General features: G+C 38.8%; 14 protein-coding genes and 1 long non-coding RNA gene across 29 annotated transcripts; 8 read left to right on the top strand and 7 right to left on the bottom strand.

Annotated features, from left to right (window-relative positions):
- Nucleotides 1–5127: 5127 nt before the first annotated feature.
- LOC103722391 (scarecrow-like protein 18) lies at nucleotides 5128–8447 on the bottom strand. The gene has a single exon (XM_008812933.3). It carries the CDS (start codon nucleotides 6797–6799, stop codon nucleotides 5567–5569), a length of 1233 nt encoding a protein of 410 aa, XP_008811155.1. The 5' UTR covers nucleotides 6800–8447; the 3' UTR covers nucleotides 5128–5566.
- Nucleotides 8448–13529: 5082 nt separating this feature from the next.
- Nucleotides 13530–20929, bottom strand: LOC103722375 (pre-mRNA-splicing factor CWC25 homolog). Of its 2 annotated transcripts, XM_039116861.1 has the most exons (5): nucleotides 20611–20928; nucleotides 20493–20500; nucleotides 20372–20460; nucleotides 16558–16716; nucleotides 13530–14630 (listed from the first exon to the last, which is right to left on the bottom strand). In XM_039116861.1, exons 1-5 carry the CDS (start codon nucleotides 20796–20798, stop codon nucleotides 13716–13718), a joined length of 1359 nt encoding a protein of 452 aa, XP_038972789.1. In that variant the 5' UTR covers nucleotides 20799–20928; the 3' UTR covers nucleotides 13530–13715. The 2 variants fall into 2 exon arrangements, with proteins under 2 accessions (XP_038972789.1, XP_038972788.1); XM_039116860.1 differs by having other exon boundaries at nucleotides 13530–13615; nucleotides 13720–14630; nucleotides 20372–20929.
- A 10226-nt stretch (nucleotides 20930–31155) lies between these two features.
- On the top strand, nucleotides 31156–36033 carry LOC103722377. 2 transcript variants are annotated; one of them, XM_026810505.2, is made up of 2 exons: nucleotides 31156–31652; nucleotides 33581–36033. In XM_026810505.2, exon 2 carries the CDS (start codon nucleotides 33665–33667, stop codon nucleotides 35471–35473), a length of 1809 nt encoding a protein of 602 aa, XP_026666306.2. In that variant the 5' UTR covers nucleotides 31156–31652; nucleotides 33581–33664; the 3' UTR covers nucleotides 35474–36033. The 2 variants fall into 2 exon arrangements, with proteins under 2 accessions (XP_026666306.2, XP_026666307.2); XM_026810506.2 differs by lacking the exon at nucleotides 31156–31652 and adding an exon at nucleotides 31672–31856.
- A 1281-nt stretch (nucleotides 36034–37314) lies between these two features.
- LOC103722376 (plant UBX domain-containing protein 10-like) lies at nucleotides 37315–38887 on the bottom strand. The gene is made up of 4 exons (XM_008812914.3): nucleotides 38282–38887; nucleotides 38022–38195; nucleotides 37736–37930; nucleotides 37315–37664 (listed from the first exon to the last, which is right to left on the bottom strand). The coding sequence occupies exons 1-4, from the start codon at nucleotides 38810–38812 to the stop codon at nucleotides 37434–37436; spliced, it is 1131 nt and encodes a 376-aa protein (XP_008811136.2). The 5' UTR covers nucleotides 38813–38887; the 3' UTR covers nucleotides 37315–37433.
- An 808-nt stretch (nucleotides 38888–39695) lies between these two features.
- Nucleotides 39696–60224, bottom strand: LOC103722379 (enhancer of polycomb homolog 2-like). 4 transcript variants are annotated; one of them, XR_005507293.1, is made up of 13 exons: nucleotides 59186–60222; nucleotides 57349–57478; nucleotides 57157–57259; nucleotides 56066–56189; nucleotides 53916–53981; nucleotides 53647–53685; nucleotides 44884–45003; nucleotides 44679–44726; nucleotides 43120–43170; nucleotides 42953–43021; nucleotides 40777–41022; nucleotides 40260–40642; nucleotides 39696–40146 (listed from the first exon to the last, which is right to left on the bottom strand). XR_005507293.1 is itself a non-coding variant. In XM_039116853.1 (12 exons), the coding sequence occupies exons 1-12, from the start codon at nucleotides 59342–59344 to the stop codon at nucleotides 40388–40390; spliced, it is 1401 nt and encodes a 466-aa protein (XP_038972781.1). In that variant the 5' UTR covers nucleotides 59345–60224; the 3' UTR covers nucleotides 39696–40387. The 4 variants fall into 4 exon arrangements, 3 of the variants coding, with proteins under 3 accessions (XP_038972781.1, XP_038972780.1, XP_038972782.1); XM_039116853.1 differs by having other exon boundaries at nucleotides 39696–40642; nucleotides 57349–57469; nucleotides 59186–60224; XM_039116852.1 differs by having other exon boundaries at nucleotides 39696–40642.
- LOC120104936 (L10-interacting MYB domain-containing protein-like) lies at nucleotides 45473–51019 on the top strand. 4 transcript variants are annotated; one of them, XM_039116857.1, is made up of 4 exons: nucleotides 45473–46448; nucleotides 47682–48046; nucleotides 48134–49775; nucleotides 49909–51019. In XM_039116857.1, exons 3-4 carry the CDS (start codon nucleotides 48929–48931, stop codon nucleotides 50370–50372), a joined length of 1311 nt encoding a protein of 436 aa, XP_038972785.1. In that variant the 5' UTR covers nucleotides 45473–46448; nucleotides 47682–48046; nucleotides 48134–48928; the 3' UTR covers nucleotides 50373–51019. The 4 variants fall into 4 exon arrangements, with proteins under 4 accessions (XP_038972785.1, XP_038972783.1, XP_038972786.1 ...); XM_039116855.1 differs by having other exon boundaries at nucleotides 47679–48046; XM_039116858.1 differs by lacking the exon at nucleotides 47682–48046 and having other exon boundaries at nucleotides 49011–49775.
- Nucleotides 60225–61239: 1015 nt separating the features above from the next.
- On the top strand, nucleotides 61240–64509 carry LOC120104934 (L10-interacting MYB domain-containing protein-like). Of its 2 annotated transcripts, none has more exons than XM_039116850.1 (3): nucleotides 61240–62035; nucleotides 63269–63633; nucleotides 63721–64509. In XM_039116850.1, the coding sequence occupies exons 2-3, from the start codon at nucleotides 63274–63276 to the stop codon at nucleotides 64351–64353; spliced, it is 993 nt and encodes a 330-aa protein (XP_038972778.1). In that variant the 5' UTR covers nucleotides 61240–62035; nucleotides 63269–63273; the 3' UTR covers nucleotides 64354–64509. The 2 variants fall into 2 exon arrangements, with proteins under 2 accessions (XP_038972778.1, XP_038972777.1); XM_039116849.1 differs by having other exon boundaries at nucleotides 61241–62035; nucleotides 63266–63633.
- Nucleotides 64510–65005: 496 nt separating this feature from the next.
- LOC120104935 (protein ALP1-like) lies at nucleotides 65006–66121 on the top strand. Its single transcript, XM_039116851.1, has 2 exons — nucleotides 65006–65362; nucleotides 65498–66121. Exons 1-2 carry the CDS (start codon nucleotides 65038–65040, stop codon nucleotides 65959–65961), a joined length of 789 nt encoding a protein of 262 aa, XP_038972779.1. The 5' UTR covers nucleotides 65006–65037; the 3' UTR covers nucleotides 65962–66121.
- Nucleotides 66122–70307: 4186 nt separating this feature from the next.
- LOC103722392 (pentatricopeptide repeat-containing protein At3g62890-like) lies at nucleotides 70308–74631 on the top strand. The gene is made up of 3 exons (XM_008812934.4): nucleotides 70308–73725; nucleotides 73827–74041; nucleotides 74344–74631. The coding sequence occupies exon 1, from the start codon at nucleotides 70308–70310 to the stop codon at nucleotides 72465–72467; it is 2160 nt and encodes a 719-aa protein (XP_008811156.3). The 3' UTR covers nucleotides 72468–73725; nucleotides 73827–74041; nucleotides 74344–74631.
- Nucleotides 74632–82045: 7414 nt separating this feature from the next.
- On the top strand, nucleotides 82046–84663 carry LOC103722380 (aspartyl protease family protein At5g10770-like). Its single transcript, XM_008812919.4, has 2 exons — nucleotides 82046–82265; nucleotides 83162–84663. The coding sequence occupies exons 1-2, from the start codon at nucleotides 82103–82105 to the stop codon at nucleotides 84394–84396; spliced, it is 1398 nt and encodes a 465-aa protein (XP_008811141.2). The 5' UTR covers nucleotides 82046–82102; the 3' UTR covers nucleotides 84397–84663.
- A 2468-nt stretch (nucleotides 84664–87131) lies between these two features.
- LOC103722381 (heat shock protein 81-1-like) lies at nucleotides 87132–92127 on the bottom strand. The gene is made up of 3 exons (XM_008812921.4): nucleotides 91781–92127; nucleotides 91268–91690; nucleotides 87132–89053 (listed from the first exon to the last, which is right to left on the bottom strand). Exons 1-3 carry the CDS (start codon nucleotides 91904–91906, stop codon nucleotides 87500–87502), a joined length of 2103 nt encoding a protein of 700 aa, XP_008811143.2. The 5' UTR covers nucleotides 91907–92127; the 3' UTR covers nucleotides 87132–87499.
- A 3476-nt stretch (nucleotides 92128–95603) lies between these two features.
- On the bottom strand, nucleotides 95604–112262 carry LOC103722383 (QWRF motif-containing protein 6-like). The gene is made up of 7 exons (XM_039116845.1): nucleotides 112126–112262; nucleotides 109571–111274; nucleotides 108968–109087; nucleotides 97039–97155; nucleotides 96849–96938; nucleotides 96366–96473; nucleotides 95604–96076 (listed from the first exon to the last, which is right to left on the bottom strand). The coding sequence occupies exons 2-7, from the start codon at nucleotides 110888–110890 to the stop codon at nucleotides 95993–95995; spliced, it is 1839 nt and encodes a 612-aa protein (XP_038972773.1). The 5' UTR covers nucleotides 110891–111274; nucleotides 112126–112262; the 3' UTR covers nucleotides 95604–95992.
- On the top strand, nucleotides 105689–106425 carry LOC120104933. Its single transcript, XR_005507290.1, has 3 exons — nucleotides 105689–105731; nucleotides 105820–105895; nucleotides 105988–106425. It is a non-coding gene; the product is annotated as an uncharacterized LOC120104933 (long non-coding RNA).
- Nucleotides 111808–126225, bottom strand: LOC103722382 (sodium/hydrogen exchanger 6-like). Of its 6 annotated transcripts, XR_005507287.1 has the most exons (24): nucleotides 125554–126225; nucleotides 124372–124423; nucleotides 124206–124265; nucleotides 124064–124088; nucleotides 123891–123976; nucleotides 123689–123800; nucleotides 122609–122671; nucleotides 122469–122488; nucleotides 122294–122391; nucleotides 120030–120058; nucleotides 118927–118958; nucleotides 118765–118812; nucleotides 118608–118668; nucleotides 118433–118530; nucleotides 118242–118317; nucleotides 118119–118138; nucleotides 117136–117233; nucleotides 116902–117011; nucleotides 114475–114616; nucleotides 114301–114384; nucleotides 113708–113717; nucleotides 113566–113653; nucleotides 113396–113472; nucleotides 111808–112349 (listed from the first exon to the last, which is right to left on the bottom strand). XR_005507287.1 is itself a non-coding variant. In XM_008812922.4 (23 exons), exons 1-23 carry the CDS (start codon nucleotides 125756–125758, stop codon nucleotides 112297–112299), a joined length of 1605 nt encoding a protein of 534 aa, XP_008811144.2. In that variant the 5' UTR covers nucleotides 125759–126097; the 3' UTR covers nucleotides 111808–112296. The 6 variants fall into 6 exon arrangements, 4 of the variants coding, with proteins under 4 accessions (XP_008811144.2, XP_038972774.1, XP_038972775.1 ...); XM_008812922.4 differs by lacking the exon at nucleotides 114475–114616 and having other exon boundaries at nucleotides 125554–126097; XM_039116846.1 differs by lacking the exons at nucleotides 113708–113717; nucleotides 114475–114616 and having other exon boundaries at nucleotides 113566–113663; nucleotides 125554–126076.
- An 8153-nt stretch (nucleotides 126226–134378) lies between these two features.
- LOC103722384 (heat shock protein 81-1-like) lies at nucleotides 134379–139553 on the top strand. Its single transcript, XM_008812925.4, has 3 exons — nucleotides 134379–134605; nucleotides 134697–135119; nucleotides 137687–139553. Exons 1-3 carry the CDS (start codon nucleotides 134480–134482, stop codon nucleotides 139241–139243), a joined length of 2106 nt encoding a protein of 701 aa, XP_008811147.1. The 5' UTR covers nucleotides 134379–134479; the 3' UTR covers nucleotides 139244–139553.
- Nucleotides 139554–141387: the final 1834 nt, after the last annotated feature.

The raw sequence follows: 141387 nt of genomic DNA, 5'->3' as shown, positions 1-141387 counted from the left end.
GCGAAGGTAGGAGGGGAATAAGTAACAGCAAGTGAGAAAATTAGATGAAATAGCAAGCACTATGATGAGGAGAAGATTGCACCCAGCTGATGGTTTGGAGTTAAGTTCAGCTTTCTATCAGACTGGTCTCTGATTCAATTTAGCTTCCTATCAGAATGCTTCCTTCCTTTGTTATGAGGCTCCACCAAATGAAAAAACAAGAACAACCCTTCAAAGGCAGTGCGACACCCTATTTTTGGCGTGGGCTAGCTGGGCATGGGATCAAGTATATGATTGTTTTATGATCCATGTTTTTATAACATTGTCTTATGGATACTTATATATGAATGATTTCTAAAATTATGAAAAAGTGTATTTTTCTATGAAAGTGATACATATAGGGTCTAATTATGAATTATGAACTTTTATGAAAATAGTTGATTTATCGAAAATAATTTTATGATAGTTTTATTGTTAAAGATTATTTATGGATCATAAATTCTGTAAAGCTATTTAGCATCTTATTCATGCAAGATTTGAGAAAATGTATTTTAAGAAAATATAAGATGTTTTATGAGCTCTTAGATTGCTATGACAACGCCTAGAAATGGGGGCCAATCGAAACTCTGGAGCTAGTATCCAACAAAAACGGCCCTCTACCACCAGGTTAAAGTTGGCAACGAATACGAATTATGATATTTTGTCAATTATGTAGATAACTCTATCACGGGTTATAGTGACAGTAGCGCAAAAAATCTATGAGCATTGCTTTAATCGAAGATAAATGACAAATATTTAATAATTATGAATATTTTAAATTGCACTTGTAGCTTTACGAACTTGCATAATTTGTGCATGCATAATTGGTTTGCTATGACATAGTTTATTATTATGTTTATGAAATATTTTATTCTATAGTATAAATTTACTTTCTAAATGATGCATTGAATCATATAAAAATTTATACTTTATCCGGTAAGGTAGTACATGGTTACTTGCTAAGCCGCAAAGCTCATTTGTCTCCTTATATTTTTTTTTCAGATAATTAAGGTTGCTAGAAGAGGAAAAGAATAAATGAATGAAGAATCGAAAGATAAAGCTTAAAGCATAGTTTCAAGCTATCAATAAATATAGTTATGACTATAAAATTTGGATTATGTGGTCTTGAATATTCAAATGTTGGATTTAGATGCTCTGTACCCGCTTTTTTTTAATTAGCAGATGAAATTAGACTAATTTTATTATTCAATAATTTTTTAGGTGGGCTTCATTTTATTGTGGGCAATAACCTACGGTAGAATGACCATGTCATGCTCCAGATCTTGGGTGTGACAGGCAGCATACTATGCCATTGGAAATTTAGTAAAATTTGATGAAAGTACTTCAGTTGAACCACCACCTTGATAATGGTTGAAGCTCGAGACTTGGCAAATGACAGTAAATAGTGGTTGGACAGGAGCTGTAACTAAAGAAAACAAAGCTGCAATCCCTCAGTTATTGAAGAGGCTGATTGCAGTTGAAGCATAGGTCGAAGGCAGGGCTGATATGTCCTAAAGTTCTTTCCTTCCAAGGACTGCATAACAGATGAATAGTAGCTAGAACATAATATGCTCCAATCATATTTGACTTCCATGAGGATGTCTTATAGAAGATGCAGCTGGCTGGAACTTCATCATATGCAATCAAGGCAGAACTATGTTGACAAGAAAAAATAGGATCCTCTATTTAAATAATATGAAATGAGAGCATTCCATGAAAAAAATTAGCATAGATATCCCACTGATCTGAAATTCGTCCACTACTCTGTTCAACGTTATTAGTCATCCACAAGCTTAAAGACAACATTCTTTACTTTAGACCAGATTCTTTCCACCTCCATTTGCATATTAGGATTGCATAGTCCTGACTGGTCATTGAAACATCTATGTCCCTCCGTAGTAATTGAGCCAATTGAAGATTTTTTATTTAAAAAAATTTTGGAGTTCCGCTCCTTCCAACAGGTCCAACATATAGCAGCAATCGGCATGATAATGACGGACTGAGAACATTTTGTAAAATGATTCAACATCTAATCAACGCATAGATTTTCAAAACTTAGTTGAGGATGAAGCACCCCAAGACAAGAACAAATGGTCTTTCATATAGTGGAAAAGAACTTACAGGTGCAGAAGAGATGATCAATAGTCTTATTTGTATCATGGCATAGAACATAACCATCAAGATGCTTACCCAATTTTTCTCAAGGTTGTCTCTAGTATTAAGCTTTTTTTTCCAACACAACTAAAGAAAGCATTTGATTTTAAGTAGTATTGAAAGCTTCCACAATGAGTGAGAAAATCTACATTTGATACTCCTAGTATTCAAGAAATGGTAAAGTGATTTTGTGGAGAAAGACCCATTGCTAATCAATTTCTAACATATTTGGTCTTCTACTTGATTAAGAGTGACCGAAACCAAAAGAGACAAAAGATTAATGAACTAGATTCGAGCTTTCAAGGAGGTAGAGGATGGTCTTCTAAGCTTCCAAGACATAGAATATGGGTTATAATGATCAACAGCAGTGCCATTTTTTCTCCTGCTAAGATTGTATAAAGCTGGGAATAGAAATTGGAGGGGTGCATCATAGATCCAAGGATTTTTCCAAAATAGTATATTCTGTTCATTGCCAAGTATAGGAGAGCATGGAGTTGATTAATGTTAACTTCCCCCCAAAAGACAAAAATTTGCTTTTTCATGTTGCAAATCTAGCTTCAACTCTTTGAATCATGACCATCCAGTTAGCTTTAGTAGGTTTACCTCCACATAGAGAAAGCCCAAGGTATTTGATTGGAAGAGATGAGTAACTACAATTTAGCCAACCTGCGCATCTTATTGTAACCATATTGTCCTGTCCAATAGCTAAGATGGAGCTTTTATGATAGTTATTAGCAAACTCAGCTATCATTTCAAAACAATAGAGAATGATCTTCAACACAACAATATACTCCTTTCTAGCTCGAGTGAACACTAGAGTGTTGTCTGCATATTGTAAAATCTTCGTCCCTCCACAGATCCAATGATTACCAAGCCTTTCAAAAATCTTAACCGCTATGGCACAATTGTGCATTCTATATAGGGAGTCGGTAGCAAGAATAAAAAGGTACAGAAAAAGTGGATCTCCTTGCCTTAGCCATCTCCTGCAAAAGATCTAGTCTTCAATCTCGCCATTCACATTCGCCGCAATTTTGCAAGATGCTAGGATGTTTTCCAACCAGCCTATCTACCTTTAAGAAAATTTTCTGACCAGAAGCAGATTGAGCAAGAATTTAGGATCAGTTCTATCAAAAGCTTTGGAGAAATCTAACTTGTAAATGATTCCATCCATATTTGCCTTTATTGATTGAAATACTCATAAACTTTTTTAAAAAATAGATGACTATATTAGCATACTATTAACTTGATTTATCATCCACTTAGTAATATCTTTGATTCTATTATCATAAAGTTTAATTATCTGATTTATATCTATATTTATATCTATACTTTCGGTATTCGATGTGTATCTGTATTCATCTAAAATAAATAAGAACATGAATATTTGTATTTGATTAACATCCGTACCATATCTATATTTGTCAAATAAAATAAATATGAATATGGATACGCTAGTATCCGACCTATGTCTGATCTGAATCCGATTCGATTTCAACCCTTATCTTGGGGCCTCAAATACCCTTGATTTATGCCCTTTTCCCAGTATCTGAATCAACTAATCAGATAAATAGTTGGGGTTACCATTCCAGCCACTGTCCCTGTTCGAATTGTTAACATACAAGTAAAAAGCAGATGGAAAGATAACTGCAAAAGGGAAGCCAAGAACTGAAAACATATGGTACTCCTCATAAAGAATGGAATATTGAATTCAAGTCAGTAGATGCTCTCCCCAGAATCCTTTCTTCAGCTTTCAAACATTCTAAGCAAAATTATGTAAGATCTATTTAGATATCCTGATCTATTGTAGCTACAATTAATTCCTACTTATAAACACAATATATTAATGTGGCTAACCTTTGAAGCTAGTAAGCTGCATCATTTCTTTATGCATACATGCATGCACATACATAAAAATAATACACCTTTTATATATAGTCAGTAGATTACCAATGTATGCAATAGTGAATTCTATACTAATAAATGCTTAACATAGATTTGTAAGTATGTAGTATAAACGCTTATTCCCCATAGCAAAATCTTCAATACAAACTTCTCTTTGAGGTGAAGCAAGAGCAGATCAGATAACCCAAACTTAAAAATCACAACTGCCATTTAAATACTAGAGTGGATTTGTGGTATGTTTAACAACAAAACTAAGAGCAGCTTGTAACATGCAGAACTCAGCTTGTTTAGACATGCTACAAGAAGCACTAAAATGCTTCATTCAATCACATCTTTGCAAAGGCATGTCAGAAGCTTATGGGAGACAATCGATGTTTGTGTGCGTTGAGTGCGTGCATGTGTGAGTGTGCTTAAGTGAGAGAGAGATCAGCAAGACCAAGGCAAAAAGGGCAGGAGCCAAGCAAAACATGCAAGATCCCAAGAAGTGAGGCTTCCTAGAGGGAATGATTTCTTGAGAGAGGGGGGGGGGGGGGGGGGGGGGGGGGGGGGGGCAAGGTGACCACCAAAAATTTAAGTTTAGAAGTCCAATAGTTTTGTTTGAGGGGACAAGAGGCAGAATTTAAGGTGGTGGGAATGGAATGATGCTGTACCATAGACTATACACAGGGAATGGGTGCAGAAATCAAGATAGCTTCCATCATGGAAGCACAAGACAAAAGAATATATTGGAAACACAGGTTAGCCATTTGCGGAGAAGAAAGGCATACCTGTTGATTGATCTCCTCAAACCCATTTGCATTATTATTTTATCATAGGACTTTTCAGTAGTGGGTAGAGATCAAGCATAATTAATAAAACATAAAAAATGGCACAAGTCACCAACGAGGAGGACAAAGATATAGCGAAAAACCATGCGAACATGAGGACCTATAAAGAAAAATAATGCAGCTCAGGCAACGCACTAGCACAAGCAACATCATAGAGCAAAAGCCAAAGCAAAGACCATCAACAAAACAACCATAATACTATGATTTCATCAATGGCATGTAACAATTTGAAATCTCAAATACTGCAATATATTTGCAGGATTACAAGGAAAATTATGTATATGAAAGAAGACAAAATTGTGGGAAGCAATAAAGAAAACTAGAAGACTGGCGAGACCTCATGAGTTTCTTCTGTCTTCACTGCTTCCAAAATTTTGCCATGCAATGTGCACCATCATGCTCATAAAGCATCAAGTAGAGTTGAAGACTCATGTTTAGGTTTGGAGTAAAGACATCCCATATATACTATATCAACCCATCTATGTATCTATACTTCGGGCCTTCATTTCCAGCTGGGGTTTTGTTTTCCATGTGGAAATCCCACTTGATTGAAAGAAGAAAAACGCACGCCAAAAATAAAAAGAGAATGAAAAACAGATAAGAGAGAAGTAAAGCTACCAAATGAAGCAGATCGGCTGGGTTTTCTTCCTGGAATTGCTGCATGATCAGTGCCAAGAAGAGACTGAGAAGAGGGGCTTATGCTGCCAACCCAGGAACAAGGAGTTCTTCGACATCGGAAGCTGGTAACCTTCCGAAGGGTAGTGCAGCCTGAGCAGCAGTTTTGCCTGCGACAGTGCAAATGGGCTCAGCGGGAGGCTCGAAAACCCCCTACCCCTCATCAGACCCTCCCACCATTCAAACCGCTCGTGCCGCTCCTTCCTCCCTTCCCCCTCCCTGCCAACTATGTCTTCGATCTCCCTCCCGAGCCACACTTGCTCCACCTCGAGGCGCTCCGGGCTCTTGGGTGGCAGCGTAGCCTCCAAGGACTCGAAAACCGCTGTGTAGTGATCCAAAGCCTCCATGAATCTTCGCAAGAATATTGGCGAGTTGTGGTTGGCCTCCCTCTCAGCAACTGTCACCACCACTGGGTTCATCGCCTTGACCGCATGGAGGAAAGCCACGAGCTTGCATGCAGGATCGTCACTGCTTCCGTCCTTCAGAAGCTTATGCAAGAACAGCATGCAATTCACGGCCAGGGTCTCGCCCGGGTGCAGTTGGAAAGAAGAATTCAGACTAGCACTAGCATCAGGATCGGCGGTAGGGAGGTAAAGGGGGTGGAATTGGAATCTGAGGCCTAAAGAGTTGGCGAAGGCTTGGAGGCGTTCACCAGTTCGGCGGAGGACGTCAAGGCCGGTACCGGTACCGGTGATGCGGATGGAGGGTAGACTGGAGGGGTCGGAACGCTCAGCAATGGCTTGCAAGAAAGGAGGCCATTGCACACCGTGCGAGGTATCGAAGTCCAGGATGTGGATGGATCGGTGGCCATCGATGGCCTCGAGAATGGCCTGGTTGGCAGTCAGGTGAGCAAAGCGGAGGAAGGGGGTGACCTTGTTGAGGGAGAGGTAGGAGGACTGGAGGGTGTCCTCATTGTCTGAGAACAATGAGGGGGAGATGAGATGGGTGAGGCGATCGATGCGGAGCGAGAGGGAGCGAGCGAATTGGTGGACAAGGCGGTCGGTGGAGTCGCCATGGGGAGAGGAGATGTTGGAGAGCAGGGAGAGAATGCGGCGGGCGGCGGAGTAGTCGGCACGGTGGATGAGCTCGGCGCAGCTGATAAGCAATCGGCAGGAATGGGTTGAAGGGGCGGTCAGTCCATGTGGTAAGATCTGAAGGTTGGGGTGGCGGTGGTGTGCGCCTTCTTCTTCTTCATCCGTATGCGAATGCAAGGAGGTGAGCATTTCAAGCAGCAGGGAAAGGTTGTGAAGCTGAGGAGTGGAGTGGAGTTACGAGCCCAGTGAGAAGGCAAATATAACATGGGAAGGAGATGGAAGCGAGATTGGGGTGTTTGCAGTCCCTTGCATTAATCGAACATCTAAGAATGCAGCTGCTTTGACAGGGCATGATCTGCCTGAGGCAGAGAGATTAAATGTATATAGTATTGTTAGTATGGGAGTGGCAACTTGACTATGTAGGGACATTATTCACAAAGCTCCCTTTCTCTGTGCCCCATCCCTCAATAGTATCTTAGGGAGGGAGGGAGGGAGAGAGAGAGAGAGAGAGAGAGAGAGAGAGAGAAGAGGGCTTTATACCTTCTTTTGTCCTTTTGTAGATGTTTTGCTTTTGGATTTTGGTGCCTGATATGCAAACTGATTTGATATCAGCTTAGGAGCAGGTACGTAAATGAAAGGAAGGAATCTAAAATATCCTATAAAATCGAGTGGTGATATGGGAGAAGCAGTAAAGGCTAGAATGCCAGGTTAGCAGAAGAGAGAAACAGGACAAGGGAGCGATGGGATGGTGAGCAGGGGTCCATGTGCATGTGTGAAAAATAGATCGCCATGCAAGGCAGAGAGAAATGAAGAGATAAGTGCAAGAATAGTGATGACAGTGACTCTAGGAGAAGACACAGAAGCAAAAGATGCTCCTAATCTACTGCTAGAAGGAGGACATCAGGAGATACAGATCTACTGCAGCGGTCTGGGGAATTTCTTTTCCAGCTCCTCCTTTTCTTCCACTTTTCATATTCCAACCCTTTTCATGCATCCAGCATCCAACTATCCAAGCCTTTTAGTAGGTCAAGAGAGGAGGGTATCCTGTATATCACCAAACAAGAGAGAGGGTTCATACCTCTCAAATCCAACCATCTTTTGTTTTGTCACAATGTAGGAACCTGACTGATGGATTCCAGATGACATCCTTCCAGCCTCTTCTCTTGTCATCGGTACAAGATAAACTGTTACAGCAGGCAAGCCATCCTCCTCTCCTCCCTCTGTAAAAAAGCCTAAAAGTCCAAAGGAACGGGAACAGTAACCGGTCAAGTCTTGTTCGCTGCTCGCTCCATTGTTCACTCACATCAATGTGAAATCAAGGCATATTTTGTACATCCTATTAGCCAGCAGATGGAATATTGCAGGCCGAAGAGGGATCTCTTTCACCAAAGAGATGGTTTTTTCTCAGACCCACCTCCCCCGTGAGAAGAAATATCATCAACAGGAACAGATCACCAACACCACCACCTCAGATCCCCCTGCTAACATTCATTAAGATCCCTTGCTTGCTGTTCTGAATTATCTTTGTCCTCTCCAGTGAACAGATGAAGGAACAGAAGCGATCGAGATGCAACTGTGCTGCCTCTAGGAGGGGAAGGCACTCCCAATTAGCTTAAAGAAGTGGAAAAAGATCTTACTCTCACTTGAGGAGATAAAGAAAACTTCGGAATCCCAAAACAGAGAATCTCCCCTTCTTTCCGTCTGCACAGCATCATTGAAGGAAGAAATGGGTACAAACGTGGATAAGAACATGCTGAGAGAAAATAACTAATAAAGAGTTGGCATAAGAAAAAGAGATGATATTTTTTTCTTTTTTGGTTAGTTTACCTCTGCCAAACTGGATTTACTAACTTGACATGCCCATAACTCCAACTTATAGAGAATCTTCTGCCATTTTACTGTGTCACCCAGTACCTCTTTCTACTCTTGCATCACCAATACATATTTTTCCCACCTTACTTCTCCCACCAACCAATCTCTTTCTCTGCCTCTCTCTTCATCTCCTGCCTAAGGAAAATCTTATATCAGAAAGTATTCTAAAAAGAATAACCGCATGGGGGAGAGTTTTTGAGGAAAGAGTATTGAGTGGAGTTGAAGGCAGGAAAAGGGAAAAGTCATGAACATGGTGGGGTCAAGAAGTTATATTATTATTCGAAGCAGAGGGAATTTAGCCATAGAGGAAGACATAGAGACATGTACACTAAGAGAGCCCACTCATTGTTGTCCTTTTTTCTCACCTTTATTTGTAGCACTCCAAGGAATGAACCTCTTCCTGGTTCCAAACCACTCATGTGAAGAACAAGGCTGTTTAGCATGCTAGACCAGTACTTCATGTCAGGCTGGATATTTCAAAAAGCAATTACGAAAAATTTAACAAAAAAAATATTACAAGAGAAGAAGCCCAGATGGATCTCCTGAAGGATTTGGAAAGAAGCTTTTCAGAACTTTAAAACCTTCTTGTAGCCTTCTAATGTTTCTTTCCATGAAAGGTCTCCATTGGAACTTTTCCTCCCCATTGCTATCATTCTTAGTTTTTCCTCTCATCATTACACACAACCACCCAACACCTACCACTCAATATAAAAAGAGAGAGATTTTGTTTTATGCGAATTTCCAGCAGTTTCCTAAGAAAACTTAGTACCAAGATCCAACAGTGATAAATGAGAAAACTAAAGTAAATACGTATCTCATAGAAGGGGTGAAATATCTTTGGTAATGATTTCTTTATTAAACGACCTTTTTTTACTTTTAAACGTTAGGTGGGTATATACCATTCAAGCTAACAGAGGTATACCAAGCGAATGCATGGTCATGAATCATGTACAAATATTCAGCATATAAAATTGGTTGTCAAGATATGCCATCTGATAATATAAAAAGATGTCTTCGATGCTCTGAAGATATGAAAAGAAAAATGTGGATCGCAATCTTCTCAGATTCAATATGCTTTAGGAATTTCACTTCAATATAAATCGTGGAATCTTAACTAGATAATATGATTGCCTTTTTATAAAAAAATGCATATATAATATGATCATATTCCCTAGAGGGAGCTTGTTGCTTTCACTTCTAGTGGGGGGGCAATCTTATGAAGTTCAGTAACTTCAAACTTACGTGCTATTTTGACAGAGATGCTCCCTTAGGTCTTAGAAGGAATTACTGGGTACAAACTTGTCAAGTTGATAAAGTCATTGCAAGGTGTTAATGGCCAGGGTTTGAATTCCACTTGCACCAGAGGTGGCTAGGTAGGGGGTAACTACCTCCCTTCCTCTTCTTCTTCAAAAAAAAGAGGAAACAAAAAGAAAAACAAAGGTGATTTAAGAAATTAACAACATCTCTATTTTCATTTTTGAGCTAATTGAGATCTAACAATTTTGAATGTTCTTGAACAACATTACCAATTAGTCATTAACAAAATGCATGATATGATCCACCAAAGAAAATGCATGTTTGTTTAATTTACTAGGGAGAGGTTGGAGGGGGTTGGTAAAAAATGCAACGAAAATATGATCAATAAGACTGTACTTTTATTATTTATTCTTTCAGGACAAGCCCTTGAGAGAGAGGTGCCACCCAACTGAGCTAGAAGTTTTTGACTTTCTCGTATCTTTAATTGTTCCCTGCAGCTCCACACGTCCTCTGTCTTACAATTTTGTCGGACATACTCTGCATAATAAATTTATTGGTCACCACGTAGATAAGAATATACCGGCTAAAAGGTGCACCAATGTTTTTATTGGCTGCGTTAGATTAATTAGAACATACTCCATGAATAAATTTATTGTTCATAGTTCTTCTAATTTTTCATAAACACATCGTATGTCTAATCTGCCAAGGTGGTCCGGATGGCAGTATTTTGGTTTAACATTATGCTGCACAAGGACAACAAGCCAGGGGCAAAAGATTCTAAGAGAAACTGAAGCTATGTGAAAGGGTGGGGAAAGATGGAATACCATGAAGGCTTTTTAAAACTGGTCTTAGAATTCTATTTATGAACAATGTTTGAGAGTTCACACCAACTAAACTAGTACATTATGATGTATGGCTGAATATATATTATGATATGTTTTTGTCATCTCTTTTCATTGTTAACTTTGTCTGGTTATTCTTGTAGGCAGTTGATTTATGCTGTGGGGGCTGTTCTGATTTCACTACCATTCAAAATTTTTTTGAGTGAAGAACTACCATTCATTCAAACTTGGTGCTTCGACTTTATTCCCTTTGGATATGGGCATAGGGAGGAAATGGAGGATATAGGTCAAACATATAGTGCAATCATGGATGATTCCCACAAAAATCAGAACTGACTGAGAAGGGGAAGGGGAAGTGGAAGAGGAAGAACTAGGATCACACTTTCAAAAACAAAAGATTTGAAGTACCAGAAAGATGGTTTAGTTTAAGCTATGACAGAATTTTCTTTTTCTTATGAATCAGAAGATGGAGCTATGCGAACGGAAAATTCCTTCCAAAAAGCCTAGAGTGATGCCCACATAAGATCCTAACTAAATGATAAGATTGTATCGCTTTTTGATGAGATGAGGATACCAAGCTGTTTCTTCAGCAGGATTTTTCTTTTGCATGTTGCTTAATTTTGTTCCTTTCCCACTGCCGCATTACTTTAATCACCGCGTATCCCACTTATCAGAAAAAGTGGGCCTCGATCGTGATTCGGCGCAATTTTTTTTTTTTAATAATGAACTTAATAAGTGTGAGATGTGCGGTGCAGGCGTATGTTTAGTCCTACTTCGATTATTCGTTGCGTAAATTTTAGGTACTTATACAAGATTAAGCAACCTAAATAATATTATCCGGCTAGCTTTTTTTGGATAAGATACTAAGTTGTTACAAATAATATCAGAACAGACCAGCCCATAATTTATGTGGACTAGAAGACACTGTAGCACATATCTATTGAAGCTGACCACGGGCCGATTGTGGTACCTGTGATTAGATTTGAATAAATTTGAACCCTTAGCTTAATGAGGATGCCAGGATTCGTGCGGGCGTGGGATTAGTACTACATCGGTTATTTACTAGGTAGATTTTGAATACTTATATAAGATTAAGCAACCTAAATAATATTATCCGGCTAGCTTTTTTTGGATAAGATACTAAGTTGTTACAAATAATATCAGAACAGACCAGCCCATAATTTATGTGGACTAGAAGACACTGTAGCACATATCTATTGAAGCTGACCACGGGCCGATTGTGGTACCTGTGATTAGATTTGAATAAATTTGAACCCTTAGCTTAATGAGGATGCCAGGATTCGTGCGGGCGTGGGATTAGTACTACATCGGTTATTTACTAGGTAGATTTTGAATACTTATATAAGATTAAGAAATCTAAATAATATTTTTCAGCGAGCCATTTTAGATGAGAACCTGAATTGTTATAATAAGTTTCTCATAATTAAAAAAAAAAAAAAAGCAGCTTTCTCCGGCCTAATCGCAGCCTATTGGGCATGCACACAGCTGCCACATTTGCATTTGTCGCCCGCCACCTCGCAGTCCGTAATTTTAAATTAAAGGTAGCTGGTGTTTGACCGATATTTTTGGTAGCAACAAGCATAGATCAAGGATGAAAGACTAAGGCTGAAGATGCTTTAGTTCGAGTTGACTGGGACACCAGCATTGTGGATTTAATGGGGAGAGAGAGAGAGAGGAGGAAACAGCAGCATTACAGCACCGATGCGGCAGGAATAATCAATTTCTTTGGATTACATTACTAGGCACCGTCCTGGTCTCACCAATTTCCATCCTTCCGATGATGAGGCATATGAGGAATAAATTTTTACGTCAACAAACATACCTTTTATTTATTATTATTTTTGGATAAAACTCTTAATACTTTTTCATTCTTTTGTATCAAAGAATAGTTTTTTATAAAAATGTCATACAAATACTTCTTTTTATTCCTCTTATACTAAACAGAGAAGAAAACCATTTTCATCCACCCTTTCACATTTCACCAAACAGAGGATGGATGGGTCAAAACTCTATCCATCTTTCCTCCAATCCATCCTTCATACCAAACATAGGGTTAGTCTTCTATTCTTCCTTTCTTTCTTATCCATCTTTCCCCAATCTGTCCTTCATACCAGAGGGTTAGTGATAAAAAAAGATATCACAAAGAATGCAAATCGCAGAATTCCTGTCAAAGAGAGAACAAGGAATGATGGGGAATTACCTTACAATCCTCCCAAGCAAATATATTAGTGGACTCCAATTGGTTACGATTCCTCGTTCCGCATATGCGAGCGCCAAGATATATTGCAACTATGGAGAATATTTATCTTATCACTAGATCTGAGAATCTAAACTATTGAAATGCTCAGAGCTAGATTAATCAAAAGAGGAAGTCATGAACAAGATCAATCCAACGGATAAGTTAGGTTTCTAAAGCATTTGCATGTAAAGTATAAACCAAGTACAGAATTCTGATCAAGTACAGGGGCAAGGTTGAGCATGCAGTACGAGAGCAGCCAGCTGACTGTTCTCGAACCATTCAACACCTTGTGCTCTTCAGCTATATAAATTCGTGAGTTTTTTGGGAAGTACCAATAAAAGCATAACATGAAGGATAATGAACAGGGTTGATAATGGTAGGAAACTTTAAACTGGTAAAGCTTCTCTTTTGATGAAAGAAATCCCAAGTATCAGGTTGGAGCTTCTCAGCGACACCGGATACCCACACCTACAGAATTGTTGAACTCTGCACCTTTTACTTTGTCCACTGAGCTGTTTTTCAATCCAAAAGTACTCCAAATATATTAAATGGTATGAAGAGGCAGTTCCCTGAGATACGTCACGCTTCTAGATTCTGAATACCTGATAATCTTCCAACTTCCAGGGAATTCTAATGCTATATTTTAACTTGTACAAAACTTGGTATATTTCACTAGGAAGCTCGAGTATCAGATGAATTAATTTGTATTATTGCTCGAGGTAAAGAGAACACCTGACTGACGGTTTGGTTCCATGCTGAGATGCTCTTAAGGCGTTGCCAGAATAAAACAATACTCGTAAGGAAATTTTTTAAAGGCAGTAAATATATTATACAGTTACCAGATTTATCCAATGAAATACAACATGCAACGCACTCACCGCCGGAAAGCATTGCTTTCATGGACTGCAGAACCCCCTTGTGAATAATAAGCACGGCGACGGACACTCTCTTCAATTGTAGAGCTTCCCCCTTTTTCGGTTCCATAAATGCTCTTTTGGGCAGCATCTAAGAAATTCTTGCCTCGGGAAGTACTTGCCCGCAATGCCTCCTGGGCATCAGCCTCAGCTGCTCTCTTCAATCGTTTTCCCCTTTGCTCCTCATGAAGCTCTGCATTGAGTTGCATTTCTCGCAGCCGAGCTGCTCTCTCTTCCTCGGACATCATTAGGACACCCTGATGTCGCTTATAACCGGGCTCCTGTTGCAGATTCTGGGTATTGATTTCCTTCTGCTTGCTTCCTATTCCAAGGTCCAAACTATGATGAAGATCCTCAGATTTCGAGACATTGCTCTTTTTGCTCTCTTTCTCACTTTGGTATTTTGAATCTGAACGACCTCTGGATGAATGCTTCTCATGCTTCGAGTAACTGTGCTGATGATGCTCTGACGTTGAACGATGTCTATTTCTTTTCTCTACACCATCACTCGTGTTCTTTAAATCTGAATGAACTTTTTCCGTATGCTTATCATGCTTTGAGTTGCCATGTCGGTGATCCTCAGAAGTTGATTGGTCCCTCTTACTTCTTCTCTCTACCTCACCCTTGCTACTGTCTACAGAATCTGAACAAATTCTAGATGAACGCATTTCATGGTTTGACTTGCTGTGCTCTTGCCTCCCAGATGTTGCACGATCCCTCTTTCTTCTCTCTTCCTCTACTTCACTTGTGTCTTCTGAATCTGAATGAACTTTGGACGAATGCTTCTCATTCTTTGACTTGCTATAGTGGTGCCTGTGTTTTTCATTTTCTTGTTTCTCCTCCTTTTCGTGCTTCTGCTTTTTCTCAGCTTCTACCTGCATAACCATAGGTCTGTTTCAGATAGTGAATTTAGCGGCGTACATGGCACATCTTTGCCAAAACATCAGGTTATTGGCCTATAAGGTAATCAGTTTTAGAACCAATAAGGGTAACATACAATTCATACAGCCACTCCTAATTCAGAGGTTGAGAGTGTTTGTTGTGCTCAGTGGATTCGCTACCTCATGAAACATGCAATAATATATTCCAATTGGCAGTTGAATATAAAAGTTTAAATGCAACAAAAGAATAATAAATCATGAAAGTATAGAGGAAGAATGATAGATCTTTATCTTCAACATCTCATTTTGCAAGTCTGCCAAAAGAAATATCAGCAGAACAATGGAGAGGGGCAAATCAGGGAAGATGCAATGTCTCACAAAAAGAGTGGCACAAGCATTGGAGTAACATTTGTGCACAAGTTATCTAGACCAGATTGCTGACACTAAAGATACAGCGACCATTTAATACTTTGAAAGAAACAGTCCTGCTCTGTACAAAAATCCTAGGGTTGATTCATTGCTGAGAAAGATGGTTTTTGTACAGAGATTTGTCAACTTGCAGGGGCAAGGTGGGGTTATTAGGAAAGCTACAGACAAAGCCTGCACATCACATGCAGAGCACTGCAGACACAGCTCATGGACATGACAGTGGATTTACATGATGCCTTAGCTCTCCACATCACATCAGCAATTGTACAGATGGGCTGTTTGGATTTGGTCAGAATCCTTGAGTGCTTCAGTGAGGCACATATGGAAGTGAGAGTCCAAACACAAACAATTTCCTGATTCCAGGACTTGAGTACTGAAACAAGTGTTTAAGGCAGAAAACTGATAGTCTAGCCAAATCAGCAAGGCAGAAAGGCAATGTAGCATACCAGTATACACCTGATGGTAGAAGAATAAATGAACTAGCTGGGTATTCTAAAATACCATATAGTTGAACAAACTGGGGTAGAGCCCCTTTACCACGAAAAAGACACAGGGCTGCATGAATGCTACTTAGAGAAACAATTACTCAAAAAGGATGAGTGTTTGGAAAATTATATTTGGCTGTTGTTTTTATTCTTTTTGAATATATAATCTAATTTTGTTAGCATATACAGGTTTTAATGTCTATCAAGGTCCATGTTGTATTTGTTTACCAGGATGCCTGCGTCTATCTAGAACAATTCATGGTGGTAAGTATTCATCGATTTGGATAGGTATCAGCTTGTCAGATACATCTGATTCTTCAATCCTCATCAAATTCTTTGACTGCACTTTGAATAAATCAAGGGGGAACTGGCTTTTCCAACAATCAGTTGGACCTGCCACAAAGACTTTTGCAGTAGGCATTTATAGCTTTTAGAGCTTGATTGAGGAAGTAACTATTAAAATAACTTTGTGAAATTGTCATGTTCCTTGCATCCTTGAGCTAATTTTAAGTTCGGATGAGAAACATATACACTGAAATTCCTTAATAAGTAATATGTTTAAATATTTTCTATAAAAAAAATTTGTTGGAGATAAATTTTTATATTTTTGATATTCTAAAAAATAAACATACATGTATTCACGCATAATGCATACATATATTAGTTAAACTAATTTTCACAATGTATCCCCATATCTCTTACTTTTGCCTATTACCACAGCAGACATTAGATATGTGCCTGTGTAAATGCAAGTATGCAACATTGAATTGGATGAATGAAGAAGGGGGTAGGCAGATATGATGGCCACACACACCTCTTTTTAGCCGAATAAAGATGGATCTACTACATGGCTAGGATCAGAAAAAGATTGAGAAAGCAACATCAAACCTACTCTACCGTCGATTCAAAAGGCATTGTATATGTAATGGTAGTAAAGTAATGATTTAAGAGTTATTGAAAATGGTTGTTGAAAGTCCCACACTATATTTCATAGACGCATGACTTACAGATTTCTTGATCATGGCCATCTTGATAGGATTATTCTTTATCCTGGCAAGTACCTGCTCACGTTGTCGGATAAGAAGCAAGGGATCAGAGTGGAGTTTTCTCCAAGCATCATTTGCAGACTGAGGCTTATCCTCAAATAAAGCACCAGGAACAGCTGCCTGAGATATCAGGAATAAAACAATTAGCATAGTTCATATGAACAATAAAGGAACACACCTCTACTTTTTTTTATTAGAAAAATTCAAAAAAAATCCCAAAAAAGGGAAAAATGCATAAGCTCTTGATAATATTAAAATATCAAGCAGTTCAAACTACATAGGGTAAGCTGCAAAATCCGTAAATCAAGGAGTACCAAAATATAGACAGAATAAAAAGAATAGTGCATACAAAATAAACGAACAAAACACCAATAAATTAATAATCTGGTGTGCAACTCCTGATATTCTAACCTGTATTTCTTAGACTCTTGAGCCCAGCTCAAGAAATCCATGTCAAACAGATATGTTAAATGCAGCCACTTATAATACTGTTTGGATGCAGCTTTTGCAGATTGGAGGAAAGTTGAAGTCTAAATGTGTTTGACCTACCATAATGATGCTAGAAGTGTGCTTCTGTCATGTTTATTTGTTAAAGCTTACTAAAGGCAGTAGGCATCAAAATAATTTTGCAAAGCATCATCTTTCTCATAATGCAGAGCTAATTTTGTAGTTTGGAAGAGGAACATGTATTTAGAAACACCTTTGTAAACATATTTAGTGCCTTTATATACAAAATAAAAATTTAGTTTATATAATGTAGCTAAAATTATTTTTTCCTACTTGTCGCCCTATATTTGTTTTCCTCATGCTGAGCGAGATAGTAGGATGTGCATCTGTATCTCATTCTTGCTTGAGTCCATGCAACACCGACCTTAACAGGAAAATGATAAAGTACTCAGGTACAAAGAATAAAATCTTAAGTGAATGTAGTTAATTAGTTGTTTAATCATTAATGGAGCTTCTCTTATTCCTTCTAGTTACTAATAAAACATGCAACAAGACTTTATCTAATTAAACAGTCACCCTAAGTGGCGAAAGAGTTCAATGACAAATGTTACCTAGTAAATCCTCCTGATGCTTAGGACCTAGAAAGGTTGAACTTAAATTATTCAAAGAATGTACCTTTTAATTTCCTGAAACAATCAATAAGAGTTCTGACTTGTATCCCTAGGTTAAGAGCATAAGCCTAAGAATACCATATTTTTTTATGATTTGGAAGTGGCAAAACTTCAACAAATAATTCAGCCATCATTTTGGATATCTTTTTGAGAAAATTATTCCTTCCCAAGTTTTACTTATATACTGATATTCAGAAACATGCATTTTGCAGGAGAGTAATAATGAATTCAATTTAAATTTTTTGTTTTCTTAATAGGGAAGGAATAGTGGGATCATACTAGATCTGATAGAAGTAAAAAAAATAAAAAATAAAAAACTCAGATAAGCAAAAAGCAGGGGAAAGGACCAGGTAGGATTTTGTCAAGAGAGAGAATAGGGATTGAATTAGAAATCTGAATCTTACTGATAAAAATGCATTAGGGAGCTTGTTATTCCAAATTCAATTGTGAAAAAAATTCAAAAAATAATGAAGGTTTGGCAAGCTATCTAATCAATATCCTGTCATGGCAAAAGACAAACCCAATAGATCAAGCTCTTAAAATGCTATAGATATAAACCTAATTATTAACCCCATGAAATGATTACTTTATTAAGCTAAAAATGGTTAGTTAAAGTTAAAAGACAAGGCAGCAACTAGCAAGGGGTTCAAAAGAAGAGAACAAAGTAAACAACAAGCAATTCAAAGGGAAACATCTCCATAGTGCTAGAAAGCCAAACCCAAAGAAGAATGCCACAATATTGGGGTTTCAAATTTTAGAAGCATGTCCAACTGGTGTTACAATCTTAGTCATAGTGTATCACACCCATTCTAGGATCTTATCCAACTTGCTTCTAGATGTCTCACCTCCTTTAATCAAGCATCTTTTGTTATTACTACTTGTTAAAGTCAACCTTAGTCATGCCATTAATTAGTTAGTGCAATACCAAATTTGTCATTCTTGTATCATATATTATGGGAAATGTGACCATGAAATGACTAGAATTATACAGATTTTTCAAAAAAGCTACTTCCCTGCTCCCTCTCTACAATACACTTCTACAACCATTCTCAAGTATGAGCTTAAGTAGCAACACGCATGTCAATTTTCATATCTAAACAGAGTCATGTAAAAATTTTGATACTACAAAATGGTTTGAAATCCTATAGTAGTAGAATTCTCCTCTGAACTATGCATTTGCTGCACACAGTATAATTAGAAATAAATGGATGTCTGATAGGTTTTTAGTGTTTTCTTACATATTTTCAAGATATTACTGACAGCATTTTGTACTATTTCTTGGCATGGATGCCAAGTGTCTAAGTATCCTCAAGTGTCGGACACTGCAACTTCTACAAAATCTAGATACGAGGACATAGCATACATATGTGCATATACATATATGCATATACATCCATACATACATATATATATATATTAGTGTGTGTGTGTGTGTATATATATATTAGTATGTGTATGTTTGTGTGTGTATGGATATATGTATTTATGTATGTAATGGTATGTGCCTTCTGATGTCTATTCAGCAAAGAGAGATTATAGATGCCCTTTAACAAATAAATTAATGGAAGAGATACGAGTTTGCAAGTTGTTTAATTTATTTTCTAGATTTATTTAAGATGTGTCAACATACTTAAAATGATACCTAAGTGTGATATATTTATATCTAAAATATAATAATATTTTGCTTAAAGTGTTTTGATAATTATGCTAACTTTGTGCTAAAGTGTTAGACAATTCACAGAATACCTGAAAACTTGGAACCTGTCTCAATTATCCAAGAAACATTGAACATCGCTCATATTTTCAAAGTATAAATATATATAATACCAAAACATAGTCACCATAAAAGCAACAGGCTTGATTAGCAAGCAAGCCTAACATGTAGCTTGCCAACTTGAAAAGCATGATCAAAGTCTTCAAAGACGTGCTACAGCATACAGTCCATTATTGTCAGATCAGGCAGGCAACACACATCATATCCAAAAGGCTTGTAGGTCTTGCCACTAAGATACTAGCCGTACAAAGGATGGAAAGGGAACCAAAAGCAAATATCAGAAAAGTCCATCTTGCTTGCACAATATTATTAATGATGCTACCCGCAAGAGAAGAATATTTGTTGGTATGGAAGCCTCTTTCAAGCTTTTGACATATGCAGTGGATATTCTGACATTGTTAATGATGGTAAGAGCGTGTTAAACATTGGCTTGTAAAAAAGCATGACTCAGTAATAGTGCACAGAAAGAAGCCGTAGTGGTTGAATTACCGAACAGATTAGCCAGCTTCACAAGCTGTTCAGAAACCTCTTAGCATCACTAGTGCAATACGAATCACCCCCTAATCCTTAACAGAAGTTTTTCAAGAAATCAAGATACACATCTCACAAATCTCACCTCAGTTATAAAGTAAAATTCCCTGACCTTTCAAGTGATCCAATCTAAAACGTTTCCATATGCTGACACCCAGCAAAGAATTTCACTAAAGGCAGCACCTTTAGGTTTCATTTTTTAATTAAAAGATAATAATGGAACGAGAATCCGACTAGAACTCTTTAAACTAGAAGTAATTGAGGGTGCTGTAGACTTCCGAACCTAAATCAAATACTTGTGCAAGGGCAATAAAAAAAACAAACTCTGCTCTTAGGGGCATAAAATTCATACCTTGGAGGTACTAGCCTCTGCTGCTGGGGCGGCGGGCGGGGGCTGGGGCTGGGGCTGGAGCGCCTTGAACCCCTCGGAGCTCCCCTTCCCAACCGCCAAACCCGATTCGTAGAGAAAATCCAACCGCTCCTGCCTCCCGAACGGATTAAAAAAAAAGCAAATAAAATCCACGAAATGTCCGAAGATCAAAAACCCCAAAAACCTAACCCTAAATCTAGTCCAGAGAGATAATTTCATACGGGATGAGGCCGGCTTGTTCTTGGAGTTGGCGGAACTCGGAGCGTTCGCGCTCCTCCTGGATCTGCTTGCGGAGCTCCTCGAGCTTGCGCTGCTCGGCCTCGTGCTTCTGCTCAGCTTTCCACACGTTCTCGACGTTGCCGAGGCTCCCCGTATGCCATCCTTTCTTGTTCAAAAACTTCAACGCCATCACCGACGACCTCTAATTCCACTCCGATTCCCCGTTCCCTGATTGATGACCTCTCTCTCTCTCTGCTATTCTCTTTAGCTTCTTCTGTTTTCTTTATCTTAGGGGTTGGAGAAGAAATGGGGAACGGGAGAGGGGGGAGGGGGAGGGGGGTCCAATGTAAAATTAAGTTACCGCCAAGGCCACATGTTTACAATTTACCCCCATCAAATTATTATATTGACAATTATCATGTTTCATTGGTCTACACTTCACAGGCACCCGAACCGAGATCTACTGAGATATGGAAGGAAGCGAAACCTGGCTCGACCGACTGAAAAAGACTTAAGTTAGACATCATATTAGCCAAACCTGATCAAAACATATAGCGGGACTTATGAGTAAATTGTTATTTCCTGAAGGTCTCTTGTACGGATCCCAAAATTGTTTTCTGAGTATGAAATTAGAATCTCTGTGAACTATTTAAAATATATGGGATCTTGAGTTGTGACTTTGGGATGGTTCCTAGGTAACTATATATATATATATATATATATATATATATATATATATATATATATATATATATATATATGATATTTGAGCCTTGCTGTAATTTTTTTATATATTACATATAATGATCCTGGCATGGTTCTTGAGTTATTATATTGAAATACTAAATTTGAGAATTTGTATGATATTCAAAATATAGTGGGACCATGAGTAAATTTGTTTTTCCTAGGTCTCATGTAGTGATCCTACAATGTTTTTCCAAGATCTTCACCTCTCACGACTTTCTCCGCCACCAAGGCCCCTCCAACGATGAGATCTTCTCTCTCTCTCTCATCCCCATCAACACGGATGGAAAGAAAACAATTATCTCTTCCTCGTTTTTCTCCCTCTCACCATCAGCACTCATCGTCGGAAGTCGCCGTCCTCCCTCTTCCCCTAATTGCAGCCGGCGTGCGATAGACCCTTGCCCTAAAATAGGTCGAGCTGACTCAAGCACAAGTTGGTTGGTTTTATGAGATCGCTATTGCAAGGTCTTCGATTGGGACATGGTATATACCTTGCTTGCTAATGTAAGCATGTTTGCCATATTGGGTTTTTTAGATTAATATTGGCTATGTTGTTGATGCACACCATGTGTTGGGGAGTTGATCCTATGGCTCCATGGCGTCTCAAAACCCTAGATGGATAGTCCTGCACACTATGCATGGGTTCATGACATACTTGTCTTGAATTTTGTGTAACATTTCATTCATCTTGTAATCATAGTAAGCTAGTAATGTACATATACAACGCTTTCAAGAGTCCAAAATATCCAAGTCAAAATGGGAGAGTTCCTGTTATAATAGCGAGATGAGCATTAGTAATACAGCATGATTAATGCATTGGTGTCAATTTATTCGTCGTCGGCATCAATAACAACAACAATAATGGCAACGACAGCAACAATAGTAAAATCTCAGTTATGAACTTACTAAAGAGCGGTGCATTATCGAATATCTAACTTGAAAGGATCCCACAACATTTCCATCCACTAAAAACCAATCACATTCTGATGAAAACGTAGGTATGATTTTAGTAGAGTCGATCATAGTCTGACGTCTAACTTGAAAGGGAACCATAACATTTCCTTCCACTAAAAACCAGTCATTCAAATGAATAAGCAAATAAGCCATTCGATCTGAAGGTGGAGGAAGTCGCACACACATCACATTCTTCATCTATATTTGTCCTCATAAAATTTTTTATTGATGCTGTATATATGAATAGTTGCACCATACCATCAATTCTGAGGACCATTTGTAGCTAATATAGTTTCTTTCATAGCTTGGAAGTGATAGACTAGTTCGATCTTGGAGGGTAAGTATCAGAGCTCATGAACTCTTAGGCCCATTTGAACAGGATGGGAAGCTTTTTATTTCATTGATTAAGCTCATTCCTGCAACTTCCTGAAGTACTTCAGTAGGATAAAAGGTTGGCTGCCATGTCCACCAGACCTATGGAATTACCACCAATGAACTTCTTGCCGATGAAACCCAGTACATTTAATAATAAATCACAACTGTCAAGCCTAAATCAGTGACTTCTAGATGGCAAACATGCACTGCTAAGACTTCTGAACATGCTTCCAGTAGCAGGACATTCATAACCAATAACCGATGTATTGTAACAAATCACAGACCCCGGTAGACCCAAAAGAGATGAAATCCAAAGGTCATTTAGCAATTTTCAAGCATCAAAGGATAATTGTAAACAAATAGGGAATCATCAAAACAAAACCTACAGGCACGACGAACTTCTTATTGCATGTAATTAGATTTCACCGGATCATCCATGGCATCATCAGTGGATGTCTTCAACACTGCTATCATCCTTGGAGCTGCAAATGAACTAGATATAGCCTCAAGATGAACGAAATTCGAAATATAATATATGATAAATGAAAAAAAAATCTAAAATAAACAAATACTTTTAAGTATGCAAAGTTACGTGGATAAACAGAATATATGAAAGAATGGAATGAGGATTGCCTTGCCGAAATTTCTAAATATCAGAGTTTCATTCACTACTTCTCACAAGAATATTGGGAGTAGCGTACTATTGCATAGTTCCATTGATGACAAGCCCCTGATATGCTCGAAAATAGATATGCAAAAGCACGCAGCCACAAACCAAGCCCCCGATAACACAATTCTTCTAATTCTTATAAATAACAAGTGAGCACCAGTAACCAGAACAAGCTTGTAGTGGCCAAAGATAGTCATGAATAGAGCAAGAAGATTCTATGCGAGACAGGTGCTGGATGCGGATCACGTCATTCTAAAGGGGATGTTGCCATGAGGATTGAGGAGATCCTGAGCTCTGGGCGGTCTGATAGGAGCATGCGGTTGATTCAGGATACTCGCTGCCTTCTAGACGATTGTATTGTATTTCGGGCTACTCATGTGTATGCGCAAAAAAAAAAAAAAAACAAAACTAGAGCAAAAGATGGAAATGACGAAATCTTACATGGAATAAATTATAAACAACGCAAACATGATCCCTCCAATCATGACATGCATTAGCACATAAAAAAGTGACGATATCTTCGCCGAATCAGCAATTACAGAGAAATAGTCTCCTATAATCTTGTAATGGTCAATCTGGTAATTGGATATATAGAGAACTTGTTATGAAAAATAAATTGATTCATCATTCAGATGGTGTGCCAGATTATATATAGTAGTTTGAATGGTCCAAATAGGAAGAATAAAGGCTAAAAAGCATTAGTATTCGGATATAAAGCAAATGAGTGGACGTCCTCCCTGAATCCTACAGGGGACTGTGATCACATCACAGAGGCAATATAGTGGTATAACATCTTTTCTGAAACACTTGCTCTTCAATGTGCTCAAATCTAGGCCCAGCATTTCAACAGCAGGCCGCCGGTCAAACACCCCTCCGCCAACAACACCACCTGCGCCCTTCTTCTCCTTCTCCTTTCTCTGCCTCTTCCTCTCCTTCCAGCTCTTGGAGTTGAACTGCGACCGGAACAAAGATATGGGGGCGGTGCGGTCAGTGGTCAGGATTCCGTCCGCCGGCGGCGACCTCGCCAGTGACCGCGACGAAAGGCACGAGCCCATTGAGAGGAATGCACGCGTCGGCCGGCAGTGGAGTTAGGGCTGCCTCATAAGGTTTATGAGTTGGAAAATGGTGGATTATATTAGTGTTCATCACCGCAATAATCTGGTTAGGGCGGTGCGGTTTATCGTTGTAAGCTCCTTCTTCGCCAACTTTTTGCTGAGATTTGTGAGAGTGATAAAAGTAGGTTTGTTGTTTCCTTTTCCGTTAGCATGAGTTTTTCCGCTGGACTTTTCTCCACCAGCTTTGGAAACAATATGGGCCAATATCCAGTGGATCAGAATTTTTTTTAACAACTGAATAACCGTGCTACGGAATGATGCTGGGTGGGTTGAGTTTGCATTGATTTTAGTCCTATAGAGAGAAAGTTAGATCTAGTTACACTTGAGTAGATCTACACTTAGATCTGGTCATATCTATATTAGATTATCAAAAAAAAAATTCTTACATTGTAGGAGTTAAGTCCATGGGGTAATTAATTCCCCACCCTCCAAGAGACCATGCTATAACAAAAAGTCCCTGTTGACCGGTCTTAAAATCTTCCGTCCATTATCTCTATATCCGAAATTCTTGGATGTATGTGTGAGGTTATCCACCATCAGGTGTGGTTTAGGTTTGTCCTACCATGAAAAGGCTACAGTGAATATGCAACAAAGTTAAAACACATCTTCCACCATTTGCCTTTTTCCATGCCAATCTATGCCCCTTACACAAAGAAGAATGGGTGACATGATGGGAAAAAAAATATACCCACCCATCTCCCGAGGCTAACTCCAACTAGAATCGAACCCTTCTCTTTGCCCAAATTACCATCCAAAGCAAGCATTTGGTGTTACATATGAAGTTAACTTGAAGAGCAACCATCAAGCTTGGACTTATGTACCTATGATAATTAATAAAAATTTTAATTTCAAGTAGAGTAATGTTTCAATTATAAGTTCATTAACTCTTCCACCTGTCTACTAAAATTCGAAGTTAATTCAAAACTAACACTAAAATGAAATCATCAAATTTGAATAACTTTTTGAAGGTCTCTTATACTATACTTTTTGTTTGAGTTGCGCCAAGCCAACATCCACCTCACATAGTGCGAAGGCAATTGCTTTTGCCAAACACTTGGTGTGCGGTCACCACGATGACTTTTCCACGCGTTAAGCACAAGAATGGTTGGCAATAGTGGGGTCCATTGTACCAATCCGAGTTGGACCACCACGAGATTTTCTCTTCTGAAGCACATTGATGGGACTCATTGTACGTACGAAGAGATAATCTTGAGCAGTGACTTCGAGGGACGTCTTTCTTTCCTTTTCCACATTAAATCCGACCTTTAAAGGCATCTAATTATCTAAAAAACTTCACTGAAGTGAGTCGCGAGCCTTGCAGGCTGGGCACCTTACTATATTTCAGCCACCTTCCATAAAAAGTTCTCACCTTCGCAGAGTAACTTGTCATCCTCGCCTTCAGCAAACTTCTGAAGCCATCTTTTAAGCGAGGAACGCTGATGCCACAATTGAGATGCTGAAAAAAAAAAAAAGCCCTACATCTATAGCCGGCTCTTTCTTTCACATTAATGAAGCAGCCCATGTCTCTTATAATGCCATCTCATGGAAGTATGATGGGTTAGACTCAAGGAATTAAGGCAGCTTCTAACTCTCGGCCTATTTGATTTCGTGTGGATTAACATCCTTTCGTTTCTATCGAAGTTAGCCAATCATCTAAAATTATTTGATCATTTCTGAAGTTAAAGGTGCCAACTAGTAGAATTGATAAAGTCACCGATGACTGGATATTGATACAATGAATTTGAATTTTGCCTTATCCTTGACTTTGACTAGATTTTTTTCCTACCCTAATTTTTTTAAAAAATATGATATAATTTGTTTATAAATAAGTTTGCAAGTATAATTGCATTCATTTCATTTCAAGTTTTTGTATAGTTTTTCCACAATTCGTTATTTTCGTTGGCATGGTAATTCTCTAAAATATCCCTACAAAATTCCATCGGTCATCAAGTATTAAATTTCTCTTTCTCAAATTTAATTTTTATATACGTACGTGATAACAATCACCTTTCATCTTCTACATTTTTTTTTATATTTCTTAAGTTTTTTTTATTTAGTTTTTCTTTTTCTCCTCACCTTTCTTGATAGCTTCTCCTATTAGACATGTAAGTAGGTGTTAATTATACCAATTCATCCCGTGCCATGAGACTATCAATATGTCGTCAAGCATGCAGAAACAATAATTCAATTTTCCATGTTTCATCTTTTGGTTTACCATTAGGATCCAATGATCTCTCCAGAGGGTCATCAAGTCCAATGCTTTCTCATATTGTCTGCCTAAAACGAAAAGGAAAAGAAAAAACATAGAGCATGTGAAAAGTTAATGATAACTTAGAAGTCGGTCAAAGTCTTACAGCTTAATCTTATCAGTGTTATTTTATATAATTATGTGGTTAGTGATTGAAAAAAATGCCACCAAATTGGCTGAGAGAAGAATGAAGGGTTACAATAGTCCGCGAAGCATGCATTTGTAACCCTTTTTTTTTAAGTTGCAGTAACTTCTTAGACAGCATTTGAATACCAAATAGTTAAGTAGAAGGTAAATAGATTAAATCCCCGATAAACACTTCTTAATCAGATAAATATAAATTAGAATTCTTCATTATTTGGTAAACATTTTCGGGGTTAGTGGGATAAGTTGTGAAAAAAAATTGAAAAAGCAGAAAGAAGAGAGAGAGAGAGAGATCCGATTGTTAACTTTATTTAATCCTTCTTCATGAAATAAATTTAACTGATTTAGACTACGTTTTAGGATGTTGACAGATTATACTTAACACATTCTTTTAGAGTCTTGTTTGGTTGGTTAAACTGTTAACTCACCTTTAATCACTATATAACAATCATCCAAATAGGTCCCTGGATGATACCTAACATCAGTGAGCCTGCTCATGGGACTATATCTTGGGGTTGTGGTCCTTTCTCTTTATCAATAAGTGATATAATTAGTCATCAACAGGTAATAAAATCTATAACTACATCAGATATGTGTTATTTAAATTAGTGGATTCAAGTGTAGAATAATGAGCAGATTTGGAGTTTGGGCCTTTGCTTCATTATTTGATATGTATAGGCCGTTCTAGATGTCATTAGTTTGTTATTTGTATATGATATGTCAGCAAGGACAATAACATGCTGATCAACACTCTGGAGTTTAGAGGCAGATATAGGAAGCCAGAATTAAAACAAAAGTAAGGGTAAAGTCCGAAAACCCTCCATGCCGAAATCAGGAACAATTGGAACAGATAATAGACAAGAATTGTATTGAAAATGCAACAAAATCATAAGAAAACTAGTCATAATTTATCCTCTACACCATTTCACCAATCTTCTACCAGCTTTTAAATAGCACTTGAGCAGGGCCAAACTGTGTTTTAGATAGGAAGCACTGAACAGGAGGATGCTGTGGTTCATACGTTGGGCAGATGATATCCCCCATGTATGCAGACAATGCTTGATGATCTACCATTTGCCATTAGTAAAAAAAGAATCGAGGATGCCTCTTTAGTTCAAACAGTTCAAGAAATAAGCATCAAGAGCATCTTGATCTATATATATATTGAAGAGGAGTGTTGGTAAATATTTATAAAGATAATTATATTGGTATGCAGGATCTCAATGATTCAAGTTTATGGACCAATTTGGATATGGACCCTAGTGGCCCGAAAAGGGTCCCATTTTCTCCAAAATTAATGGGTTAAGTCTGAATTCATATGGGTCTGATGCAGGGTGCTAATTAATTTTGCTTAGTGGAATCTCAGATTTGGCAGGTGCAGGCATCTCCAGATTCTACACTCAAATTCTAGTGAATGGAGACCATCGATTTTAGCGAGCCGACATTAGGTGTGACCTAGATAGCAACATTATGCTACTACTCCCATGCATTGCATCGAACAGTTCTTGTATTGGCTCGAGCTGCCAGAACATATTCAAGCTAGCTGCAAAGCGACCCATCTTCTCGTCGGTAAGCTCGCAATCAGTTGGTGACCTAAAAATGAGACCGAGTTCAACCTAACCAATAGAATATCAAACCCTAATTATTTTGAATCAAGAATGAATTTGACCATTCAGACCTGAAATTGATTTGAATACAAAGTTCTCAAACACAAGACACGAGTTAGGTTGTCTTGGGTTTTAATGCCGGGTCAGGGGTGTATCTTTCGTGCGAAAGAAGGATTCACCTTTCTTTGCGTGAATTCACCATTAGATCATCTGCCGGTCACTCTGAGATATGCGCAAGCAAATGAAAACGAAGTTTGGATCGCTTTGCAATGTGTGGTGGGTGATCCGACAGTAGATTCGCAAGAAGGAAGATGAATCCTTCTTTGTTGGGGAAAATACATCCCCAACCCTATTGTTAGTTTGTGTATTAATTTGCACAAGATTTTCGTTAGATGATTAGACTAATTTGGGCTCGGTCTTGGTTAGGTTAGGCAGTGGGAGCTCCTTGCGGAGTACATGTTATTCACCACGTTGGGTAACTGAATTTGAATTGGGGTAGCATCCGTTTTAAGCTTTAGCTAGAGGCTTTTGTAGGAGCCATTTTTAATCAAGAAGTTGGCAACTTGATATATAACAACCATGGTATGCCATATTGTACTGAACTGAATGGTACATACTATATCGGTTTGGTATCAGCACCAGTACTGGTGGTGTACCGACCCTCAGCATGCCAAAAAAATTCTGTACCGTACCATATCGATACTATGCTAGTGTAGCACCAGTATGAGGTCCGGTACGGCGAACCTTAGTAACAACAGAACCTAATGCCTAGCAATAAAAGAACCATGCAGGCCATGCCAACATTTAGGGTTTGATTTAGGGGCAACGGGCTAAAATATGTTCGGTTCATGGGTTGCAGTGGATCTAAGCCAAGACGGCCACATCCAGTAAAAGACTTGGTAACTTTACTAGTTTTTGACCGGGGACTGACCGTCCATCAGAACCGAGCAGCTAGTGCTATTTCCGAGTACTTACCACGGTAAAAGTGGCTGGTAAAGTTCTGGAACGCCACTGCCCTCGTGATTCACTGGACCGGCAGGCAAAAACGTAGTTCCAAGCAGCAGGGGAATTCAGTGCTCGTGTTTTCTTCAGGAGAAACTCATGAACACTTTTATCGTGGGGTGTTTGTTAGGTAATGGAATGGAATCTATTCACAGGTAGTGTATGTACAAATGTAAGCAACTTCCGCCTTGTTGTTTTGCTCGGCACCAGAACCATCAGAAGTCTACTACTTAGACTGGAGGCTTTTGCCTGCCAAGGATGAGTAAACTCCAAACAAACAATTCCAGCAACAACAACAGCAGCTACAACCGCAAGCTTATCATTCTCTTTTTTCTGTGGCATGTCGACATAATTTTTATGGGTTAGAGATCCCATCACATTCAGAAAATCCACCCTACTTTACTTTCTTGATCACTAGGACACCAAGGTGGGGCTCTTGCATGCCATAGATGTGGCCGGCATTAATTAGTTTCCACATGGACTTGGATTAGCCTGGCCGGTCTTACAGGTGTGGAGTTGATAGATGGTGAGAAGAACTCATCTTTTTTTTTTTTTTAATTTTTGATTGCCTTCCTCCTGTCTTTAAGACCGAATCCATTCGATTTTTTAAAAAAGTTAGTAATCCTTAACTTTTCGAGAAATTCTCCTTTCAGTAGTTTTGAATGGCTACCTTTTTAAATCGTTGTGACCTTGGTTAAGGCCATGATAACAATGGAATCCGAAAAGTATACAGAAAAGATAAATTCTTTTGTATTCGATTATACCCTTTTCCCGTGAATAGCAGCTGCAACTATGACAGTCCTAAGATAACGAAATTCTTTGGCGAGTAAGTTCCAACCTATATGAAAGGGGTAATCTCTAAAAAAAGATTATAAAAGAAGCGATCAAAATTGTACCTGGATATGTTTACAATCTTGAATTTTCAAACACATCGCACTTCCGCTCGAGGTTTACTCGGATATGAAATCCAATCTCATAAATATAGCATCTCATTTTTTTTATACTACTCAAAGCTTCGAGGCACTTCGAAATCGAAAAACTGTACAAAAGAAGGTGCTATCAGGGAACAATTATCTGATTCAGATTTGCAAATTATTATAGATAATTCATTAGTAGAATGGAAGGAGGCAACTAGGATAGGGGTTGTTTCCTTTGCACCAAAAAAGAATTCATCTTCCTTCGCATGAATTCACCATTGAATAGCGCAATAACCGCTTCAAGATCGGTACAAACGAATGAATGGAGAAATTTAGAATGCTTCGAGATATCTGCAAATTATGATCCAAAGGTTAATATCATGAAAAAAGATCAATCATTTTTTTGCACGAGCAGCACAACCCGAACCCAATAAACAAGCATATCAAAAAAATTACAGCCTAAGGCAATCTCGAGCAGCATTTGCAGGGCCAACATTTCCAAACCGTGCCACAAAGAGATTGCTAATGCTGGTTAAAGATGGATCATGGGCAAGTAAAAGAGAACCGATCATGTCATCCAAAACCCCCAATAATATCACATACTTCTGTTTCTATGCCAACTTCCATGTTGCTACAGCATCACTCGATCAAACAAGCACTCAATATTAAAATGAATCATGCATTACCATATAAATCTATATTTTTTATCATATTTGTGCCACTCTCGAAACTTACTAAAAATCACTCGAGCAAGCAGCACAGTTAAAATAAAATCTAGATGTAATTCATGGGATTATTGGATCTATCAGGAGGCAGCTGTATCTGGTACGAAATAAATCTTCTCCCCCTGGATGATGGTGAGGCTTCAAGGAGCGAAGATCTTCGAACATCAGCACCGGGGCGCAAATCGGATGGACGATTTGGACACATCGAAGGAGGTCTTAATTGCAGAGCAAGGAACAAAATTTTCAATGGTAGCGTGAAGAACAAGCGAGCGGTAGATCTGGTAGGCCGGCCTTTTAGGAGAATTAAAGCATGGCCGCGTACTAATATGACACGGGTACAGAGGCTACAGGGGGGCGGGAGGGTTGCCGCTGCTACAGTTAATGTTCTTCCGTTTGTAGTAACTCCCTGGCTGTACGCAGAAAAGAGGGAAAGAAACGGTGGTGTGGGAATGGGTGAAACAGAGAGCTCTGTGACCACTGTGGATCCCTTCTCTCTCCGATACCTTTTACAAGCCCCAGCCCGCCGTCTCTCCCCATTACAAGGTATCTATCCTTCGGTCCGGTTACCTCCAATCCCAATCTCCCTCTCTCTCTCTCTCTCTCTCTCTGGGGTATCTCTCTCTGGGACAGCGGAAAAGGGAAATTATTGAGAAATTAGTACATCGATTGGATTTCTCCGAGGGGGTCTTTGGAACTCAACGAGGTTTCGTTTCGATTGTCGGATCTGCGGATATGTAGAGAATTGAGGTAGATTGGAGTTTGGGGGAATGGGTTCCTCTTTTTTTTTTTTTTTTTCTATATTTTTATTTGTTTTTACTATGATTTCGTGTTTTAGGTTGGTTTTTTCTTGGTTCTTTAATGACGATTTTTCTTCCTTTTTTTTCCCTCGTTATAAATAGTTCGACTTTGGGACTTTTGGCTCTTTTTTCTCTTTTCTCGCTCAATTTTCAATTCTTGTATGTTTTTCACGCCTGATATGTTTTTTTTTCATTGTTGCCGTCTTGGTTTGTTACATTAATTTGATTGGTAAGAGAATTTGGTTCAGTTTTTGATTGCTTTTGTGCTTGTTTATTATTGTGTGGATGGAAGGAGAGAACTACAATGGTTCGAAGAACCTTAGTTGTATATGACAAACTATAGCTTAATATTAGTAGTTGCATACTCTAGAAACTTTCAGAAGAGATTGGGCTGGTGGATACGATTTGTGTCATCAGTTTTAGAACGTCTATGCTCGAACATGGACGAAAGAAGGTAATCAATATTTAATTATTGATTGCAATATAATGTGGGTTTGGCCTTATGGTGTAGTATGGAGTTTGGCTGATAACATTGCCTTGTACATGAATGGACTTCACTATATCAGATGGTGCATTCCTCTGATTTCTTCTCTATAATATTTCAGACATGGAGAGGCATTTTGGATCATCTCCTCCTTTGTTTGTGCGATATTGCTCATATGTTAGGAAGGGCTGAGGCAAGTAAAGGCAGGAGGGAGAAGTGGGTAGGCTGGGGAGGCCACTTATCCTGCAACTTTGAGATATTCTGCATATGAAAAATCACCTTTTTTTCTAAAAAAATAAAATTATTTCTGGTGTTCCTCAGATATTGAGATTGCAAAACCGGCTGTCTTTCCCATTCCCTCCAAATTTCTCCCTCTCCTGGCCTTTATTGTCCTCAGGCCTTCCAATTATATTAGGTATATCACATGCATATAGAAGCTAACCATCCAAACAGGCCTGATAGATTGCTTCAAACTGCAGGAGTTCAACCAATAAGTTATGTTCCATTACCTACTGACAGGCCCTTTTTTTTTTCCGGCAAGCCCCTCCATAGCCCAAAGTTGCCTTGTCCAGGGCTATGGTTTCAATCACAGAGGGTTGACATCAAGTTGAAATCTATTCATGTAATGATCTCGTATGGCAGTAGTTCAAATTTCAATCTATGAATTTGACCCCATATAGACATGGTAAGGCCTGTAATTTGAGGTTGATTTTAATGTTATGTGGGTGCATCACGAAGCAAAAATTTGTGTTGGCATTAAATGGTTTGAAAGATAGACTTCTGGATATAAGCAGTTATCATAATCATATCCATCAGTCCTTGTTCCAAGTGTTTAGAGTCAACCATTTGGATCCTCATTTGCTAATCATTCCTATGAAGGTTATTAACAGATTATTCAATTTGAATGTTCTTGTCCTTTGATGATGTCTTTGATTAAATTGTCCATGTTACCAGGTTGAAGCTCATGTGATTGGGTTGTTTAGTTTACTTACAACCTAATTGCTTGATATTTTATGTTGAAATGAACCTTTGTTAGAGAAACGAGTTTCTATCTTCATATGAGCCATCACTTGCTGCTACGAGTCCATGTTGTAATTGTTTCCTTTTCTGGCGTCTACCTTCATCACTTCTACTATGTTTGTTGCCTTAATGAGCATCGAAGTGCTTTTTCCTGATTGGTTGCTTTTCAGGCATTTTCTTGTTGGAGTCTAAGATTTTATGCCGGAAGTTCCAATCTCTCATATGATTGCTCCGTATTTAGCCCCCTTGTGCCAATGGGCATTGTCAAGATTAGGCCTCGGGGGCCTGGAAATGATGATTCTGCAGGAAAAAGATCTCGTACCTTTCCACTCAATGAGCTCACACAAGAGGAGGGATTGTTCTTGGAAAAGAGCACTGGTGACGTTTTTGATGACGGTGAGCTTGCAGAGGTGGGTTGTGAGTTTGTCATGGTTGAAGATCAGGTATGCAATGTTCCATATGATCTTTATGACTTGCAAAACTTAAAGGAAATCCTCTCTTTGGAGATTTGGAATTCTGGTTTAACAGAAGAAGAAAGATTTTCTCTAGCAGCTTACCTTCTAGATATGGACCAACAGACATTTTGGATTACGATAAAGGAGTTGCTCAATGGTGATAATATGTTCTTTGGAAGTCCCTTGGAAAATTTTTTCTTCAGACTGAAAGGTGGATTTTATTCTCCACAAGTTTCTCATTTAAGGGAAAGTCTGCAGTTCTTGCAAAGACGGGGCTATTATCATTCCCTAAGATCATATCATGAGAATATGTGTCAGAAGTGTGTGGACATCAAAAGGGCATGGAGTAATTGTCACCCAAGCATGAGGGAAGATCGCAAGCCTGTATTTTTGGTGGATCTCAATGCATTTCCTGCAGAGGAAGAGATGTTAAACAAGGGTGAAAAAAATGCGGCAACCATTCCGCTGTTAAAGAAGACCAAATATATGAATGAAAGGGTAACTGCTCATGATCCAATGGTTGTTTTTAAGGGCATAGCATTAAACAGGAAAACAAATGCAAAAGGGGTTCTGAAAATAAAACCAATTGAAATGAATGCAATGCAAAATCAACCTCTGCTACCATTGCCAAATGAGCCATGGGAGCCATGTAGGCGGCCACCTAAAGGCGTATTAAAAATAAAGCCTAAATGTGATCTTCTTGGTCATCAACGGGAACGATCCAGAATGATTCAAGTTCCACCAGAACAAACTACAGCTGATCTATCGGGTGTTCATAACTCTAGATTCTCCCCTTCACAATTTGCTTTTACATGGGATAAACAGACCTTTGATGAGAAGTTACAATTTGTACATCGGACAGGCAGAGATGGAAATACTTATAGAAGTCCTGAGCTTATAGAAAATCAGCAAAGGGAAGAATTTTTGAACATGGGTGCTGGACAGAGATCGCAAAGAAAGAGAAAGATGGTAAAGGACGTGAGGTCAGATAATGCTATAGAGATAAATGAAGAAACTTTTCCATTGAAAAATAACCTGAAATTGAGGATATATTCTCATGAAACTGGTGGGATGGGAAAGCACCACGACGGAGAGAACCTTTGGCAAAACTCAGGTCAACGAAGTAAGGAATTTCATGCAGGTTCTGCAGACTCATACCCTATTAGTCCTGGTAATCATCGAGGAAGAATGCAGATGACTGCAGTGCATTCCACACTTTCTGAAGCAGTTTCAGGGGCCCCAATTGTTCTCACTGATGAGCACCAGCCTTTTACAAAGTCTTCTGATCATTCAAAACATAAGCTTAGAGATAATAATGATGGAGTATTGAAAATGCCAAATGCCCAAATGGCTACTTCAGGGGTTGAAAGAGAAGGTCTTATGTTTCCGATAACATATAAGCGGAAAAAAGCATACACAAAGCTTAACTCAGTCACCTCTCTTAAGCAGCTTCCTGTGGTAGCTGATGTGGAATCAGTATTGCCGAGCGGAAAAGTAGACATGAAAGCAAAGGCTATCAAGATAAAGTTTAAAGGGTGGAATGATAAAAATGCTGAGTACAAACAAGGAATGCTGAATGGGATGCAACATGGGTCCATGTCTAGCTAAACCTCTGTGATGTAATGCATGAGCATCTTTTATTGGATCCCACAACAAATTGAAGATGTTTCGGTGCTTCTGCTGGTGGAGTGCTGCATTCGTTGCAAAACAAGCTGCTGCTTGTTAGGCCTGTATTATGAAAAGCAACCATGCACCCATTTCGATGGTGGGGTGTCTGGGAAATATTTGCTGGAAATTTCATCAAAGTTAAAATATTTGGAGCTGATTGCGGTCACAGGGGAATGAAGTCACATAATATGTGGCAGTTATATGCATATAATAATATACAAATAGCTTAGGTATTTCATCCCTTTATCTGGGATGATCTGTATTTTGTTTTGTATCCTACTATCAGTGAGTAGGCAAAAGTGACGCTATTTTGTCTTTTTATTAACACAAATTAACTCCTGCTCATTATACAAGCTGATCCTGGAAAAACCATGCTGAGATGTATATGTAAATCGATGTATGTTGATTTTAGTTTCCAAAGATACTCTTCACTCTCAGCCTTCATGACATTGGCAAATTTATTCAAGCCAATCTCACCTCATTTCTCTGTTTATGGATAACTTTAGACTGCATCAAACTTGATCAGGTTTTATGTGCCAGGGTTGATGCAAGCTTTCCTTTGTTTAGCTTAAAGCTTCCAATGACTTAAAAGTCAGCTCTTACATCTGTGCTGCTCATCTTAGCCTAGAGGTAAAGAGAGAATTTCTGAATAGAATGGAAATACAAGTATTTGAAACCTGCTACTATTGATTTCTTAATTAATGCTTGGGTCTTTTGATATTTCTATATGTGGTTTGATTCAATTAGGGTTCCTGTTCTCCAGATTATTGTCTTTCTTGACTGTGTATGTTTCTGTCTCCTTTTGTTTGTTGGCTCTCTCTATAACAAGCTTTACTTTATTAGCACTGTGCATAAGACATCATCCAGGGTTATGTTATAGTACATTCATAACATTTTTGGTAAAGTACATTGTTGCTGATCTTTGGAGAACTTGTATCACTTGGTGGTAAATATCTCGTGTTTTTTCCAGGAAAACCTCATGTGAAAAAGCATTATTATTTTGGCATCCTAATTGTTGTGGAAGTTAGGTTAAAGAAATTATTTTCTTTCCTTTGAAGCTTAGTTTTTTGGACATAGGGAGTCTTCAGGTTTACATTCAATTGAGGCAAGGTGGTGAAGGACCAACTGAGAAGGTGTGGGCTTGTGGAGTGAAGACAGAGACACTGCAGGAAGGAGAGGTGCTTGGATTTCTGCTGAAGGAAGGAAGGGTATAGGAACAATTGGTGAATGAGGATTCACAAAGGCAAACCCATATATTTGATATTAGGCTCAATGATTGGTTATACTGTACTGATATTTTTTGAGATAATTGTGCTGCTAAGGGTCAAGGCAAACCATATCATATTCATGGAATGCATTTTAGGGCAGCTTTGATAGAGACTTGGGAGGTTTAATCTCAATATAGTCCCTACACCTTCAAAGATAAATGTTATTACGTAAAATCTTGCTAGCAATTTCATGACTGTACAAAGGGTCTTGTCATGAAATGCATTTTTAGGGCACCTTTTTTGGCAGTGACAATCTTATGTAGACTCGAGCCTTAATCTCAACATAATCTCTAATCATTTCAAAGTAGATGTATTAGCATATTCTCACTAGCATGGCATGGCACTTCTTTATGAACTTAAAGCTATACTGATGTCATTTTCTTGCCACTTGCACCTGAATCAACCCATTGTAACCGTTACCTACTATTCAATTAATTGATTCTTTTTATATGTTGTATTGTATGTTCTCCAAAAGGGAGTAGTTGGCTAAACACATTAGGAGTTCAAATTTTATCAGTCACTGGAAGGTAAGGATGTATATATCTTATATTAATGTACATGCTTTGGTTACAATACACCTCCTATATTAACAGTAATAATCTTTAAATGACTATATAATCAGAAACATATTATTATTGAAGCAGCTCCAGGAACATAGTAGCGCTTGGATGGAGACCTGCATCTTTGAGAGTCATTTCCAATTGTTCATAACCATAAACTTTCCTTGGGAAGTTGGATATCAGCCGGTAGCTTCCTATACCAGGTATATCCAGGGAGTCGATGTATCTGAATATTGATCTAATAGTATCTGTGCAAAGGAAACTCTGCTCTATTCTTTGCCCATTTGGAAATCTTATCAGTATCTGCAAAATAATTATCCAATGCTTAGAATCATTGTATTGCGAATCTGGATACGGTTTGATATTTTACATACCTTGGTAGTGGATTTTGTTTTACTTGAAGTAACGGTTTCCTTTCTTTGGATTTCCTTGCTTGTATCTTTTGTTTTACTGCTTAATTGTTTGGGCGGAGGGTTTCTCTGGAGCCTCTCATTATTAGCTTTCTTCCTCCTTTCTGTTGCTGCCCGAGCCATCTCGTCTGCAAGCCTTTGCTGGGCTCTATCCTTTTCCTGCAAGTGATAAACCGCCATTAATGCTTTTGTTCCTTGATGAACTGTCATGATAAAAAGTCATTTGGCATTGTTGGTCTTCATTTGTCACCTTGTCCTTCTTAAGTGATTCAAGATAAGCTGCATCTTGTTCCACTCGCAGTTGGCGATTTGCTCTTCTGTTCTCTTCTTCTTCTGTTCTCGAGGCCCTGAATGCTGAACCATGTTCCTCGATTGTCTTTTGCAAAATATTCACCAGTTCTTCAGGTGAAACTGGTCCTACCACCTGAATAGATACGGGAATAGAAGCTTTACTTTATCATAAAACGCCTATTTTCCAGAAGTAGTTGTTGAGAAATATTTTTTTGGTACCTGTTGTAGAACTGCAATGCTGTCACCAGAGGTCGGAGCTACAACAGCACAGAATGGGAAACTGCCTGCTTTCAGTGTGACGGCCATCTCCGATCCTTCTCCTCTGTCTGCTACTGCTCCCCATGATACAAAGTTTGCGTCGAGAAACTCTACCACCAGCTGCGAACGAAGTGTGTCGCGGCAAAAGGGAGCTGTGTAGGGGTTGTCCGGAGCATGGAGGTACAAGAAAACAAACTTCGACTCGTCCTTTGCAATCCTTAGAGCTTCAAGGAACCGGCATGCATAGAAGAATGGGTGGGTGCTGCCATATTGTTGCTCCAAGAGGGTTACAAAAAGCCATTCCTCTGGGATCATCAGAAGTCCTGGCTGTTGCTGGGATTGCAGATTCTGAGGGCCTCTTCTCGGAGCTCCATGGCCAATTGCTCTTGATATCCCCTCTATTATGCTGAGAGGAAGTCTTGCGATCCTGCGGACAAGTTCAGTGCATGAGGCTCGCAGCTCCTGTATCATGTCGTCTCCCGTTGATGTCATTCTTAAACTAGCAAGAGTGTTTCTTTAAGAGATAAGTTGAAGTGGTTTAATGGATGAATAAAATTGGAAGCAGCAGCTTTTGGATTTTGGTGGTGGATGTAGTCTTGTAGTGAGCTATCTTTAGGACCCTTTATTCTTCTTCCTCCTTTGGAAGCTCGAGGAGATCAAGCATTCTTTCTTTGCCGGTTGCCTTAAACTTTTCTTTTCTGGGAAGCTAGTTGGGTTGCTTTATTCCCTGTCTCTTCACATGTAAAGAAAAGCATAATTAGTCCTAGACCAACCTGATATGCATCATGCGAAACAATGGATCAGGTACATGATATGTTAAAGGAACGAATTGTATTATTTGGATCTTTTCCTTAGACTATTGAACGTCTACCAAGTTAAACTGATAATTTTAATGTATACTGAACTTGCTGAAGCTCGAGTAATCGTTGCTCTTGCTTGGAGGGAACATAGGAAGCATATGTTTTTAAATTTACTCAAGACAGTCATGATTGAATTAATTATGGTCGCCCACAAAATACTTCTTCTTGAATAATCTTGAATATTTTGTTTTATCTGAATAAAATACTTCCTCAGATGTCGGTCAGAGAGTGGATAACAAAAGATTATGCCAAACCACCCTCAAGAGGTATGGATAACTTTATTCAGTCAACGGGCAGAAAGGTGGTAGATAAACAGGCTAAAGTTATTTCAAGGGAGGGTGAAATCAACTTTAACCACCCCACAGAGCCCACCCCCCCCCCCCCCCCCCCCCCCCCCCCCCCCCAGCCCCATTTTCTCTTACCAGTTTTCTACTTGCCCCTAGGTGGCTATACTCTCTAATACTTGAGAAAAATGACCCATATGATAGTAGCTGATTCATGCACAACCAACCAAATGTTACAAGGCAATATATATTGTGAAATAAAAAGAAAATACAACATCCTCTGTTTTTATTGGCAGGTGGGTCCCTCAGATGGCACTTCTTCTTTACCATAAATCACTCCCTGTGCTGGTTTTCTGATCAGAGGTGAATCCATGAATAGAGAAGATGAGGGAGGATGAACATAATTTAAACAATAATGAGCATGATATTGAATTTCAACTGTAATAACCCAAAAATGGGAGAATTGCTGGATAAATATTGTTGCGGCTTTTCCCACATGACGTGAAAAATTGTACAATGGTGTGGAGGCCAATGAAGGTCGCTGAACATGGCATGATATTGAATTGCAGCTATAATAACCCAAAAATGGGAGATTTTTTTTTTTGATAAATAATGCTGTGGTTTTTCGCCCATGATGTGAATAATTGTACAATGGTGTGGAGGCCAGTGGAATCGGCATGACCTGCATTAAAAAACAAACTTGCTAGAGTCATGCAAATATGCTGACCAAACCCATGCCAAGCCTTCGTGTCCCTGCAAAAATGCCCCAGCATGACCTTGAAGACAATCTTATACCTCAAGTTCTCCAGGCCCTGCCGCTGAGTCATCTCAGAAGCCAAATGGGACTCTTTCTGCCAGTATCCTTCTCAAATGAGTCAACCCTGCAGCTGAAGAATAGAAATGATACATGGCTGAACACTGACTCAACCATTTGGTTGGGGAGGTCTATTGTTTGGTGGGACATGAGGGGTGACTTCATTGCCAATTGGTGCTTGGAGGCGTGGATTCCATCGGTCAAAGATTATCCTCCCTCCTCGACCCATCCTCCCTTTGTAGCGGTAAGATGGTGCAACTGAACCGTTCTCTACAGGTGGATCCGGAGGCTGCACAATGCTGGCAGCAGCCAACTTATCTCGATCAAGAGGTCTTGTGAATAGCATAACAGGCTCATCTGGGTCCTGCATTAACACCACATCTCATCATCTGGATGTATCTCCAATTGAACTAAATCTAGTGGTGCTATGTGAAAAGAGGAAAAGCAGCTACATGTTAGTTTTGGTACTAGTAGATGATATGGCGGAAAATTAGATACCTTCTTGTGAAGCCATCCATGCAGTAAAGGTCTTCGTCTCATTTCTCGCTTCATTCGTCCTGTAGGGATCACAATCAGCCTGGAACCGGTGAAGGGTGGATTCTGCACTTCAGCTGACCGAGCATGTCGGTGACCATTTGTGGTGTCATCGGAGTCCATAAAGTCATCCTCGCTTGATCCAAATTTGCATGAATTTGGCAGGAAGCCAGATAATGCTAATCCATCTTCAACAATTTGTACCTCATGCTGAAAGCAGTGTGAAGGTTGTTTGTTAATAACCCAATCGCTAATTCAGATTTTCACAAAAAAATAATTTGTGGAGGAAACTTCTGACATAAAAAAGAGGCCTTCTACAACTACATCACAATAACAAGAGAATGCCTCCATAACTTTCGGCCTCTTGATTGGCGCACTGCATCGATATCCTCATGAATTCACTGAGTGCATGTCATGACAACAGTGACATTTCACAAGATTGGTTGGATGCCATTGATGAAAATTATTTTTGCTTGGTCATGAAATGGAAAACTATAGTAGGTGTGCCATACCCAAGAAAGATGCCTATACTCTTAGTAGCTATCTGTTAAACTACCAAACATACCAAGGTGCTGTTTGGGTGCATGGTTCCCCAGTCTGTGCGCTAACCACCTGGGTGGAAGGGACAAAGAATGGTAGGCAGGGGAGAAGTTGTCATGATAAATGGGGACTACAAATCCTACAATCCCAGGGTTTTAGGCTCTACAACCCCCTTCTCCCACCCATTTCTCCCACTCTCCACCTCCCCCCACAGTGATTCTCAACCTCATGGGGGATACAAGATGGATAAAAGAGGTGGGCATGCAGATAGACCCTAGCGCAGAGGTAAGTGATCTCATATGCCTACTTGGAGAGGCTCTGATTATCAGGGCACTAACCTAACGTGGTGAGTTGTATATGTTTGAAGACCCAAAACACTGAAGCACAAACATATCTTGCAGAAGTAATGAAGGCATTGGATCCATGAACAAATAGTCAAGGAGATCAAGAATACAATAACAGCACTTAGGACTTCAGCAGCATGCACCATTTAATCCAGCATTACCAGGTTTTTCTGATTTACCATTACAAATGCCATCCTTAAACTATCAATTATCAGATAAAAAACAAGGAAGGTGCCATGCCTAAAAATGTGTCATGAGATAACATCAACTTAATTAGGGCACGCAATTCCATCATGAATCCTGTTTGTTTACTCCACTTGTCTACCCAAAGTACTGCTACATGATGGAACCAGCTTGTTACTATCGTGTTGATTGATGCCATCCAGAAATGACATGAGCGAATCTTCCAGTGCCATCAAAAGTGAAAGGCAGATTGTAGTGCAGAATGTAATATTTGGAATATGAACTAAATGCTGATGCAATTCTGCACCTCACTCAAGCCTTGAGTCTCAACTCAATCTCACAAGCCAAACATGATAATCAAGAGAAGTCTTTCCATTGCATGGGTCCATAAGATTCCAATCTCTCAATGTTCTCGTAATTCAACTGCACTCGTAAAACTAAATAAAGGCACTCACAATCAGCACCTGGTGTCCTTTAGACCTTTTCAGATGTTATAAACCTCTTCCTTCCAAGAATCTTTGCAGTATTATTCCCTCACTCGGAATCAAAATTTACAGAGATGAGGAATTCCTGACCTTTTTTCTCCAAAAGGTAGTTGCATTCACTCACAATCAAATATTGCCAAGCTAAATCAACAAATAGCAGCTCCACCTAAAAATAATGATACAGCAAAACAAAGACCAAAAGCATAAAAGGTGAGCAAAAGATTCCAATTATATTTTGTTCATCAGCCACCATACAAATGTAAATCATGTTATCGACAATGAAGGATCAATAACAGAATACATGTATTAGCCCATATGAAATACTGCAGTTACTTTAGACTTCTTGACAGACAATATGGAACTATAGTCTTGGGAAATATGTATTATCATAAAACTAAAAATGAAACCCTAGTTCAGAAACAAGTGGCTGGGCACTAAAATTTCAACTCTTCAGCCATTGTCCATAAACTGTTTGTGATGAAAGTATTATTGTTGGAAGAAAATAAAAGAGGTGTTACTCTGTTACTTTAAACTATAAAGACCGATCAAATTGGAGAAAGCAAGAAAAATACACAAGAAGAGGTATACCTTATATTTGATTTGAATCCTTTGAAGGCTGACCTCACTCTCCATGACCTCTTGCTTCTTCTCTTCCCTCTACATACAAAAGTGTCATAGAGAAGCTGAATTTTGTGGGGTTGCATAATTAAAAGTTTATTAACTTGAGAACAGTAAATTAATAATTGAAACTAAACCTCAATCAAAGCCTCCAATACTGTCCTTGCATGATCCAAGTTGCACCTGACCTGAAGATTTAACTTTGAACATCAGAACTAATTAAATTTATTATATATTTATTTAATGCTATAAACATGTGCACAGATAGTGGATATCTTGATGATGAAAAATGCCAGTATTTGTGATGCTATTATTGGACATGAATGTTAATATCCAACCACTAGCACTGAAACTAAGAGAAATATAAAATATCAAAACAAGACCAATGAAAGAAATAATTGGAGATTATTTCAATCAATCAAAATTGCAACCATATGAAGAAATGATGGGTGTGCATCAAGATTACATTGCCCATATGAATATCTCTGTATGATTCTTCAAAGCATTAAAAGGTCTCATGCAAGTTCATGGTGCAACGAAATAAACAAATAAGTTATGAAAAGGAATCTGATATAAAAAATAAAGCAGCCAATTATTGGAGGCAAACACCTTGTTAAGAGGCATAGCTGGAAAATCATTATATTGTTCCATCACCTGAAATTTATTTTTCAATTAACAAATTATAATTTTCATAATTCCTTAAATGGAAATTTAGGAACTTTTAATTCTAGTTCTTATGTTGAGACCTAAAACATGATTGAAATTAAGCTACACAGCTTTGTTCCTTTTTTTTTTGATTCTCTTGATTCATTATAAGTTAAGCTGTAGAAAAGGTAGGCTGAAAGTCCAAGGTCATATGCCTTCTCTAATATTTTTATTTATTAACATGGTGTAGTTTTAGAAGTTTATTAAATAAATTCTGAAGAGTCATGAAATAATTGCAAGCTGACAGGAGTCCCTTTGAATTGAATAGACAATGTCTTAAATTTTTCATGATATTATGGTTTGTTCTGAAGTGATGAGATTTAACAGATTTTACAAGTCATAAACTGAACAATATATCTTTAGTGGTAGATTCTACACAGCTTTCTTCTTTGTCATGCCTTGCAAATACACCCACACAACATTTATATCAAGCAGGCATTGGTTGGGAAGCTGCATCTTTACCTCGTGATAAAAAACACAGATCAACACCAACATAAAGCACTGAAATTAGTGACTCATGATATCCTGACTAAGTTATAATAGGCAGTAGAATGACCAATTAAGCAGGCCATACTAGCTATAACAGTTACAGCTAAAATCAAGGTCTGCAATCTTGGTACCAGATACCATATCAGTACCTTATCGGTACTTTATCGGTTTGATACGGTACATCTCTATACCGAAATAGCTTTCTTACCAATTTTCTCAATTTTTATCTCGTTACATCTCAGTACGGACCGGTACACACTTCGGTACAGATGATACAGAGTTTGTACTAACTTGAATGTATGTTTCGTACCGATTTTCTCCCAGTACGGTACAACACGCCCCGTACAGGGCGATACAGGGTGGTATGGCAAACCTTGACTAAAATAAATCCACAATGTCAAAGACCAAAAGCAGCAACTAACTCATAAAGTAAAGGGTAAAAGTTCATGAGCAATATTGTCATTAAGCAATGTGCCACAAGAAGGAAAAAAGTAGTCTTCACCCGGCGAAGTTTTTCAAAGGATTGCACATTGTTCTCCCGCCTTTGCATCTGAACAAATTGAAAACATATTAGTGAAAAATGACCTCAAAACTCTTTTTTGGGGTTTAGTTTTGTGCATGTTAAATGGGAACATTTAGACGATACCACATGATTTCCTTGGAAATCAGTGAACATTGCAAATGAATATTTAAACTATGCTGCTTACCCTTCTTGCATGAAGCCGGTGAGCTTTTTCCCTTGGTCTAAATACATTGTATGGATTTGTATCATTAACTGGTGGAGGAGGCTGCAGAAGCACAAAAATGATGATGAGAAAAGTGGATTCCTGTTTTACCAGAAGAGTGAAAAAAAGATAAATTTCAATATTTGCTGAGAAAACAAATGAATTAGATAAATCATGGATGACATAACAGGCATGAAAACTAAGGGGCAACAAATTTAATAAAACATAGCGAATAAAGTAGAAAAATTCAAGAAGCAAACCTCAAAGAGAAAATTGGATACAAGCAAGGCCTTCAAGGCTAGAGTCAATATATTCATGCAGTAAAAATATGCTGGCAAAACAGGATGATGCTGCAGGAAGGTTACCTTCTCATGGAGATGGGCCTAGACTCTTAGGCCCTGTTTGGGGGAGCTTTTGGAGAGCCAAAAAGCACTTTTTGGCCCTCCAAAAGTACTTTTGGGGAAAAAAGTGTGTTTGGTAAAATTTCCAAGAAGCTGTTTCAGCTTTTGCGGGAAGCTGAAAACAGCTTTTTGGCAGAAGCTCCAATTTGGAGCTTTTGGAAGGAAGCTGTTTCAGCTTTTTCGGAAAGCTCTATTTTTGACAAAAATGCCCCCATTAAAATCTAATAATTACATAGCTTGCCCCTTTATAAACCTAAAAAATCTGGTTGAGCCAAGAACCCTAGCCGTCAGAGTTCTTTCCGTAAGAGAAGGTATTTTTTTTTTAATTTTTGTATGCATTCCTTGAACAACATTTTAGAATAAAAAAAATTTAATCCTTCTCTGCACCTTTCAAAATCAATGTGTTGTTTTTTTTTTTTTTAATCATCACCTCGCGGCCCGTCCTCCTCGATTATGGACCACGAAGAACCACCCCTGGACCACGGCATCGCGGTCCAGGCTGTAGCCGCGACACCGTGGACCGCAGCATTGCGGTCCACGATGCCTCCTCTCTCGCGGTCCACGGGTGAGACAGAGGGAGGATCTCTCTCTGTTACAGAGAGATCCTCGGTCCATGCTCAAGCCGCGACACCGTGGACCGCACCACCACGGTCCACGGTGCCTCCCCTTACAGAGAGAGAGGATCTCTCTCTGTTACAGAGAGAGAGGATCTCTCTGTAACAGAGAGAGAGGATCTCTCTCTATAACACAGAGAGATCCTCTCTCTGTACGCTTAATGATCTCGCGGTCCACGGTGGACCGCGAGATCCTCCCTCTGTTGCAGGGAGGGAGTTCTGGTGGACGGCGAGCTCTTTTCCCTCTCTGTTACAGAGGGAGAGAGAGAGAGAACAGAGAGAGAAATCTCTGTTACAGAGAGAGATTTCCCTCTATGGTTCGGGTGGACCAAATTTTTCCTCTCTCTTCGGGTGGACCAAGTTTTTCCTCTCTCTGTTACAGAGAGAAAGATAGATTTGTATTTAGAATTTTAATGGAGTTTGGTAATATTATTGTTGCCTTCTAACTTATGATTGGATCATTTTCTGTCAGGTACTATCACCTAGTGGCTCAGAAATTTGCAATCTCCATTGCACTTTGAAGCTTTAAGAAGTAAGAATACTCCTTTTATTCTTAATTAGCCAAAATATTTTATGCTTATACTTTTGACTTAAAGTCCAAATTACTACTTACATTGTCATTCTTCAACAAAATTCACTGCTAGTGATTCCAAGAATGGACATTTGATGAATATTGAAGCATGTTTTAATTAAAAGATCTTACACCTTATTGTCATTTTAGTGGTGCATACTATTGTTACTAATACTTCCAATATTGCCAAGAAGATATTGGGTACTCAACATCGTATTTGGCTAATATTGGGAACTTGACAATGTAATATGTTTTGGCCTGAGCGTAGTTAGTGCAAGCAACAAAGTGCAGTTAGGCACAGGTTTATAGTGCAGTTAGGCACAGGTTTTCTAATTTAGTGAAATAGTTTACTGATGCCATCCCTCTCATTCATCTCGATCGTAATTATGAGACATGCCCCCTGGACCTTATTAATCTGACAAATAATGTGCATACAACGTAACCATTACATGATTCAAACTTTAGTCTTCATGATCCGAGCATTGGGAATTTCCAAACAATCTCACAATTTTTTTAAGAGAAATCTCGGTGCGCTATTACTTTTATTCCTTCAGAAATAATCAATTTTCATATTTATTACAGAATCATATGAGCATGTTCTGAGAGCTAAAAGGAAAGAACCTGTAGGTGCTAATGGATTTACAATATAAAATCGAGATACTGGAGATAAATAAGGTAATAAATGTTCCTATTAATCTGATCTTATTTCCAATAGAAAGAGAGTCCTACAAGATCTGGAAGTTGAAATTTAAAAAGAAAGGAGATCATGGTACGTAGGCAAAATTTTCCTGAGATCATGGAAAAAATGCTGCTACCTAGTTAGGAATGGGAAGAGTAAGTTTATACATGGTAATGGCAATTTCTTTATTTAGTATCATAATAGCCATCCATCAAATCCTTGATTCTATCAAATAATTGACATTCATTAGACATAGAGTTCTATTAAGAAGACTAGCTTGACCAAAAATGGTCAAGAACATAGACGAAACCAGTAAAGCCTGAGATCCATTTAAGAACTGTGCAAGCTGGTGAAAATGCTTATAGTTCTATCAAATAATTGCCTCTTATTGCATGCCTTGTCTAATATCTCATTGTTTTTCTAATATGCTTTACAAGGTGTTTTATTCATATGGATGAAATCATGACTTATGATTGACAAAATGTTTCATGTCTTTGTTGTTGCATTGTAAGAAGAACAAATGTCTAAGAAGAGCCAACATACCCTTGCTGGTCCATCAACCCAAGATGAGAAGAAGAGGAAGGCCATTTGGAATGAAAAATTGATAGAGGAGTTTATCGATATATGTATTGGTGAAGTTGAAGCTGGTAATCGCCCAGGAACACATTTCAATAGGTTAGGGTGGGCCAATATAATTAAGAAATTCAATGAGAAGACTGGAAATCAATATGACTACAAAAAATTTAAAAATAAGTGGGATAACCTGAAAGCAAATTAGAGCATTTGGATGAAATTGGTGGGAAAGGAAACAGGACTTGGATGGGATCCTGTTAGAAATACAATAGATGCACCAGATGCATGGTGGGAAAAAAAATTGCAGGTACACGTGCCACTAGTTTAATATTTGTAAGATTTTTTATACTAACCTATAAACTACTATTGACAACTATATATTGTTAACTTGCAGGAGATTCCTGATGCAGCTAAGTTTCGAGAACGTGGTCTACAACATGCCATAAAATTGGATAGGTTATTTAGAGGTACTAGTGCCACTGGGGAGGGGGCCTGGGCACCAGCTTTACTGGTGCAGGAGGATGTTGAGGACACAATTGAAGTATATGAGAGGTTGGATGGGGTTAATAATGATACATTTGAGGGCTTAGGTGACTCAGATGAGGACCATCATATGATTGAGTATAAAATTGATGATGTTCCCACTGATAATTTTAATGTTAACCTTACTCTTGCATCTGATGCTATCCAAGAGAGAGGAAAGAAAAGAGTTAGCTCTACTTTGCATGATAAGAAATGCAAGAAGGTTGGGGGTGCTGCACAACTATCTCAGCAATTGAGTCGTCTTATTGATGCAGTGGAGAAGAAAAGTACAGTGCCATCCAAGATGATTGATAAACCTGGACGTAGTATCGATGAGGTGATGGACGTAGTGCATATGATGTCTGAGATGGTAGCACAACCTGAACTGCTTTTGATTGCTGCTGAGGTGCTCCTTAAAAGAGAACATCGAGAGATGTTTATGGCACTCCGAGATACCAATCTTCGAATTGAATGGCTCAAGCGAATGTCAAACTTACATAAGTAGTTGTTGACGTACTATTATGGCAATATGTTTTGTAGTTTTAATTATGAACTTCTATTATAGAATGATGATGGACTATATGTATTTGTGGTATCTCTTGGATAATGTATCGTGGATGCTATTGATTTTATGGATATTATAGATGTTATGATTTTGTGATATTATATGTATTTGCATTATATGTTTATATATCATTTGTTTTATTTGCTACAGATGTTTTATTTTTTGCATAATATGTTTTCTACAGGTATGGGCAGCATTGACAATAGTTCTGAGGAGAATTATTCCAGTGAAGATGAGATAGTTGATGATGATAATTATAATATTCTACTAACTGCAACTGTTGGTATGGTTACTGAATATTACACAAAATATATTGAAAAGGAGCCTTGTAGGACCTCTTATCAAACCGGATACAAGTTTGTATCAGAAATTTTACATGGCAATCCATATAGATGCCAACAACAATTTCAAATGGAAAAACATGTATTTATTAATCTGTGCATGGAATTGAAAATCAAATATGGTTTAAAGGCTTCTAGATATATTCCTGTTGAGGAGCTGGTGTCTATGTTTTTGATGATTCTAGGACATGGGTTTGGGAATAGGATGGTTCAAGAAAGATTTCAACATTCCGGAGAAACAGTTAGTAGATATTTCACCCATGTTTTAAATGCTGTTTTAAGGATGTCCAAGGATATTATTAGCCCGCTGGATAAAGAGTTCAAAAATATTCCAAGTAAAATCCGCGATGATCATCGTTGGTGGCCTTATTTTAAGGACTGCATTGGAGCAATTGATGGCACCCATATACCAGTGAAAATTTCTCCATCCAAACAAGTACCATATATTGGCCGAAAAGGGATTCCTACACAAAATGTTATGGCTTGTTGTGATTTTGATATGCGTTTCACTTTTGTTTGTGCTGGATGGGAAGGTACTGCTCATGATACTCGTATTTTTTTAGATGCTATACACAAAAAAGAGCTCCAATTTCCACACCCACCTAGAGGTATGCATTTTAATTAAATATATTATAATATAGACGTATGCATATTAATTAAATATATTATGATCGCAAGTATACTTTTTTAACTTTCATTAAATATATTAAAATACTAACTCATATATATATATATATGCAGGTAAATATTATTTGGTGGATGCAGGATATCCTCACATGTTGGGATATATGGGGCCTTACAAAGGGGAGAGGTATCATTTACCAGATTTTCGACGTGGAAGTCAACCAAAGGGTATGCATGAAATCTTTAATCATGCACATTCCTCCCTGAGATGCACTATTGAGAGGACATTCGGATGCTGGAAAAGTAGATGGAGAATGTTGAGTACCATGCCCAACTTTTCTTATCATAAACAAGTCCAAATTGTGGTGGCTTCCATGGCTATTCATAATTTTATTAGAAATCATGCAATCAAAGATTTGGAGTTTCAGCCTTATGATGATAATGAGGATCTACTCCCTTCTGATTGTTTAGAGATTAATGAACCACAGGAAGAACTGAGTGCAGAGCAAAGCCAAATATTGGGTAACCGTAAGATGGATATTCTGCGTGATCATATTGCTTCTCAACTTATAGCTCGTTGACTTCTGAGTGCAGTGCAATTCCACATGTTGTTTTATTTTGTATTTGACCAAACATGAATGTTCGTTGTATTTTTGTTGCTACTACGTCAACAATGTAAAAAAGTATGAACAAGATAAAGTTAGAGAGGATGGATATTAACTATGTGCAATCCTTGATTAACTATGTGCTAAGATATATGTATACCATGCTAGATTAATTGTGTCCAATCCTTAATTGTGTGTTAGAAAGGCTAAACTGTGTGCCAGGCTATATGAAGTATATTCCAAGCCTTATTAAAGTATGCACGTAGAATATGCTAAATAATTTTTCATCTATGTGATTCTCGTCTAAACATCTAGTAATCATTTAATCAATTTTATCACCTAACTAGAAAAATTGTTAGAGAGATACCATAATACGTTATCACCTACTATAAATATAATATTATAATACGTTATATCATAATACATTAATATGTTATGTTAAATAATTTAATATTATGTTATATTATGAAAAATTAATTTATACTAATAATTATAATATTTTATACCTTTATTATTGTATTATACTATAAATATTATATTATATTATATTACATTATAATACATTAATATGTTATTTTAAATAATTTAATATTATGTTATATTATGAAAAATTAATTTATACTAATAATTAAAATATTTTATACCTTTATTATTGTATTATACTATAAATATTATATTATATTACATTACATTATAATACATTAATATGTTATTTTAAATAATTTAATATTATGTTATTTAATGAAAAATTAATTTATACTAATAATTATAATATTTTATACCTTTATTATTGTATTATACTATAAATATTATATTATATTACATTACATTATAATACATTAATATGTTATTTTAAATAATTTAATATTATGTTATATTATGAGAAATTAATTTATACTAATAATTATAATATTTTATACCTTTATTATTGTATTATACTATAAATATTATATTATATTACATTACATTATAATACATTAATATATTATTTTAAATAATTTAATATTATGTTATATTATGGAAAATTAATTAATACTAATAATTATAATATTTTATACCTTTATTATTGTATTATACTATAAATATTATATTATATTACATTACATTATAATACATTAATATATTATTTTAAATAATTTAATATTATGTTATATTATGGAAAATTAATTAATACTAATAATTATAATATTTTATACCTTTATTATTGTATTATACTATAAATATTATATTATATTATCTTACATTACATTATAATACATTAATATGTTATTTTAAATAATTTAATATTATGTTATATTATGAGAAATTAATTTATACTAATAATTATAATATTTTATACTTTTATTATTGTATTATACTATAAATATAATATAAATTACATTATATCATAATACATTAATATGTTATGTTAAATAATTTAATATTATGTTATATTACCAAATATTAATTTACTCTAATAATTATATTACTATTATGCTATATTAACATAACATTATTTTATATTACAATAATATTATACTATATCGTATATTTATGTATTAATTTATGTTATGTTTTATTATGTTCTGTTGTATAATACTATGCAATGTCCTTTATGGTAATTTTGTCATACAAAAGTACTTTCTCAGTTTGTTTACCAAACACAAAACAAAGTACCACAGCACTTTACGAATGTAGTTACCAAACAACAAACAGCTTTTTATAACAGCTCTACTTCAGACAGCTCTACTTCCAACAGCTCTACTTCCAACAGCTCTACTGCCAACAGCTCCCCCAAACAGGGCCTTAGTTAGCACCATGAAAAAAAACTGAACTAATCATATTGATCAATGATAAAGGAAAAGGAAAAGGTATATCCAGTATACAGCTCAAGAAAAGAAGCAAAATGCCAGAAATTGGCATGGCAGAGACTATTAGTGTTTGGCAGTTCTCTATTCACAGAGACAACAGATTGACCAAGTACACTTCTGTGAAACATCTGAAATCAAAGATTGTTGAGGAGATTGTACTATAATTATTAAAAGCAGAAGGTAATGTATCAGCTTTTCTTTTATTGCAGGTCAATAATTATGTAGCAACTAACTTGATGTTTTTCAATGCTTCCTAATGGCCTTTTTCTAAATGCTTAGAAACATATCTCATCCTGGTATGGCTCTAAAGTAGAAAAATCAACTAGAAATGGGAACAAGGAATGATGAAACTACAACTGTCATAACTGATAGCATAGCCACCCAGAGATCACTTAGTTATGCTGTCTACAGAAACAAAGTAGATGATACTGGAAGCAACAGGTTTGTTTTCACATAACTAATAGTGGTCATAACAAAAACTACATAGCTGGTATTTAAGGCAACAAATAATATTCGGTAGGGAATGACTGCACCCATCAGAAACAGTAAACCTGAAATCCTTGAAAAATTTCTTAACAGACACTTCTTTAATAATTTAATGAATCATCCTATTTTCTTCTAAAATTTATTTAATACAATAATACTGCTTTTTCAAATCTAGTTTATCTACTGCAATTTCCTACATATAATTTTTATTATCCATTTTGATTGGAAATGTGAACTTTCCTTATCACAGAAACTCATCAAATGACATGATCTTGGGACTGTTTTAGGTATGTTCTCTATAAGGAGAAATTCAAAACCTTCAGCATGTTCAGAGAGCTCCTCCTTTTTTTAAAATTTCTTCCCATTTTCTTGATATTTTAGGTAACTGCTAAACTAAAATCAGATTTAAGATACCTCCTGCTTAATATGTAAGAGCAGGGTTGAATCTTTCTGTAAATACAGCATCAACAAACATGCCTCAGTTGACCTAAGACCTTCTATATTCTTCGTGTAGAGAAAGTAAGTTGACCACCTACCATTTTTTAATTTCATTTTAATATTTTAGCACCTTAACTTGCAATAACTTTTCGAATATTAAAGACTGCACTCTTTGCCTTCAGAGAGTATAAAGCGAACAGCTAATAAGAACATTGAAAAAATATGAAACATAAACCAATACAGAAGTTTGTCACCAAACACATGGAATATACGATTGATTCATATTTAAGATCACATGGCCGCTACTGCACCAAATGCAACAAAAATCTTAAGAGAACAGGTGTCCTCCCTCGATGCATAAGATGGTCTACAAAATTTCACTTCCTCAACATGGTAATCAAATATAAATGAATGAGATGCTAAAGGTCACACCAAAGTAACAATATTATTCTGTTATTTATAAGGTTGGTACTGACCTGCAAGTGCCGCAGAATAGGTTTTTGCCATCGCTCTCGCTGATAAAAGATAATAAAGCATGCATAAGAATACAGGCTACAACAAAAACAACGCATTGTAGCAAAATCAGTATATGTAATTCATGCATAACGTCACGCTACATTCGAAAATAATCCACCGCAGTGTCAGCAAATATGACAAAAATTTACCATGAAAAAATAATGTTCACAGTACATGCTATGGCAAAGAATGGGATGAGCTAATCACCTTACAGGACAATGAAACATACCTTTGCTCTCCAATAATTGTATACAGACCGGAGAACTGCAAATCTTACAGACTGGGCTTGCAAGCTCTGCAACATGAGGCAACTTTAAAATCATTACATCAGGAAGATCTCAATGCCTGAACACTTGAAGTGTTATGATTAATAACAAACTGTCCTAACAAAAAAAAAGAAACAGAGCAAGCTCTGCACCAAAAAAGCTTGATATTGCTCTGCAACTTAATACTGTTGCTAGTGCATGTTAAAAATGAAGGTCAGGAGGTAATAATAATTAAATAAAGATGAAGATCAGATGAAGGAAAATCATAGGATTAAGGCTTTCAGTGGGTGGGATTGCCCTATGTTTTTTATAAAATCAAAAAGAAAAGAAATGAATAGAGAAATGGAAGATAGTTTTGGTTTGCCCCATGCAATGCAATCTGCAAGGGTATCACATTAAAGGTTTTGGCCTAGAGATTGTCATTTAAAAAGATTTCAGATGAATGAAGCTTGCACATGCCTTTTTGACAACCACAAGTTCATGCCACACTAGGAGTGGCCATATTTCATCATATTATCATCCTAGCTTTTCTTCCATTGAAATAGGGTCTGATATGGAACAGATCTCTAAGTTGAGTAGGTTCCATGAAACAGTTTGAGTTAATTTTGGTGACCGATTGGCAAAAAAAACAAGATAAATGTAAATTAAGTATAATACAGCAAGGAAAAGGCAAATTGTGCGTAAATAATTACACAAAGAAAGACACTAGTTACCTCTGGCCTTTTTATTTATTCATTTTGTTTTTTCCTGAGTGGTATGAGGATTTGAAGGAATGGAATAGAGAAATGCATGTTAAATGTACCTATAATGGTGTTCAATTATCGGAAACAGAATTTCCCAAAGATTGGTTAACAGACGGTATTCAGATAAAGATTCTATTTCCTTTCTATCTTAATCATTGGCCAAGATATGAAATATGATCTCATCATAGAGATCCAATGAGAAAAAAAAAAGAAAAAAGAAAGAAAAATTTTGTTTTCAATAATTTGGGAAATGGAGATTGTGTAGAATTCCAACACAAGGCAAGCTTGGGCAACAAAGGCGGCTGCAACCTACAAGGCCAAATGATGCTAGACCTACACTAAGTTGCAATTTAAGCTCTTGGAAATCAGGTGCAACCATCTTAAGTCCCCCTACAGTTGGAAAGAGTGTAGACCAAGAGGAAAAGAGGACAACATTTGAAATAGGTAATTATGTTCAACTTTGAGGTACAAACTATAACTATGCACCAATAAGTCAAACATTGCACCCAAACTGAAGTAGCTAAAATACATGCTAAAGGAAATCCCATCACGAAACCAATAGAGAGGAGAGGGGGGAAATAAAATGTACACTACTTCAACTTTACCTCCAATTCATGAAGATTACTAACTTCACAATTCTAGTTGATGAATAAAACTGATGTTTCTTCAACAAAAAAGAATAATATGCTGAGATAGATACTGTTGAATATACAAGTCATCCATCAAATGAACCTAAACAGTGGGCATGAAAGGCCCCACTCAAAACAGTGAAGCCTCCCTACAGATACACTATATGATTGTGTAGAGTGAAATTACACATCTCTAAGACATTTATTTGCTTCCCCTTTCTGAGTTCCCGTGCTTATTCGAGGACTTACTTGCATTGCACATGACAAAGACTCATCAATTTTAATACTTTACTAAGTGTTCTGTTTGAGCAATTTAGAACTACAGACTAGAAAATTTGGTTTATATAGATACACCTTTGTTTTGAAAATAAACCTCAATCAATTTTAGAAAGGCACCGACTAGATGCAGTTTATTTGCTACAAACAGGAACATATTTATGACAGAGAGAAGCATCAAAAGTTGACAGGCTTCACTATTGGTCCATGATAGAAAGCATGTACCATAGATAGTACCAATATGATTTAACCAGCTATCAGACACATCGAGGACTGAGTAAAAAGAATTCAAAGATGTGTAACCATAATAATTTCTATTTTGTACAGTTAAGGCCTGCTAATAACAAATATGGATGGTCATATTTTTTACCAAATATATATATATATATATATATATATATATATATATATATGGTCATATACATGAATATTAAATGGTTACTCCATAAATGATCCAAAAAGTACCTCAGCCGCAGAATCTAGCTGTAAAAGAACAGGAACGGGAGAACCAAAAGTAGGAGCCATGATTCCTGCTCTTTCTCGAGTTTTATGATCCAAAACCTCCAATTTAAACAATAAAATCTCAAACCTGGATTCATAAACATATGTGAATAACTATGAGCATCAAGAAGATGTGAGTATGCAATGTGAAATAGATACATGAAATTTTTTCATGTGTTTTTAAATAAACAATCGTTAGCATATTGCGAGGCAAATATTGACTTTGCCTTTAATTTTTGGGAATCCACACAGTTCTGGAAACAGACTGCAATGCTAATGTTTAGAGAGTAACATAATGCTCCATATAATTCTGATAAAAGACCGCAAAGCTTGCACAAAGACAATGATGTTTAAGTTTTTTTCCAGAATTATACATCTCATCTCTAAACTGCATGATTTTGGTGCATTCAGGATGCCTTATCACTGCATTTAAATTGTGAGTTTTAAAATATGCTCTGTATGCAAAAACACCAATTATATTTGGTAAAATTATCACTCATTTATAGACATGAAGAAAATAGTTACATCTCTGTGACAAAGAAATTTCAAGAAACCTCACACTGCAATGGCATTTAGACACTATAACTGAGAGACCACCAAAGCATTCTTTCCACAATTTGATAAAGACATCCAAACACATCCATTGATATCAGCAAATCATATTGAAGCATTCAACATAGACACACGTCTAACAAATAGGCGCACAAAAGCTTATCGATCACCATGTCACCTTTGGAGTACAAAAAAGCATCATTTCGTTGATTTAATATTTTCTCCAACCCAATATATGTTACATTATTTTTTTTAAAAAAAGGTTCTTTTTCACTTTTAACTTTATGTTGGACGCTGGCTGGTGTTTACACAGGAAATATGATTTTATTAAGATATCACTGCTTAAACTTAGAGACTTCCCTCCCTCATCTTATTTCTTGCTCAACTGTTAACTACTTCGTACAGAATGTTACAGTAAAAAACAAACGATCAAAGAGCCAGATCGGATAGTGGTTTATTGTTATGAATACAGAACTTTGGTCAACTAAGAGTTCTGAATATACCTTTCAGGTGCAAGGATTTTCTTTTCATTGTTGAACTGTTGAAGCCAATCTTCATCCTCATTGTCCAGGTCATAATCAACAAACTCCCAGTTCTCCACCCTGGCTGCAAGGATGAAGCAACTCCCAAATACAATTAGCACAACTATAAACAATGGAACGATATTTACCATTTGAAGCATGTTAGTAACAAACCTCCTCTTCCACGTAAATATGATGGAGGCTGTGTGAAAGTGCGAGAGTAGTCTCTTTCGTATGTATTTACCACCTTGAATTGTGGAGTAGGTATCTCGGAGGAACTTTTCTTGATAGAATTCTGGTGCACCTAGAAGATAAGTCATTATTCTCATCAAACATGTAATCAATTATAGAAAAGTCTAAATGCTTGTGCTTTTTTTACTGTGTGATTCTACATATGCTCACATTCTCAAACAGAAGTGAACCATGCACTCAGAATTTCTAAACATGGCATTTGTGCAAATAAAGGACTTATTGACTCCCGCATATTCCTCCACAACCAGAAAGATTTCCTTCCAAGAAGGTGTGATGGAAACTATATGAACAGAGAAGACCACAGAAGGTCTAAACAATATATATTAAAAAAAAGGAATGCCAAAAGAAAAAAAAAAGGAATGGCAAAGGAAAAAAAAAAGGAATGGCAAAATAAAACAAAAACATTCTCCACTCAAAGCATCATATTTGGAAAGGCTAATGACATATACAACTTATGGCCATTTTTAGCATCGAGCCCACTAATAAAGAAATAAAGAAGAAAGAAAGAAATTTTATCCTTAATCTGGTGGGTTTGGCTTAGATCTGCTGCAAAGCAGAAGCCGAGTTTTCGTTAGGGGTCCACCTGCAATACATGAACTTTGAGATCCGTGTTTGACAAGATGTGCTCAGCCTAGCACTGAAAAGTTATCGTGGAACAGTGGGCGACTCTAGATAATTCTAAAAGTCCACTGTCTATTGCAGGTAGGCCCTGATCAGAAACTCAGTGTCCACTTGGCAGCAGACCTAAACTGCACCCTTCTCTTGTTAGTTAAAAATAATAGGTCTCGACAAGAAGTAATAAGCTAGTTAACATATAATCAGACAGCTGTATAAAGTTAAATACTACTTCTCTTCCAGCCAGTTGCAAAAATATGTCAGTAACTATGAAATGGAAATGGATCCTAGTCAGATAGCAGTATAAAGTTAAATAATACTGTCATAAAGGACCAGTAAAAAAAGTTCATCTGAATACAACTGTGGCTTCATTTAAAAATGATGGAGAGCGAGAATACAACAAATGATTCTTAAATTTGGGTCATATTAAGACATGGCACTTTGCTTCTCCCAAGACTCACTTTTGTTCATGGACTTAGAAAACTCTTTCAGGGATATGACACTTGTCAGTTCACCAAAGGTGTTTGCAAGTCTCCAAGAAGTTTATTTGCCTTTTTCCCACTTCTATAGTGAGGCAATGATCAGATGCAGTTTCTGAATTTCCAGAGAAGTAGAAAGTAACTAAACAGGGGCCTAGTTAAAGCTGCAAAAAGAGATCGGTGTGAGAATTTAATCAAGTCTATAGAAAGAGCTCCCTTAAGCATTTCCTAGCCATATAATGTGATTGTGGTGGTGTCACTCCTATCAATGATTTAATGCAATAAGAGCAAAAGAACCATCATTAACAAACTCCCCAGTATCCCAGGTGTCTGCAAGGCTACAAGGGCATTTGGGCAAACCGGCCCTCAGGCATCCCATTTCAAAGTCTCAATCACCAACAGGAAAAGATATTGCTTTCTACTAATAGAATATGTCTATCCAACCAATAGAAGCAATCGAAAGAGTAATCACTAATATGACCAGAATTATGCATGTCAAATAAAGAAGCACCTGAATTCCAGCCAAATGTGCAACTTCATGTATGTAACTCACTTGCTAGCATGCTTAGTATGCCATAGGAACAACAGAAGCAGCATGAAGAACCTAAAGGAGATCAATTCAAGCTCGGTTGCCATTTAAGACATCAAATTTCAATCCACATTACCTCATTGTCAGCTTCAGTGGAAAGCCGGAGCAACTGGGAGTTGCGGGTAGACGCAGCAGTGCTCGGTGCCTCATCGTCCTCAAAGTCCTGGACAGATTTGAGGATTGGGAGCTTCTTGTGGATGTCAAGGGGACGAGGCCTGAACGACAACCTACTCATGTCCGCTCATCTCCCGTCCAATAATCCACTCACTCCTCCCCTGCTCATGCCACCACCTCCAATGCCGAATCACAAACTCAGAACCAAACACCAGCGAGCAATTCAACACTCCAAAGTTACTAACAAACCCGGCTGAAATTAATACAAAGCTCGAAAGCTACTCAAAAAGCTGACGACCTCAGCATTCGGCTCCCTACCCCAGAGTGCAGAGCATGTAGCTTCCACAAAACACCACCCAATTCAACAAACGAATGGAGAAGTAAACCTATTAAGCCCAAGCTAAGAAATTTATGCCCAATTCCTCAAACGGTTGAAGAAGGCCTAAAAAATGCGAGCTATCCCCTGTTCGGGGATGCCCTAGTTTTGAGGAAAAAAACCGAGGACAAACCGCGCAACGGACGGGTTTTTCAAATTTTCGACTCAAATACCCATCCCAATCCCGAAAACGAATCGTGAAGAAGAAATAACGAATCCCTCGCACCAAATTGGGGTATTTCTAACCAAGCCAGCCCGAATCGAGGGATTTAGGGCACGGGGTCTGGCAGGGAGTGATTCAGCGTTCTAGGGATCGGAGAACCGAGAAGAAAATATTAAGTCGATAAAAAAGAGAGAGAGAGAGAGAGAAATAAGGGGAGGAGGACGAGAATTTCTAGTGTTTTGAGTTGCTAGGGTTTTGAAATGAGGGGAAAAGGAGGGAAGCGAAGCGGGGAAGAGCAGTGAGAAAAGGGAGTGGTGTTCTTGGGGGACCTCTCTCTTCGATGTCTCGACTACGAGAGATCTACGGCTGCGATACGAGTATCTACGCTGGCGAATTACAAGGATCGTAGGGCTGAGAAGGGCTCGATGGACAATGTATAGAGAGTTGATATTGGAGTACAACGATGGAAGAGAGATGGGTAATAAATATATAGAGGATTTGTTTTCTCCAGTTCTTTTCATAGCATTCCTCTTCAGTCTCGCTTATCGATGAAGATACTGCTCTGCTTTCGTTTTTTGAGAAATAAAGTTTGCTTATTTTGAAGACAATGCAAAGTAGAGTTTTTATTTACTGTCTTTTTCCAAGTTAATCTTCTACACGTATATAAAGGATATTCTTGAATATTTTTGTAGAATATTGATGAAGCTAAATATGAACAATCCAAAGTGATTTAGGAATGCTAATAGTCTGAAACTATTTGTTTTGTCAATTTTTGTATGAGAACAACAAAAAAAATATTGTATATATCTTCATAAGTTCGATTCAAAATAAAATGGTTCTTTTAAATATCTAGTTATAAGTATAAATAAATTTTGTGTGCAATACATTTACCTTTCTTATTGTACATACTACTATAGCTGTTTTTTCTAATTTTTCAAAATTATTGTTCTCACCATCCATTTCACCATTAAAAAAAAATTGTTAGGATCGAATAAACTTATTCTTAGCTCTAAGTTTCATGTCAAACATCACTACACCACTTACTGCCTCCTTTTTGATATTATGGGTCATCATATTTTTCACTGGACACCAGATTCCCTCCACTCCATTCTTGAGTTAGGCCCTGTTTGGGGGAGCTTTTGGAGAGCCAAAAAGCACTTTCTGGCCCTCCAAAAGTACTTTTGGGGAAAAAAGTGTGTTTGGTAAAATTTCCAAGAAGCTGTTTCAGCTTTTGCGGGAAGCTGAAAACAGCTTTTTGGCAGAAGCTCCAATTTGGAGCTTTTGGGAGGAAGCTGTTTCAGCTTTTTCGGAAAGCTCTATTTTTGACAAAAATGCCCCCATTAAAATCTAATAATTACATAGCTTGCCCCTTTATAAACCTAAAAAATCTGGTTGAGCCAAGAACCCTAGCCGTCAGAGTTCTTTCCGTAAGAGAAGGTATTTTTTTTTTAATTTTTGTATGCATTCCTTGAACAACATTTTAGAATAAAAAAAATTTAATCCTTCTCTGCACCTTTCAAAATCAATGTGTTGTTTTTTTTTTTTTTTAATCATCACCTCGCGGCCCGTCCTCCTCGATCATGGACCACGAAGAACCACCCCTGGACCACGGCATCGCGGTCCAGGCTGTAGCCGCGACACCGTGGACCGCAGCATTGCGGTCCACGATGCCTCCTCTCTCGCGGTCCACGGGTGAGACAGAGGGAGGATCTCTCTCTGTTACAGAGAGATCCTCGGTCCATGCTCAAGCCGCGACACCGTGGACCGCACCACCACGGTCCACGGTGCCTCCCCTTACAGAGAGAGAGGATCTCTCTCTGTTACAGAGAGAGAGGATCTCTCTGTAACAGAGAGAGAGGATCTCTCTCTATAACACAGAGAGATCCTCTCTCTGTACGCTTAATGATCTCGCGGTCCACGGTGGACCGCGAGATCCTCCCTCTGTTGCAGGGAGGGAGTTCTGGTGGACGGCGAGCTCTTTTCCCTCTCTGTTACAGAGGGAGAGAGAGAGAGAACAGAGAGAGAAATCTCTGTTACAGAGAGAGATTTCCCTCTATGGTTCGGGTGGACCAAATTTTTCCTCTCTCTTCGGGTGGACCAAGTTTTTCCTCTCTCTGTTACAGAGAGAAAGATAGATTTGTATTTAGAATTTTAATGGAGTTTGGTAATATTATTGTTGCCTTCTAACTTATGATTGGATCATTTTCTGTCAGGTACTATCACCTAGTGGCTCAGAAATTTGCAATCTCCATTGCACTTTGAAGCTTTAAGAAGTAAGAATACTCCTTTTATTCTTAATTAGCCAAAATATTTTATGCTTATACTTTTGACTTAAAGTCCAAATTACTACTTACATTGTCATTCTTCAACAAAATTCACTGCTAGTGATTCCAAGAATGGACATTTGATGAATATTGAAGCATGTTTTAATTAAAAGATCTTACACCTTATTGTCATTTTAGTGGTGCATACTATTGTTACTAATACTTCCAATATTGCCAAGAAGATATTGGGTACTCAACATCGTATTTGGCTAATATTGGGAACTTGACAATGTAATATGTTTTGGCCTGAGCGTAGTTAGTGCAAGCAACAAAGTGCAGTTAGGCACAGGTTTATAGTGCAGTTAGGCACAGGTTTTCTAATTTAGTGAAATAGTTTACTGATGCCATCCCTCTCATTCATCTCGATCGTAATTATGGGACATGCCCCCTGGACCTTATTAATCTGACAAATAATGTGCATACAACGTAACCATTACATGATTCAAACTTTAGTCTTCATGATCCGAGCATTGGGAATTTCCAAACAATCTCACAATTTTTTTAAGAGAAATCTCGGTGCGCTATTACTTTTATTCCTTCAGAAATAATCAATTTTCATATTTATTACAGAATCATATGAGCATGTTCTGAGAGCTAAAAGGAAAGAACCTGTAGGTGCTAATGGATTTACAATATAAAATCGAGATACTGGAGATAAATAAGGTAATAAATGTTCTTATTAATCTGATCTTATTTCCAATAGAAAGAGAGTCCTACAAGATCTGGAAGTTGAAATTTAAAAAGAAAGGAGATCATGGTACGTAGGCAAAATTTTCCTGAGATCATGGAAAAAATGCTGCTACCTAGTTAGGAATGGAAAGAGTAAGTTTATACATGGTAATGGCAATTTCTTTATTTAGTATCATAATAGCCATCCATCAAATCCTTGATTCTATCAAATAATTGACATTCATTAGACATAGAGTTCTATTAAGAAGACTAGCTTGACCAAAAATGGTCAAGAACATAGACGAAACCAGTAAAGCCTGAGATCCATTTAAGAACTGTGCAAGCTGGTGAAAATGCTTATAGTTCTATCAAATAATTGCCTCTTATTGCATGCCTTGTCTAATATCTCATTGTTTTTCTAATATGCTTTACAAGGTGTTTTATTCATATGGATGAAATCATGACTTATGATTGACAAAATGTTTCATGTCTTTGTTGTTGCATTGTAAGAAGAACAAATGTCTAAGAAGAGCCAACATACCCTTGCTGGTCCATCAACCCAAGATGAGAAGAAGAGGAAGGCCATTTGGAATGAAAAATTGATAGAGGAGTTTATCGATATATGTATTGGTGAAGTTGAAGCTGGTAATCGCCCAGGAACACATTTCAATAGGTTAGGGTGGGCCAATATAATTAAGAAATTCAATGAGAAGACTGGAAATCAATATGACTACAAAAAATTTAAAAATAAGTGGGATAACCTGAAAGCAAATTGGAGCATTTGGATGAAATTGGTGGGAAAGAAAACAGGACTTGGATGGGATCCTGTTAGAAATACAATAGATGCACCAGATGCATGGTGGGAAAAAAAATTGCAGGTACACGTGCCACTAGTTTAATATTTGTAAGATTTTTTATACTAACCTATAAACTACTATTGACAACTATATATTGTTAACTTGCAGGAGATTCCTGATGCAGCTAAGTTTCGAGAACGTGGTCTACAACATGCCATAAAATTGGATAGGTTATTTAGAGGTACTAGTGCCACTGGGGAGGGGGCCTGGGCACCAGCTTTACTGGTGCAGGAGGATGTTGAGGACACAATTGAAGTATATGAGAGGTTGGATGGGGTTAATAATGATACATTTGAGGGCTTAGGTGACTCAGATGAGGACCATCATATGATTGAGTATAAAATTGATGATGTTCCCACTGATAATTTTAATGTTAACCTTACTCTTGCATCTGATGCTATCCAAGAGAGAGGAAAGAAAAGAGTTAGCTCTACTTTGCATGATAAGAAATGCAAGAAGGTTGGGGGTGCTGCACAACTATCTCAGCAATTGAGTCGTCTTATTGATGCAGTGGAGAAGAAAAGTACAGTGCCATCCAAGATGATTGATAAACCTGGACGTAGTATCGATGAGGTGATGGACGTAGTGCATATGATGCCTGAGATGGTAGCACAACCTGAACTGCTTTTGATTGCTGCTGAGGTGCTCCTTAAAAGAGAACATCGAGAGATGTTTATGGCACTCCGAGATACCAATCTTCGAATTGAATGGCTCAAGCGAATGTCAAACTTACATAAGTAGTTGTTGACGTACTATTATGGCAATATGTTTTGTAGTTTTAATTATGAACTTCTATTATAGAATGATGATGGACTATATGTATTTGTGGTATCTCTTGGATAATGTATCGTGGATGCTATTGATTTTATGGATATTATAGATGTTATGATTTTGTGATATTATATGTATTTGCATTATATGTTTATATATCATTTGTTTTATTTGCTACAGATGTTTTATTTTTTGCATAATATGTTTTCTACAGGTATGGGCAGCATTGACAATAGTTCTGAGGAGAATTATTCCAGTGAAGATGAGATAGTTGATGATGATAATTATAATATTCTACTAACTGCAACTGTTGGTATGGTTACTGAATATTACACAAAATATATTGAAAAGGAGCCTTGTAGGACCTCTTATCAAACCGGATACAAGTTTGTATCAGAAATTTTACATGGCAATCCATATAGATGCCAACAACAATTTCGAATGGAAAAACATGTATTTATTAATCTGTGCATGGAATTGAAAATCAAATATGGTTTAAAGGCTTCTAGATATATTCCTGTTGAGGAGCTGGTGTCTATGTTTTTGATGATTCTAGGACATGGGTTTGGGAATAGGATGGTTCAAGAAAGATTTCAACATTCCGGAGAAACAATTAGTAGATATTTCACCCATGTTTTAAATGCTGTTTTAAGGATGTCCAAGGATATTATTAGCCCGCTGGATAAAGAGTTCAAAAATATTCCAAGTAAAATCCGCGATGATCATCGTTGGTGGCCTTATTTTAAGGACTGCATTGGAGCAATTGATGGCACCCATATACCAGTGAAAATTTCTCCATCCAAACAAGTACCATATATTGGCCGAAAAGGGATTCCTACACAAAATGTTATGGCTTGTTGTGATTTTGATATGCGTTTCACTTTTGTTTGTGCTGGATGGGAAGGTACTGCTCATGATACTCGTATTTTTTTAGATGCTATACACAGAAAAGAGCTCCAATTTCCACACCCACCTAGAGGTATGCATTTTAATTAAATATATTATAATATAGACGTATGCATATTAATTAAATATATTATGATCGCAAGTATACTTTTTTAACTTTCATTAAATATATTAAAATACTAACTCATATATATATATATATATGCAGGTAAATATTATTTGGTGGATGCAGGATATCCTCACATGTTGGGATATATGAGGCCTTACAAAGGGGAGAGGTATCATTTACCAGATTTTCGACGTGGAAGTCAACCAAAGGGTATGCATGAAATCTTTAATCATGCACATTCCTCCCTGAGATGCACTATTGAGAGGACATTCGGATGCTGGAAAAGTAGATGGAGAATGTTGAGTACCATGCCCAACTTTTCTTATCATAAACAAGTCCAAATTGTGGTGGCTTCCATGGCTATTCATAATTTTATTAGAAATCATGCAATCAAAGATTTGGAGTTTCAGCCTTATGATGATAATGAGGATCTACTCCCTTCTGATTGTTTAGAGATTAATGAACCACAGGAAGAACTGAGTGCAGAGCAAAGCCAAATATTGGGTAACCGTGAGATGGATATTCTGCGTGATCATATTGCTTCTCAACTTATAGCTCGTTGACTTCTGAGTGCAGTGCAATTCCACATGTTGTTTTATTTTGTATTTGACCAAACATGAATGTTCGTTGTATTTTTGTTGCTACTACGTCAACAATGTAAAAAAGTATGAACAAGGTAAAGTTAGAGAGGATGGATATTAACTATGTGCAATCCTTGATTAACTATGTGCTAAGATATATGTATACCATGCTAGATTAATTGTGTCCAATCCTTAATTGTGTGTTAGAAAGGCTAAACTGTGTGCCAGGCTATATGAAGTATATTCCAAGCCTTATTAAAGTATGCACGTAGAATATGCTAAATAATTTTTCATCTATGTGATTCTCGTCTAAACATCTAGTAATCATTTAATCAATTTTATCACCTAACTAGAAAAATTGTTAGAGAGATACCATAATACGTTATCACCTACTATAAATATAATATTATAATACGTTATATCATAATACATTAATATGTTATGTTAAATAATTTAATATTATGTTATATTATGAAAAATTAATTTATACTAATAATTATAATATTTTATACCTTTATTATTGTATTATACTATAAATATTATATTATATTATATTACATTATAATACATTAATATGTTATTTTAAATAATTTAATATTATGTTATATTATGAAAAATTAATTTATACTAATAATTAAAATATTTTATACCTTTATTATTGTATTATACTATAAATATTATATTATATTACATTACATTATAATACATTAATATGTTATTTTAAATAATTTAATATTATGTTATATTATGAAAAATTAATTTATACTAATAATTATAATATTTTATACCTTTATTATTGTATTATACTATAAATATTATATTATATTACATTACATTATAATACATTAATATGTTATTTTAAATAATTTAATATTATGTTATATTATGATAAATTAATTTATACTAATAATTATAATATTTTATACCTTTATTATTGTATTATACTATAAATATTATATTATATTACATTACATTATAATACATTAATATATTATTTTAAATAATTTAATATTATGTTATATTATGGAAAATTAATTAATACTAATAATTATAATATTTTATACCTTTATTATTGTATTATACTATAAATATTATATTATATTACATTACATTATAATACATTAATATATTATTTTAAATAATTTAATATTATGTTATATTATGGAAAATTAATTAATACTAATAATTATAATATTTTATACCTTTATTATTGTATTATACTATAAATATTATATTATATTATCTTACATTACATTATAATACATTAATATGTTATTTTAAATAATTTAATATTATGTTATATTATGAGAAATTAATTTATACTAATAATTATAATATTTTATACTTTTATTATTGTATTATACTATAAACATAATATATATTACATTATATCATAATACATTAATATGTTATGTTAAATAATTTAATATTATGTTATATTACCAAATATTAATTTACTCTAATAATTATATTACTATTATGCTATATTAACATAACATTATTTTATATTACAATAATATTATACTATATCGTATATTTATGTATTAATTTATGTTATGTTTTATTATGTTCTGTTGTATAATACTATGCAATGTCCTTTATGGTAATTTTGTCATACAAAAGTACTTTCTCAGTTTGTTTACCAAACACAAAACAAAGTACCACAGCACTTTACGAATGTAGTTACCAAACAGCAAACAGCTTTTTATAACAGCTCTACTTCAGACAGCTCTACTTCCAACAGCTCTACTTCCAACAGCTCTTATTACACTTCACCACCTTTGCTTGCCTTTTCTTGCAACTTCTCCAACCCCTCCTTACCAATATTGGCAATGCTTCAACTTTTTTAAATTTTTGCCGGAAGATAGATTCACCTTAACTAAATAAAAGAAGAGAAAAAAAATAGAAAGAAGGAATATTCAAATAACATAAACTATTTCTTTTTTTTATTTTTGATGTCTTGAACAAATCATTCAAAATCTTGGTGTTGAAATAACATGGAATAGCAAGGGTGGGAGCAAGGAGGGAGGAGGAAGAGAGATAAAGGAGGAGGAGAAAGAGGAGGAGGAGGAGGAACTCATCTAGAACAGCTTTTAACATTAGAGGAGAAATAGAAAGACATACAATATAAAAAAATGGTAAGATGGGACCAAGTAGGGATTAGATAAGCCATCCACTTTTGTAGTCAAAAGCTACTAAACTTGAAATAATTGCAAAAGACTTGAACCTTTAAATGTTATCTCAACCCATTCTACTATTAAGCAAATTCATGCCACTCATGTCTATAGAAAGGTGAATATCAACCTACAGATAGGCCTGCTAGAAGGTGTATGTATCATGAGTACAGACCTACAAAGCCATATTCTCATCTTTCTTTTCTTCTTCTTGCACAGAAAGAGAGGGAGAGAGAAAGAAAGACATCCATTACAAAAGTACAGAGAAAAATATTAGGTCATAGAGCAAAATTTTGTAATCTAGAAAATTTATTCTCAAGTTATTGACAATGTCGTTACTCAAGATTAATAAATTGAAATGAGTCTAATCACTCACTAATAGATCATATGCTTCTTTTTTTAAAAATGAGGAGTTTATTATGTTGAGGTCTTGCTTGATCTTACATTCAGCTAATGTACAAGAAAGTAAAAATATTTTAAAATCCTAAGACTTTAAGGTAGAGAAGATTATCTATCTATTTTCTAATTAAAGAGGATTATACATTTGTTTTTCTATTTAGACAAGCATAGTATAACTATCATTGTTGTAGTATTTTTTTTTCCCAACTATTTATAGTTGTCTTTATGGGTCTTTGTTTGTAAGGTATTCCTATTTAGAACCATCTTTGTTTATTAAATTTTATATTTAAAGATGGTAATAGAAGAAATGATTTAAACCAAGAAAGAAATACATATTTGACCATTATTGTTATTTATATCCCTCATACAGTTTGAGGTGCATATGTAATTTAGTAGCTTTGCATGCTCGATGATCGAAAAAGATAGAAAATTTCGTATAATCACTAATTTTAGAAAAAGAGGTTTCTACTTTTCAGATTTTATGCAAACAGATATATTTATAATTATTTTATAAATGAATTTCCATATAAGGCTACTTAATGGTAACATTGGTACTTTTTTTTTTTCTGGTCGTTGTTTTTTATATGTTTGCTGTTGTTACATGATATACATCGTAACTCATATGGGATGCTCTAATATAAAGTATTTGGCACTTTATAGGAGCATATAAATCTCAAAAATGTGGAAATCTGTCACCTACAATATCATTAGATTCAGCTACCTTGGTTTTGTATAACCTTTCTCATATGGGTTTTGTATAACCTTCATATGGCCTTGAGATAATGGGTTTGAAGTGGCCTATTTCCTCTCATTCATGTGAATTGCTTGATTATTATTTGAGATGGCTATTATTCAATTATCTGTATTTAGTTTTTCCTACCAAAAAAATTGATAGTTATTAATTATACATGTTACACATTGATCTTAATGGAATCACGGATGCTTGGAACTTTTTTACGAATATAAAATAATTTTATCATATACCACAGCTATCTCAATTTTCATGGTTATTCTATAATGATTTGAATGCTTATTAGAAATTGGATGTGGCAATAAAACTAATGATGTGGCAATCATAAGTAATAATTGTATGGATTGTACAAAGTTTAGTGGACTTCTTGCAAATTCTATATTTTTTTTATGGAAAATAAGACCTTTACCCTTTTGCTCCAATTAATGAAATCAAATTCCAAACTATAGCATGAGATGAATGTAAATAATAATGATAGCAATAAAACTTAACTTTCTTCAAGCTCTGATCTCTCATCCATGTATTTTTCGAATAAAATAACCTCCATACTGCTTTTTCAGACATTTTGTACATGATCAGGTGATCTTTTCTTTCATTTTTTTTTTAATAGTAAGATCGAATGTTCATTACTAGTTTCAATAAGAGAATATGGTATGCAAACTTTTTTATAATATTGTGCCCAATGATACATAATAGAGTAGGATTTTGGAGGATTTGGGATATTGAAGAACGGCTAGTCCTCTCTCTACGAGCTCTTTTTATTTTAAAAAATTTACCATATTGTACATCAATAAATATAAATTATGGTTATGATATATGCAACGAGCTAGATTAATAAGTTATGTTTTTTTTTTTTTTTGCTTAAGAATAAGTTATGTTTTTCGGATCTCATAATTATATCTAGATTCTAACCTGATCCGATAAGTAATCGGATCCTACGTCATGAGTTTACGGGATGTTAATTATACCCAACCTCCTCCCGCCACACAAAAGTTCCAAACGCGATGCCCCCGACCCCGCCTTTCCCCCGTCACCTCGAGACCCTCCTCCGCTCCTGCTGCGCCGCCCACCACCTCCGCCCCCTCCTCGCGCGCCTCATCGTCGCCGGCCTCGTGCGCCACCCCCTTGCCCTCCGCCGCCTCGTCGAGCTCCTCTCCGTTGCCGCCGACCACCCCGCCGCCCCCCTCCTCGCCCGCCCTCTCTCCCGCCTCTACTTCCGCCTTGCCCCCGCCTCCACCACCTTCCTCTACAACCTCCTCATCCGCGCCTTCTCCCGAAGCCGCCGCTATCCCGCCGAGTCCCTTATCGCCTTCTCCTCCCTCCTCCGCCACGGCGGCCGCTCCTTCCCCGATCGGTTCACCTTCCCCTTCCTCGTCAAGGCCATCTCCAATCTCAATTCCCCCTTCGAAGGGCAGCAGGCCCACTCTCAAGTGCTGAAACGTGGATTCCAATCTGATGTCTATGTTGTAAATACTTTTCTCAGCATGTATGCTTCTTTTGGGGTCATGGCTTCGGCTCAGAAGCTCTTTGATTCGAGTTCTGTGGTGTTGGATGTAGTCTCGTGGAACACGATAATTGATGGGTACGTGAAATCCGGGGCAATGGAGGTCGCAAGGCGGATTTTTGATGAAATGCCGGTGAGAAATGAGGTATCCTGGAGCGCGATCATTTCTGGTTACGCTGGGAAGGGTGAGCTGGAGATAGCTCAATTCTTGTTTGATAGAATGCCGGTCGGGAGGAACATCGTGACTTGGAACTCGATGATATCCGGGTTTGCAAGGCATGGGTTGCTCCCGCTGGCAAGGAAGCTGTTTGATGAGATGCCAGTGAGGAATGTTGTGTCGTGGAATTCAATGGTTTCAGGGTATGCTATGAATGGGGAGATGGACTTGGCGAGGGAGTTGTTTGATCTAATGCTGGAAAGAGATGTTGTTTCTTGGAGCTGCATGATTTCGGGCTATGCACAGGTTAACCAGTATATGGAGGCACTGCAGGTCTTTAAAAAGATGCAACTTGAGAGCAGTGTGAAGCCCAACGAAGTTACAATGGTTAGTGTGCTCTCAGCTTGTGCACACCTAGCCGCCTTGGATCAGGGAAAGTGGGTTCATGCTTACATTGACAAAAACCACATGACTTTGGATGATGACTATAATCTAGGTGCTGCATTGATCGATATGTATGCCAAGTGTGGAAGCATGGAGACGGCAGTTGTACTCTTCCATGCATTGGATAGGAAGAACGTTTCTAGCTGGAATGCTCTGATCACAGGGTTAGCAATCAATGGGGCAGCTCGTGAGTCTCTTGAGGCCTTTGAGTGGATGAAGAGATCAGGGCCAAAGCCTAATGACATCACTTTATTGGGTGTGTTAACTGCATGTACTCATGGTGGGTTGGTGGATGAAGGGCGCCGGTACTTTGAGAACATGTTAAAGGTTTATGGGGTTCAGCCTGAGATGAAGCATTATGGTTGCATAGTTGATTTATTGGGCCGAGCAGGGTTCTTGGAAGAGGCAGAAGGGATCATCAGAAGCATGCCAATGAAGCCAGATGTGATGGTATTGGGTGCTTTGCTTGGTGCTTGTAGGATTCACAGAGACATCAGAGTTGCAGATATGATAAGGAGTCAAGTTCTCAATCTGAAGCCTCAGCAATCTGGTTGCCATGTTATACTGTCTAATATCTATGCTGCTGCCGGTAGATGGGATGATGCCTCAGAGATGAGGAGTTTATTGAAGCAGAGTGGCATCAGGAAAGAGCCAGGGTCTAGTTCGGTTGAGTTAGATGGTGTTGTTTATGAGTTTGTTGCAGGAGGTTGTTCTCATCCAGAGGCCAGCACAATATATTCCTGGCTAGATGAAATGGGGAGGAAGCTAAGATCTCTAGGGTATTTACCAGTGACTGAAGATGTTCTGTTAGATTTAGATGGAGAAGATAAAGAGACCTGTCTCTCGAGGCACAGTGAGAAGCTTGCTTTAGCATTTGCCTTGCTAAGAGCTACATGTCAATCTACAATTAGAATCCTAAAGAATCTACGGATATGTGGGGACTGCCATTTATTTATAAAGCACGTGTCCAAATTATACCCACAGCAAATTCTTGTGAGAGATAGAATCCGCTTCCACCATTTCAAGGGTGGCCTTTGTTCATGCAAGGATTACTGGTGATGTCAAAATATTGCTGAAACTCATATTTTGTCGCATGGGTTGCAATAAATATCAAGAATTATACTTGTTGACGCCAATTGCAGCTGGATGACTGAGTTCTACTTGTGTGCTTCAAAGTTTCACTTGCTCTTTTAGACTGAGGAAGAGTCCTGGCTGTATGACTGCTTTCACCAAGTGGCAAAGCATTCGATGCCTTCTGCTGATCTTTAATCAATGAGTGTCCTACAGTCAAGGATGATAAGCTTGGACAGCTGAGAGATTTTATTTGGTACCCATGACAAGAAAGCTGTTAGCATCTTTAAGAGGTTTTTAAGAGATTTATGGTTCCTGAGAAGAGGCTGAACAATAGGTCTCAGGAAGAGTGTGCAAGTTGCTCATGGTTTTAAGGTAATACTCTTGATGGCGTTATCCTTTGTCAGCTAAACCTCCCATTAAATGTGGTTGCTGATACTGATGAATGGCTTTCAAAGTTGCAAGCCCCTCAGCCTCCAGTATGTGTTCTTTTTTGGTGGCTGATAACCTGATCTCTCGTTTGTAAATCTGCGAGTGGCTCAGCAAATTGCTATTGGTGTCGGGAGGAAAGTTTAAATGTTGAATAATACCTCCACTGTTGATTGTTTTTGAGATACTGTTTGGATCATTCCAAACAAAAAGCACCAGGATTCTTTTATAGCAAAATGAGGTCTGTTGTTCAGTCATAAAATGTGATCAGAAGTTGAGCCTATCCCTATCTATAAGTTATTTGAAGCTGTGATGATATAAGAGATGCTGCATCTTTAGCAAAAGTAATAATATAAATCTTGACAAAAGCTGCATCTTTACCGAAAGCAATAATATCAATCTCGACAAGTATCCCCAGGCAACTAGTTTTTGAGGCCTGATCTCTAGGATGGTGTGAATATTGTAATTTCTTGTGTTCAGCGAGGCTGCTTTTCCCATTGCTGAAATATCCATGCGGCAAGACTGGGAGAACATTAATGAGGACTCGAAGGGAATTGTGATGAAGGGAGATTCAATAATTTTTACTTGCTAATATTTGTGGAAGTCCCCTGATATTTGTAGCTTGACATCTTAAGGTGATGGTTTCACTCATAACTGGGTTGATATAGCAAGCATTTTTCTATTACCGCCGGAAGATGAAATCAGATCTTTCGCATTGTCTAATATTTGTTTCTTTTCTTGTGTATTCTCGTCACCTGAAGAAATGTTCTCCACCTAAAGGATAAAAGACGAAAGTACTGACATTTCAAAAGTTGTGGTATGTATTTATCTTATATCCTTTCATTTTATTAACATATTTCACAATTCGGCATATTTTGGTTTACAGTGTCCATATGACTTTCCATGTTTCTTCATTAGCCTCTTTAATAGAATAAGAGAAATCGCCAAATCATATAAACCAGAATTCGGAGGCTGCTCCCAATCACGAGGAGATCATCTGCATCCCTGAAGCCATTTAGCTTGGCAACAAGCTGACTCAAAAGTTCGGTATGCTGTCTAGCAAGTTCCATGTGATGCATTATCAGAATGGAAAGGAAAAGCTCATCAACAATTACATGGGGCCAGGGAAGAAGGTAGCTGGAAATGTGAGAGCTTAATAATACTGTAGGAACCACTGATTTTTTCAAAGAACAAAATGGAAAAACATACTGGCAGTGTCATGTCTCTACTAGTAACTTAGTTTAATTTACATGCTGTTGAAGAGAGAGAGAGAAAAAAAAGGAATGAGCTCACCACGAAACATCTTTGTCATGCGACTGCTAACTTTCTGGCATTTAGTGACAAATGATGCTACAAGCTCTTTTCAGAAATGAAGTCATTTCTAGGTTGCTTGTATATCTGAATTCTAAATCACTGATGCAACGTTTCTTTCCAGAGCAGCCGGTTGGCGAGCATTGTAAGAACTTGCAGAGGCTTCAGAGGCTATCTTCTGCATCTGGACCTCACTGCCAGACTTGCGTTGTTTCTTGCTTTTGGAGCCAAACTTGCTCAGAAATGAAGAAATATCTGACCTCTTTTTTTTTCCTTGCACCCTCAGCCCAACCATGCAGGGTCAATCACAATTCCTCGTCCAATATCACTTTGCTCGAACATGTCGCCCATCTTTATCATTTAACAGATCCAAACAATGAACAAATACATGGATGGAGAAGCTGATTACAGGCAGGGGGGAACAAAAAAGGTGATGTAAAAGTTTGCCTGAGTGACAATAGTATACGGAGTAAGGGTTCTATAGCTGCAAAGCACTTGAATGATCACACTGCTAAAGTGATCATTCTCATTATCAGTCGAAACAACAGTTTGATGGAGTCGGAAATAATATGTTTGATCGCAGAAACAGTAGCAGCATCGATGCTTTATATTGCATCATAATGGCAAGCAACCACATTAAGTACTGGGATTGAAGGGGCCAAACAATGAACTGAAATCTACTTATTAAATTCACTGGAAACTAGATCAAACAGAAATTATGAAAATTATTTGCCTGAAAAATAAATCATGAAAATTATTTATAGAACAGCTAAATCATGTAAGGTATCAGGCTTGATTACTAAACCTAGCACACAGGTGAATCAAAAACTCAGCCTTATACATGACAGAAAATGTTCACTTTGAGTCCAAATTCTAAACGTTGATCATATGTAGGGTTATCCAAGTCATGCCAGACTAGCAGTTTGGGTCGACTCCATGCACAGCCATATGCCCCCAACAGGTATGCATCTTGGGTGGGTTGGACGGGCAATAATGTTTGGTTTTGGTCACAAACTTAGCTGCGTGGCCCAAACTCAACCTAATGGGCTGAAAGTGAGCTTGGTCTCAACTGAGGTCGGTTCATTCTCAAAACGGTCCATTAAGCCCATTCAGTGGAAGGAGGAACACAATTAAGATTACACGAGAGATAACTATCTCAACCAAGATATGCCATTTTGGCATCAGACTCCATATCGGTGCCACTTTATTTCTATATGACTACCTTCGATATGAAAGCAGGTTTCGCGTACCGAATATCGGCATATATCCTATATCATATACAGATACCAAACGAGCATGGTATCGTAGTTTCGCACCATTCTATTCGGTACGGTATGATATGTCGTAATCTTAACCATCATCATTTCTATTCTCCCATACCTCTCTTCACTCTAAAAATAGCTCAAGTGACTTAGATCTAGTGCAAGATTCAAGCAATAAGTGACCCATATAACCAATACGCATCATGCAATTTTAAGTGTTCAGTCAAGTTTTTTTTAGATTAGGCTATCAGGTCACCATGCATCATAAAAGCTGGAAATTTGTCACCCATGCTAAGCAAAAGCTTATACGAGGATATAATCCAGTTCACTTAAAATGTGGGCTTGATTACTTTTCCTGTTCCGCGGCTCAATGTGCATCCCTGTTCCTTTGCGGTTCCTGCAGTCGGGGCGTCGACAACTTGGAGTATCCGCACACATAATAATTTCCCTCAGAGTGAGAGAATCAGCTCGAGTCTCGTTCATGGAGAAAAGAACGTTTCGTTCGTAACAGGACAAGAAATTGTCACGGGGATGGAAGATGCCTTGCGTGGCCTCAGTTGGCACCGGCCTAAGGGCCTCCTTCCACGCTTTACCTATGATTGGACCATCCATCAGGCTCACATGCTCGGAAAAAAAAAAAAGAAGGAAAAAGTCGAGAAAGGAGGGGAAGGTTGGTTCATATGTAAGAAGGTGATCTGGCCGAGATGGTGGCCGAAGAAGAACCGGATGGACTGAATTTAGAGACGGTAACCGTTCCGAATAGGATGGATTTTATCCGACCCGCAATAGATCCAGAACAAATATGTTGCATAAAACACATGATCCAAACGGCGAATTGAACAATGCACGCAATTAAGAGAGGAGGAGGAAAAGGAATTGAACATAGAGATTTTACGTTGTTCGGCAATGTGCCTACGTCCACGGAAGCGAAACGGCCGTAATTTTCACTATTTCAAAATAACAAAGTTTACAAGATATTTATAGATAAATCCTAGCTCTAGAGTTTCAATCCCTACCAGCATTTCTGGTAAAATAAAATACTATATAATTATCCCAAAGATAAACATATCTCGTCGCTTCGCTCCGCTCCGTTAGAATATCAGTGTCCCACTCAAATAAGAATACCACTTAATATGAGCCACTTATTCTAACAAGATAGGTAACGATAAAACTTGCTCCAAACTCAGCTTAGATATATGTATATATTTACAAATCCTCTCTTCGAGGTCAAAAAAAATTAATTTTTCTAACTATAACTCTACCTGCTTTGCCCTCTCCTCCTGAGATAAGTATGAGACGGTTGTAGATAATGATCTACTTGACCTATTACCATCTCTGACTGGGTTTTGAGTTTGAGGACAGCCAAAGATTGAGGTAGGTATAGATAGGATTAAGCAGACCTGGCTTCGTGAGGAGGTGGTTGATGATGGACGGAATCATAGCGTCATTGAAGGGGCTACGAAAGGATGACAAAGATAGGTGAATAGAATTGGGCAACATAAATTCTTGTCTTTGTTCTCATGGTATGTTTTTTTAAGAAAAAAATAGATGGTAGAATACAGGTACTAATTAGTGTTTAAAATATTACAATGTAGCAATCTTAATTTATTATGAAAATCATTCCGGCTTGACATGGTAAGGCCGTTCATGAGATGCCAAGTCAACAAACTATCATCTTGTATTAAAGGGAGAAAAATGCTTGTGGAACAGCCCTTCTGAAAAAATAAATTCAGTTCCATCATGTTGCACCAATATCATCATGCCATATAGCATGGGATTTTTTTAAAAAAAAATTGTAAGGAAAAAAGGAACAAGGTTGCAGCATCATTAGGAATAGAAATTGAGAGGAGGGATTGGGTATTAGAAATAGAATTTGAAAATTGGAATCATATCTTGGTCGAGACCTCTTCCAACAATTAATTATGCCATGATTTTTATTTTTTTTTTGTACAACGGCGGTTCATACCCTGTAAGTGTAGATGCGGCCAACAAAATCAGAAAACAACAAAGTATTATACAATGATCTTTATAGGCTTTCTTGTCACCGGAAGAGGGCAGAGGGCAAACCGCTTCAATAATATGTGATGGGAGAAACTGAATGAGAAGTATCTGCCATTCTCTTACCGACAACGCCTTATGGATAGGTGGCAGAAACTAACTCAAGGAACTTCAACTGTTGCCGATTACATTGCACAATTTGAGGAGTTTCACATGAGGTGTGGTGTAATCGAAGAGGAGACTGTTACTCTTTCTAGGTTTCGAGCAGGACTCCGTGAGGAGATCCAGAAAGAATTGATCCTCCGAGAGATTACTACCCTTGGCCAGGCATACCAATTGGCTCAAGACGTGGATAGTTTTTTACGAGTCCCTGTGGTGAGACGTACCGACTCTCGGTTCTTACCCCCAGGAGCCCGACCTAATCAAAGCCATCTCCCACAACCCAGACCACTCTCCAACCATCCTTCCCAGCCCGGTTCTAGCCAAACACCGACTAGGACGTTCCCGGTGCCTGCTCAAAGTACATCAACTGATAAAGGAAAAGGCATATTAGGGTCCAACCCGCCCTTAAGAAACCAAACCCAGTGTTTCAGGTGCCAGAAGTTTGGCCATATTGCGTCCCAATGTAATGCCAAGACCTATTTGATGACATCCTCATTTATAGTCAAACTCAAGAGCTCCATCTTTCACACCTAAGGCAGGTTTGTGAAGTCCTGCAGAGAGAAAGCTTCTTTGCAAACCCTAAGAAGTGTGCCTTCCTGACTGATCACGTCACTTTCTTAGGGTTCATAGTATCTTCCAAGGGTGTCTCTGCTGATCCAGAAAAAGTAAGCGCGATAGTCGATTGGCCTGAGCCCAAGACCTTAGCCGAAGTACGCAGTTTTCATGGTCTGGCTACTTTCTATCGTCGCTTCATTAGGAATTTTAGTTCGATAATGTCTCCCATCACAGATTGCATGAAGAAAGGAGACTTTATCTGGACTAAGTCGGCATCCCAAGCATTTAAAGATATTAAGCATAGGATGACCGAAGCACCTGTCTTGCGCCTCCCTGATTTCACTAAGGTATTCGAGGTCGCATGTGATGCCTCTGGAGTTGGCATAGGTGGTGTGTTAAGCCAAGACGGTCACCTTGTCGCGTTCTTTAGTGAAAAGTTAAGTGACGGCAGGTTGCGTTATTCCACCTATGATAAGGAATTCTATGCGGTAGTGCAAACTTTGCGACATTGGCGACACTATTTGCTACCGCAAGAATTTGTCCTGTATTCAGACCATGAGGCTTTAAAGTATCTCAATTCTCAAAAGAAATTAAACTTTCGACATGGCCGATGGATTGAGTTTCTACAAGCCTATACTTTTGTGCTGAAACATAAAGCTGGAGTTGAGAATAAGGCTGCTGATGCGCTCAGTCGACGGATCTTCCTCCTATCCATAATGAGCACTGAAGTAATTGGTTTTGAAAGGATCAGGGAACAATATACCACCTGTCCCGATTTTAGTAATGTATACCTGACCTTACGAGATGGAGTAGAGAGAGAGCACGATGATTTCTTTTTACACGATGATTATCTCTTTCGCTCCGACCGATTGTGTATTCCTCGAACTTCTTTGAGAGATTTTCTAGTATGGGAAGTACACGCTGGAGGACTGTCCGGGCATTTCGGGAGAGACAAAACCATTGAGATGGTGGAAAGACGTTTCTTCTGGCCGAGTCTCAAGAGAGACGTGGCCAAGATCGTCGCTCAGTGCCGCACATGTCAATTAGCCAAACAACGTAAATAGAACACTGGGCTTTACACTCCACTACCAGTTCCTGATTGTCCGTGGCAAGATGTTAGCATGGATTTTGTGTTAGGGCTTCCACGTACCTCGACCAAACATGATTCCATTTTTGTAGTAGTGGACCGGTTCTCTAAAATGGCTCATTTTCTACCATGTTCTAAGACTTCTGATGCTTCTAGGATTGCGAAACTCTATTTTGACGAAGTCGTTAGACTCCATGGTCTCCCTAAATCTATTGTGTCCGATAGGGATGTTAAATTTATGAGCTATTTTTGGAAAACTCTTTGGCACATGATGGGTACCAAATTAAAATTTTTCTCTGCCTATCATCCCCAAACTGATGGCCAGACCGAAGTTGTCAACCGAAGTCTAGGGAGTCTTCTCAGATGTCTGGTAGGTGAGCATACTAGGACTTGGGATCTCGTGTTACCAACTGCTGAGTTTGCATATAATAGTTCGGTCAATAGGACCATAGGCATGAGTCCTTTTGAAGTGGTGAATGGTTATAAACCTAGGCAACCCATAGACTTGATCCCCATGTCTCATCAACATAGAGTCTCTGAGTCTGCACAATCATTTGCTTCACACCTGCATTCATTGCATCAGGAGATCAGCAAACTTATTCACTCTAATAACTTAAAATATAAATCCTTTGCTGATTTGCACCGCCGTTATAAAGAATTAAATGTAGGTGATTCAGTCATGGTAAGAATTAGACCTGAACGACTTCCTTCGGGGACGTTCAAAAAGTTGCAATCTCGTAGTGCGGGACCATTCAAAGTCCTAAAGAAAATCAGTTCGAATGCGTATGTTGTAGATCTTCCTGAAGACTATGGGATTAGTGCGACATTTAATATTGAAGATTTAGTCCCATACAAGAAATCAACATTCATTCCTTCTGACCCTTTTGTGGATACATCCACTGTTGTTGATCACCCTGCTCTAGCACCTGCTAGTGAGCCTCCACTTCCACAGTTTCATGCACGCAGAGAACATATAGAACATAAATTAGATGAGCAGGTTATATCTACCAGGAGAGGAAGCTACCAACGTTACCTTGTTCGGTGGAAAGGTCGACCCGAATCAGATGTATCGTGGATTTCGCGAGCTGAGTTGCAGCGCCTTGACCCGGATCTTCTGGAGCAGTACGACAGCCGCCCCGATTTACACTCGACGGGGTCGAGTTTTTCTCACCCGGGAGGAGTTGATGGGGACATCAGCTAGGTCCCCATTTTATTTACATATTTGCTTATTGTTATTTCTGGGTTTATTTGTGTTTAGGGATTTATTTGTGGTTTATTTTATTCTGGGCTTATTTTCATTTTAGGGCTTATTTGTGGGGAATTATTTTATGTAAGGGGTTTATTTTAATTGTTCTTATGGGGCCCTATTTAAAGGGAACTTGTAAGCTGATTAGGGTTTTAATGCAGAATTAAAGAATTTCTTTCCCCACGTTTCCCTCTTCTTCTCTTCTCCTTCCTTCTCCTTCTCCTCTTCTTCTTCCTCCTTCTCCTCTCCTCTTCTCCTGCTTTCATTTTAAAATTGGTCCGGCATCAATATGATTTTGATATCTTCTATCGCTAATCTCGGTGCCTACTTTCAATGGATATTTGAAGGTAGCAACTAGTTAGGTATAAACCGAACCACCGAAGCATGTCACATTTCAATATTAGTGAGAATTACTCATCGCAGCAGGATCAGATTCCATCAAAGAGCCACCTTGTGTTAGCCCTAATATTCTAGCTTCGTTTCTACTAGATTTTGCTGAAACCTGGCCCACCACAAAGGCAAGTGTCCGAGCTAATTGAAATATATGCATGGTGCGGTCCATCCGTCCACTTTCTGAAATGCATGGGACCACACTCCTGGCCATCCCCACTTAGTGACATCTACTTCATATACTGTTTGCCAATTCCTGCTGCATCTTCTCCAACCTTATTAGAAAGACCATCAAGCATGGCACCTTTACAAAATCACCCAATAATAGATGAAAATTATATGCAGCCGCGTCGAAATAACATGCACAAGGTCAAGGGTTATATATCATATATTCAATTAATTGATTATTGTACTGTGGCTTGACATACCTTATGTTGGACTTGGACATATCATCCCATAGATAATTGTACAAGGCCTCTTATTGTTGTATAAAAATGTATTAGAATCATTCTTGATACATCACACAAGTGATTTATGGGTTTATTAATTTGAAGGATAATATTCATTGTCCAATAGTTGCAAGTTAGCTTTGAGAACACTTAACCGCTTGATTTAACAAGTGATCGCTTACTTCTTCCTTTTCCATTCAAAACTAACAAAAGCTAATGGGTTGGTGGGCACAACACAATGGTTGGTTGTCCACAATATGGAGGTCTAAGACCGGAGAGCTAAGAGACTATGTGATAATAGGGACAAACACGTGTTCAGAGAAGCTAATAGAGTCATAGATTGGGTAGCCTCGTACCTAGCTAGTTATTCCATAAGTATCTTGCGGAGAGATTTGCCTAAAGCGCTTTGTGATTTGTTGTTTTCTGACTTTTTTGAATGTATCCGTATTAGAAGTCATGCGATATGGACTCGGAAATGCTTTCAGCGCGTGAAGTTGCTTCTTAATTGTCGCCCTTGCGTAGAAGCCGACGTATGATAATGGCGGGTCCAATAGTGACCGAACCCTTGTTTTGTTCCTTAGTGGCCCATACCTAATCTCCCACACGGAAAGACTTGGCCCAAGGGAGACTCCATCAAGCTTGCAAACGCTTGAGGGAAATGTCTATATATAATGCACTCCCATAGTCTTCCTTCCAAGCACACAACCAAGGGTTTGTGCTCATAGCCTCATATCATGGCTTTCCTTCATTCCTCTGTCTTCTCTTGCTTTGCCTTCGTTGTTCTAGCTTCCACTCTTATCCACACTCCACAAGTTCATGGAAGGGAGATAGAAAGCCGGCATGTGGTTAGTGTTCACTCTTTGCTGCCAAGCTCATCAGCTTGCTCCTTGCCGAAAGGTTTGATGACGTTCTTAATTACACCCCTATTGATGATCTTTTGTTTGATACCCCTTGATATAGAAAAAATATCGAGGCATCTAGTTGTTGCTCATCAGTTGGTAATATTTGAATTTTTTTTTTTTGAGAAGTCTGAAAATTGCTTATTTAGATAGTTCACTGCTACCACCTTCTTTTCTCAACAACAAAAAAAAAAAAAAACCCATTGAGCCACGTTCTTAGAAGTAGTAACATATAAGTATTTTGAAGAATTACCCTGTCAAAAAAATATAGGGAAACACCTCTAGATTTGATTATGGAACATTCTCCAAAATAGATACAACCAATGGACTATTGGCTCGTTTACATAATAAAATGGATAAATAACTTGCTGGTTATGTACATAATTATGTGCATAATAGGTGTTTGTAAAGACCTAATATTTGTAAATTGACAAAAAATTAAAAACACTTGCATGAAGGATGTTTGCATGCGCCGTCAGGTGCATCTTTAACTGGTTTTGATGCCTAACCTGCTTTTCTCGGAAGTAAAGTAGGATAAGCATATTATAAAAGAAGTTGTTGGGGTTCTTGACCCACCATGTCAAGCCACCCATTCTGACCCATTCTAAGATATGTTTTATGATATCTATACATATATTATACATAGAAAACCTTCATCTTATGGTAGGTTCAATCCACCAACCATGATGCAAGTAATCATAGAGCTTTTGTAGGCCATCAGAACAAATTAATTTTTCAGGTAAAAGAAAATCTTAAGAATTTAAGGTCATCTCCTTTCTTGTGCAATTTGATATGAGCTCGAATCAAGATTTTGAACATAATAAGGAGCTCCGATAAGCCAAATTGTTCGACATTTTTTCTCTAAATTTGTTCGCAATAATTCTATCTCCACAGATTTGAACACATCGAGGCTGAAGGTAGTCCACCCGCATGGCCCATGTTCGCCGATCGGCACCGGCCGGGAGCCCTCCCACGCCAAGCTTCTCAACCGGGACCAAGCCCGAGTCGACTCGCTCCACCACCGCATCTCCACCGCCTCCAGCCGAGAGAGCACTCGCAGCTCGCTCGCCGCAACGATCCCGGCCAACACCGGCGGCTCGCTCGGCACCGGCAACTACATCGTGACCGTGGGCTTTGGCACCCCCAAGAGCGACCTCACGGTGGTCTTCGACACCGGCAGCGACCTCACCTGGATCCAATGCAAGCCATGCAGCAGCGGCAGCTGCTACCCCCAACAGCAGCCACTGTTTGACCCATCCCAATCCTCCACCTACTCCAACATCTCCTGCAGCTCCCCTGAATGCTCGTTGCTCGACTCTTCCACCTGCTCGGCGTCGTCGCCGTGCCGCTACGACATCGAGTACGGCGATAACTCCCAATCCAGCGGCTACTTCAGCCACGACACCTTAACGTTGACGTCCTCCGAGCTGGTACCGAGCTTCATGTTCGGCTGCGGCGATGAGAACAGCGGGCTCTTCGGCACGGCGGCCGGACTGCTCGGCCTGGGACGGGGAAAGGTGTCGTTGGTATCGCAGGCACGGAAGTATGGCGGAGTCTTCTCGTACTGCCTCCCGTCGTCGTCGAGCTCGGCAGGATACCTGACATTTGGCGGCGGCGCACCGTCGAACGTCAAGTTCACGCCGATGCTGACGTTCTCCGACATGCCATCATTCTACTTCCTGAGTCTCGTGGCGATCAGAGTCGGGGGAGAGCAACTTCCGATATCTCCGACGGTGTTTTCGACCCCTGGGACGCTGCTCGACTCGGGCACGGTGATTACTAGATTGCCGCCGTCGGCCTACGTCGCCCTTCGGTCGAGGTTCCGGCAGCAGATGAGGAAGTACAAGACGGCGCCGGCGTTGTCGATACTGGACACTTGCTATGACTTCACCGGGTACGAAACGGTGTCGGTGCCGACGGTGGAGCTCGTGTTCGGCGGCGGGACAAGCATTAACCTCGACTTCGCCGGCATACTGTACGTGGCCAAAGTGTCGCAGGCATGCCTGGCGTTCGCCGGCAACGGCGACGTGAGTGACGTGACGATCATCGGCAACGTGCAGCAGAGGCGGGTCAATGTGGTCTATGATATCCCCAAAAAGCAAATTGGATTCGGTGCAAAAAGTTGTTAGTTAAGGGATCGAAGACATTGGAGCATGGAACGTGATTGATGAATCGAATCAAGCAAATAGAAAAGAATTTTTTCTAAGAAAATAAAGAATTGATAGAAGAAATCAAGAAATGTTGGAACAAAGAAAAAAAAACAGCAATTGGATGATGTTTGGTTGACCAATTTGCCCAACTTGGCCGGCTGCTTGTGTAGGAAAATAATGTGATCGTGTTCGCGTGCTTCTCTTTTTCCTAATCTGCATGATAAAATTTTAGCAGTTTTAAGCTCATTTTAACCGCCTTTAACCACTGGTGACAATGTTAGGTAAGACATCACTAAGATGAGCATGGAATGTGATCGTCTTAATGTGTTTTTTTTTCCCTAAACTGCATGATAAAATTTTAGCAGTTTTAAGCTCATATTAACAGACTTTAATCTTTGGTGTCAATGTTAGGTAAGACATCACTAAGATGAGCATGGAAAGACCTCGGATTATAATAATCCTTGGTACAAGAAATTCTGAGGACGATATCGGCAATAGGACAATGAACAGTCCAAGCTCAATTTTGGCAGTAGGAAAGTTCCTATAATTCTAATCTGAAATAATTCTGCTCAAGAAAGGAATTTTGACCTAAAGTAGTGCTTGATTACCAAAACCAGGCACTCACTTTCTTTACATCGGTTTCTTTCCCTTTTTTTAACATTGAACTACTTCCAAATTGCTTGTTTTCTCCATCTAATTGTAGCCGATCAATCTAAAGTCCAAAAGCATTCCCAAAAGCAAAAACTCATAAAAATTATCCAAAGGATCATGCCTTTCTTTGTTCTAGAATTATAACCTTGCAATATACATTAAAAACAAGTTCAATTGCTCGCTTTTGAATAAGATATATATTTATAAGTCAAATTAAACATCGGTTAGACACTAAGATGCATAAATGCAGTTTGCTTATCCATTATGAAGTGCGATGTCATTGAAGAACCAAAGTGAACTGAAGGAGTCGTTGGTGCCACAGTCTCAACCCGTGAACAACATAAGTCTTGAAACTTCTTCACATGCCTCATTTCATAGCTATTATCAAAATAACTCTATTTGATTATATTCCATCCACGTCCCAAACTCCCTCGTTTAACAATCCATTGTCTACTTAAGTGGTAGTATGTTTTCTTCCGCACATAAAAAGCTAAGAAATCGTCCTATAATAATGAAGAAATTGTGATGAGATAAAAGAAAGATATATGTCTGTGGCGGGTTTAATTCATTTGGTTAGAAAGACAGGTAGAACTTATTGCCTCACACAATTATTAATCTATTTTCTCCCGGAAAAAAACAAAAAACAAAATAACGATTCGTCTAGCTAAGCTGCATAATAAGCTTGGATGATCATCGAAGGGAGAAGAACCGCTGTACTTCAGCCCGTTCTGGCCTTGCCCAAACAAGCCTTACTGAAGCCTGGCTCTCTCCTGTTTGGGCTTGGCTGCGGCCTGTTGAGGAACAACCAGAAAGTCCGACTGTGTCATGAGATATGGCAACAGGAGATCTAACGACAAGCTTGTACCTGGAAAACAAGTTCAGCCGTTCCTCTTCGGACGTTTACCAGGTGGCCCCTGGAATAAATCAATCAAATTAACCCAATAATATATGCTGGCTAGTCTTTTTGGATAAGTTCTGAGTCAGTTAAAGTTCCAAATAAATACCCAGTCTATCAAATAATTAATCAGCACTAGTCTACCTACATACCACATAAATCGCACCATGACCATCCTGATATGTCTGGCTCATTCGCATACTACTAGGCCAGTTAGAGCAAATCTAATGACAATACAAGTTGGCTCAAGAAGGAGCGCATGGGGCCGACAGCACGCGAGCCAAGCGTTAAGGACATAATCCACCCAATTAGGAACAGAATCCAACTTGGATGACGTTCCCACCTGCTCGTGGAAACCAAGGACATAATCCACCCAATTAGGGACATCTTTATACCACCAAAACGAGTTCCACGTATCTAGCTTAGGCATATCATAACCATATCCTCCTGCACCATTCCACCTCCACCTCCACCTTTAGATATTCTTTAAAAAAATAATAATAAAAAACAAGAAGAAGAAGCAGCAGCAGCAGCAGCTCTAGACCCACATGCCCATGTAGACAAAGGCTGCCCTGACAGGAGGCCCAGATCTGAGGAATTAACACTACACTGGGCTGGGCTAAAGCTGGAAAACTTCGCCCGAAATTGACCCAGCTTGTTAACCATTGAACCTAGTTGCGGCTCAGGGCAGCCTGGACTTTGACCAGGTCTGTGCCTCCCAATACTCATCAACTGGGAAGAAACACGGTAAGGTGTGCAATTGACAGGTTGATCAATTACATGTCTCGCCATAGGCTCGGAAGTAATATGTGTGGGCGGCACCAGTTGATATCATTGTTTACATTAGCCTAAGTATTGAATTATTTTGTCCATTACTTTTCAGTTACCTATTTAATTTGAAGAGAATGTTAATTTTAAAATCCGTTCCAAATTGGAAGAATTAACGTATATACCTGACTAAAAAACATTATTTGCAAGAATTCTCGCTCGCAGCACATTTAAATATGGTTAAATATGTAGACCCAGCTAGAAAGCATTATTTGCTGTCCAAGATAAGAAGACACCACCATCTAAAGCCTATTTATCAACAACCTAAAAGGAAAGGAGCCATGGGAAGAACCAGGAAATGTCAGTCAAGACTTCAAGCAACATAGAAGATAAATCACCAGAAGAAAAAGGGGTCTCTATCTAAATTTCAGAATGCAATAAAATAAGCCAGAGGCAGTCCCTCTGATAGCACAGAATTTGGGCATTTGCTAACCTTACATCTGAGCTGAATAACCAGCATTGGCATGAAAAACAAGCAAAATTAACGGCGTAGGAAACAGCTATACTAATATTATTTGGAAATAAAACAAAGGCCGCTAGCACCAGCAAACAAGTAATGCCACCAAGCATAGCAAGATAAGGCTAAACATGCCACCAAGCATAGCAAGATAAGGCTAAACATGCCACAAGTTTGTTATAATCTAGATGAGCTGACTGAGTTCTTAAACTCGATAGGAAATACCAGGGAACGTATCCTAGAAATATAGTTCAGTCGACCTCCTCCATCTTGCTGCCCTCGGCATCAGCATCCTCCAGTGAAGGCATGTCGGCATCTGCGTCGACCGTCTCGCCCTCGTCAATACTGAGACCCAACTTCAGCATGCGGTGGATCCTGTTGCCGAAGGTGTTGGGGTCGTCGAGGCTGAAGCCAGAGGTGAGAAGGGCTGTATCAAATAGCAGCAGCACGAGGTCCTTGACCGATTTGTCATTCTTGTCTGCATCTGCCCGCTTCCTCAACTCCTCCATGATGGGGTTCTCTGGGTTGATCTCCATTGTCTTCTTGCTGGACATGTAGCCCGCCATGTTCGAATCCCTCAGGGCTTGTGCCTTCATGATCCTCTCCATGTTGGCAGTCCAACCGTATTCACCAGTGACCAGACAGCAGGGAGAGTCGACCACTCGATCAGATACCACGACCTTCTCCACCTTGTCGCCTAACACTTCCTTGACGACTTTGCACAACCCCTCAAATTTCTCCTTGAGGGATTCCTTCTTCTTCTTCTCATCCTCACTCTCATCAAGCTTCAATCCCTCCTTTGTTGCAGAAACCAACTTTTTTCCCTCAAACTCCTTTAATTGACCCACAGCATACTCATCAATTGCATCAACCATAAACAGCACCTCATAGCCCTTCTTCTTCAGCTTCTCCAGGAATGGGGAGTTCTCAACAGCCTTTTTGCTCTCACCAGTGATGTAGTAAATTTCGGTCTGGCCCTCCTTCATCCTTGTAACATAGTCCTTGAGGCTTGTCATCTCATCCCCACTCTTGGTTGAGTGGTACCTAAGCAATTCGGCCAACTTGGTCCTGTTCGCGGAGTCCTCATGGATGCCAAGCTTGAGATTCTTTGAGAATGCTTCGTAGAACTTGTTATAGTCCTCCTTGTTCTCAGCAATCTCAAAGAAGAGCTCAACGCACTTCTTGACCAGGTTCTTGCGGATGACCTTGAGGATCTTGTTCTGCTGAAGCGTCTCCCTAGAGATGTTGAGGGGAAGGTCCTCAGAGTCGACAATCCCCTTGACAAAGCTCAAGTACTCCGGAATTAGTTCTTCACAGTTGTCCATGATGAAGACACGACGAACATAAAGCTTGATGTTGTTAAGCTTCTTCCTGGTATCAAAGAGGTCAAAAGGAGCTCTCTTGGGCACAAAAAGCACGGCCTTGAACTCCAGCTGGCCCTCCACAGAGAAATGCTTCACAGCCAAGTGCTCCTCCCAGTCATTTGTTAGACTCTTGTAGAAAGCAGCATACTCTTCCTTGGTGATCTCTTCAGGCTTTCTCATCCAGATTGGCTTCTGCTTGTTGACCAAAGACCACTCATGTGACACCTCCTTGATCTTCTTCTTCTTCTTCTCCTTTTCTTCTTTCTCTTCATCAACATCTTCGACCTTGCCCTCCTCAGCATCTTTCTTCTCCTCCTCATCCTCATCATCAGAAATTTCCTTCTCGGTGGTCTTCTCAGTCCACAGGGAGATAGGATAGCTAATAAACTCAGAATGCTTCTTGACCAGATCCTTCACGCGGCGCTCCTCAAGGTACTCCAACTGCAATCAAACCAAACCAAAACATAGCAGGAAGGTAATTCACGGTATGAAAAAGGATAAGCACATGTTTGTAGAGAAGAAAAGGAAAATACGAAAAGTCAAAGAGTGGCCATGATGACAAGGCAACAGAAAGCCCCCATTTATAGGGTTAAAGCTAGACAAGTCTTCCACTGTCAGTATCTAGTAAAGCATAACAATGAACATCTGCACATCACATTAATTTCTAACAGATCATAAAGCTGTACACTCATCTTGTAATGTGAAAAATATCAATAAAAGTTATACCAATCAACAATGAAAAACAAAAAAGAGCATCTTGAAAAAATAGCAATAAAAGTCATACCTATCAGCCACAAAAAACAAAAAAAGGAGCATGCAGGTAAGACAATGGTAGCCTTCAAATACATATAACAAAGACAGTTTTTACTAAGTATATTAATGACTAACGTCATGATGTTATTGATAAATATTACGAGCTGTTACACATAGTATATAACTAAAACATTGGCCATCATGCAACAATCATAATGATCATTATGACATATCACTTAGTTTACGAATGAGAGTTGGCCACAGAAAACCTCAAACACTGATGCATCATAATTATATCCATGTAGTCAACCATAAATGGATGGCATAAAGCTTGTGTTGCAAGCAACATTGATAGTATTGATGAATGGTGTTAACATCACCATGAGAAGCAATCACATTGGTTTTTTACCAGAAGAATAGCAGAAAAATTGGAGTTGAAAACAATTTTTTCACTTTAAAAGTAAAATTTCAAAATCAATTATTAGATAACGGCCTGTTATAGCGTAACAATAGCCCATAAAATTTTGAGGCTATGGCCATAAATACCAAATCTCATGCGATTACAACCCTAACACTGTAGAGAAACAATCAAATGATGCATGAATGCAACATCTTCCAGAACTAACTTCAATGACCCTTAAACCATAGAGATATTCGTCTACATGAAAATGAAAGCATTACATGCCTGAGTTTGTCAATCAGCATACAGATCTAGTGTATCTGAAGTCTTTAAACAAAAAATTGCACTGCTCACTTCAGAAGAGTCAACAAAAAGAAAGTTGTCTAGTCAACAAATTATCAATAGAACATTAAGAAATTGATGCAAACATGACTTTTTTTTTTTGAAATATATTAGGATCGCCATCAAGCATTCTGACAGCAAATAAACACAAGAAGCCAATTTCTTCTTCTAGCTCTTAAGCTAATAGCGTTCTAGAGTTCATTAAACTTTATGTCACATGCTGCATAGTGTATTCTTGCTTTGACATCAACATATAATAGGACCAGGTAACATGTAAAATCCCAGAACATATACAAATTTATATTTCCTTTTCTCAAAAGCCATTTTTTGCTTCTCTTATTTTCTATCTTTCAAAAAAGAAAATCCAAAGTTCAAGCAGATAATGCCGCCAATGAGATAACTATAGCACAAGTCAGAAAACCTGGGTCCTGCCAGTGTTTATATACATGCATGCATAGGTGAAAACCACCACATACATAGGTGAAAATCACCTACACACATACACCTCGCTTAAATACAGATGTGCATGTGTAGGTGAAAGCCACATAAACATGCCAAACATGGCCTTGTGCTCGTAGCTCATGGTTGATCCTAACGATTTTCCTGTTTACATCTGCAAGTGCCGTGTTAGAAGCAGTCCTCAACATTATCTTTAGGCCGACTTCCTAAGGTCATCTCCACAAAATATTTACGTAACCAATCAACTGCTCCAAAACAATTCCTCACCCAATAAGCAATCTCAACATGTCCCATAAATTGCCTAGAAAAATAGTCCGCCTTTTTATTACAATTCAACATCATTTCAACGTTCAAGACATCTAATTGAATCCAACAGCAAAGCCATTGCACTTCCACATTTTCTTCATCTGCTAGCAATCCACAACCACTTAAAACCAATCTCAGGCCAAAATTTAAGTGCAAATCAGAATAATCAAATTCCTATACAAACATTAAGCACAGAGAAAACATTAAAATAACTTTAACAACATTAATTTGTCGGGCCACTAACACAAATAATCAAACAACCCATTGAACAAACGCCAGAATGGGATTTTCGACACCTACGCAAACTACTAAATATTCATCAATTCGAAAATAGAAAGAAGAGAGCGAGAAATTTATTTGAAGATAAGCTAGTATAAGGGTTACTGTTTCAATACCTGATCCTCCTTGAGGAAAAGAGTGATCTTGGTGCCCCGTCCGAGGTTCTCCCCAGAGGTATCCCTCGTCACAGTGAACGACCCACCGGCCTGGGACTCCCACACGTACTGCTCATCATCATTGTTCTTTGTGGTCACCACCACCTTCTCAGCTACAAGGTAGGCAGAGTAGAACCCTACTCCGAACTGGCCAATCATGCTAACATCGGCCCCGGCCGCGAGCGCCTCCATGAACTCCTTGGTCCCGGACCTAGCAATAGTACCAAGATTGTTGACCAGATCGGACTTAGTCATACCAATACCGCTATCAATGATGGAGAGGCTGTTGGAGGCCTTGTCGGGGATGATGTGGATGAAGAGCTCCGGCTGGGCGTCGAGCTTGCTCTTGTCCGTGAGGCTCTCAAACCGGATCTTGTCCAGCGCCTGTTAGGGTTTCAGATCAGCAACAAGAATAAATCAAAGAAGAAAGAAAAGAGATCCTTGAGTTAGGGATCGAGCGAGGGACGGACTCACATCGGAGGCGTTGCTGATGAGCTCGCGAAGGAAGATCTCCTTGTTGGAGTAGAAGGTGTTGATGATGAGGCTGAGGAGCTGGTTGATCTCGGCCTGGAAGGCGAAGGTCTCCGTCTCACCCGCCATGGCTGAGGAGCGAGGTCGAAGAGAGAGAAAGTTGAAGAGATTTGGCTTGGAAGAGAAGAGCGAGAGAGGGCTAGGGCTCGACAATTGGGAGCCGCTACGGGAGATCTAGGGTTTACGGAGAGAACGAGTCTATATAGAGAAGAGGCGCGTGCTTCTAGATTGTTCTGAAGCCACAAAGCCGGAGGAGGGAGGTTGACCAGGTCTCCGAATGGTAGGGAGGGCGGCGTGGAAGATATTTCATTTACATGGACTCGGGTATGTATGTATGTATGTATGGTAGTTGTCAGGCATACCAGGTATGTATGTATAGTAGCTACCATGTATGCATATATGTATGCATGGTAGCTACCAGGAACATTAGATATATAGTTTCCTCTCATTATGTCATGTAGAGTTTAAATAAGCTTTCAAGTAAAGCCTAAATTATGTAAGTACTTGGATTTTCACAATCAAAATGAATATTAAAGAGAAAGAAAGACTTGACAAATAACCTTGCTGAACTTATGTGGAAGGGGGATCCAACATCGCAAGACTTTGAGGGGTCCAAAGACAAACTCTTTTCAAGTGGAAATTTTAATGATTCTCCCTTCTAAGTTAAAATTTTGAGTAAATTATATAACAAAAAAATTGAACTAAATTAACTTATACGAAAAGTCAAAATTGATCTTGAGTGATGAGTAAATTACAAAAAGCCCGTAAAATTAGAAGTAAATTATACTTGCATTCAATAATTTAAAAAATCTATACTTATCTGAAGTTTGTTTTTATCCGATACTTTAACTCATAGATTAACAGAACGTTAACCAAACCATTAACTTAAATGTGACTAAATGCCATGTCAGAAAATTTTAGAAAAAGACTAAACTAGCCTTAAGTAATATAACAACCACTTAAGAAGGAGAACAGCCGTGAGGCACCATAGATCTGAGCTTCATCTTGATGAATTATCAAAAATTAGTCATGTACCAAAAAAAATAATATAGATCTCTAAAGCAAGTAGATGCCTCTAAATTTTTCTGTTGCAGGAAAGTAGGAAACTAACATTAAGAGTTTTGTCGCTTAAGTCATACCTATCCGTGGTTTAAGCTAAGCTATGGAACCACAACTGATACACCCTCCAAAAAGAAGAGTTTGTACTAATTTGGATCCTTTTGATAATAAAATCCTAGAGTTATTATAGCTCCATATGCAGATATAGGAATCCTCGTTCACAACGACAATGTTAAGGAATAATGTCTACAATAATAGATAAGTAGAACTCAAAATCAGCAAATAATATACTAGCATCTCCGATCTCTATGACATGGTGCGCGGGGAAGCGAGAACAAAACCTGATCGAAAAGGATGAAGGTTGGTCCAAAAGGATGCTCGTCGTCAGATGTTAGTTAGAAAGAAAATTTATTGTAGGTTGCTCGTCAAAAAAGAACGCTTGTCGAGAAGGGACGCTCGTGGTGGGGTGGTGAAGCGGAAAAGAATTGCTAGCTGCTTAATCTTAAAGAGAAGAAGACTTTTGAAGATATAATACTTCGAAGAGTTACGAAAGTCGAAAAAGTAAAAGAAGAGCCTTATTTTCTTATAGAGGTAATTTTGACGTTTTATAATAGATAAATGGTTTTACTAATGCTGTCAATTTAAATGAGTGTAAGTGTAGGTATTTACAAAATATTGGGTGTAAGTATAATAAACATAAATCTCAAGAAGGTTTTTATAAGGTTATTTTGGTTATTTTTAAAAAATTTTCTAACATGGCATTTGAGTCTTATTAAAAGTCAATAATTTGACTAACATTTTATTAAGTTATGAGTTGAAGATTTAAAAAAAAATAAACCTTAGGGAGGTAAGTGTAGACTTTTCATACTATTGGGTGTAAGTGTAATCTACTCCTAATCTCAGAATAGTTTTTGTAATTTACTCTAAAATTTTTATGATTCTATGTATAATAAAAATCTTATATTTTTTAATATTTTAAAACTCCTAGCAGTCACATAGATTTGCATGTGTATTATGACTAATAGCTCAAAAAGCTCCTTTCATTCCATAATATATATACATAAAGTATGTTTAAAAACATAATTTTTTCTCTAGCCGGATAATGCAAACACTAGATGATCATTTCCACCACTAAAGATTTCACAACTCTATACACACCACTACCATCCAACCATTGAACTCATGCAACAGCAATACATGACATAGAGAAAAGAAAAATGGAAAAAGAAAAATAGCACAGAAGGAATAAGGAATCACCTTATGGAAGAAAATAAATAGGAAACAATAACAGAAATTTCAACTCCATCTATGCCTTCATCTGATTGTCCCTTAATAAATACTCTATTATTTTATAAATGCATTTCTCTTGGTTTAGAAGGTTTACCAGCCAGAAGTAGGGAAAGCATTAATCAAGCTAAATGATAGTGAGAAACTTTGATCAATAGATTTTTTTTAAAAAATAAAAAGAGAATTTCAACTACTATGAGAGGCATCTACAGTGAATTGGAGCTTATCCTAGGAGTCGCATCCCTCTGCTTAACAACCAAAAAATCTAGAAATGAGTATCGTTTGACACATTCCCAAGTATTTGGACTTGGATAACAATAGTGCAGGTGGACTCTCCCTCCCTTTCTTTCAAATAAATCAATATTAGCTGCAGACGTATCATCAAAACACAAAAGACTAGCAAATTCAGGTGAGACGGCACTCTCAATCGGCAGCCTCATCCCTTCCACAATTAGAAAACCAATCAATAGAAAGTTTGCACCCATTCATGCTTCCTCTCATGTAATTATCGCCAGCTCTTTTGTCCACCAACATGACAATCATGGAGGGTTTCATCTTCAAGCCTCTTGGGATTCCGTAGCAACCTCCAAATGGGAAAGGTTTGGTGTTCAAACCTGCAATGTTTCCCCCAAGTATTTAGCACTGATAAGCCTTGCATCATTTCTCTGAAATAAATGGTGGCACTTGCAGCATTGTTCTCCTAAAATCCAGTGACAAAAAGAAAAGTTATTTCATGTCGATGATCACACCAACCTGAAGCCAAATATGATTTCAGCAGTTAACTAGCAAGCAATAATATAACTCTGAAAATAAGATGGTGGAAACCTGATCAAAGATAGAGTAATGCCAATCAGGTTGGGCAGCCTGTTTTCTGTTTCATGCACTAACCGATGCTCTGTTATCAAATCACCAAAGAAGGACATCAAGCCAGCCCATGCTCTGAGATCAGTTCATGAGTCATGACGCTTCCAGTCAAGGCCTGGGCTAGAGCATCATGAGACAAGAAAGCAACTTGTTTGGGTTTCAAATAAGTTTCAGAAATACAAGCCGGGAGCAATAGCATCTCAAACCTGCCACACCGTGTCTCCAGTGGATTTGCAAATTGCAATATAATATTCAATACAGACTGCAACCCAAGAATTGCAAAAACCCACCTATCACCCTTTTGAGATACAATTTCTCATCAAAACAAATAAAAGACTAAACTTGGTATCTAAAGGAGTGTCAGAGAAAAATGAAAGATGCCATCTATATTCAGCTGCTATTGAAACATCAAATTTTCCAACAAATGATAGTACTTGATTTCTTTCATTGTTTTGGTAGCCTCCTCTCTACTAGTTGGATATATTTTAGTTTGCACATTACCTTTGAATTCAAGCAACAGTACGAGTATAATAAAGAACCGAAGCTAGAACTGCTATTTGGACAAGCATTGGGAAAGCCTTGAAAAGAATAACATTTACAAATGAAATTTTAACTCCCATACATTCCATTTTTGGACTCATCAGTTCTTGCTGAAAAGATCTCACCATGTATTGTGATAATTGAAAATATCTTCTGCCAGATAATGGAAGGAATAAGGTTCAGACAAGAACCTGTTTTGCCCAAATCTTAACCATTATTGAACTCACCAGGCCCTCTAACAATTGAAAGAACAGACCGACTCTATACAAGAAACCCTTCCTGCTTTTGGTTTCTCTTTATTTAGATAAGATATGGAAGAAGAAAAAAATTGTCTTCTCACTATGGTGTATGCTGAATAGACTTGGAAGAAATGTAGTTGCGTAGAAACAGTTTCCTGTAGTACAATCAAGTATCACCACTTGTCTTGCCTGACTTTACACAGTTTTGCTTCTGTTGAATTAGATGGCTTCTTAAGCTGCACTCCTTCACCTGGATGACAAGTAACAGTAAATCTTTTGATACTGTTAATCTCCTTAATTTTGTTACTAATGAACTTATAGCATAAATGCATCCATTAATTAGAGGGGAAAAAACAACTACAAACCTATACAGATATTTGTTAGTTTAAGATTGCAAAAGGGAAATTTGTGTACATATAGGTATGTGGAACACAAACTGATGTTTGCCTTAGTAAGTGCATTAAGAAAAAGAGAGAAAAAACCAAATGGATGCTTTAACAGTACGCACTAGCTTATAGGAAAATAGCATGGAGACACACCTGCAACTCATGTACCATGGATATGAGATATCTGAACTCTTCAAACAATGCTCTTTCTCTGCTTACTACCATTGCCAGGTCTGAGATTATATCTTCCACCCCTTCCACCTATACACATTCCAAACGTATAAATGCACACAGAAAAGGAAGATAGAATTATGGAGGCAAAATACTTGCCAACTGAAACCAAGGATTTGAAAGACATCATTTACTTTAATCTTGCAACTTAAAATTAAAACCATAAAAGCTACATTCAGAGTTATTCATCTAATTCTCATGTTCCTGAGTGGAACAATTTATACGTGCCTAATCTATAACATTTTCATATGCATACCCTACAAAATTCTTCCCAGGGATCCATCACCAACTCACTCCTTGGAGATTAAGTATCTTAAAATTTATCAATCACATCCAAGTTACTCTTCTACATGCCTAGTCAAACTGAAATCAAGATGGATTCAAAGAAATTTTTCTCATACACACCTGTGGTAGAAACCTCCCGACACAAGAAGATGATTCCTCCAGTATATCCAACACAGATTTCAGAACTTCAACAAGCTCACTGATATCTGCCTGCAAATTTGACAGTCCAAAGTTTACAATAAGCATAGTGTAAAAACAGAAACCGATGACAAGGAGTAGAAAATGAAGAAAAAGCCTATGGATAATATACCTTCACATCCCCGATGACAGGAAGTCGAAGTGAAGCATCCTGCAGAACCTTTATCGCCCCTGAAAGAGAACTTGAATGATCTCCTTCAAGACCAGTCCATTGATCCAAATATGGCATCTAAATAGAAAAAATAAAAGAAAAATTAATCAGCTTATTGGATTTTAAGGTGGTAGACCACTTTTTTTTTTTCCTTAAACTAAACCTTGCTTTACATCAACTCATTAAAAGTATGTAAGACTGAAGAGATGCATTTCATTCCCTTGAAAAATATAAAATATTTAACAAAGAAAATATTAACACTGGAAGTACCTAATATCATTATAAACGCTATGAAGTTTACTTATGTGGAACTTGCACTCTAGACCTTGCTATTCCACCAGCTCTCATTCCTTCATAGCTTTAGGTAACTAATCTACTTGCAAACCGAAATTCTCACCTATTTTCAGGAAACAGCAACTGAAAAGCATCCTTAGGAATATTTCTCTGTTGGGTATTAAGGACCGATCAATATAACAATATACAATTGCCAAGGAAGATGGAAAAGAAAAAAAAAGGGAACACCCACTAAAAGAATATCATGAAAGGAAAACAGAAATGAGGATGTAAAATTATCATTGGAACTGGTATGACGCATGAAATCATAACAAATGCATAATTAGCACTTTATTCATGAAAAAACATTGCACATTCAGCAAGCAGTTCATCTGCTTGTCTATAAAATACTACTGCTGTAAAAGCTTGTATAATGATGTCATAAGAAGATCAAAAAATGATAGGAAGCTCAGTATTAATTTGAAAATCATTTATTAGACTATGTGACTTGCAAAGGCCCCACAAATTTGCCTTCTAAGATTCTCAACAATGCCCAACAACTTCGAGGCCTAACTTTGTGATATTCTGGAGTGTCCAGAAAGCAAGGAAAAACTGATGCTTGGAATGCATGGTTTCTACATAACCTAGATTGTTTAGCACCCAAAGGATAGATTTTAATAGTTACCGCTTTTAATAGCTAGTGAAATTCATGCAAACCTGCCCATGGTTTTGATTGTTTTATTTGTTATACTTCATATCATACAGAAAAATAATTTAAACCTCTCTTTTGTAAATAGTAAATTGATTTTATCATTGATATATTGATAGATGCTAGCCACCACATCCATATTGATTTCCAATAAACTGAAACCAAATAATATTTTTTCTAGGAAATACCACCATTGCGGAATAGATGTTAATACTTAAAGACTAACAAGCAAGGTCCGGCGTACCGGTCCGGCTCGGCGTACCGGTGGCCGGCCGGACCGGTACGGTACCGGTCCGGACCGGTACGGTACCGGCCGGGCTCCGCGAGCCAGACTTTTTTTTTTTTTTAATGCTGTCTCTGTTGGATCTTAAATTAAGTGAAAATTGATGTTTTTTTATTACTTTTTTCATGATTTTTGATATTTTCATATTTAAATTTAGGGTTGAAATTTGAAACATATATGATGCATTATTGCATGTTATGTTTTCCTCCCGTTCCAAATGATAAAATCATACACATAAAATATCTTCAAATTAAGATACAATCATTTACATACATTTAAAGTACTCTAGGATATCTAAAATCGGGACGAGTGCCGATGGCTCTCGTAGATATCTGGATCATAAGTATAATCAGGAGGAGGCAAATCAACCCAATCAGAAGGAACGCGCGCCAGGTTATAAGAACTGTCGGATTTCTCGCTCACGCTCTGGCTCTGAGAGGTGTCCTCTGATTGTGTAGGGGCCCATCCAAATATGGCGGAAGCAAAATCCAATGCACCATATCCGTATTCGTCAGGCTGAGGCTGTGGATAATAGAATCCGTATCCGTATGTTGTCGGATCTGCAGTCGTATCCTGTCTTCCTGAACGACCTCGAGGAGCCCGTCTTCTATATCCAATAATATCCTCACGATCTCTATCAGGTGGTCGACCGTGGTCCGTATCCTGTGTAGCACCCATAAATTGGGACTCACCGGTGAAATAAAGACCACCCTCCGGCTGTGTCTCATGAGTACCATACTGTCCTCCGCTCCCTCCATGGCTAGAAGATCCATCACCACCAGAACCTTCATCGCTGCTAGTCCAAGTCTCTTCCTCGACACTCTCCATTGGGATTCTTTGTTTTCCTTTCCTGGCCCTCTCTGTCTGGCTCCCCTGTGCCTGCGGCTGATCAGCTCTGGGAGTGCGTGGAATATTGCGCTCAGCCCATTGCTCTGGATCGACCCCAGCTTCGGTGGCTATGAAGGTAGCTGGTCGTGGAGGCGATCCTGGCTCGTCAAGCTCGGGCTCCTGCTGCTGGCCTACAAGCCAGCCGAGTAGTGGATCATCGTCATCAGCGGTGAAGGACCCGTAAATCGGATCTGTCTACTTGAGCTCCACTTCCTCCTGGATGCACTTTAGCCTCAACCGCAAATTGTAATGCACATAAACAAGGTCGTTGAGGCGCTTTTGCGTCAAACGGTTTCTTTGTTTGCTGTGGATAAGGGCGAAAGTGGGCCAATTGCGCTCACATCCACTAGAGGAGACTGTTTGGGAGAGGATCCGGATAGCTATCCGCTTTAGATTTCTCGCGGATCCGCCAAAATGCACCCACCATTCAGCTGCAAAAATATTTATGAAAATTACATATATGATAGTTCCATAATAGTAACTAAGTAACACCAGGTGAATGTTTTCCTGATGTGTCACGTACCTGGATTCATATTGTGTTTGCTGACGACAGCCGCTCGTTGGCCAAAACTGTAGCTGCCCTCTCTAAATAATTTGCTCTGTGAAAAATAAGCATAAGAAAACCATGTTAATAATTGAAGATGCTGATATACTTACACATGCTGGTAATTACTAAATCATAATTACCTCTTCAAGACATAGGGCCGCTTTTTCTGGATCTGCCTCCATCTTGTAAATCACATTACGCAAAGCATCCAGAAGTGTTTCATCCATACCAATTCCATCTATGCTGTACTGAAACCGGGGGTTTAGGTAGTATGCTGCACATATACGAGACTATCTTAGCATAATTATATAATTATATCCATCACTATAATTGTCACTATAATTATATCTTAGTTTACCTGCTAGATGTAATTCCGTACCCATTTGCGCTCCCCACCGTTGCTCAATGATGTTGATGTATGACCGGCCATGTGCTGGATCTGCCTCCATAATCTGATCCTTTGCCTTAACCATCATGTGATACAAAAACCCCATCTGGGGGTAGATCTCGCTATCTACGGCCCGCAGCACTTCATATAATGGTTTGATAGCCTTGACTATTGTAGTAGCCCGCTGCCAGAATGGCTGTCTCGTCACCAAGTCTTCTATCTTGCTCCCTTCAGTGCCGGCATAAGAATATCTACTATCATACCACTCGGGACTGGCAAACATCTGACGTAGGGCTCCTCTCTTCTCGAGTATGCTATCAAGTGCGATGAAGTTGGTAGCAAACTGTGTGACTCCTGGTCTCAGAATCTCTCCCCCTGCATACTTTCTCATCAATGAAAGAACCCAGTTATGGTTATAAATATACCTCGTAATGCGTTGGGCTGTCTCCACCGTTTGTTGCACCCTACGGATCTTTCCAATGTCCATCAACATAAGATCGATACAATGTGCAGCACATGGGGTCCAGAAAATATGTGGCCGCCGCTCCATCAAGACCTGCCCGGCAGCCTTATATTGCGGCCCATTATCAGTGACGACCTGCACGACATTCTCCTCTCCTACCAGATCAATCACATCCTCCATAAGTTTCAGCATGTACGAGGTGTTGTGCACATAAGCCGAAGCATCAATCGACTTGTGGAAGAAGGTCTTAGCATCACAGTATGTCAGAAAGTTGATGATGCTCCGCCTGGTCGGACCGGTCCAACCATCGCACATGATGGTTAGTCCATATATGGGCCACTTGCTCTTGTAGGAGTCAATCCAATTCTCCAGCTCTTCCTTATTGTTGTCAAGAAGCTCACCGTATATATCCTTCGGGCCTGGAGGAGCTACACCGGGACCGGCAGCTTGTATGGCGGCAATGGCAGACCTGTAGTATGTATTGTCTGCCACATTCGCTGGGATGTGGCTGAAGTGAAACCAGGATCCAATAGCTCGCCACATAGTTTTCTTCTTATCCTTCATCCACATTGTGTCTACCCTCTGCTGCCTTGAATCTCTACTGGGGAGAGCATGCGGATCTACATCATGAATTGTCGCTCCTTCTGGAACTCCTCTAGATGACTTCTTTCGGCTACCAAAACTACCCAGCATAGATGCAATCCGGCCACGTTCTTTGCCGACGCCCTCCCTTACTGAAGTTGTCCTCAAGAACTCTGGATCTTGTCTAGTGTTTCGAGAACCGCCGCCCGACTCGTATGCAGAGGGCCCAAATCGAGCCCTATGCCTGGCCACCTCCTCCTGCTGCCACTGATCATCCAGGCTTGCATGCATGGCCGCCTGAATATCTGCCTCCTCCTCATCTAGATCCTCGACCTCCTCTGGCTCCCTAGAGTGATAGGAAGGTGGCTCTGCCGCTTGGCGATCGACCTCCGCCCTCTTTTTGGAAGCCATCTCCTTCGCTTCTTTGGCCTCAGCAAGATTCTGCCTCATCAGCACACGAATCTCGTTAGGACAATTTCGGCACGTAGCAACCTCACCGGAATTTCCGGCTAAGTGTTGCTTCAACCTAGTTACCCCTCCTCCCTTGAAAACCTTATCGCAAAACTTGCATTGAAACTGGTGTCGTTGCCCCTCACTTCCAAGTCTTCGCCCATAAGACCAGCCAATATCACGCTTTGCAGGGTTTGTTTTTCTTGATGGCTCCATTTCTATCATAAAAGGACAACTTATCAAAAAATTAAGCTAATAAAGTAAATTTTTGCATTATCTTATTATTTAAGTAATTTATAAACTATTTTTTTTAAGTAAATTATTAACAAAATTAATGAAATAATATAGGATAAAAAAACCGCACCTTAAATAGTCTCCGCTGGATTTTTTGGGCAGGACCTCCTCCTCGCTATCTCTCAAATCTTTCCGTCTCCGCACCTTAAATAGTCTCCGCTGGATTTTTTGGGCAGGACCTCCTCCTCGCTATCTCTCAAATCTTTCCGTCTCCGCACCTTAAATAGAACCTCTCAACCTCAAATTGTTTGGGAAAGAAGTGAGCCTCGTTCGGTTTTTATAACCGAACGAGAGGCTTAAGATCGTGCTGTTCATCCCAGATTAACAGAAAAGAAGTGGCCGTTTCGGCCACTTCTTTCGTTGATTTGATGGGAAAGAAGTGGCCGGAGGCCACTTCCTTGTTTTTTAATGGGAAGGAGTGGCCGGAGGCCACTTCCTTTCCCATTAAAAAAGAAAAAGAAGCTGTGGCCTGTCGGCCACAGCAATTTTTTTTTTTTTTTGAAAGAAGTGGCCCGTTGGCCACTTCCTTCTTAAAACCACGCGCGGCGCGTGGTTTTTGAAACCACGCGCCACGCGGTGGTTTTAGGAACCACAGCGCCTCGCTGTGGTTCCCAAAAAAAAAAAAAAAACTTTTTTTTTGGAAAGAAGTGGTACGGGTTTTTTTTAAGGGAGAAGTGGCCCACGGGCCACTTCTTTCCAAAAAAAAAAGTTTTTTTTTTTTTTTGGGAACCACAGCGAGGCGCTGTGGTTCCTAAAACCACCGCGTGGCGCGTGGTTTCAAAAACCACGCGCCGCGCGTGGTTTTAAGAAGGAAGTGGCCAACGGGCCACTTCTTTCAAAAAAAAAAAAATTGCTGTGGCCGACAGGCCACAGCTTCTTTTTCTTTTTTAATGGGAAAGGAAGTGGCCTCCGGCCACTCCTTCCCATTAAAAAACAAGGAAGTGGCCTCCGGACACTTCTTTCCCATCAAATCAACGAAAGAAGTGGCCGAAACCACGCACAGCCGAGCCAAGCTCAGCACCATCGGGCGCGGCCCCAACGCGCCAATCCAAACCGACGGGCCAGACCGTGCCCGCCCCCAAGAAACGGACTCCGAGAGCGCCCCCGAGATTCGGCCCAAGCGCGACCGACATTCGACCCACGGGCGGTCGAGCCCGGCCGCGCGCGCAACCGGCCGCGCGCGGCCCCTGGTGCCCGCCCGCCCGCGCGAGGCGGGGCGCGCGAAGGCGCGCAGGGCCGGGGGGCGGGCCCCGCGCGCGCGCCCGAACGCTCGGCGGAGCAAGGGCCCGGGCGCCGTGCCGCGCGCGCACCAGAAAGAACGAACATGAGCGCGCCCGCCCGGGCCAGGGCCCTGGCGCGACGGCCGCGCGACGGCCCGAGCGCCCCCGCCGCGCGCGAGAGGCCACTTCTTTTCTGTTAATCTGGGATTAACAGCACGATCTTAAGCCTCTCGTTCGGTTATAAAAACCGAACGAGGCTCACTTCTTTCCCAAACAATTTGAGGTTGAGAGGTTCTATTTAAGGTGCGGAGACGGAAAGATTTGAGAGATAGCGAGGAGGAGGTCCTGCCCAAAAAATCCAGCGGAGACTATTTAAGGTGCGGAGACGGAAAGATTTGAGAGATAGCGAGGAGGAGGTCCTGCCCAAAAAATCCAGCGGAGACTATTTAAGGTGCGGTTTTTTTATCCTATATTATTTCATTAATTTTGTTAATAATTTACTTAAAAAAATAGTTTATAAATTACTTAAATAATAAGATAATGCAAAAATTTACTTTATTAGCTTAATTTTTTGATAAGTTGTCCTTTTATGATAGAAATGGAGCCATCAAGAAAAACGAACCCTGCAAAGCGTGATATTGGCTGGTCTTATGGGCGAAGACTTGGAAGTGAGGGGCAACGACACCAGTTTCAATGCAAGTTTTGCGACAAGGTTTTCAAGGGAGGAGGGGTAACTAGGTTGAAGCAACACTTAGCCGGAAATTCCGGTGAGGTTGCTACGTGCCGAAATTGTCCTAACGAGATTCGTGTGCTGATGAGGCAGAATCTTGCTGAGGCCAAAGAAGCGAAGGAGATGGCTTCCAAGAAGAGGGCGGAGGTCGATCGCCAAGCGGCAGAGCCACCTTCCTATCACTCTAGGGAGCCAGAGGAGGTCGAGGATCTAGATGAGGAGGAGGCAGATATTCAGGCGGCCATGCATGCAAGCCTGGATGATCAGTGGCAGCAGGAGGAGGTGGCCAGGCATAGGGCTCGATTTGGGCCCTCTGCATACGAGTCGGGCGGCGGTTCTCGAAACACTAGACAAGATCCAGAGTTCTTGAGGACAACTTCAGTAAGGGAGGGCGTCGGCAAAGAACGTGGCCGGATTGCATCTATGCTGGGTAGTTTTGGTAGCCGAAAGAAGTCATCTAGAGGAGTTCCAGAAGGAGCGACAATTCATGATGTAGATCCGCATGCTCTCCCCAGTAGAGATTCAAGGCAGCAGAGGGTAGACACAATGTGGATGAAAGATAAGAAGAAAACTATGTGGCGAGCTATTGGATCCTGGTTTCACTTCAGCCACATCCCAGCGAATGTGGCAGACAATACATACTACAGGTCTGCCATTGCCGCCATACAAGCTGCCGGTCCCGGTGTAGCTCCTCCAGGCCCGAAGGATATATACGGTGAGCTTCTTGACAACAATAAGGAGGAGCTGGAGAATTGGATTGACTCCTACAAGAGCAAGTGGCCCATATATGGACTAACCATCATGTGCGATGGTTGGACCGGTCCGACCAGGCGGAGCATCATCAACTTCCTGACATACTGTGATGCTAAGACCTTCTTCCATAAGTCGATTGATGCTTCGGCTTATGTGCACAACACCTCGTACATGCTGAAACTTATGGAGGATGTGATTGATCTGGTAGGAGAGGAGAATGTCGTGCAGGTCGTCACTGATAATGGGCCGCAATATAAGGCTGCCGGGCAGGTCTTGATGGAGCGGCGGCCACATATTTTCTGGACCCCATGTGCTGCACATTGTATCGATCTTATGTTGATGGACATTGGAAAGATCCGTAGGGTGCAACAAACGGTGGAGACAGCCCAACGCATTACGAGGTATATTTATAACCATAACTGGGTTCTTTCATTGATGAGAAAGTATACAGGGGGAGAGATTCTGAGACCAGGAGTCACACAGTTTGCTACCAACTTCATCGCACTTGATAGCATACTCGAGAAGAGAGGAGCCCTACGTCAGATGTTTGCCAGTCCCGAGTGGTATGATAGTAGATATTCTTATGCCGGCACTGAAGGGAGCAAGATAGAAGACTTGGTGACGAGACAGCCATTCTGGCAGCGGGCTACTACAATAGTCAAGGCTATCAAACCATTATATGAAGTGCTGCGGGCCGTAGATAGCGAGATCTACCCCCAGATGGGATTTTTGTATCACATGATGGTTAAGGCAAAGGATCAGATTATGGAGGCAGATGCAGCACATGGCCGGTCATACATCAACATCATTGAGCAACGGTGGGGAGCGCAAATGGGTACGGAATTACATCTAGCAGGTAAACTAAGATATAATTATAGTGACAATTATAGTGATGGATATAATTATATAATTATGCTAAGATAGTCTCGTATATGTGCAGCATACTACCTAAACCCCCGGTTTCAGTACAGCATAGATGGAATTGGTATGGATGAAACACTTCTGGATGCTTTGCGTAATGTGATTTACAAGATGGAGGCAGATCCAGAAAAAGCGGCCCTATGTCTTGAAGAGGTAATTATGATTTAGTAATTACCAGCATGTGTAAGTATATCAGCATCTTCAATTATTAACATGGTTTTCTTATGCTTATTTTTCACAGAGCAAATTATTTAGAGAGGGCAGCTACAGTTTTGGCCAACGAGCGGCTGTCGTCAGCAAACACAATATGAATCCAGGTACGTGACACATTAGGAAAACATTCACCTGGTGTTACTTAGTTACTATTATGGAACTATCATATATGTAATTTGCATAAATATTTTTGCAGCTGAATGGTGGGTGCATTTTGGCGGATCCGCGAGAAATCTAAAGCGGATAGCTATTCGGATCCTCTCCCAAACAGTCTCCTCTAGTGGATGTGAGCGCAATTAGTCCACCTTCGCCCTTATCCACAGCAAACAAAGAAACCGTTTGACGCGAAAGCGCCTCAACGACCTTGTTTATGTGCATTACAATTTGCGGTTGAGGCTAAAGTGCATCCAGGAGGAAGTGGAGCTCAAGTATACAGATCCGATTTACGGGTCCTTCACCGCTGATGACGATGATCCACTACTCGGCTGGCTTGTAGGCCAGCAGCAGGAGCCCGAGCTTGACGAGCCAGGATCGCCTCCACGACCAGCTACCTTCATAGCCACCGAAGCTGGGGTCGATCCAGAGCAATGGGCTGAGCGCAATATTCCACGCACTCCCAGAGCTGATCAGCCGCAGGCACAGGGGAGCCAGACAGAGAGGGCCAGGAAAGGAAAACAAAGAATCCCAATGGAGAGTGTCGAGGAAGAGACTTGGACTAGCAGCGATGAAGGTTCTGGTGGTGATGGATCTTCTAGCCATGGAGGGAGCGGAGGACAGTATGGTACTCATGAGACACAGCCGGAGGATGGTCTTTATTTCACCGGTGAGTCCCAATTTATGGGTGCTACACAGGATACGGACCACGGTCGACCACCTGATAGAGATCGTGAGGATATTATTGGACATAGAAGACGGGCTCCTCGAGGTCGTTCAGGAAGACAGGATACGACTGCAGATCCGACAACATACGGATACGGATTCTATTATCCACAGCCTCAGCCTGACGAATACGGATATGGTGCATTGGATTTTGCTTCCGCCATATTTGGATGGGCCCCTACACAATCAGAGGACACCTCTCAGAGCCAGAGCGTGAGCGAGAGATCCGACAGTTCTTATAACCTGGCGCGCGTTCCTTCTGATTGGGTTGATTTGCCTCCTCCTGATTATACTTATGATCCAGATATCTACGAGAGCCATCGGCACTCGTCCCGATTTTAGATATCCTAGAGTACTTTAAATGTATGTAAATGATTGTATCTTAATTTGAAGATATTTTATGTGTATGATTTTATCATTTGGAACGGGAGGAAAACATAACATGCAATAATGCATCATATATGTTTCAAATTTCAACCCTAAATTTAAATATGAAAATATCAAAAATCATGAAAAAAGTAATAAAAAAACATCAATTTTCACTTAATTTAAGATCCAACAGAGACAGCATTAAAAAAAAAAAAGTCTGGCTCGCGGAGCCCGGCCGGTACCGTACCGGTCCGGCCGGCCACCGGTACGCCGAGCCGGACCGGTACGCCGGACCTTGGTTCCTCTCCTTTTTCACTTTTTTACCACCATCGTGGAACAGTGGTTAATAATTAAAAACTAACAAGCTTAAATGTAGTTTTCTCATCATCTTTCAAAACTGTTCATCTTCCTTTTCACTTTCTTAAACAGTTCTCCCTTTTTGAAGCCTACAATCTGTTAAAAGATCAAGTAAAACTTGTGTACTCAAAAAGGAAAGCCCTTCCTTCGGCAAGTTAATGGTGATCAGGAGATGTATAAAATTGCTCTTAGTCCCCTATTGGGAGAGGACAGCTGAAGCAAACAGGACATCTATATGTTGAATCAATAGCATCATCCTAGACCAAACAAGCCTATCTGAACGAACCAGCTGAACAAAATTCTTGTAATTATTCTTTTATAGTTGCTCCATCAAAACCTAAAGCCCGCACTTTGGAGATGTTATTAAAAAGAATATGCATAAAGATGTCCTCTTTCATCCCAGCCATCCTCTTTAGGCAGAGGATCAAAACAAAAAGGAAATAAAGCTTATGACCTTAGGACACAAGAGCTACCATCTCTGACAGGTTAGAGGTGTTAATAGTTAACTAGTTGTGTCATCTCACGGATGCTAACAAAGACATTATTGACATTTCATATAATTTTAAAAACAATTTTAGATTTGTCCTACGATGACAAGGCCAATGCCTCCAATGGTACAGTTGAAAAGACATTACTACATGATCATTTGGTTATTGTTACCTTTAGGCTGGTCTACTATAGGGGTGCAATTGAGCCAAGCCAAGCCAAGTCGAGTAACTAGAGGCTCGAGATCGACTCTATTCAAAATACTCAAGCTTGAAACTCGACTCAAGATTAATTGAGTCTTAATATCCAAGCTCAAACTCGATTCGATCAAAAAAAAAAAAAATCGAGATCAACTCGACTTGACTTGAAAATGAACCAAGCCATACTCGAGCTCGAGTTCAAGCTGAAATTTGAGCCTCGGTCATAATTAAAAAATATGGTTAAAACAAAATAAAACAAAATATTATATTTTAAATATTAAATTAATAATATATATATAAATATAATATTATAAAAAATATATACACTTGACTAGGCTCATGAGTCTTTGAGCCGAGTATTTTGCTATTCAAGCTTAACTCGAAAAACTGTTCGAGCTACTCAAGCTCGGTAATAGTCGAGTCGAGTCGAGCTTGGATACAAGTTAAGCTCGAGCAATTCGCGAGCTACTCGGCTTATTTGCACCCTAGTCTAGTGGAGACATCAAGACCGAGTATTTTAATTTTATGACTCATGTGATTTGAGTTATTAATTTTATGACTCATGTGATTTGAGTTATTAAAACGATGAAAAAGGTTAACTTCACCTATCAACTAATCATTTGATGAGATATTTGATCTGTTATAGTAAACTATATTTGATAGTTCCAATTACAAAAAAACTGCTTGATGCTATCTAGCTGAACGTGAATATATCCTCTATGGCATTCAGTATGTTGGACAAAACGATGATAAACTTGCATTTTTCATGGACTTGTCCCTTGTAAGTGTTACATACTATGCTATCAAAAATTCCAAGAAATCATGTGACGCAATGGTAAAATGCAAGGAATATCAAAGTTTAATCAATAAATCGTTTGGCCTTACTTGATCTTCAACAATAGCTTGCAAATTTCTTTCTCTTTTAAGCTTTTCAAGTTCAATCCTCTTCACCGCAACAGAATCTCGCAGTTCTGATAACTTAGCTTCATGGCTATAAAGTGATATCTGCAGAAAACAAAAGTTGGTCAATTCAATCCGTAGTTGCACATAAAGAAAGCGAGCAAAAAATCATTGGAACAAAACCATAGTCAAAGGAATAATCAAATAAAGTTTCTTTTCCAAACTTGCCAATCAGGTAAAGTAGTAGACCACTAAAACAACGATAAAACCTAGAAGCACACTTTTTTTATGGTAAAGGAACTATAATACCGAATAGTTATTCTGACAGTTAAACTATAGTACAGCAGAATGCCAACTTTTAGCGCCATTATCAATCCATATTACTGTTCTCATGCGAAATAATTTAAAATTAGACTACTAAATCAAACAAGGAATCTAGGGGTGTTCCAACCGTAAAGGCCATACTGGTATATTCCTTCATTGTGGTTCTCATGAAGTTATACCAACAAATCTCATAGCCACTATTGCACAATCTTCAAGAAGTTCAATGCATGCAAATTACCCTAAAATTGATAGAAATTAACCAACCTCTGCTGCAATGGTCCGAGCGTTAACTGCTGCCTGTGCTTTTGCATTGATGAATCTCCACTGAAGATTACAGTTATGCAGTAGGCGGAGCGAATGAATGTCTTCCTGATGGTTCAATGCCTTCTTACCCTTCTTCAAGTCCATCCCTAGCTTACTGCTCGGTGGTCGTGGAGGCAGTCCGAGTGCCACTGGTCTTGCTGTGCTAGCTAGAGATTCCAGCAGAACAAGAGGTCTACAGGCAGACTTGGTTGGATTGAAGGGCGGCTGTTGACAATTTGACACAGTCAAACTGAGCGAGTGGTGGAAGGGAGAGGATGACACCCTTCGAGAAGAATCCTCGGGGTTATGCCTACCCAAGCCCCCATCCTCTGACGACTGCCTTGCCGACATGTTTAGCAGGTGATCCAACTCAACCTGGATTCTGGAATTCTTCTGACCGAGGAGCCGAGGGCTCTCGCAGAACTCACCCTGACCACTGGCAGCACACAATTCAGCTTCAGAGGGATCAGTCGAAGAACTCTCTGATGATGTTTCGACTGGCAAACTGCTGCTATGTTCCTCTAAAGGGAAAGGGCTCCCTCGAGCTGGGGTGGCAATCGCAGCTTTGCTCCCCTGAGCTACAATCCTCTTTAAAGAAGCCGCCCCAAAATTCATTGATCTCAGAAGGTTTTGGCTCAAAGATGACTGCTTTGGGGTACAATTAGCACCAACACTACCCTGATCACCAGCACATACCATGGGAGTGCCAGGCCTCGGCTTCCCTGACTGAAGCTTCCCGTCCACGAGCTTCACCCGCTTCACAGTCTTCTGCTGCTGCTGATGATGCTCTTCGACCCCATTTTCACCAAATAGCCTTACAACCCGTTTCCTCTCCGTTCCAACGGCCTTGCTCTGGATCCCGAGCGGCAGAGGAGTCACCAAGTCTAGTTTTTCCTCCGCCGCCGCCGTCATCCCGGGCCGGTTCTCGTCGGCAAAATATGAAGAGGGCTGCGATTCCAGATCACCAGCATCGGCGATGGTAGACGGAGGGACTCCGGGGTCCCGGCGATGCTTCTCTTGGTGATGATGCTTCCTGAGGAGGGGGAAAGAGGGGTCTCCAGAAGAGAGAAGAAAGGAAAGAGAGGAAGGGATGGGAGTGGAAGATGAAGAATTGGACGGTGTCGATGATAAGTATCTGGAGCTGATCTCCCTCCGCCGCCGCCGGGCTCGCTTCTCGGTCGCCGCCGGTTTGGGCATTAGCTGGAGGTGGTCCTCTTGGGTGGGAGGAGGGGGGATGGAGGGGGGTTCTTGAGAGGAAGGGGGTTTGGAGAAGGGTTCCATGAGGGTCGCTGGTTTTCTCGATCAATTCCAAGAGAGATTGGATCAAGGAGGGGCGGAGCGAGACACCGAAACAGACTCGGCGTCAGAGAAGAAAAGATCGAAACAAAGAGGGAAACAGACTCGCTACAGTGAGATTGGAGGGACACGCAACGGTTCAGCGAAGGGTGGGTCTACTAGTGTTGGAAATCAAAAGATTCGGTTTTTATTTTTGGAAGGATGGAGAGGGAATGAAGATCTGGGATAGGTTCTGTGAATCTACGGGAGATGGCAACGGTCGGCAGACTCGGATCCGGGATAGCGGACACCGTCGCCAATTTGTAGCCCGTTCAAAAAACATCGCTTATGGGTGCCTGTTGGATTTGAATTTCTCCGACCAGGCCAACCCTGGAATCAAGAATAATTCTGAATTAGCTCCATGCCACGTGGGACGAGAAAATTAGTACGATTCAGAGACAAGTTCTGCACCGAGGGATTTTTGATGCAAGGCAAATTTATTTGACCTAATTTAAAACCTAATCCAACGCATTGTCATCGTAGTGGCATCTCATCTAGAATTAAGTTCGCTTATTAACTAGAAGAAAGAGTGAACAAAAGGGGAAAGATTCAGCTATGAGCCAATGACCTTACAAGTATCACCTGAATCATAATAGGGCCTAAGCAACTGCTGAATGGTCATAAATTAAGAGCAAACGTCATTATTTTAGGTAATAACTGGAAGGCGAGCCCCTTCCACAAGCCTACAGTATTAGGCCAATAGGCCGACTTAAACAAGAACAAACCAACCACAATAATGTTGGAGGCTAGGATGCAATGGTTTCTCTAAATCAATTTTTTTTTCCCCTAAAACCCTGCGAACGGTGATTAATAGAAGCAATACCTTAATAAACCCCAACTGCAACCAAATCTCCCAGTTAAAATCACTCAATGTATTACTACAACTTCCATTCAAAAAATATACTTGCTGTTAAAAAGCAGCAGAATCGAATCAGTTGTGGAGTTGTTCTTACACTGCTTTTTCAGAGCACTCTCTACATTTCAAAACCACGATGATTTTACAGTAACCATGATGAAAGATCATAATCTGGATATGCAGCACAGTTGAACGAATTACAGTTTGAATAGAAACCCAAATGGACATTCATGAACAGTACTGCTATCAATTGCTTTTCTGTATCATAAGTAGATGTATACATATCAAGCTAACTGAAACTTCTCGTCATTTAGAGAGATCATACCGTGCTGTTATGTGATATTTTTCTCTATCACATCAATATGCAGGACAATGCATGTGCAGTTAACAAATATCTGCATCTACTCGCAAAAATGCTCAGCTGTGTATTTTAGAGAGCTCCATTAAGCACAATAAAAGCTGCTTCTTTTGGCATGCTGAGAAGAAGACCATGATTTCACTCGTGGCCTTCAAGTTCTGTTATTCTTCTAGAATTTTGGGTTGCCTCATCTGTTTTTTGCATCAAAAGACAAATTTTTAAACCCAAATTAAGAGGTGACAAAATAAAAATCCAGTAGAATACAGTATCATGAAACAACTGAATTATGAACCAATTCCCAAAGGCGGGAAAGCTTTCAGCATGCCTTCCATGCTTCCTATGATGATGACTTTGCTGTAAAGCAGTAAAGTATATGCTATGTCTTAGGGCCTGTTTGGATATTCCCACAGCATTGGGCTGAAAATCCTATAGGAATGGAGCTTGTTGGTCCATCTATCTTGCATTTTCTAAGAGATTGTCCAAACCTAGCCCAGATCCTAGCCTTTAGGCTACAGGAAGAAGAAAAGAACATATAGGGTCTTTATTTTCTTCCCACAAGATTTGGGTTGGGTGGTAATTGGTTGATATAGGGCAATGCTTAAATGGATGGCCTAATCCATGAATCTTATAGGATTTTCAGCCCAATCTTGTAAGAATACCCAAACAGGCCCTTAGAAAAGTTAATGTCAAGTTGTTTTGGCAGCTGCAACAGTTTTAATCAGTATGCCTGTGAAGGGGAATATCTAATGGATGGAAAGGTTTTAATTAGTATGTCTGTAAAGAGCATATCCAATCGCGGGTGAAAAGACTATCCAAACCTAGCTTATAAATGCATTACTTTTATGCCTAGATTGATAAATAGGCTAGCCCTTTTGGCTATGCCTTGTCTTTGAAGACGAAAAAGGTTTTACAGGCATATGTACTGGAGCGGGGATAGGCCGATGGCTGGAAGGCTACTGAACGTCATTCTCAAAGAAATCCCATGAGGCTAAGTTTCAGATCTAATGATTGTTTTATATGTTTCTCTGAATCAGGTTTGATTTGTCCAAGAAAACCCAACAGATGCACACATATGGAGCGCACTAGAGGTATCAACTCCTCAACAACCTTTTATTAATTTGATTTTGCTCGCATCCATAATCTAATGTTAGCAAAAAAATAAAAGAAAAATCATATTCTAGTGACTACATCACACTGCTTTACCTTGCAGAAAGAAATAAGCAAAATTATATCATACCAGGATTCTCGTCATCATTTTGGGATGTGAAAAATGGCGTAAGATAATGTCTATCTAATGCAGTCAAAGAGGCAGTGCTGCAGAGAAATTTAGAAATAATATTGGTCAACAAGTGGATAACAAGCATATGAAGAAGGAAAAATCTAAGAACTGGTAACTTGTAAAGATACCTGTGAAACTCTTTAAGTGTCATCTGCAGCTTGCTTCCGGATGAAGTTCCCTCATCATATGATGGTCCAGTGGAGCCATCTGTCCCCACAAAGCTCTCCTAAAGGTTGAAAAAAATCATTAAACCTGGAGAAGACATAAACAAACTCATATGCTAATAATTTCATCAAAAAGGAAGGTTGATGAGATTAAGTGCAGGAACAGCGCAGCACAAAAACAGAAAACCATGATTTTGCAGTATATTTCTCAACAGGCAATAAATAAATTGAGGGAAGCAATCTTGAGTTTCTGTGAGATTTTCAACAAGAAATATGATAAGAATTTGTTTAAATAGATTAAAAGCATCCTAGGTGCTAAAAGAAGTTAATGAATGGAGAGAATCCATCCTAAATCTGCAAGTGAACTAGAAGGTGCATTCATTATTGTAAACAAAAGGCATCTTCTAGTAGCTGTGAAGGTCATAAAATTCTGTGTGGCAAGGAACAGTGGTTTTGGCAAATTGACAGAGTATACGCTTGAAAATATATTGAAAGATTAAGAAAAACAAGAACCAGCATATCAAATAAGCATAAGGAATCCGAGAAGCATTCATGTTACAATTTTTTTCACATCAAGGAACATTGGTTTTGGCAAATTGTTAGGGTAGTCATACACTCCAAAATATATTGGAACATTACACATATTGAATAAGCATAAAGAAACGGAGTAGCATTAATTATACACTTCCAGAAACTTACATCTCCTAATCGACCATTGTGACCATCACCAACAACTTTTAAAGCTTCAAGCATTGTGCCTGTTGAGCCTCCAATCAAAAGCACCTGCATTGCCCAAGAGGTTAAAGTACTTGGTCTTGACGATGGAAGAAAGGATGAGCTAGGGTATATCATCCTAGTAAAAAGCTACTAAACCTTGAAAGCAAAATGTGGATGACCATAATAAATTATTTTGTGAGCTCTTATTTTCAGTTGGGGGTAAGCCAAATAGACAGGCTGTACAGATGTTTGCTGCAATTGCTACTTCCAACACCACCTTTTTCCACACACAGGCTTGCTGCAGCATATAGAACAGAAATTTAAGTTCCACATCATCACTTTAATGAGGATCGGCTAAGAAAATTACAGGAGTGCCCCTCAAAAGACAATATAGTGGGAAAATTCATGGAGACTCCTATTGCATTGCACTTGGCAAAATTCAAGTCAGGTTTCACTTGTTTCCAAACAAAACCAGTTGGTATTTGGTCGGACACATGGTTTCAACCAAAATTTACAAACAAAACCAGTTGGCATTTGGCCGGACACATGGTTTCAATCAAAATTTACATTGATGTTGTCTTCTGCATACCACTATTATTTCATAAAAGCACTACCAGGATGTCCTAAAAATTTAGAGTATCATATATCTTCATAACATAGTCTAATAGTAAAATTATTTTTGGAATAAATTTTCATGTTTTATTAGTAATATTCTTTTTCTTGTTTTAAATTTTTAAAGATTAGTTGTCTAGTTTTGTATTGAATTGGTCTGACATATCCAAAACAAAAAGTAAGACATTGAAAAATATTGGTCCAAAACTTGATCACATGCTTAATAGCAAAATATGAAACCTTGGATTCCTCTCCCTGACAATCTTATCAGACCTGGAGTAACTCTCTCAAGGGTAGATATGAATAGCAAGGTCACAGAAAGTACTCAAGAACCTTTCTTATTGTGTCCTCACAACTTCTATTGGCTCTCTACACCCTTCCTTCTACTATGAACTCATATGCACCACTAAAAACTAAAAACAAACAAACAAACAAACAAACAAAATGCAATCTTAGCCAGATTATTCTTGACATCATCTCCCTCATTCTAGCCGTTAGCAGCAGGAAACTTTCACTTAAGAGTAAATTACCTGCTTTGGAAGCTCCCCAAAAACTTTAACCAGCATCTGCTTCCTAGGCGCTTCCTTATTTAAAGAGTTTTTAAAATGTTTGCTTCCCTGTACCCACACCACTCACTCCCACACTCGTTCCTGATTCTGGCAAGTGGCAACTAAGTCCTAGCCTCTTTGAATGCTCAAATGTATCTTTTATCTTTCTCTGGGTGAGGCGAGTCCGACGCACTTTTATCAACGTCAACCTGTCAATTGGTTTTGCACAAAATTGGTTTACCGATTACTTTTGGAGGTTGATCAGAACACGATCCAACCACTGCCACACTTAATTCAGTGTCTGCCTATATGTATCTGTATATGCACATGGTATGCACATGCATCTCAAACTATCTATATATAAGCATATACATATGTCTACCGTTTGGAAGAAGATAGAGAAAACAGGGACAAAAACAGTAAGTAAAAAAGGAGAGGCATCCTATGTAGAGTATCTTCTGTAAAAATAAAGATATCTTCATCAATCCACATTATTGTTGTGAAAAGAGCATGTCCAAATGTATTAGCATTCTTTCCAAACCTGAATCCCACAATTAAAACTCTCTCGGACCAACCAAGACTAATAGTTACTTAGTTCATGGGGGCATGTACTGAGATTTTCACTCCTTGGATGCTGTTAATTTTGATGTGATGGGTCCTGGAACCATGTTTACAGGCTAATGGTTAATCGAACCATTTCCCAGATTTAGTCCAGTCTGCTGGTCGCATTCCGCTGTCCAGCAACCAAATTCAGGTCAGGAAAATGAGTTACCATTTTTTTTCTATGTCAAGTGTATCTCTGCTTATTTTTATAGTAATGATGTGAAAACTATTTCACCAGCTAAGCAAATCTGGTGCAGATGGAAATGAAAATATCAATTGTATTGTGCAAGGGAGAGATTTGATTGTATTTGAAAAGCCATCAATTCATGTTGGTTACATGAATCCTGCTTCACCGTTTGTTCCTATACAGGTCTAGCATTCAAAATTATAAGTTCCTTAAGAATTAAGATCATTCCCACCGCCCATCCAAGCATCAGTTTTCTCAGTTCGCTCCCTCTCCTCCAATCCTTCAACATATACCCAAGATGGACCCACTCTTATGTCCAAAACATCTTGATTACTTTTCACTCAATATATGTTTGTCGGTGCACCTCTTAACCTTCTAATAATGGACTCCATAAGTCATTATTATTTTGAGTCTCCTAGCTTTACCACAAATCAGACCCTGCAACTTCGTTGCAGCATACCTTAGCTATACTCGACATTAAAACTATTCTATTAGTTGTTTCACAAGAAAAGAAAAAATGAAGTATTATTCAGCCTCGAGAATTTTTCTCATGCAACGAAAAAGTTTAGAGATATATTTTCAGTGTATAATCTTTTCCAGCTCGAGTAAAAACTTGCCAGCAAAAATGCTTACTGTTAAAACAACAATAGCAGTGGTAGCAGTGAAGATTGTCTGGCCATGTCCATCAGGGAGATCATGGACTGCTTGCAGAGCAAGGGCAAAAGCCATTGCCCCTCGAAGTCCTGGTTGTCCATAAAATCACTAATCATCGAGAAGAAACCGAAAAATTCCAAACCTATGATACCTTTTTCATCAAATATCTCTGTAGAGACTAACTGAACCTATAATAACAGCATATCAACTTACCACTATACCAAAGTGCCTTCTGATGTTGCATAGGTATTTGCCGATTTGCTGGTCTCACCAAGTTGACCAGGTAAGCACAAGAAAAGACATTTGTAGCTCTTTCAAAACAAAGAATATAAGAGTCATTTGACATGATTTTATCGAAGAATGTTCAAATTGAATCAATATAAATTGGAGTTCGTCCTTATAAAGCAGACAATGACTAAAGACAGTTCTTCATATGGTTTGAAACAGCCAAAAACCATTTTGTTATAAGTTAAAATTAAATGAGCATGGGCATGCTACCAAAGGAAAATGTATTGAAATCAAAGCACTGTAAATGCATGATTCACGATATCAATTTATTACCTTCCAACAAATAACACTTAATCAATTTGAGACTTGATAATATACAAGTCAAAGTACTAAAATCATACAAGGCAAGTAGGCAGTTTGGAAAGACAAAATGGAGATACCAGATTCTATGCTTATAATGAATTTTTCTTAGTAAAATCTACCATTTAATGCAGGCATATGCTATATACAACAAAATCAATTTATAACTGACAAAATTTATTCTCATCTACTTGGGGCCAGATTCATGAAGTTTCTCCATCTTCTGTTGCTATTAAGTGCTGTAACATGCATAAAATTCTGCAAATCTAAGGGCAGATTGCAGACCTTTTGGTAGAGAAACATTTTATTTACAAAATTCAAATGACAGCTAGAATTTTATCTTTCATGTGTCTTCAATATCATAAATCATTATCTTGCCAAGCAGACTCAAAAGAAGAAGAAGAAGAAGAAGAAGAAGAAGAAGATAATTTGGCCCCAAAACAGAAAACTGTAACATAGAAGCAAAGCAAAGTCGGCTATATTCAAGTCAAAATCACTAGCAAGCAACACGAGTTGTGTGATGAAGGGTAAGGCACACAAAAGTTGCTTAATGATAAAGAGAAATACAGCATATTTAAATGATTTGTAATAGATTTGTGAGTTAATACCTTGCAACACCTATAAACAGCTGGGTCATTCATTAGGTGAAAAGTTAAGGAGTGATGAAATAATGCTGTGGAATAAATTCTTAATATCAGTCTTATCTGCATACTGAATGTTTGAAAGGATACAATTGAGAAAAAGATGAACCCAATGTGGGACCAGCTTTGTTGTTCCATCGCAATGTCAAAGCCCATGTATATGAATCTGGAGGTAAAATTAACCAACGAGAAAATACGGCAATATGATTAACATTTGAGTTTTAAAAACACATCAATAAAACCAATAAAATTTTAATAATTTAATTTGTAATTTCCCTTACACAAAAGCTTCTGCTAAAGATGAAAGCAAATGGAAAAAAGCAGAAGCAAAATGTTGAGATTTTTCTGACAAATTTGAGAATGTATAGCGCTTCATGACCTGATAAACAGGACAAAAATCTTAAATTTATTGCAGACCAATTCTTGGGGAACCAAAAAGCACCAAATATTACTTACAATTCCAGTGAACAGTATTGAAACTATACCGGACAAGCCAAGACCTTCAGCTAGCATGTACCTGTAAGTAATAGTCCAAAATCAGATAAAATCATAATAAATCCATAACCTTCAGATGCAACTGAAAGCAAAAATTAATGGTCCAGGAATGACTTACGAAAAGTAAGGGAAAAGGACAAAGAGACAGCTCTCCAAATTATGAAGACTGGAAATAGCAAACAATTTGGACATGGAAATCAGTTTCCTCTAACATTATGTTACTGATATCAGTCAATAGAAAATATTTACAAAATAGAAAGATAAAGACTGTCGTACTAACTTTTCAACATTCAGCCCAGCATACTTAAAGAGGTACTGAGTAGTTAAGGTTTCTCAACATATTTTGTTCCATCACAAAAAAAAAAAAAAAAATATGAATAAGGCTGAATGCTTCATCAATTTTCATCCCAAGTTTCATGAAAAAGAACTGGGTGATATTTAATATTTACTAGGTAATTGTAGAAATTCAACATTGGCTACCCTAAGATGAGCAGCAAGTTTATGCTGGACTATATAGCATGATGAAGAAGTCTGACACATACATAAAGAGCATGTTATGTTCTAGAAGACATGCCTCCACAATGGAAACTTGAAGAAGAAAGAAAAGCCTTCATTGACTTCAGGCCAAAGAATATTCTCTGAGTAAATAACTACTAACAGATTGACTAGTATACTGTACCTTGTATATGGGTTCCTACTCGACTATAAGTTCATGATCATATTATTTTCCATAAATTATAGACCTACTTACACAATATTCTTACCCTTATTTGATGGTTACCCTACCTCTACAAGATTTTTCCAAGTAAAATTGTGTTTAGCACCAGGTAAATAACAGGATCACTGGCTGATCCTACAGTTCAGTTAAGTAAATAAATCCTCTCCTGAATCTTTGCTCTAGTCGTCGCTCGTAGACAGCCAAGAAGGTTGTTAAGCCATGATTCAATTTATCGCTCCAGAAAACAATTATAATAAGATCATTTGCCAAGATTCTCTCATAGCCCTCCGTAGTTGTATTTTTATCATCATTTCTCTTTGATAGGTTGGATTTTTTGGAGCTCCATCACGATCTACATCCTGCTTCGTCTTTTGGAAAACCTTTAATATCCAAAACCTTCATATGATAAGTGTCATGTGTAAATGATGCATTAACCATAGCACTGAAATGCTGCCAAATTTCTTCAGAATATTATTATACCTCCTTTCAAGGGTCAACTAGTCAACCAAGTATGACCACTAATATGTAGAATGAACTAAGAATCATGTGTCATTCACACAAAACAAGAGAGAAGGTGAAAACAAAAACAATACATAAGAACAAAATATTCATGAAAGATAAAAATTTAAACAATTTTGCAGACATCTGTTTTGAGAAAAGGATATAAGAGCAGAAATGAATCCAACTCCGACCCCTGTAAAACCAGATATCTGTTAGAATCATTGAAAGATGACAGTGGGAATAAGTCCAGAAATAGTTGAAGCAAACTGAAGACCAGAAAAGTTAGACTTAAGGACAACTTATCATGACAACATGAAAATTGGAAGAGAGATCTTGCAGACATTATCAATGAAAACAAGTCCATATTTTACCAAGGAAGTGTAAATTTCTTATTTAGTCTGGGAGCCAATTATGCTATACCATGTGTGTCCTTATCCTTTATAGTTACTTATTGCAAGCAATCATAAACAACAGCCTGGTCATGATACAAACATTAACAAAATTTTCAGAAGTCCAGACAAATTCCTCAACTTTCTCATAATACTCTTATGGATGAACAGTTAGTTTTGTCACAAAATGTAAGAGATAATGAAACTAAGCAAATAGGAGGAGGATAGCAGCAACATCATCACATCAGTGAAATATGAAATGATCTTGGTGACTCCCCGAATTAATACTTGCACACCCGCATTAGCAGCCCCCTCCTGATTTGGCAGTATTCCTTTTCTCATCTACCACCAAGGTTATATTGACATGGGCACAGAAGGAAGTTAAAACATGAGTCTGTCAATCTGATTCAGCAAGAGCAGATATCAGGATCCATGGACTCATCCATAATTAGGAGCGGACATCATGCAAAGATCTTCATGATCGTTTTCTAGTTCATGATTAACTATTTAGTTACTTTTGGCATGTAAAATAAGTTCTACCGGGAAAAAATTATTGTAAATGCTCGAAAAATAATGAAAGAGTTAATTAGAAACTAGAAAACAAGCAGCAAAGTTCTTTGCATTAAGGACTAGTACCCCTATCCTAACATCTTGCTCTTACAAAATCTGATTGCCAGATTCATGCCAAGCTGTCCCCTCATGCTCGTGTCTGCACACACATATGCACACATTTTCATGTTGAATGCACTATTTATTCATCTCTGTTGTTCCTAAGCTGCCAGAAACAAATTGCCTCTAATAACAAACCAGTGCATCCAAATTTTGGTAGGAGTCTGGGCGCTGCATCACAATATACTTGAGGTAACCCTTAGATAGAAGGATGTCTTCAATGCATCTAAGAAAGCAGATTGTGGATCAAAGAGAGTGGTTGAGAAAGACTGGAGAAGCAAGCAAAACTATTTGCCCTAAACATGGTCTGCTGTACCGGTTGGTACGGGTCGGTACCGGACCCTCCCGGTACGGTACAGCTACATATTTCGGTATCGAACCGTACCGGCCCGTACCGGCCGGTACCGGCCCGTACCGACCGGTACCGATACGTACCAGCCCGTACCGACCGGTACCGACCCATACCGACTTAGTACCGGCCCGTACCAAACCGGTACCGGCCCGAACCGACCAGTCCGTACCGGCTCCAAATTTTTTTTGGTTTTTAGTCCCATCGGTACAGTACCGGTTCGGCTCGGTTTGGTTCGGTACCTTACCGGTATTGATGCCCACCGGTACGTCGGTACAGTCGGTACCGCGTACTTGGCCCTAAAATCTTGGAATAGTGTGAACCATCTTTTACTGATTGTGAAATACAATACATGGATGTATTCAAATTTCAATTCCAACTCATTATTGGCGCTGACTCCCATTGCAAGAAAACTCAATATCTGGTTGTTTGCATGAGAAAATGTTACTCCTGTATATCGTGCCAGGGTGTGTCCGCACCTTCCCCTAACCTTAGCCCTATAATCCATAATATATCACATCCAACTAAGACTAAGTTGATCAGTCAAGTAGCCTGATAGAGTGGTCCATTGAGTCAATGTTCTCACAGGCCAACATTATTATATTTTCACAGTTCTAGATACTCAAGCACGATGCAGGAAGCAGAAGGTCCATAGATGAATGGACATAATATGCAGTTAAATGAAGCTCTAGTAATGAACTAGATCATATAAACTATTTCAACAAAACTTGTAAACCTTTTATGCATCCATTTCCAAAAACTCTAACTTTGATATACCCCTTACAAACATTAAATGTTGCTTCTAGTTCATAAGATGAAATTTTAACTAGATTATTGCAGTTATTAGGAAGAAAGTAAATTGAGAACTCATGAGGCATCTCACTTGAAAACACAAAGCAGAACCATGACCCACTAGGTGTGCATATTTTCTTATGCTGGGGGGAAGGTGGTGTCTTAGTACTCAGAAAAGTAAAAATGAATTAAGATCAGAAAATAGTGAAGACTAATAGTCAACATTAACCTGAAGACAATGAGCCAACAAATGTCTCAAGAAAACTCAGAATAACCAACAATAAGTTTTGTCCTGATGAATCATTACTTCTTACAGATGCCATTGTCCTGGAGAACAAAGCAATTGAGTTAAAAACAAAAGATAAGGTGCAGTGCTCAGAGCAATCTCAATTAGTGACGCATACCTGTACAAGGAAATTGCCACCTTCAACAATACCACCATAGATTAGGAGAAGAGACAAGAAACATACAATATCAATTCATGTATATAACCATGCAACAGAAAGAAGCAACTGCTTTCTAGATAACTAAGATATATACGTACTGCATCATTTAGAACAGATTCTCCAAAAACCAAGGCATAGAGGTTCATGTCAGTTCCAAGTTCCTGTGTACACAAAAAAACAAACATGTATAAAGAAAAAATAAAAAAACAAGACAAAGATTGTAAACTACAATCAAATATACACTTGAATGCTACTGTTTTTTTTTCCCTTTTAGAAAATGGCAGCGTTCAACCAACATTAAAATTTATTTATGCTTACAGCCGATGGCTCTTCATATTGATGGCAGAATTGGCATGTCAACTGCTCAAAGGATGAAAGCTATATTTTAAAAGCAAACACACATTTTGAGATCTCAGTTCTCAAGTAAGGAGTAGTTTGGGGAAGACAAGAAATTATTCCCGGAATCTAAAACATAATTTGTCATTAAGAAAAATTTAATTTTACACTTCAAATTCTCTGAGTGTAATATTAAGATCTATAGAAGGGGATAGAATGAGGAGTCCTCGGCCCTTATTAATGTGATGTGGAAAAAATTGTTTAAAAACAAAATGCACGGAATACTGTCTCAAATGTAATCTCTTAGCATTGTTGAAAACCCACTTTGACAAAGAATTGGGAGTCCCATGTAACTCAAGGGCATATACTATCATGACCCAGAGACGATTCGCACCAATGCTCTTCCTTTCCTCTATAAATCCCAGCACATTACATGAGGAATCACTTGCCAAGCCAATTTAAGCATCATATCTTTGGTGATTATCTGAAAAATGTCTTAACTTAAGAGTTATGAAAATAAATGGTGAAGAAAGGACTTAAAGCCAAATTCCCAAGTAGCAATCTATATGTGATTATATTGGTGTTGCAATGTGGAACAGAGCATAAGAAATGTAGGCATATTCTAATAGTTCTTTTCTGATCTGACTTCATCATTGTCAAGATTCAAGGCCTTTAGGCAAGGCAACAAGAATCAATCTTGAGAAGCCTTAAAGGCTGAAATCAAACAAGTCAACAATCATGGCCTCCAGAAAACTGATGCCAGGATTTTTCCTTGAAGGAAAATAGCTAAAGCCATGAAATTAACAGGACAGAAAATGCTAAAAATGAAAGCACAGAGACACCTGAAATATAGATAGCACGGTGACAGGATCAGTTGCTGATATAAGAGCACCAAACATTAGGCTTTCGCCCAGAGGCAGTCTATACATGAGATATGTTAACCCACCAAGGTATCTGCACAAGACAAGATAATACAATAAAGGTTCCCCAACACGAAAGCTTAACTTACCAAAAAGATTGTTATGGTTAAATAGAAATTCTTACACTAAAACACCTGTAACAATTGAGGCAATTAAAGTTCCCAAAAGAGCAAATGTGATGATAGCTCCAAAATTTGAAAAGAAAGGTTTCTGTCAAGGCAAATACAGTGGATAAATCAGACAAAATTATTTGCAAGACCAGCATCTATAGTATAGAGCAGCTTTTTCAACACTTACCGGTGCTAAGCTAAAACCTGACTGAGTAGAATAAGTCAAGGCAAAAATAAACAATTTAAGGCTTCAAATGTGTTTTTAATTATGTTTAAAAATATAAAACAAAATCCTCCATATAAAGATTTGAATGATAATGTTAGGATATAATATAATTGGAGGTAGCAGGAATAGGAAGAAGAATTCCTCATGGAAATTGAACCACCCCCTGTGGAAAAAACAAAATATATTGTTTAGTATCATGATAACGGACACTCTATTTGCCAGGTTCAGTATTTAGGAAACAATAACAAAAGAACAAACAAAATACAAACCGAATGCTGGTTTCTTTATTTGATATGTTAGCCAGTCCTCCAACAATTAAACCTGTCATAATCCAGAATAAAATTAATGAGTCTGTTTTGCCACCAAACCACTTTCACATTTGAATAGAAAAGCTGCATGTTTGCTTTCCTTTGAGAACATCCATTTGTATGGGGATGCAGATCAGAAGGCCTTCAACAAGAAACATCGTGCATACATTGAATAAGTGTGCAACTCATGCATATAGGAATCACAATTACTTCTCCAAACATTTCTATTAAAGACTACCTCCACTATTACTTCAAGCTCTCCGAAATCCCTTCTCAAAACTCCCTTTCATGTTAACTTAAATTTCGCCCTCTTCCTAAATCTTCACATAAATTAAAGTATCTCTATTTACTTGAGCCTCTTCAGATTTTTGTTGTGCATTTTCTCATACTATATTAATCCCTTCGGGTTGTGTGAAGGCTTTTTTTACTACTTTTTGTATTCAGTTTGCTGTACGATTTTCTTTCATAAAGCTGATTCACTCATTGCTTCCATATGTTTCTTTACTTTGGGCTTATTTGTTAGCATACTTCGGATGAAGATTATATTTCACGTCATTTAGGCATGTTTCGTATGGCAAGACTATTCCAAGCCATAATTACTTAACATTACTGGTCATTCACAGTTTATATTGAACTTTATGTCCTCTGGGTTGTTCATTTCGAGTCTCTTGGCTGCGACTGATCAACTTCTAATGATTCCATCGCTCTCTGTTTTGTAATATAGACTGAGTTCGCTCCATCCAGTACTCAAATAATTTGATGGGTAGTTTTGTTCCTTAAGACCATTTCCAGTCATCCCTAGCTCATTCCTTCACCTCTCCGTTTCAATTATATTCATCTCTCTAGATTGGAATATTTTTATGGTTTTGCTTCAAACCATCTAGAAAAGCAAGAAACCAAAATGTGCTTGAAATTTATTTCATCCACAACCAACTATTCCGCCATCATATTCAAGCCGCAATCGTCCAATAAAGAACGTCACCCTCCTCATTTAAGTAGGAAACCATCAATCGAGCAACCAATATTATAGAAAACCAACCTAAAAAACAGCATCAAGATGGATTAAAACCTAACAATCTATATATCCACCACTCTATTCGTCTAAGAATCGATCAAATAGAGAGAAGGGGAAGGTTGGGTTACCGATGAGAAGGGAGGCGCTGGCCTCCGGGAGGTAGTAAATCTTGTGGCGGCGGAGAACATGGCCAAGGACGAACGCCAGCACCAGCATCGAGATCTGCAGCAGGATCCCTGCCCCCTCCGCCTGCTGCTCCGTCCCCGGCGGCGTCGGCGCCGGGAGAGGCGGAGGCGGCCCACCCGGTTGCCTCGTCGTGTTCAGCTCCAGCATCGCCGGTGATCGTCGGCCGGCGAAACCCAACCCTCTCTCTCTCTCTCTCTCTCTCTCTAACCCTTTGGCTTTCTTCTTTAGTCTTCTTCTTCTTCTCCTAAAGCCTGGGCGAGAGACGTTTAAAATCGTCAACCGAGGCGATCCGCGGAAAATGGCTAGCTCCCGTGCTGGTGGTTATATGCGGTCGCGTATTCGCTCGTTACTTTCGCCCGGGCGGGAAGTCTTGAAGGAGCTGACGAGATGAGTCCACGGATGCAACGGGCGGTTTATTTGACTTCGCATAGGAAATTATATGCGGCCTTCTAGAGGGTTTGATATTTCCTGAATCCTGATCCACGTGGTTAGCATCTACTGGGAGAAGTTAGTTAGTTGGTCCTCCAATGCCACTTCCGTGGCCGGATCGCCGTTTGGACACCGGCTTTCGCGCAAATTACGGTCTCACGCCGCTTTTATCTGCTCTTATGGTCACCGTAGGTGCGACCAGCTACGATCCATATGGATTTCAATGGGCGGGGGATGGAGAGATGTTTCAGAAATCAGAAATGGGAAGGTAAGAATACCGAATGGGTCAGAAGGGATATGTTCCATGATATCCTTGATTTGTATTGTTTATTCTTCTCTATATTTTTAACTTTCCTATTGTATTACATATCCTAGGATAGGACATCTTAGGAGAGAAATTTTTATGGCAGCCGAAAGCGCCACAAAAGTGTCTGGTTTCATTAGCTTTGACCTCGGAATGATCCATGCTAATTCATGCGATATGCTTTTATGTTGCAATGATGTATGACGATGGTGATGCATGTGATAAGAGTTCGAATGACGGAGTCCATGGCATGGTCTCGAATCATCATGTTATTCTGTTTTCCGGGCAAGAGTCATCACGCTATTGTTCTTTAGCTCTAGCAGAGCTTGTCATTGGATGTAAAAATAATAATAATAATAATAATTTTTTTCTCTCTCTGAGGTATAGGTACTCTATGGTACATAGATATTGCACCACAAAATATTATTCAGTACTTTATTACCATCATCAAGAGATGGATGGCTATCAAACAAAATTGTCACTGTTAATAGTTGTCCATATCGTGATAATGATGATCAAATGTTACACAGCACTCTATGGTTCTCTTTCTTTGAGGATGCCAGGACAAAAAAAGAGAAAGGTAGTCATTATTTTTCAACCAATAGCTAGCTAGTTTTTGCCTGAAATGTTTGGTTCTTTGCCTTCAATGATTTGATATCCAATTGTGGGTTCTTGCATCTCTCAATAAAATTGTTTCATAAATGATCCACTCACAAGTATTCCTCCTCATCCTTTAATGATGTGAAGTTCGTTTTGGAGCTCTCTGCAAAGCATTGCCATGTTACTAGGTGCACTTCCAAACTCCCAGAAAAATAATTCTAATGCGAACGGCATGACATATCAATTCTACTGTTAAAATTGTTTCATAAATGATCCACTTAGCAATATTCCTCAGCATTCTATAGTGATGGGAGGCCAATTTTGGAGCTCTTCTCTAGGTGTGTAAAGCATCGGCATGTGACATTATGCTAGGTCAAGAAACAAAACATGTGAACGTAATAACTCCCTCTACAACAATTTGCAAGCCTATCTTCTCCTCCATTCCATCCATCAATAGAAAGTAGAATGCGGCATGGATGATGCATATGTTTTTTTAATTAAGTACAATAGGCATAGTGAGATATGATTTTTATTTCTAAAAATTTAAAATAAAAATATTCAAATAAAATGATAAAAAATATAAGAAGGACTTGAATCTTCAACCTTGTGGCTGAAAGCCGTGTTTTATAAAATTTCCTAGATAGGATTGGCAAAAATATTATGCAGAAAATGTGGATGAGATAACGACAGGGTGGGGAAATGAGTGGACGGTTAGGGTTATCTCATGTATAGGCACATCACAGGAGTTGGCATTATGCAGTAGAAAATAAAAATGAAGTTTTGTTTTCCATGAGATTTATTATGCAATCTTTTAGTTGATCCTAAAAACAATGCTATAAATAAACTAATATATTCGAGAATAACTCGGGCTCATTTTGATGACAAGCCTATTATTTATACTACCTACAAACATATTATAATCTAAAGGCCAATACACCAAGGAAGGTACAAGTTGATGCACTAAAAATGTAAGTCAAATGAGCAAGTGTAGGCTCAAAGAAGCGAGAGCTATCAGCCTATCACAAGGCCTTAGTAGAGCGGAGTCTAAGAATGATAGTTATAGCCATCTTACCACTACACATAACATCGAAGAAGTAAGATAATTATGCCTATCTTTCCACTATCCATAATGTAGGAAGAGTATGATAGTTACACCTATCTTTCTATTACCTATGATGACATGAGAAGATGGGTAGCACTATCTATCATATATGACAATAGTGGGCCATGTGGCACATAATAGCAAGGACAAGCTTCCAATATGAGCAATGTCATCTATCTTACTATTTATCAAAAAACCACCTATAAATATTAGATTGTAATGTTGAGAATGGAACCTTTCGACCCATCAATGAAATCACTTATGCTTATCTTTGTATTATTTTTATTTACTTTTAAATTTCTTGCTCTTATTTTACAAGTAGGACTCTAATTTACCTATAGGAGTAGCCGTAAAATGCGTTGATTATAGCTCCAACTACCTCCTATCTTGCTATATTCTTCATTCAAATAGACAGTGTGTCGTTGAAGGCCAAGACATCCGGGCTCATGCTACTTTTATTTTCATTCTTTGATCATCCTATTTTCAGCTAATTTAATGTGGATGGCATGCCCATATATCTGCCATAGCCTAGTCATGAGATTGTCATCACTCTTCTCTAATGAGCTAGTTTTCTAGCATGCCCATCTTCTCCCTCCAAAATGATCGAAGCAAGAGCCAGCACCAACAAGTTTCTTTTAGCATGTTTGGTGGGACTTGTTAGCAAACAAGTTTTTTTTGGCATACCAAGTAGAATATTTGTATAGCTACCATCTTGCCACTATGGAAGGAGGTTAATAAAGCAGTTGCGAGTAAAGTGGACACTATGCTAAGGAGACTGATGGAGGTTTCAATGGCGGAATAGGTTAAGAGACTTGTTTCTATTATAAAAAGTTGACATTATAAGCTGTAATATATTTTGGTGCACATTATAGTGGAATCAGTCGATTCTATCTTTATGGAAGATAAATCGGCTCATCATTTATTACATCATGAAATTGTTAGGGTTTGTAAGAAACATGACTTTCAAGTTTCTACTTGTTGAAAGGAAGAGATCGAACCTTATCTCATGGAACCCTTGGAATCTATAGACCAAGGCAATGAGAAAATATCTTATAGGTGAATATAGGAGCAGATCAAACTGAATAGGTAACCAATAATGCTTCGATCAATATTAGGCCGATATTCAAGTTTGAGACGGGCTTCAGCCATCATGATTTGTAGATGGCTATTAGAAGAAATGTTAGTAGAATAGCCTCAAGTTTGGACCCATGTACTAGAGCCGGACATCTCCCTATAGCAACGGATGGAGGACAATAGTTCAACTAGCTTGCTATATAGCCTACCCTTGTTTTAGAGGTTGGTGCAACCATCTCTTTTTCATCAGCAGTTGTGCATGTTAAATCTATAATTCCGGAGGTATCAACCGTATTATTAGGCGTCTTTCCCTCCAAATTAATTGTATCCACCATATCCGCAAATTTGGAAGTAAACATGACGATAGATTTTACCTCTACTAAATCCTTCATGCTTTTCAATTCAACCAAGTTGGATAACATTCAATTCCAAAAATTAGACTAATGGATAGGGTGTTAGATACGTCCCATCATCATCGTAACCGTTGACTGATAAGATGTAGAGGCATTGTTTACATCGCATGCTGATAAATCATGATCCAAAGACCGAGATATTAAGAGAGGTGCAAGCTGAAAAACCAAAGGTGCAGGTCGAATGTATGTAGCGTAAATCTAAAAATGCAAGAGCTATTAGTCTATGATATAGTTTTAGTGAAGTGAAGTTCAAGGATGGTAGTTACACCAATCTTATCATTACTTGTACATGGGAGAAGTGGAATAGTTACACCTATCTTATCTTCCTTTTACTCATGATGTGTGAAGAGTCAAATACATCCCATCATCATCCAGACTGTCAACTGATGGGATGTAGAGGCATTATTTACATCACATCCAAACCGATTGGGATCTAAAGACCAAAATACTAAAAGAGGTACAAGCTGGAATACCAAGGGTACAAATTGCATGAATGTGGTGTAAATCTAAGAAAGCCAGAGCTATCAGTCTATGATGTGACTCTAATAGAACAAAGTCCAAAGATGGTAGTTACACCTATCTTACCATTACTCATACATAAAAGGAGTGAGGTAGTTATACCTATCTTCCCACTACTCATGATATAGGGGAGTGCGGTAGTTACATCTATCTTCTCACTACTCATGATGTGAGATGAAGCGCAGCACTACCTATCATATATGGCAATAGTAGGCCATGTGGCACATAATAACAAGTGTCTAAGATAAGTAGGGGCACTCATCTTATCATTTACGGAAAGTTGCTTATAAATATCAGGTTATATTTTTAAGAAAGGGACCTTTCAACCCACCAATGAAATTGGTTTATCTTTATTTTTTACTTATCTTTACTTATCTTTAAAATTTTTGCTCTTAGATTACCAGTAGAATTTGAATTTACTTGTATAAGCAGTAGTAGAATACTTTGATTATAGCTCTGACTACCTCTATCCTATCATATCCTTCTTCTTTCAAATGAGTGGCATAACATTAGTAAAAGTTCTTGAAGATCAAAGCACTTGGACCTATGCTACTTCACCATCATCCTTTGACCATCATATTTTCGGCTAATTCAATGCTGCTCATGCATCTACCACAGTCTAGTTACAAAATTTGTCCTACTAGTGAACCATTTTGGCACATTTATCTTTCCCCTCTTGATGATCGAAGCTAATAAGTTTTTTTTTTTTGGCATGCTTGGTGGGACTTGTTAGCAAACATTTGTAAAGATTGTTCATATGGAAAATGAGCCAAGCACAAATACCTTTTAGAGTCTGATCATAAAATGATCATTGGTCTCACAAAAATATAATAAAAATGATCATTGGTCTCACAAAAATATAGTAAAAGTTTTTTTAGTTGAGATTAAAAACCAAAAGGGCTTGAAATATGTTAGTGTCACGCCCCGAACTCGGATCCATGACACGGCCATGCTATTGCCAACTACCGCCCACAATAGCACGAAGCCTCATATACGAATAATAGGATAGTCAAGTTTCATATATATAACCTTACCAGTATAACTTACTAGATAGTTCAGTGTACAGAGCTTCTATAACAGTTTATATACTCAAAATGTATGTTTTATTCAAAAAGAAACCTTGATACATAAAGTGTCTCTTTTCGCTATCACTGGCGGTGATTGGAAAGAAAAATGTAAATAAACGGGTATGAGCTACACGGCTCAGTAAGTAATCATGCATAATTTTACCGGATCAAACATAATGCTAAACATATTTATGCAAAGTTTGAGAAGCTAACATATATATCAAATACAATTTTTCATATATACAATATATTCAAACCGAGCTATAAATCAATGCATGTACAATCATATAATTTTATAAACAATATTATGCATCATAAAATTGTGCCATTATTCCATGATTTGAAATCCATGCTCTCATATAGTAGTGTAGCTATGGCCGCTCTTAACTCCCACGGCAAGGATCAGTATGCCTAGACATTGTTACCCACTGGCGGGGTCCATGTTGCTCAGTTATTCTTACCCACTGGCGGGGGCCATATGCGCATGCCAAGTTATTATACCCACTGGCGGGGGCCCATGCATAGCATCTGAGAGTTCATAAATCATAACTTTCATAAATCATACTTTACAAGTCATTTGAAAACTGATTAATGGCTCCTCAAACCATTAATTTCATGATCATGTTACAAATTCCATTTTAATACATTTATAACATCATATTTTATGGAATATAAAATATAACTGAACCATGCTATCTTTGGTAAATCATGCACACTTACTAGCATGTGCTTGATCCTTATTTGAAAGTATAATTAACACTTTATAATTTCTATAAACAAACATTTTCATGATTTATAAAACAATAAGATTAGTGCAAGATTACTTACTTTTTCACAAATCGGTGCATGTACAAAATGCATCATGAAACTTTATGCCGGTAATTCAGATTTAAAATCTACACTCTTAGATTTATAGCTACGGTCGTACTTAACTCCCACAGCAGGGATTGTTATGCTCAGTTATTCTTACCCACTAGTGGGGGCCCATATGCTCAGTTATTCTTACCCACTGGCGGGGGCCATCCATAGCTTCTGAGAGCTCATAAGTAGTACTTTTCATAAATCATACCCATAGATAGAATGAAAACTCATTAATAGTATCTTAAACAACTAATCTTATGCTTATGCCACAAATACTATTTTAAATGCAATTATAACATCATAATTCATATAGTACATAATTTAAAATGCATAAATAACACTTTATAAATTATGTAAGCAAGCGTATACATGATCCATAAAATAATAAGATTAAGGCATGTTACTTACACTTAATTTGCTTTCCAATTCCTTAAATACGGGTGACAAATCCTCAACCACCTAACACAATATCATAAGGATCATATTATTCCTCATTATATAATTTCTTAGTTTATCATACTATGAACTTACTTGCTTGGATCTCATCCAAGGATCTAGCCCAAGTCCAATTTACCCAATTTGGAGCCTTTGGGCTCGGTTCAAAACCAGATTGGGTCCACTTGGGTCTAGCCCTTTTTGGTCAATTTGATCTTCTAATTAGGCTCGAGTTTAGTCAAATTTGGCTAAACCTATTTTTTCTTTTCTTTTCTTTTTCTTTCCTTTTCTTTTTCTTTTCTTTTCTTTCGTTTTTCTTTTCCTTTTTTTTTCTTCTTTTTTTCCCCTTTCTTTTCTTCCCTGTTTCTTCCCGAACCTCTCTTTCCTTCTCTCTTCTCCTCTCTTTCTTCTCTTCTCCCGATCGCTCTTTTCCTTCCCCCCTTTCTTCTCCCACGAAGGGAGGAAGGCGAGCTCAGGAGAGGCCGGGCCACGGCCGGCCGTCTTCCATGGCCATAGCCCTCGGCCGGCTTCCGCAGTAGAAGCCTGTGGAGAAGAGCCATGGAAGAAGCCGGCCGAGACCGGCGGCACCTGCGGGACGCCCGCAGCTGCTACCAGCAATGCCGGCGATGCCCCTGGCCGTGCATGGGTGAGTCCCCTCTTTTCTTTCTTCTTTTTTCCTTCTTTCTTTCTTTCCTTCTTCCTCTTTTCTTTCCGTTTCCCTTCTTCTCCTCATTGAGGCCCTCTGCCCTACTGAAGGTAAGGAGGGAAACGAGACTCCGGCCCGACTGCCGCCTCCGCTCGAGAGCCAGTAACGGCTGCGGCCGAGATCCGTAGAGTCCCTCCTCTGTTTTATTTCGAAAACAGGGGAGATGAAAGCAGAAAAATAACATGATCAAGGCTTACCGTGCTCCGAAAATGGACTGGCACAATCCTTACTCTGACTTCTCTGGTTCAAAGATTCCCTCAAGAAGGAGGAGAATGGTAAGGGCTAGAAGTAGGGTCCTTAAGCGGTGGTAACCGCTTAGCCGGGCACTTGTATGCTCTTTCGCTCGACAGCTGGACCTCCCTAAGTAGGATGTGGCGCCCTCCTCATGGTTGGCTATGTTGGGCTGGCCCACTAGCCCAACTGGGTACGGGACAGTGAATGGACCGGTCCTCACAGTTAGCAAGTTGGGCAATAGCTTGATTGCCCCTCCTATGACCGAGCATATATTATTACTTGATCTTTACACCCTTGCAAGAAAATAATTGTAGGTTGGTTTACATTGTTCCATTTTTATAAGATGCATCAAAGGCCTATATACAATACACTCCAAAACTTTATGTGTAGGCGAATTTTGAAACTTTAACACATGTTACCTTGACCACTTCCCAATCTTGCCCGACATTTTCAAATTAGCCTATCTTATCCCCGTGCAAGTTCAAAATCAAGTCGAGCCAATTTAGGCTATGTTGCAAGGGAAATAGGAGGAAGTAAAAGTTATTTAATTTAATTAATTTACTATTTTTCACCAAAATGTCTGCTGCAACATTTGGATTAAATCATTTTTTCAAAAAAAAAAAGGTATTTTCAAAATGTTGATGCACAATTATTTGCTTATCAAACCTACATATCCAAATTGTTTCAGAAATAAATTAAGGACTGAATAATTTATTCTGAAATAAAAAGAGATAGAAATAAATTATCCACCTATTGTTGGCTTTAAAAAGAGATGTCGAAAACCAGATAGAAATAGAGCCGAGCAAGCTTGGAGGGCGACGCCCCTAAATTGAACGGCCTTCAATTTCAAAACTCCGTTTATACGAGTCAAAAATTCCGGGCCCACGCGTACTCCTGGCCATCCAATCACCCACGTTTCCTTCGCTTATAAGTCGTAACGCCACACCGTTTCGCGCTGCGCCCGGGAAACCAGCTCAAGAGAACAATCTAGAAGCACCCCCCCTCCCCCCTATATAGGCCACGCCACTCGCAAACCCTAGATCCCTCTCAAACTCCTCCTGTCTGTCTGCCTCTCTGCGGCTACTCCACTTCTCCCGATCTCCTCTCCTCGAGCTCTTTTAGCCATGGCGGCCGAGACGGAGACCTTCGCCTTCCAGGCAGAGATTAACCAGCTCCTCAGCCTCATCATCAACACTTTCTACTCCAACAAGGAGATCTTCCTTCGCGAGCTCATCAGCAACTCCTCCGATGTGAGTCATTCTCTCTATGTCGATCCCTAACTGGGGATCTCTTTTTCTTTCTTCTTTGATGCATCCTTTTTGCTGATCTGAAACCTATCAGGCGCTGGACAAGATCCGGTTCGAGGGCCTCACGGACAAGAGCAAGCTCGACGCCCAGCCGGAGCTCTTCATTCACATCGTCCCTGACAAGGCATCCAACACCCTCTCCATCATCGATAGCGGGGTTGGTATGACCAAGTCCGATCTGGTCAACAATCTCGGTACGATTGCTAGGTCCGGGACCAAGGAGTTCATGGAGGCGCTCGCTGCCGGGGCCGATGTCAGTATGATTGGCCAGTTTGGAGTGGGTTTCTACTCTGCCTACCTTGTGGCTGAGAAGGTGGTGGTGACCACCAAGCACAATGATGACGAGCAGTACGTGTGGGAGTCCCAGGCCGGTGGGTCGTTCACCGTGACCAGGGATACCTCCGGGGAGAACCTGGGACGGGGCACCAAGATCACTCTTTTCCTCAAGGAGGATCAGGTATTGAAACAGAAGTCCTAATGCTAGCTTCTTCTTAAAATTAAAAAAAACAATATTTTTTTTACTTGATGAGTATTGAGTAATTTGCATAGGCGTAGAGAATCCCATTGTGGTGTTTGGTTAATGGTTGTTTGATTTTTTTCGTGTTGGTGGCCTAATTAATTGCTGATAATGCTGACATTGTTGAAGTTATTTAATGATTGCATATTCTGTTTTGGATAGGAATTTGATTCTTTTGATGGGCATTTTTGGCTTGAGATTGATTTTTAAGTGGTTTTGGATTACTAGCTGTCGAAAAAATGTGGAAGTGCAATAATTTTGGTATCGGATTCAATTAGATGTTTGGAACGTGAAATGATCTTGAATTGTAAGAAAGAGGCAGACTATATTGCTAGGCAATTTATGGTGTGGCATGTTGAGATTGCTTATTGGGTGAGGATGGATTCTAATACATGTTACCTGCGGATGTAAACTGGAAAATCGTGGGGCCCAATTATGAGCATGATGTTATGTTTGGCATGTTTATGTGGGTTATCCTACACAATGCACGCGTATTTAAGCAAGATGTTATGTGTGTAGGTGATTTTCACCTACGCATGCACATGTATAAAACACGGCCCAAAAATGCTTCATTGAGACTGGACGCTGGCCTTTTGCTTTGTTTTTGAAACCACTCCTTTTAATTATAATTATCCAATTGTTTGCATTGTTTACTTGATCTTTCAATTTTTTTTGAAAGATAGAAAATAGGAGCAGCAAAAATGGCTTATGAGAAAAAGAAAATGTAAATTTGTATGCATAGAGGTTGTTTTACCTGTTACCTGGTCCTAATATGTTGATCCCAAAGCAAGAATACACTATGCAGCCTGTCACAGAGTTTGATGAACTCCACTACGTCAGTAGCTTAAGAGATGGAAGAAGAAATTACCTTCTTAGGTTTGTTTGTTGTCAGAATGTTTTATTTCAATCAATATCCTATTTGTGTCATTCCGGAGCGTAGCGGCACAGGAAGAGCTGGAGAGGTAGGGGTAGATAGAGAAGGAAAGAGAGGGAGAGAGAGAGAGAGAGAGAGAGAGAGAGAGAGAGAGAGAGAGAGAGGGCTTGGAAGCCCTCGTCATCATTGGGGAGGAGATAGAGGGAGGGGGAGGAAGCCCTAACTGTAGCCATGAGAGCAGGGGGGCGATAGAGGAATGCATATTCGTGGCGATTGAGCGGGTGGGCTGCTTCTCTCGCACGACCAAAAGGGGATAAAGGGACGACTTTATCATGAGCTCCAGGGGAGGGGGAGGTCTCTCTCTCTCTCTCTCTCTCTCTCTCTAGAGAGAGAGAGAGAGAGAGAGAGAGAGAGAGCTCTCTTGAAATTGGGATTTATAAATGGGTGGGGAGAGTTTTTTAAATGGACCAACCTGAGCTGCTGAACCATCTCGGGCCGGTGTCGGTGCAGTTCAGGTTGGTCCGGCATTCTTTGCTATTGATGCCTAGACAACTCTTCTTTATTTATTTGACTTCTGAAGTGAGCAGTACAAATTTTTTTGAAGGCATTAGATACACTTGATCTGCATGTTGATTGACAGACTCGGGCATGCAATACTCTTTTTTTTTCATGTAGATGACTATCTCTGTGGTTGAAGAGTCAAGGAAGTTAGTTCTGGAAGATGTTATGTCATGCATCTTTTGAGTGTTTCTCTATAGTGTTTGGGTTTTTATTGCATAAGCTTTGATATTTATGTCCATAGCGTCATTTTTTTTGGAATTTTGTTAAAATTATAGCAGGCTGTTATCAAATAAATGATTTTGAAATTTTATGTTTTAACTGAAGGATTATTGTGAACCCCAATTTATCTGCTATTGTTGTGGTTAAAAAACCGGTGTACTTGCTTGTAATCGTGATGTAATACCATTGATCAATAATGTGAATGTTACTTGCAACCGACAAGCTTTATGCCATCTATTTATGGTTGACTACAGGGATAAAATTATGCATCACAGTTGAGGATTCCTGTGGCCAACTGTCAACCATAAACTCAGTGATATGTCATAATGGTCATGGTGATTATTGCATGATGACCAGTTTATTAGCTATATAGAATGTATAACAGCTGGTTATATTTATCAACAACATCATGAGGTTCACCATTAATACACTTAATAAAAACTCTTTTGCTATATGTTTTTGAAGCTAATACCGTCTTACCTGCATGCTCCTTTTTAGTTTTCCTTCGTTGATAGGTGTAACTTTTATTGATGCTTTTCATGATGCTCCTTGTTTTTCATCATTGATTCTTATAACCTTTATTGATATCTTTCATATTGCAAGAAGAGCGTTCATTTTTATGATCTGTTAGAAATTAATGTGATGTGCAGATGTTCGTTGTTATGCTTTACTAGATATTGACAATGGAAGACTTGTCTAGCTTTAACCCTATAAATGGGGGCTTTCTGTTGCCTTGTCATCATGGCCACTCTTGACTTCTCGTATATTCCTTTTCTTCTCTACAAACATGTGCTTATCCTTTTTCATACTGTGAATAACCTTCCTGCTATGTTTTGGTTTGGTTTGATTGCAGTTGGAGTACCTTGAGGAGCGCCGCGTGAAGGATCTGGTGAAGAAGCATTCTGAGTTTATCAGCTATCCTATCTCCCTGTGGACTGAGAAGACCACCGAGAAGGAAATTTCTGATGATGAGGATGAGGAGGAGAAGAAAGATGCTGAGGAGGGCAAGGTCGAAGATGTTGATGAAGAGAAAGAAGAGAAGGAGAAGAAAAAGAAGAAGATCAAGGAGGTGTCACATGAGTGGTCTTTGGTCAACAAGCAGAAGCCAATCTGGATGAGAAAGCCTGAAGAGATCACCAAGGAAGAGTATGCTGCTTTCTACAAGAGTCTAACAAATGACTGGGAGGAGCACTTGGCTGTGAAGCATTTCTCTGTGGAGGGCCAGCTGGAGTTCAAGGCAGTGCTTTTTGTGCCCAAGAGAGCACCTTTTGACCTCTTTGATACCAGGAAGAAGCTTAACAACATCAAGCTTTATGTTCGTCGTGTCTTCATCATGGACAACTGCGAAGAACTAATTCCGGAGTACTTGAGCTTTGTCAAGGGGATTGTTGACTCTGAGGACCTTCCCCTCAACATCTCTAGGGAGATGCTTCAGCAGAACAAGATCCTCAAGGTCATCCGTAAGAACCTGGTCAAGAAGTGCGTCGAGCTCTTCTTCGAGATTGCTGAGAACAAGGAGGACTACAACAAGTTCTACGAAGCATTCTCGAAGAATCTCAAGCTTGGCATCCATGAGGACTCCGCGAACAGGACCAAGTTGGCCGAATTGCTTAGGTACCACTCAACCAAGAGTGGGGATGAGATGACAAGCCTTAAGGACTATGTTACAAGGATGAAGGAGGGCCAGAACGAAATTTACTACATCACTGGTGAGAGCAAAAAGGCTGTTGAGAACTCCCCATTCCTGGAGAAGCTGAAGAAGAAGGGCTATGAGGTGCTGTTTATGGTTGATGCAATTGATGAGTATTCTGTGGGTCAGCTGAAGGAGTTTGAAGGCAAGAAACTGGTATCTGCTACGAAGGAAGGATTAAAGCTTGATGAGAGTGAGGATGAGAAGAACAAAAAGGAGGCCCTTAAGGAGAAGTTTGAAGGCCTCTGCAAGGTGATCAAGGATGTTTTGGGTGACAAGGTGGAAAAGGTCATGGTGTCTGATCGAGTTGTCGACTCCCCCTGCTGTTTGGTCACTGGTGAATATGGTTGGACTGCAAATATGGAAAGGATCATGAAGGCACAAGCACTGAGGGATTCTAGCATGGCGGGCTACATGTCCTCGAAGAAAACAATGGAAATCAACCCTGAGAACCCTATCATGGAGGAGCTGAGGAAGCGATCAGAGGTGGACAAGAACGATAAGTCAGTTAAGGACCTTGTACTACTACTGTTCGAGACTGCCCTGCTCACCTCAGGTTTCAGTCTTGAGGAGCCAAACACCTTTGGCAACAGGATCCACAGGATGCTCAAGTTGGGGTTGAGTATCGATGAGGATGATGCAACTGGTGATGCTGACACCGACATGCCTTCCCTGGAGGATGCTGAAGCTGAGGGGAGCAAGATGGAGGAGGTCGACTAAGTCTTAAGTCTGACACTGCAGTCATGCAACTTATCGTCGCTTGCGTTCTTGTTGACTATGTTGCTAAACAATTAGAACTTCAGGATCTTTCAGAGAGAAGCATGAAATTGTTGGGGTCTCTTGAACCATTTTGCACTTTATTCTTAGATTTACCTGACTATAGATTGTTTTGGAACCTCTAGATGCTTGTTTTAATTATGATGATTTCTAAATACTTTCAGCTGTTTGATCTTTTAAATTGAGTTGGGTTTGTTTGAGGATGCTTCTCTTTATATGTAGGCTATCTATGCTTCTGGTATCTTTCCCATCACTCAGCATGTGCTTTATACTTGATTAATGGGATATCTGTTCGGCAGTTGATTGATGGTCTTTCTACCCATTTGGCTTTGTTGTAATGGGATTTCACATATGATGATGTTTGTTTTCTAGATGCCTCGTTTAATTTGATTGTTAGGTCATGTAGCTGTTTCTCCCTCTTTTATGGGAGTTAGGTTTACAGGATTTGGATTTAAATTTTTATAGTGATTTTGTAATCTCACGGATGGATGTGTCTTTACTACCTTTATTAACTCCTTGCCCTCGGTTTTTGTTTGGTCAAGGTCTTCTTGTATGGCTTCTTGTAATCAGAGGTTTCCTTATTTTAGTCCTTGCGTGCTCTCAGCTCGCAGATTGAAATTAAGCAATGTCACATGAGTTCGTCTGGATTTTGTATCCATTACCATGCTCAAACTTTGAGGTGACCTTTGTAACAGGTGGTTTGAGAATTGTTATAGCGTCCTTGTGCTAAAGAAGTGCTCGTCCTATCTCCTAGAACATTTCGTGGGAAGCTTGCTCAAGGTGCTGGACTGGACTCCAAATGGTGTAGGTAACTTAAACCTATCAATCTTTACATAATGTATGCCGTGGTGGTTCGAATCGGACCATACATTTGGTATTAGTATTTGGTATAAATGGTATATTATATCTGGTATACCAAAAAAATTTTGTATTGATATTATGCTAATATGATATTGAGATAGAGCTCAGTATCGAAACGACAAATTTTGATCTAATCTATAATTTTAAAATTATCTTACTGCTGCCCTCACCATCGAAGATATTTGTTCTTTTGGGAGAATGAGGGTCGGGGTGATAAAATCCAAGCCAAATGATATCGAAAGCTTTGAACTTGAAAGGCTGGACACATGAAGGCTCTGAAAATGATTTGTTCTTGTAGAGGTCATAGAAACTGTAGAGTTTGATTCATCTGCGGTGGCTAGGGACATCTGGAGCTTCCTTTTTGCTTCAATAGCACCCAGATTTGCTCTTGTATCTTGGGAGCCCTCATCCTCTGGTCACCTTAAGATGAATTTTGATGAAAGTTTGCCCACCAGTAGTGATGGTGTGGGAGTGGCATTTGTGATCAGAGATCATCGCGGAGCGCGGCGGGGGGATGTCATTCCTTCGAGGCATCAACATTTGGGGTAGAGCTCAGAAATGCATGGGAGGGGCTTTCTTATGCGAGACATGTTCTGGAGGCAGGCTCCATTATTCTGAAGGGGGACTCCATCTTATTGATGGAGAGCCTACGAGAGCAGAGGTTGGAGGAGGCAGAGCACCCACTTCTAAGTGACACATGTCGAATGCTGTGGGAGTGCCGTGTGGTCTAGGTCAGGCTTGTTCTTCGGGAGACGAATCAAGCTAATAACTGGGTCGCCTCATATGCTGCTTATCATTCCGGAGAATTTCTTTGGACTCAACAGTTCTTTGATCCCTTTGCTTTGTGTAACCTGGTTGCTAGTAATGCAGCTGGTTGTGCTCACGCTGGATCAGTGTGAGCAACTGATGTATGAAAAAAAAAAAAAAGGAAAAAAAGAAAGGTTGGACACGGGTGACATGTAAAAGGCTGGGAAAAGTCTGCATGTGTTGGGATTTTCATAAACAGTTAATCTACTTGATTTTCATTGGATTGCGTTTAGGTTTGCCTCTCAAATCAGGCACGCTGAGTGTGGTGAATTGGCCGGTTAAAAAGCTTAGTTCACGAATTTGGCCTTTTGGGCATGAGGGTTATGAAACCATGTCGGCAGCTAAAATATCATCTAGAAGATTTAAATAATTATACGATGATGTCCTACAAATTTGATGGCTTAAAATAGCCTATGGTG

The sequence above is a fragment of the Phoenix dactylifera genome, unplaced genomic scaffold (assembly GCF_009389715.1).
Source record: "Phoenix dactylifera cultivar Barhee BC4 unplaced genomic scaffold, palm_55x_up_171113_PBpolish2nd_filt_p 000143F, whole genome shotgun sequence".
NCBI lineage: Eukaryota > Viridiplantae > Streptophyta > Magnoliopsida > Arecales > Arecaceae > Phoenix > Phoenix dactylifera.
Note: the sequence above shows the minus strand (reverse complement) of the source record. Positions and strands in the feature narration are given on the sequence as shown.

Excerpts from the sequence above, each read along its gene's own strand:
- LOC103722381 (XM_008812921.4), bottom strand. The coding sequence starts at position 91,906 with ATGGCGGGTGAGACGGAGACCTTCGCCTTCCAGGCCGAGATCAACCAG. Across the intron at positions 91,691-91,780 it reads TCATCAGCAACGCCTCCGAT|GCGCTGGACAAGATCCGGTT; the intron begins GTGAGTCCGTCC and ends AAACCCTAACAG. Across the intron at positions 89,054-91,267 it reads TTTTCCTCAAGGAGGATCAG|TTGGAGTACCTTGAGGAGCG; the intron begins GTATTGAAACAG and ends GTTTGATTGCAG.
- LOC103722380 (XM_008812919.4), top strand. The coding sequence starts at position 82,103 with ATGGCTTTCCTTCATTCCTCTGTCTTCTCTTGCTTTGCCTTCGTTGTT. Across the intron at positions 82,266-83,161 it reads AGCTTGCTCCTTGCCGAAAG|ATTTGAACACATCGAGGCTG; the intron begins GTTTGATGACGT and ends CTATCTCCACAG.
- LOC120104936 (XM_039116857.1), top strand. The coding sequence starts at position 48,929 with ATGTATTTGCATTATATGTTTATATATCATTTGTTTTATTTGCTACAG. Across the intron at positions 49,776-49,908 it reads ATTTCCACACCCACCTAGAG|GTAAATATTATTTGGTGGAT; the intron begins GTATGCATTTTA and ends ATATATATGCAG.
- LOC103722382 (XM_008812922.4), bottom strand. The coding sequence starts at position 125,758 with ATGCTGGAGCTGAACACGACGAGGCAACCGGGTGGGCCGCCTCCGCCT. Across the intron at positions 123,977-124,063 it reads CAGGTTTTAGCTTAGCACCG|AAACCTTTCTTTTCAAATTT; the intron begins GTAAGTGTTGAA and ends TTGCCTTGACAG. Across the intron at positions 122,672-123,688 it reads CCGTGCTATCTATATTTCAG|GAACTTGGAACTGACATGAA; the intron begins GTGTCTCTGTGC and ends TTGTGTACACAG.
- LOC120104935 (XM_039116851.1), top strand. The coding sequence starts at position 65,038 with ATGTCCAAGGATATTATTAGCCCGCTGGATAAAGAGTTCAAAAATATT. Across the intron at positions 65,363-65,497 it reads ATTTCCACACCCACCTAGAG|GTAAATATTATTTGGTGGAT; the intron begins GTATGCATTTTA and ends ATATATATGCAG.
- LOC103722383 (XM_039116845.1), bottom strand. The coding sequence starts at position 110,890 with ATGGAACCCTTCTCCAAACCCCCTTCCTCTCAAGAACCCCCCTCCATC. Across the intron at positions 97,156-108,967 it reads AAGCTATTGTTGAAGATCAA|ATGCCATATTTGGATCAATG; the intron begins GTAAGGCCAAAC and ends TTTTCTATTTAG. Across the intron at positions 96,939-97,038 it reads CTGTCATCGGGGATGTGAAG|GCAGATATCAGTGAGCTTGT; the intron begins GTATATTATCCA and ends TCAAATTTGCAG.
- LOC103722384 (XM_008812925.4), top strand. The coding sequence starts at position 134,480 with ATGGCGGCCGAGACGGAGACCTTCGCCTTCCAGGCAGAGATTAACCAG. Across the intron at positions 134,606-134,696 it reads TCATCAGCAACTCCTCCGAT|GCGCTGGACAAGATCCGGTT; the intron begins GTGAGTCATTCT and ends GAAACCTATCAG. Across the intron at positions 135,120-137,686 it reads TTTTCCTCAAGGAGGATCAG|TTGGAGTACCTTGAGGAGCG; the intron begins GTATTGAAACAG and ends GTTTGATTGCAG.
- LOC103722376 (XM_008812914.3), bottom strand. The coding sequence starts at position 38,812 with ATGACATCAACGGGAGACGACATGATACAGGAGCTGCGAGCCTCATGC. Across the intron at positions 38,196-38,281 it reads GCATTGCAGTTCTACAACAG|GTGGTAGGACCAGTTTCACC; the intron begins GTACCAAAAAAA and ends GTATCTATTCAG. Across the intron at positions 37,665-37,735 it reads AAACAAAATCCACTACCAAG|ATACTGATAAGATTTCCAAA; the intron begins GTATGTAAAATA and ends ATTATTTTGCAG.
- LOC103722391 (XM_008812933.3), bottom strand. The coding sequence starts at position 6,799 with ATGCTCACCTCCTTGCATTCGCATACGGATGAAGAAGAAGAAGGCGCA.
- LOC103722375 (XM_039116860.1), bottom strand. The coding sequence starts at position 20,608 with ATGAAATTATCTCTCTGGACTAGATTTAGGGTTAGGTTTTTGGGGTTT. Across the intron at positions 14,631-16,557 it reads TGGCCATGATCAAGAAATCT|GTAGAAGCTGAGAAAAAGCA; the intron begins GTAAGTCATGCG and ends ATGGTTATGCAG. Across the intron at positions 13,616-13,719 it reads GAAAGCAATGCTTTCCGGCG|CGCCTTAAGAGCATCTCAGC; the intron begins GTGAGTGCGTTG and ends TTATTCTGGCAA.
- LOC103722377 (XM_026810505.2), top strand. The coding sequence starts at position 33,665 with ATGGGCATTGTCAAGATTAGGCCTCGGGGGCCTGGAAATGATGATTCT.
- LOC103722392 (XM_008812934.4), top strand. The coding sequence starts at position 70,308 with ATGCCCCCGACCCCGCCTTTCCCCCGTCACCTCGAGACCCTCCTCCGC.
- LOC120104934 (XM_039116850.1), top strand. The coding sequence starts at position 63,274 with ATGTCTAAGAAGAGCCAACATACCCTTGCTGGTCCATCAACCCAAGAT. Across the intron at positions 63,634-63,720 it reads GGTGGGAAAAAAAATTGCAG|GAGATTCCTGATGCAGCTAA; the intron begins GTACACGTGCCA and ends GTTAACTTGCAG.
- LOC103722379 (XM_039116852.1), bottom strand. The coding sequence starts at position 59,344 with ATGAGTAGGTTGTCGTTCAGGCCTCGTCCCCTTGACATCCACAAGAAG. Across the intron at positions 57,260-57,348 it reads ATATTTACGTGGAAGAGGAG|CCAGGGTGGAGAACTGGGAG; the intron begins GTTTGTTACTAA and ends TCATCCTTGCAG. Across the intron at positions 40,643-40,776 it reads ATGGATGGCTTCACAAGAAG|GACCCAGATGAGCCTGTTAT; the intron begins GTATCTAATTTT and ends GTGTTAATGCAG.